General features: G+C 56.1%; 7 protein-coding genes and 1 long non-coding RNA gene across 15 annotated transcripts; all 8 read left to right on the top strand.

The window, feature by feature from the left end:
- Positions 1-8,372: 8,372 nt before the first annotated feature.
- On the top strand, positions 8,373-12,278 carry PTAFR (platelet activating factor receptor). Of its 2 annotated transcripts, none has more exons than XM_065857074.2 (2): positions 8,373-8,533; positions 10,366-12,278. In XM_065857074.2, the coding sequence occupies exon 2, from the start codon at positions 10,424-10,426 to the stop codon at positions 11,483-11,485; it is 1,062 nt and encodes a 353-aa protein (XP_065713146.1). In that variant the 5' UTR covers positions 8,373-8,533; positions 10,366-10,423; the 3' UTR covers positions 11,486-12,278. The 2 variants fall into 2 exon arrangements, with proteins under 2 accessions (XP_065713146.1, XP_071655077.1); XM_071798976.1 differs by lacking the exon at positions 8,373-8,533 and adding an exon at positions 9,548-9,871.
- Positions 12,279-13,462: 1,184 nt separating this feature from the next.
- Positions 13,463-40,298, top strand: EYA3 (EYA transcriptional coactivator and phosphatase 3). 2 transcript variants are annotated; one of them, XM_065857059.2, is made up of 18 exons: positions 13,463-13,561; positions 22,298-22,388; positions 24,199-24,242; positions 25,421-25,500; positions 26,335-26,401; positions 26,853-26,995; positions 29,254-29,391; positions 31,790-31,872; positions 32,637-32,820; positions 33,504-33,643; positions 34,502-34,585; positions 34,769-34,858; positions 35,484-35,542; positions 36,250-36,410; positions 37,209-37,323; positions 37,696-37,817; positions 38,023-38,123; positions 38,711-40,298. In XM_065857059.2, exons 2-18 carry the CDS (start codon positions 22,356-22,358, stop codon positions 38,789-38,791), a joined length of 1,725 nt encoding a protein of 574 aa, XP_065713131.1. In that variant the 5' UTR covers positions 13,463-13,561; positions 22,298-22,355; the 3' UTR covers positions 38,792-40,298. The 2 variants fall into 2 exon arrangements, with proteins under 2 accessions (XP_065713131.1, XP_071655073.1); XM_071798972.1 differs by lacking the exon at positions 29,254-29,391.
- Positions 40,299-44,710: 4,412 nt separating this feature from the next.
- On the top strand, positions 44,711-61,804 carry YTHDF2 (YTH N6-methyladenosine RNA binding protein F2). 2 transcript variants are annotated; one of them, XM_065857058.1, is made up of 5 exons: positions 44,711-44,983; positions 45,216-45,240; positions 45,569-45,648; positions 49,727-51,307; positions 60,879-61,804. In XM_065857058.1, the coding sequence occupies exons 1-5, from the start codon at positions 44,957-44,959 to the stop codon at positions 60,900-60,902; spliced, it is 1,737 nt and encodes a 578-aa protein (XP_065713130.1). In that variant the 5' UTR covers positions 44,711-44,956; the 3' UTR covers positions 60,903-61,804. The 2 variants fall into 2 exon arrangements, with proteins under 2 accessions (XP_065713130.1, XP_071655072.1); XM_071798971.1 differs by lacking the exons at positions 44,711-44,983; positions 45,216-45,240 and adding an exon at positions 45,304-45,432.
- A 6,164-nt stretch (positions 61,805-67,968) lies between these two features.
- LOC139825585 (uncharacterized) lies at positions 67,969-76,250 on the top strand. The gene is made up of 3 exons (XR_011735720.1): positions 67,969-68,573; positions 73,553-73,649; positions 75,227-76,250. It is a non-coding gene; the product is annotated as an uncharacterized lncRNA (long non-coding RNA).
- Positions 76,251-76,588: 338 nt separating this feature from the next.
- On the top strand, positions 76,589-78,142 carry ID3 (inhibitor of DNA binding 3). Its single transcript, XM_065857077.2, has 3 exons — positions 76,589-77,101; positions 77,306-77,377; positions 77,603-78,142. The coding sequence occupies exons 1-2, from the start codon at positions 76,781-76,783 to the stop codon at positions 77,360-77,362; spliced, it is 378 nt and encodes a 125-aa protein (XP_065713149.1). The 5' UTR covers positions 76,589-76,780; the 3' UTR covers positions 77,363-77,377; positions 77,603-78,142.
- Positions 78,143-85,229: 7,087 nt separating this feature from the next.
- On the top strand, positions 85,230-93,799 carry E2F2 (E2F transcription factor 2). Of its 2 annotated transcripts, none has more exons than XM_065857062.2 (6): positions 85,230-85,807; positions 90,944-91,031; positions 91,345-91,564; positions 91,647-91,805; positions 91,964-92,078; positions 92,305-93,799. In XM_065857062.2, exons 1-6 carry the CDS (start codon positions 85,523-85,525, stop codon positions 92,788-92,790), a joined length of 1,353 nt encoding a protein of 450 aa, XP_065713134.1. In that variant the 5' UTR covers positions 85,230-85,522; the 3' UTR covers positions 92,791-93,799. The 2 variants fall into 2 exon arrangements, with proteins under 2 accessions (XP_065713134.1, XP_065713138.1); XM_065857066.2 differs by lacking the exon at positions 85,230-85,807 and adding an exon at positions 89,930-90,107.
- A 1,161-nt stretch (positions 93,800-94,960) lies between these two features.
- ASAP3 (ArfGAP with SH3 domain, ankyrin repeat and PH domain 3) lies at positions 94,961-112,052 on the top strand. Of its 3 annotated transcripts, none has more exons than XM_065857051.2 (26): positions 94,961-95,265; positions 98,997-99,069; positions 99,814-99,959; positions 101,917-101,991; positions 102,597-102,646; positions 102,868-102,994; positions 103,848-103,933; positions 104,681-104,756; positions 104,880-104,966; positions 105,226-105,335; positions 105,602-105,671; positions 106,402-106,489; positions 106,851-106,899; positions 106,990-107,177; positions 107,268-107,401; positions 107,768-107,862; positions 108,161-108,341; positions 108,559-108,644; positions 108,769-108,884; positions 108,978-109,045; positions 109,158-109,265; positions 109,346-109,592; positions 109,682-109,928; positions 110,409-110,553; positions 110,767-110,889; positions 111,141-112,052. In XM_065857051.2, exons 1-26 carry the CDS (start codon positions 95,140-95,142, stop codon positions 111,213-111,215), a joined length of 2,976 nt encoding a protein of 991 aa, XP_065713123.1. In that variant the 5' UTR covers positions 94,961-95,139; the 3' UTR covers positions 111,216-112,052. The 3 variants fall into 3 exon arrangements, with proteins under 3 accessions (XP_065713123.1, XP_065713122.1, XP_071655070.1); XM_065857050.2 differs by having other exon boundaries at positions 108,556-108,644; XM_071798969.1 differs by lacking the exon at positions 94,961-95,265 and adding an exon at positions 96,644-96,667 and having other exon boundaries at positions 108,556-108,644.
- Positions 112,053-113,374: 1,322 nt separating this feature from the next.
- TCEA3 (transcription elongation factor A3) lies at positions 113,375-120,707 on the top strand. Of its 2 annotated transcripts, none has more exons than XM_071798974.1 (13): positions 113,375-113,732; positions 115,166-115,228; positions 115,355-115,460; positions 115,759-115,930; positions 116,623-116,757; positions 116,873-116,956; positions 117,376-117,453; positions 117,548-117,705; positions 118,044-118,105; positions 119,038-119,187; positions 119,658-119,804; positions 119,909-119,980; positions 120,112-120,707. In XM_071798974.1, exons 1-13 carry the CDS (start codon positions 113,664-113,666, stop codon positions 120,118-120,120), a joined length of 1,305 nt encoding a protein of 434 aa, XP_071655075.1. In that variant the 5' UTR covers positions 113,375-113,663; the 3' UTR covers positions 120,121-120,707. The 2 variants fall into 2 exon arrangements, with proteins under 2 accessions (XP_071655075.1, XP_065713142.1); XM_065857070.2 differs by having other exon boundaries at positions 113,393-113,732; positions 117,551-117,705.
- Positions 120,708-129,522: the final 8,815 nt, after the last annotated feature.

The raw sequence follows: 129,522 nt of genomic DNA, 5'->3' as shown, positions 1-129,522 counted from the left end.
AAATATTTCTTCTGTTTTTATGGGGCAGTATTTGAGGCTGACGGGAGAGTAGCTTGTACCACAGGACAAGAGTTGTTCTGTACCATGCGTAGATGTGAAATCGCTATAGTTGCCTGTGTTATTCCTTCCCCTTCCCTGTCCCCGTCCCTTTCCCGTCCCTTTCTTTTCCTTTCCCTTCCCTTTCCCTTCCCTCGTCTCCTCTCGTGTGCTGGTCTGTGTGACCGGACGATAACGAGGGTGACCTGAGCAGCATCGCTCTGTTGAGGCGCTGAAATGTCTTTGGTGGCAGAGCCCGATCCTCCGCTGACTGGTAGGACACGACTTCCTTCAGGCAACGATGAGCCGCGTTTGTTCTGGGGAAAATGTCAGTTAAACTTGCGGTGCTGTCTCACTGCTGCAACCTCTTCTGCTTCCTGGGTGCAAGAACGAGGGGTGCTGGGCGTGTTTCTGAGCGCAGAGGATATGCTGTCCCTCTCCCTTATCTGCCTCTTGTTTCCTGACAAAGTGTTTGAGCTCAGAGACCTGTCCCAGTCTCTCTTGTCCCAGAGTCTGTCCTTTGAAAGTTGAAATACAGGCCTTTCACACCGTGTAACATCTTTGCTGGCTGATGATGCTACTGACATTTCACATCTTTATGTTTTGTTCAGGTAGCTTGGGATGGGTCCTGTGAGCACTTGAAATGCTTGTAGGACCCGTGTTACGCTGCTGGTTCCTCTTCTTGGAAACGTTTGAGAGTCTGACTAGTGCAGCCTGCGGCCGAGTCACCAAAACGCTGCTGCTGTGGGCTCCTGCGCTGCAAGTCGCTCTTTCTGCTGGGTGTGACTCGCGTGGGTCAGCAAAACGTGTGGTTTAATTTCAAGAGGGAGAGATCTCTGGGCCTCCTTCCTCCTTGGAGCTCTTTCTGGGTCCTCAGAGCCAAAAATATTTGTCCTCGATACGCAGGGCAAGAAAATACATCGGTGGGAATAAGGAATATTTGTTTTTGTCTTTCGGAAGGAGAAAAGGTACCAAATAGCTACGGAAGCACCTTCCAGTAGGGTCTTGGCTTTGTTTTTTGGTAGAAGTAACTTGACCTCGGTGTCCAGTTCCCACAGAATGTTCAGGGGGATCTGCCGGAGGTTAAACCTCTTCTTGAGGTTTTGCTGAGTTTGGCAAACAATGTGCTCTGCGTCAGCTCTCCCCTCCTTCTCCTGGGCGGTAACGGCTCTTTCACCGCGTGCCCTTTGTGTTTCAGGAGCACAACTACTTCTGGGGGTCAACCGCAGCCAGACAGAGGGACCAGGCAGGACAGACTGAGGGCTTGTGCCCTCTTCTCCTTCCTGATGCGTTTCTTTTGCCGCTCTTTCTCTTAAAACAACTGAAAGTGGAGAGGGACGGTGAACAGTTGGCCTGAACGTAGGAAGTCTCCCCCAGGAAGCACTGGGCAGTTGCAGTGCGCTCTGCACAGCTAACGGGCCCTCTTGGCTGCCTCTTCCTCTTGCAGCGTGAGCGTGATGCTGTGCCCGGGCAGCCGAAAAAGAAAAGGGGCATCGTCGTTGTGGCGTGGCCAGCGCAGCGCTGGGGCTGCTCGCTTTTGTTTCCCGGAGGTAATTGCTCCTGGGCAGGTGACGCTCTCGCAGCCCTGGCTCCGCGCTCTGCACAAGACGGGCCGGGGTTTGGACCCCTCGGGGCTGGGCTCCTGCCTTCCCCGTCCCACCCCAGCGCTGCAGCGAGCACCGGAATGTAGTAACAATTTTCAGTGCTCCAAGCTATTGTTTGGTATTGCGGCCACCAGGCCACAATCACGGAACTTGATGATACTCTAAAATGCTCCTTTTTGCAGTTTGATGCAGCACCGCGCGGAGGTGAACTGCATGTTGCTCATCACACCCCAGACTACTTCCTGTAAAGAGGTTTTAGACCTGTACCATATTGCCATGAACCATATATTGACCTAAAGAAAACGGGAAGAGCAACATTAACTCTGAAGTGGAAGAAAATATATAACATTCAAACTTGTTTTCACATGGACCAAAAGAGGTGCCGTATTCAAATACAAAGCCTCTTGTTGCCAGCACCCGTGACCACTTTGGAATGCCCCAGTTCATCGGATGCTGAAGCAACATTGTTGGTCAAGAGACGAGTTTCTGGCACAGCACTATTTGTAGTCACTTTTGCTTTCTCTGAGAGACTGCAAATAATGAGATGTAGACATTAACACCTCGTAAATACATTTAACTTTCCATTTAGCTATAGCTTTATTCAGTGTGACTGTAGATAAGGGGAGCAGCAAACAATCATTGATGCTTAAAGAACATTTTAAAAATAAGTACCAAGGCCTCATGTTTGTTCTGAAACTGTCTGTTTTATTTCCAGGGAATACTGTTTAATGTAATGGTCTCGATTCAGGCAGGTCCAGGACTGACTGTTGAGGCTCAGCAGCTTCCCTGACAGGAAACTTCCCGTTGCACCAGCCGCACGGGGCCAATCACCCTCCGGTGCAGCTGTTGCAGTTCAAATCACAGAACCGAAATGCTCTGGGGAGGGACCTCTGTGGATCTCTTGTTCAGCAATGCCCATCCTGACTGTTCTGCGCCCCAGTGTGCAGCTCGTGCCCCCTGTCACACCATCTGCCCCTACTGGGAAGAGTTTGCTTACATCCTCCTTGCAGCGTCCCTTCCGAAAGCTGCAGGCAGTGACCGATCTGTCCCAGGGTGCCGTCCCCCTCCGGTTCCCCACGGCCCTTTTGAGTTGCACACGCGGTTCCAGGTGCGTCTCCAGCACCCAACAGAGGGTATGACCTGTGCTCATCCTGCTGGCCGTGCTCCTCCTGGCCCAGCCCGGCTGTCCTCACGCCGACGTTCTTCACTGCTGAGAAAGGTCGTAGCTAATTGATGCTGCTTTTCTGTTTGGTTGGGGAATTCGGGTGTTTACCGCAGTTCAGGTGGGCGGACGGGGGGACGTGCAGGCAGCTCCGGGAGCGGCGCGGGCTGCGTGTGCTCGGATGTGCCCGTCAGGCTGGGGCTGTGGCTCAGAAACCTCCCGCCTCCTCCCTCGCAGAAACCAGTGCCAGTTCTCAACGGCAAAGAAAACCCAGCAGCGTTTTCTTGTTAAACAACCCACGGTGAATGAAGAGCAGACAGAAACACAAGTGATTTCTTGTTATAACACGAGTGACTCAGGTGGGTGTCATGCCCGTGATTAAGTGGTGCCAGCGCCACGGAATGACACAGCTGGGGAAATCCCAGGTGAAACCTGAGCAGAGCGGCTGCGGCAAGAGGCGATAGGTCCCCCATGTGTCCTGCACGGAGCCTCTGCCGCTGTTTCTCCACTCAAGGAAGGGCCACGAGAACCGGTGTGGAGCTCAGGGCGCAGCCGGGGCGCGTCCGAGCGGGGGCACCGGTGCCAAGAGGGAAGTGAGTCACTCACCTGCTCCCTCCTCCCTGCCCAGCCGCTTCCCCGAGGAGGACGCTGACGGCTCGGCCGGTGGCTCTGTGTTCGGCAGGGACCTGGTGCTCTGCGGCCGGAGGTAAGAGGCTCCTTTCCCTCCTGCCGCCCCCCATGAGCTCCTCTGTGTCGGGGTGTCTCGGGGCACCAGCCAGCTGGGCATCCCCCCTGGATCTCAGGCTCTAAGGGTTTAGTGCCGGAGTCAGGTCAGGTTATGGTTGGACTCAATGATCCCAAGGGTCTCTTGTAACCGAAATGATTCTATGATTCTATTCTATGGTTCTGTCTCTGAGCTGTGGCATCTCAGATGGCTCCAGGGGCTTCAGACCCATCCTCATCCTCCCCATCAAGCAGGGACGACGTGTGTCGTGTCAGAACGAGCCCGGCTGGTGCTGCCGTTGGGGCCGTGGGGCTGGGGACTTCACGCCTTCACCTGGGTCCTGTCCCACCCCTGGCTGGCAAGAACAACCCCGGTTTTGCTTGGGCGCTGTGAAGTGTGGATCCCCGCCATGGACCTTCCCCTGCGAGGAAGAGGAGGCTGCGCCCGCTCTCTGCAGCTGCCCCACGGCCACCGGGAAGCGCGGCCGCCCTGGGAGGGACTCTCGGCCGTGCGGAGGTGGATGTTTCCCTGCCGAGCAGCCCAAGCTCCAGGGCACATTCCTGCGGAGCTGGTAACAAGGTGGGGACACGTTGTACCGGGCTCTGAAGTGCTCCCGGGGGAAAGCTACAGACTTTATTTAGTTATTTCTTTCCTGCAACGAGCAAAAGGAAATTGTGCGGAGGGGGCGAGATAAGTGGTGGAAACTCACAGACAGTAACGCTCAGTGGCAGATCCTCAGCCGCTCCGGCTCGAAGGGAACTTCGTGTCATTTCAAAGAGCTGTCCTGGCGCTCCAGGACACAGCGCACGACCGGGACGGGATCGCGCTCGCCCGTGTGCTGGTCCTTGTGCTGGTCCTTGTGCTGGTCCTGAGCCCGGCAGCAGCAGCTGGTGCTTTCACAAGCTCCGTGCTGGTTTTTCGTCCCATCCCCGGTCACCACTCTTGTCACTGAACAGGGCAGTGGACAGCGCACGCAGAGACCATCGCTCACAATGCCGCTCCTCTGTTTGCGCTCCATGGAGAGCTCTTCTCCACTAACACAGTGTGGTTTCACTCTTGGAGAGAGATCGCTGGATATTTGCTTATTATTATCTATTATTACATTATTATACATTATTACATTATTACACGTTATTACATTATTATATATTATTACAACTAAAAGAGTTTCTGCTACCTGCAAAATTTATATGTGGTCGTCAAAAGCGAGTATTTGCTAACTGGCTTCCTCTCAGAAGGAAACGATCCCAAGAACACGCACCAGAGCCAGCCGGTGGGTACCGGAGGCGTTGAGCATCCCTCTCGGCAGCGGCTCGTGCCATGTTCTGTCCCCAGAAAATGTCACTTGGGGAAGCTGCTCCAGGATCCACCGACCTGTTGTAACAACCCAAAGTACCATTGGTGCTCCTGAACAGCAGCGCACGGGAATCAGCGCTAATAAAAGCAGCTCTCGGTGTGAACAGACGCAGCAGTTCGGGGCAGAGGGGACCATTCTCATCCTGTTTCCATTGCTCCCAGTGCTGGGAGCACTGGATCTGGGTCCCTTCTGCTTTTCAGGCTTTAGATGTGTCATTGAGATGATGAGGAAGGGAACTCCCCAGCTAATAAGAGGGGGACAAGTGTCAGCCCAGCAACAGCCACTCTGCATGATAGTTCTGGGCGTTTCGGTGAAACTCAATGACTTGTGGCCCAACCTGAGCTTTTGAGGCGAAGCCAAAATCTGTAAATCTGGAGAGCGTGAGGGGCTCTGGTCGGGTCAGGGGCAGCCAGAGATGCTCTGACTCCAGTGGGGACGCTCAGGTCAGAAAGCAAAGCCGGTGGCGCTGGTAGAGCTGCCACCCACCAGGCCTCTGCGCCCCTCACCACTGCACTCGGTGCGCTGTGGTTGTTTGGTTCTCTTCGAATAGAAGGACACAAGGAGGATGACCCAGGGATGCTGGGACAGAGCAACGCTGCGGGGAGCCCAGCCCAGAGAGCAAACCCAGATGTGTGGGGAGCGGTGCAAGACGCACCAGAAATCCCGCCAGCTGCTGCGCTGGGGCCTGCAGATGTTCCTGACCCGGGGGCTTCCTGAGCCAAACGGGGTCGCTCTGCACCTGGGACTGACACAAACTTCACCCCTGTAAACTGCTCCAGTTTCCACGTCAGCTGCAGCATCTACAACACCAGGAGGTTCCACCAGCCTTTTGCTGTTTGCATAAAGATTCCCCTTTGTTTAAGTGAGAGCTCCCGCCAGCCTCATTTGACGTTCCCTGCTCCATCAGCTCTTCATGTAAAGGAATACGTGGTTGCTATCCTGACTTTCCTGCATCACTCGAATACAGAGACCTTTGTACAAATACAATATGAAAAATATTATTCGCTGGACTCCGGTGACGTGACGGTGACACGTTCCCATCGGTGGCCGAGCGGAGGAAGGATGAAGGTTTCTGATGAGAGCCCAGAACCGCCTGGGGTTCCATCTCCTCTAGGAACTCAGCCGCTGCGGGTCAGTGGATTTGTTTGGCCGGCAGCTCACGAACGCACTTTTGTTTTGTTCTTCACTTCAGCAGCAGCCTTGCAGGGACAACTGCGGCTCCGTGTGGTCCGGGAAGGGTCAGGCTCCTCAGTCCATGTTTAGATCAGGAAGGGGAAGGAGGGAGGCCGGCGGGGGGCAGAGGGAAGGTCTTTGCTGCATCTTCCATCTGTAGAATCACAGAATCATTTTGGTTGTAAAACACCCTCAAGATCATTGAGTCCAACCACAGCATCACTTGAGGAGCCTCATGTCGCCCCTCAGGTCACCCCTGGCAGAGCAGAGGGCTTTGGAAAGTGTTCGGTCCCGATGTGACGCGAGCGCCCTGGTTTGTGTCTCCTCAGTCCGCGCGGTTCGTGTGACGTGTTCCTTTAAACACGGGCCCTGAATTGCAAAGAGTTGCTGGTGCACCAACAAACGTGGCTGACGCAGAGTCTGGGCCTCGCTGCTTGAACTTCAGGATGAAACTTCTGCACTTTCAACTTGTTCCATCATTTTTTTTAATAGTAAAAGTATTTCTTCTCAGGTATTGAGAGAAGCAGCTGTAAGGAGAGTTTAACGTACCTCCAGAATCTTCCATGCTTTTAAATATATAAATCCGTTATGCATTTAAATATATAGATCATTAAGTAGACAGACTCTAGGAAGATTTGGTTTTAATAGCAGATGTATCTACTTAATGGATGCAATTGCCTCAAGGACCAATCTTGGGAGGAAATCAGTGATGTTCTGAAGGATGAATTTATTTCCTTAATTCTGGATAAAAGTGACTTAGTTTGAGAACAAGAGACACCAGCCCAGCACAGAGTTAATGTGTTTAATTGCTCTGGTCTGAGAGCCACGGGCACCGAGCTCTGCCCACAGGTGTGAGGGGGGTGGATGGACAGAGCTGGACACCCAGACTGACCAGTGAGAGTGTTCCAGCCCATTAGCGTCACGCTAATTATTTAAGGAGCCAGGGCCTTCCGGTTGGGTTGGCTCTTCTGATCTCTGTCTCTCTCTCTTCTCTTCACCCTTTTGTCTCCTCGGAGCCGGGGCAGATTCGGGCGGGATGTTTAGCCCGGCCCTTTGCTGTGTTGCAGGGGTCTCTGGACTTTTCTGCCTTTTCCCCCCTTTTTTCTCTCTGGGCTGGGCTGTGGGACCAGGTGCTCCTTTGCTAGGCCTGGCTGCTCAGCTGTGGACAGAGCTCGTGAGGAATTGCCTTGAGTATCTTTGTTATTCTATTAAATCCTAGTTTGTTTCCCCCTTCGCCTTTGACTCTTTCCCCTACTGGGGGGTCGGGGAAGGGGTGAGCGAGCGACTGTGTGGTTGTGTTGCCAGCTCGGGTTAAACCACGACTCAGAGCAGCAAAAGCGCGACCCAAAGGTGTCCCAGGGTCCATGCCCGCTCCTGGCTCCCCAAGAAGTTGGGCTGGTGCCCTAAACTGGTGTGGCCCAGGGGACACAACCCTCAGCCTGTCCCTGGGGCTCTCCCGACACACGGGGTCTCTGGTGCTCCTCACAGCGAGGATGTGGCCAAGGCTGTTGGCCATAGATGGCGTTTCATGGAAGAGCCAGTAGAGCCGGCCTTCCCAGGGGAGCACCATCGTGAACTGGCCTCTTTTGCTTCTGTGTGGGCCTGTGTTGATCCTGTTGCAGGCTCGGGCACCTCTTTGTGCTGGTGATGGACTTTTGGGCGCCGTTCCTATGAGTCTCACACCGAACCCAGGTGCCAGGCTCGGTGTTGCGGTTCCTGCAGGTGTCTGCAGGTGTGAGTCTTCTGTGGGACACGGTTCCTGGTGAGCGCAGAGAAGCCATTTCCATTGCTGTGATGAGTCCTCAGGCTGCCGCAGACGGAGTGAGGACTGAGGGGGTCGGGCCAGGTGAAGACCTGCGTGCTGCGGTGTCCCCGTGTCGGCTGAAGGTCCCTAAGAAAAAAGAGACTTGGGATGGCTGGATTCCTGGTTCACAAGCGTGCAGGAGGCTCTGCTAGGGAATGCGCCTGTCCATGGGACAGATGAGTTTCCTGGCATTTCCGTTCCTTGAAGGTGTGAAGTGAAAGCTCTCTGGCTTCTGCCACTCATCTGTTTGGACAACGGGTGCTCAAATGCTGTCTAATCCCAGATCTAACCAGGGACAGGGAGAGGATTCCTATTCTGCCTGTAGAGGAAAGCCCCAGCTTTGCCCTCTTTCAGGATCGTCAGAAGGATGGATGCTTTGAGGAAACAGCTTTAAGGACTTTCCACATCTCCACTGCGGTTAATTGCCTTTCCTCAACCACTTATTTTATTTCTCATTTCCTTTGCTGATGTCACACGTTTCCTCTTCTCTAGTGACTCTGCAGTCATGCTGCCGTTGCTCCCATTCCGGTGTCCTGCTCTCGAGAGCCGCCCACGCGGAGACCTCCCAGCCCCGCTCAGAGCAAGCAACATTGGGATTCAGAAGACTGAGCATCCCCAGTAAAACACCCGTCACTGCTCTACTGGCAGATCGTGCTGAATCCTTTCAGCTGCGGTAAGTACAAAATATACTTTATTAGTGCTATTCCTCCTGGAAGACGCTTTTGCCGATAGCACAGCTTGTTGTCTTCGCACCTTGCAGCCATGAGCCAGTAAATCCTTACTGGGCGAGCGTATTTACGTGTTTTAGACAAAGGGGAACCGCTTCAGCAGGAGAGGCTGAGCGAGATCTCTGGGGCTTAGGGCATCTCACAAGTACAACGGAGATGTGAGTTCGAGTTCCTCAGGCTGAAAAGCGGGTATTGAGTAGATTTAGTGCAGAACGGTGCCATGCTCTCTCCTAGCTGTATTTTGTAGAATAGCTGGCTTGACAAGCGAGAAGGGAAAAACTGGAGAGCCCACCAGTAACATCCACCAGAGCTCCCGGGCAAAGTTTGGAGGCTGCCGTGCCCATGTACAGCACCAGAGATGGAGGGGTACGTGGGCAGGACCCTGCGGCACAGCCTAAAGCGACTTTGTGAATGGTTGTACCTATATAGTGATGTGGGTGCTTCTCTCTTCCTCGTGAATTCAGAACTGGTGTTGCAGTGATAGAGCACCTTTCACTGCAAGGATTCCAGCCCCGAGCACCAGAACTGGTTGCTGAAATTGGCAGGTAGAACAGTGGGTTTAGTCATCTTCACTGCTAAATTAATTATCACAGTGTCCTGAGCTGGAAGGACCCACAGGATCATGGAGTCCAACTGCTGTCCCTGCACAGGACACCCCACAGCTCACCCCGTGTGTCTGAGGACATTCTCCACTCTCTTCTTGAGCACTGTCAGGTTGGGCTGTGACCCCTCCCTGGGAGCCTGTTCAGTGTCCAGTACCTCTGGGGGAAGAACCTTTTCCTCATGTCCCACTGACCCTCTCTGGCACATCTTCTGCTGTTCCCTGGGCTCTGTCACTGGTCACTGGTCACCTCTCCTGACAACTGGAAAGAAGCACCAAGGGGGTTGCAGGGTTTTCTGAAGAAAGGGAGAGCTTTCCTGAGCTAGAGCTGACTTCCCCATTTGCAGAGGAAGATTGCAAAGGAGGAACTGACAGCACACGGGCACAACGAGAGACTCAACCCAGAGTGGGTGAGATGGGGTTTGTGCCACTTTCTGCTACTGGGGAAGATCCGGAAAGTTTCGAGGCAGGCAGGCACCTCCTCAGAGTCTTTGGGGGAAAACGCCTGTGTCTGCGGGGCCGGCAGAGCTGGGACGGGCCCATCACAACGCGCAGCGCCCAGCGCTCCTGTCGTGACTCGCACAAGAAGTTTGGGCTTCGTGACTGGTGGCACAGCTCACTCACTCCGGGAAAACCACCGTGTTCTGCAAATAAGGTTAAAAACCCAGCGCGTTTACCATCGGTGAGCAACCGACTGTCCTTGCTGGTGGCTCTCAAACTGCTTTACCTGTATTAGTTATCTTCGCATGAAGGAAGAGGGAGAGAAAAACAAGCAGATCTGCAGATTGTGTCATGGGGAGGTGGGTGGTGGAGCCAAGAATGCGTGTGTTCTCTAGATGGTAAAAGCAGCAGGTTAAAGTGTGCAAGGGATTAGACCAAATCCATGTAAATCTGAGACAAGAACACGTGCAGTATTGATGATGCTATGGCCAAACTTTAGATGTGAAGAAACACTGAGGTGGGGACTGGAAATATTACAATCCTGAAGGCGTCTCTTTAGGGATGTTTGTGTCTGTAGCCTCACCGGCGACACAGGAAAGCACAGAATTACTGCTGCTGCATTTGGTGCAGAAACGATGGGGGTGGGCGAAAGGAGCCAGAGAGATAATGGGCAGGACTTGGAGATAAACTGTCTTTAAAAACCAACAGTGTACCACAAATGCTCTATATTTTTAGGTAAGAAGAAAAGCGACGGCAGGAAACTCTGCTTCAGACGTGCCTACTCAGCAGCACGATGTCTGAAAAGGGTAAAGTTGGTGCAGAAGGTAGTGCTGGTTCCTACATTTCATGCCACATTGACTCTGAGTTTCGCTACAACCTCTTCACCGTTTTCTACAGCATCATTTTCATCCTGGGCTTTGTTGCCAACTGCTACGTGCTCTGGATTTTCAGCCGTATCTACCCCACCAAGAAACTCAATGAAATCAAGATATTCATGGTGAACCTGACAGTAGCTGACCTGCTCTTCTTGGTTACCATGCCGATGTGGATTGTGTACTACCATCACCACGGGGACTGGATCATGCCCAAGTTCCTCTGTAACGTGGCTGGCTGTTTATTTTTCGTTAACACCTACTGTTCTGTTGCCTTTCTGATGGTCATCACATACAACCGTTACCAGGCCGTGACTAATCCCATCAAAGCTGCTCAGTTCACCACCCAGAGAAGAGGTATCTACTTATCAGCAGCTATCTGGATCATAATAGTGGGCAGCTCTCTGTATTACCTTTTCGACGATAATACTAATGAGGAGAAGATCGATTCCAAGAATTTCACTCGGTGCTTTGAGCGCTACGACTCTTCCGGCAATGTTTCAGCCGTTCTCACCATTCACGTCATCATCTGCGTCCTTTTCTATATCATTTTCTTTTTTATACTAGGCTGGAACGTCATCATTATCAGGACGCTGTTCTCCAAACCAGCGCAGCCGCGCAGGAGCGCTCACGTCAAGCAAAGGGCGCTCTGGATGGTTTGCACGGTGCTGGCCGTGTTCATCATCAGCTTCGTACCTCACCACATAGTTAACCTGCCCTGGACCCTGACGGTTCTGGAGCAGTGGAGGAAAGAAGATTGTCAGCTGCGCCAACAACTCAATGACGCTCACCAGGTGACGTTGTGCCTCTTGAGTATGAACTGCGTGCTGGACCCCATCATCTACTGCTTCCTCACCAAGAAGTTCCAGAAGCATCTTTCGGAAAACCTGAAAAGCATGAAAGAGAGTCGCAAGTGCTCCAGGCAAACCACGGACACTGTGATCGAGGGCACCATTCACCAAGAGGATGCCATCAGGATCTAGGTCAGCCCCGTTCTGATTGCAGACTGAGATGCGTGAAATTAGTCACTCATCTGTTCTCAAGAAGAGGCACCAAGGGACACAACAGAGGACCAGAATATTACATTTCCTTTTTCCCATTTGACAGAGGAATGGGCGCCCATCGCTTCTATCAATCACATGCAACCGGCAGAACTGGAACTTGTAATGATCTGGCAGAAAAGCACCTTCTGTCTGGGCTGATGTTCTCATGGGTGCCGAGAAGAGCTCAGGTAAATAAATAAAGGTGTCACTGACCTTGTGCAATGAGCAGCTAGAAGCTGAGGGCACTGAAATTATCCACTGTGTCAGCCCAGATGGCACTGTCCCCAATCCTTTGCCTGCCCAGCTCCCCCGAAGAATTCACTATCAGAGCTGTCAGAGCCTTCTAAAAGACCTGGAAGAACAGATTGTGCCACCAGTCAGGTGACTGTTCTAAGCAGCTTACGTGGTTCTGTGAAGGGAACCTGAGCTGAAGAAGTGGCTGGAAGGGACACGGTCCAAGGAGTTCCTCAAATGCCGCCAAAGAAGAGACGTGCACCTCCGATCCCATCTCACCTGCTCACGTGTTCTGCTGGGTCCGTACTTGACCAAGAGGAGCTGTTGCCCAATTTGCCTTTGCTCCCAGGTCCTGAATCAATGAAGTAACTGGAGCAGCAGGCAAGAAAACGAAGATAAATCAGTGGTGCACAGCCCGATCTCACTTTGGGGGCTCCAGATAACAGATGATTGTCAGTGTGGGCATTATGATAAGAAAAAAACCCAAACAAACATAAAATTCCTCAGTATCTTTGTTCTTATTTATTTGAATTAGAGTTGTAGCAAGCAACCCTGCATTATTCTTTCCCCCAGCCTTTCTGCTTCTGCTGACCAGCTCCTGATGTCCTACCACAAGTGAAGTATTAGGTCAGGTCATGGGCAACGGGGTTTTCCAGCGGTGCTGAGCTCTGTTACCAATCACGAGATACTTGAGGTTCCTTTTCTGACCCAAAATTGCCCAATCCCGCACAGGAAACTGGGCAGGGAACTTGTTTTCACAGCAGTTTTTTGTTCCCTAAACTACAGGGGAGGGTCTGGTTGATGACAGGAAAAGCGTCTCTGGCCGGTGACACTGATTATTCACACACAGCCTCCCACGGCCACCCCAGACTGACCAGGAAAATGGGCAGATAAGCTCAGGTCTTTCCCAAGACAGGACCAACGCTCGCACCGCACTTCGTGCAGATCCAGCGGGTCCTTCCGATGTATCTCCTGAAGATCCTCGGGCAGCTTTTATGCCAACTTGTGTGAATGAGCAAAAGAACCAAGAGATTTATTTTCCTAACAGCATCTCCGGAGGAGAGGATCTTGATCACAACACGAATTCATTTCCTGCTCCTGGCCTTGGCTCGGGTATCGGGCGCCCGTCCAGAACACGCAGATCTGGTAAATGTGTGAGCTTCTGTCAGTGCCTGGAAAGCCTGCAAAAAAGTTTACAGTTTAGGCTTGGTGTGGGTAAATACCCCGCTCTGCTCCACAGCAAAGAGCCGTAAGGCTCAGAGAACAGATGTAAACTTGCACCTAAGAACAGGGCGAGTGGAGGAGAAAGCCACAAGGACACTTCAGGACATGTTGCGGTAACTAAATGTGTTTCTAAAAACCACTCCGAGCTTCGACTTCTGCTCCTGGAACCACTTGCTGGGTTTCACCCCAACTCTCTTTGCAATAAAGCGGATCCTCCAAAGTTCCTTCCCCCAGTGTTGTGCCCCTCATCTTGCTGTGTTTACACTCGAGGGGAAACCCACTGACTTTGGTGTCGTGTCATTTATTTATTTATTGTATTTTTAATCGCCAAGCGAGCTCTGTGGAGATGCGACATTCAAGTTTCGTCCCACTAAAGAGCAAAAAATTGATTCCAGAGGGGAAACAACTCCTCAAACCCCAGGCGCCCGCCGCCTGCGGGCCGCGCGTCACTTCCGGCGCCGGCGCGCTGCTTCCGGCCGGCGCTGCGGCGGGAGGAGCCGGCGCTGCCATGTCCGCTGCGGGACGCGCTCCCGGGCCCGGCGCCGGAGCCGCCTCTCGGTAAGAGCCCCCCGAGGGTGGCCCGGCCGCGCTCCGTGCCCGGGGAGGCCGACGCGGGGCCGCTTCTCCCCCGCGGGAGCCCCCGACGCCGCTCCCGCCTCGGGTCGCGGCCCAGCGGGGCCGGGGTGTGTGTGGAGCGAAGCGCAGGCCCGAGGAGGCGTCGCGGTCGGGGCGGCGCCGGGTGAGACCCCCGGAGCCCGGCGGGGGGTTCCCGGGGCCCTGGAGCCGCTGCCGGGGCTGCCTGGGAAGGGAGAGCTGGGAACCAGCTGGAACCTCCAGAGGCACCGACCGACCGACCCCCTCAGTGGCTCCTGCGGGGGAACCAGGAGCTCGGGGTGTGGGGATGTGCCCGGGCTTGGCGAGGAGACGCTGGAACATCTCCGCAGGTCTCAGGCCTTGGGTGGGTTTAGTGGCTCCCACTGGAGCTTGTGCAGGCGGGTCCAAGGGGATGTGGGTCAGTGGGGCCTCACGGGCTCTTCTGGACGCCCCTGGTTCTGGGAACGCTCCACGGAGCTGCTGGAGCTTTATGGAGTTTGGTTTCTGCACCGCATGTTGCGACTAAATTGCTTCCAGACTAGAGCTCGTCTTGGCGCAGCGGAGCTGTGGTAATTCAGATTGTACAAAGAAGTCTCGGTGGGCTTTGCTTGTGGTGCAGAGCGAGCGCTGCTTCTGTGATGCACTTAATCTGTAGAGTAGGAACTTCCAAGACGTAATTAAAAGTCAATTGAAAGTAAAACATGCTGATTAAGATAAGATTTTTGTGATTATCGTTATCTGTATTGTTTGGTTTCCTTCAGTTCTGTCTGTTGCAGATTATCTTCTATTTATAGTACTGAATAAGGTTTTGTTGAGAATCATGACAATTCACGTGCCTCAAATCGCTGTTTTCATAATAAGTTGCTTTTAAAAGCGCATAAAGACAGTGGCTTCCTCAACCTGCAAAAAACTGACCTGTCAACCTGTACTTATCGTGTTTGGGGTGTTTTCTTATCTGGTGCAGGTCTGCAATCCAGTTTTCACCACACACACGGGTACATTCTCCAACGGGCAGCAGAGGTTCAGGCCTCGCGGTTGACAAACCAGCAGAATTTCTGCCCCGTGTCTTTCTGCAGCTCTCGCCTCCCGCTCGGCTCTTCCCCGCGGCCTCTGCAGCGGTGACGGCACCTTGGTGACCGGGTTGTTGGGCTGTGCGATTGAAAAACCGTCACCTCCCTGTCACAGGTGTCTGAAATAGCTGTAGTAATTCATTAATGACTTGGGAAGGATTTACAGCTTCTCAAAGCTTTGGCCTGGAAATGTCCAGATGTTGAATGAGTTTTTAATCTGTTAGAGAACACTTTATTTCCATGTTTTGTGTTAACAGATTGGAGTACAGCAGATTAATGGACAATTTCCTAGCTCTTTCTATACCAGAAAATAATTCTATATGACTAAACATAAAACGGGATAAAATATACAGAATTAAAAGCCTGGCAAGCAGTGTGTTCAAGTCATGTTATACATGAAGATACAAGACTTAAAGCAGATAATATGTCATTGTGGACATGGGTAACTCAGTGCTTGTATTCTTAGTTACTAGAAGTAGGAAAGTTGTGTATTTTTTTCCCTGCAGATCTCTGCTTTTTGTGTCCTGGAAAGTGCTCCCAGAAAATGGGTGTTGGTTGAAATCTATACTGAGTCTGCAAAACTCTGATTCAAAAAGGGTGATGGTTCATGTTTCTAAAAACGTCCTACTATTATATATGTAATTCCATTTTGAAGATCTCACAAATGAGTCTCGTACTAATGTCTTTTCTGTGTCATTTTTTACCCTATACTGTTTGAGAGAGCGTTAGAAATTCTTCCTTAAATATGATTGTTTTAAGATGATCAAGGGATAAAAATACATGTTCAGGAAGATAAAAGGACTCAAAGATAACAGACACTACCGTTTTTTCTTCGTTAGCTTGGCTGGTGGTCTGCAGAACTGCAAAGACACACGAGGTTTAAGTCTTCTTCTGCTGTATTTTTTAATTTTCCTTTCTATCCAGTAGTTAGCACTATGCCAAGCTTGCTGCTACGGTGACCAACCTTCTGCCTTAAAAATACTCGGGAAGCCAAAAGGGCCCCGTGAGTCAATGGTACCCCTGCTCTCAGCATTTTAAAATAAGGTAGCAAAAGCAGGTTGACAGTTCTCTGAATTAGTAATCTGTGTAGCAGATTTCCAGAACCTTAAGAGTTTAACTTTGTGCTGAAGAAGAAACAGCACCAAGTTGTTGAGTAAGTTTCTCTAATCTCTGAATGAAATGACAGAATCCATTAGCTGGAAGAGGCTGAAGTCAAAAACAACAGCCCTTAGGGGAATTTCTTGATGTCGACAGATTTGGGAGCTAAAAGGCAGCGGAAAATATGATGGACTGTTGTTTATCAAAGGTTACCCGTTCCATACGGTCAGCAAGAAGGTACCAATTCCTTGGGCTCTTGTTTAGCCTGAGGGCTTGTGTCATCCTGCTGTTGTACCAACATTTCATCCTCTCTCTGTTGCTGGCCGGGGACCTTGGCTTCCCTGGGGACGCTGATGCTCCCAAGCTGGGAGAAGTGGTTGACTCACCCGAGGCTGCGCTGCCATCCAGACACCTGGCCAGGCTGGGATGGGCAGAGAAGAACCCGATGAAGTTCAAAAAGGGCAAATGTGGGGTCCTGCACATGGGGAGGAACAACCCCCAGCACCAGCACAGGTTGGGGTTGAGCTGCTGGAAAGCAGCATCGCAGAGAAGGACCTGGGAATTCTGGGGGACATCAGGGTGACCATGAGCCCACAATGCGCCTTGTGGCCAAGAGGCCAGTGGGACCTGGGGTGTGTGAGGAAGGGTATGAGCAGCAGGTCAGGGAGGTGAATCCTCCCCCTCTGCTCTGCCCTGGGGAGCCCACATCTGCGGTTGTGGGTCCAATGCTGGGCTCCCCAGTTTGAGAAGGACAAGGAATCACTGGAGAGAGTCCAGGAAGGGACAGAAAGATGCTGAGGGGTCTGGAGCATCTTTGTGCTGAGGAGACACTGAGAGAGCTGGGGCTGTTGAGCTGGAGAAGAGAAGCTGAGAGGGATGTGATCAATGCGATCAGTATCTCAGGGTGGGTGCCAAGAGGGCTTTAAAAGGCATTTAGACGCAGTTCTCAGGGACATGGGTCAGTGTCAGAGTCAGGTTATGGTTGGACTTGATCCTGAGGGTCTTTTCCAACCAAAACCATTCTACGCTTGTATAAATGCGCTTAATTAAAAGTAATGGCTCTTACTGAGCATTGAACACGCATCATTTAAACTTCTTATTTATTTCCACCCCTCCTCCAGTAAAAAATCTCAACTCTCCAGTACTTTATTCTTTCATTAATTTTTTTGGAGCAGGTTACTCCAGCAACTGTTGTTGCTAAGACACAAATAGCTCCAGATGTTCCCAGAACTGATGGCACCGTGATAAATCCCATGGCTGCCTCTAATGCAAAATAACACAAGAAATAAGCAAATTTACCGTAGTTGCAACCTCCTTAATAAAATCATGGCGAAAGCTGAGTCCTGAAACAGTTTCTAATAAAACTATAGATTAATTTTCGTGCCACATGACTTTTTGATAAGTATTCATGTAATAATTTATTGAAAATAAAGTTTAGAGCTGCCCATTAAGTCTCAGTGCAAGTCGAATCCTTATGAACAGGAGTTCATCGACTTTTCTTACGTTCACATAAATCCCTGTGCTTTTTTTTGTAACTAAAAGCTTAACAGCGGTTTGCTGCTGTTGGGATCTGTGTAGAACTCGTTCCTGGGCTCGGCAGGAGTTGTTTTTCTCAAGGATGAAGTTGTTATTTCCACATTTTTCTCCAGTGAACACAGTGCTTTTCCCCATTAAAAAATTTCCCCGCTGCATTTCAAAATCAAATTTAACAGGATTGCATAAGAACTGGGGAACCAAGCTGCGTGTCATTGTTCCAGCAAAGCCCTGACATTATAACCTTTCACGGATTTAAAAATAACCCAAAAATTATTATGAATGAAATAGCCATTGCTTGGGGTAAAACTATTTGCATTAATACATTGAATTTCCGTAATTTTCTTACTTTATAAATACGGCACAATTTTTTTTCCTTAAGATTATGACATTTTAATCAAACTGATTTTCCAGTCCTCCGGGACTGTGTTGTCACAACCACTTATACCTTTAAAAACGGGGCGTATCATCTGCCTTCCCCGTAACTTTGACAGTTTTATTCAGTATGAAGTATTTCATTCCCTAGTCTGTGAGGAAAGCTGGACTTTCTTTGCACGTCACCAGAGCTGCAATTCCCTTTTATTTAAAGCGTCTCAAAGGTGTTTTGGCCGCGGGGTCACTGGGGTGGGAACATTTCAGCAGCTCGGCCGGTGAAATATCGTCACAGTTGGATACGGGAATGCTGAGATACAGGGAAGCATAAAATTGAAGAGGAACTTCAGAATAAAAAGCGCTTGGTAGCTGAGCAGCGCGCAGTGAGGTCAGTTTGTGGCTCTTCTCTTTTTGCATTTGTGTCTTTGGGTAGTTTTAATTAAATGAAAATAAAGCAGGGACCCAGGCCATCCCGCTGGGCCAAGCCTGCTCTTCTGCTGCTGCTTAATTCATGTTTTCGTTGCTATTCATGGTAAGGTGCTGACCCTCGAGTCAGTAAGGAGTGGAAATCACTGCATAGATGACATTATTATTCATATGTTTTAGCTGTTTAATAGATATTTTCATTACCCTAACAGAAGCTTTGTTCTTAGGGAAATAGCAGCTATTTTAAAGTAATATAAACCCATATTCAAACAGGTTTTTTTTCTAATCAGTGTAATTGCTGCTCGTTGGTTTTATCATGGTCTCCTTGACTTTGTTTGCAGCTTCAGAGAAGAACTGAAATTTTATATTTTAGATTCAAGGGCAAGGCAGATGGGCTTGAAAAGAGCAGAATGAAAGTAAATAGCAGTCCAGCCTGATGCTAATAGTGGAATTATAGCCACAGGATCTAGCTCAAGTCTGACTAAGCTGGACTTGGTGGTTTAGGATTTTTAAGACAGGATTTAGTGCGAGAAACTGCTTTTAATAGGGAATTATTTGCATAGTGATCCTGTGCAGAGCAGGAGGCCAGGAACTGTGAAGCCACATATTACAGAGTAGTTTTCATCAGGTGAATAAAGCAAGACACCCATAAAGGGAAAAAATGTGGGATTTTACTGGTTTTCAGAGACATAACACTCATATTTCTGAACGTTTCCTCCATTGCTGCAGCTCATTTGGTAGCTCGTTGCACATTGAGTTACATTTTGTCCAGGTTTTCGCATTCACAAGCCCACAGAAATATTTTCACCCCCACAATCTGCTTTTCAGACCTCACACACACACAAATATAAATAGGTCTATAGGTGGAAAAGTGACCAAGCTGCTCAGGATTGGGTGCAACTGCAGCAATTTGGACTCTCTGGAACTGCAGATAGTGAAGATCTGCTTTGATAGCTCTTCTGTTGTGGTCACTTTTAGGTCCAAAAGTTGCCAATTTAGGTTTCCTGTTGTATCCTTGTGCTACTTGTATTTCACACCATAGAATCACAGAATACCATGAGCTGGAAGGACCCACAGGATCATGGAGTCCAACTGCTGTCCCTGCACAGGACACCCCACAGCTCACCCCGTGTGTCTGAGGACATTCTCCACTCTCTTCTTGAGCACTGTCAGGTTGGGCTGTGACCCCTCCCTGGGAGCCTGTTCAGTGTCCAGCACCTCTGGGGGAAGAACCTTTTCCTCATGTCCCGCTGACCCTCCCTGGCACATCTGGAGTGATGGAGTGTTCTCTGGAAGAAAGAGGTCAGGTTTTCACTTGCCATCGAGGCAAGAGCTCATCAGGCTCCGAAGATGCAGAGAAGCACCTGGGAGTTCTGGTGGGCAACACGTTGACCATGAGCCCACAATGCGCCCTGTGGCCAAGAGGCCAGTGGGACCTGGGGTGTGTGAGGAAGAGTGTGAGCAGCAGGTCAGGGAGGTGAATCCTCCCCCTCTGCTCTGCCCTGGGGAGGCCGCATCTGCAGTTGTGGGTCCAGTGCTGGGCTCCCCAGTTTGAGAAGGACAAGGAATCACTGGAGAGAGTCCAGGGAGGGACAGAAAGATGCTGAGGGGTCTGGAGCATCTTTGTGCTGAGGAGACACTGAGAGAGCTGGGGCTGTTGAGCTGGAGAAGAGAAGCTGAGAGGGATGTGATCAATGGATCAGTATCTCAGGGTGGGTACCAAGAGGGGTTTAAAAGGCATTTAGACGCAGTTCTCAGGGACATGGGTCAGTGTCAGAGTCAGGTTATGGTTGGACTTGATCCTGAGGGTCTTTTCCAACCAAAACCATTCTCAGTATCTCAGGGTGGGTGTCAGAGGATGGACCAGACTCTTCAGTGGTGCCCAACGCCAGGGTGAGGGGCAACGGGCACAGACTGAAACACAGGACTGTCCATCTGAACATGAGCAGAAACTACTTTGCTGGGAGGTGCCAGAGCCTGGCCCAGGCTGCCCAGAGCGGGTGTGGAGTCTCCTTTTTGTCTTTCTAATGATTTAGTATTTAAAATAAAAGCAATTGGAGGAAAAACTGGAATGGTGACAGCAGGACTTTGTATTGTTTACTTCCTCGTGTGTGGTGTGAATAGGGTCTCTTCAAAAGAACCCGAGTTGTTGAGGAGACTTATTGTAAATTCTGGTAAGTTGCTTTAATTAGGGGAGGCAGCCTCAGAAAATACTCCAACCCTCAATGAAATTTTAGCCTGGCATATCCGATACACCCTGGTATGTAGGACCTCTACCTGTTCTCAGATAAGGGAGAAATCCTTTGTATTTTCATGGTTAATATGCAATTATTGTGGGCTGCTCAGTGTCCCCGTGCCGGGCGGGCACGTGGTGCGGCACTGCTGCCGGGCTGCACGTGCGGACGCTTTAAGTAGGTCTGGCAGGGGCCGGCAGGGGGAAATCGCAGGTTTCACGATGTAAAGGTGCCCGAGCACTCCATACAGGATGGAGAAGCAGGTATGGAGAAAGCAGAGCCAGGTAAAGAGCCTTCCGCATTTCCACTGAGATTTACAGCAGAATTCCGTGGCTGTGGAGGCAGGAATAGGTTGTACCGCAGCTCGCAAAGTTGCTGTGGTTAATTTCTCTAATTGCCTGCATTTTTTGCCCAGCAAATTGCAAAAAAATTAATCAGGTTGCGAATGTAATCTCCAATTTTTTCCTGGTTTTGAAACGCTGGGGAATAGCAGCTCTTGAGCACAAGTTCTCTATGCTAAATGCTACTCAGCTTCCTAAATACAAATTATTCTATGAATTTTCACCAAACTTCACTTTTTGAAGGGTGCAATTGAAATTGAAACTTGGCAATAAACAGTAAATACATTTATCTGTACAATCTTGCACTGATTTTTTGGATTTTTTGTTCGTTATATTCTAAGTTAAAACAGATTTGATTGAATCACACCATTTACTGACCTAGTAAACCAAACCGGATCATTTAAAGCGTCTTTCAAATCACGGTGCGCATGTCTGATTGATGCTTCAGCCTCTGTAGTCAGTACGGTACAAGGAGATTATGTCAAAATGTGCCGCGTGCATTAAGAAATCTCTATCTTGAAGCTGTCCTGGTTTAAGTGGCAGTGAGCCCCACGCAGCCGCTCGCTCGCCCCACGCAGCCGCTCGCTCGCCCCACGCAGCCGCTCGCTCGCCCCACGCAGCCGCTCGCTCACCCCACGCAGCCGCTCGCTCGCCCCACGCAGCCGCTCGCTCGCCCCACGCAGCCGCTCGCTCACCCCACGGGGCTGCTCACTCACCCCACGCAGCCGCTCGCTCGCCCCACGCAGCCACTCGCTCACCCCACGCAGCCGCTCGCTCACCCCACGCAGCCGCTCGCTCACCCCACGCAGCTGCTCACTCACCCCACGCAGCCGCTCGCTCGCCCCACGCAGCCGCTCACTCACCCCATGGAGCTGCTCGCTCGCCTCACGCAGCCGCTCACTCACCCCATGGAGCTGCTCGCTCGCCTCACGCAGCCGCTCACTCACCCCATGGAGCTGCTCGCTCGCCCCACGCAGCCGCTCACTCACCCCATGGAGCTGCTCGCTCACCCCCCGCGGGATGGAGGAGAGAATGGGAAGGGTAAAAGTGGGAAAACTTGTGAGCTGAGATAAAAGGTGAAGCAAAAGCTGCCCCCACAAGCAAAGCAAAGCAAGGAATTCATTCCCCGCTCCCTGTATCGGGTGTTCGGCCCTTGCTGCACTGCGTGGGAAGGCAAACGCTGTCGCTCCCCTCATCCCCGTCCTTCTTCTTCCCCTGAAATACACCCCGAGCACGGTGTTTCTGGTGTGCGATGCCCCTTTGTGCTCTGCCCCCTCCCGGCTCCTCGTCCCCCCAGCCAGGATGAGAAGCTGGAAAGTCCTCGCCTGCTCGGCAACAAGGAAAACATCGACGTGTTATCAACACTATTCGCGTCCTAAACCCAAACCTCAGTGCTGCACCAGAGGAAAACGAACTCCATCCCAGCCGAAACCAGGGCAGGAGCTTAAAGCTAAATCCCTTGTTTATGAAATCTGCCCTTATATGAATTTTGTCGTTGACTCGGGAGATGGCAACAAGAGTTTAAAAACCTTGTGGGTGGAATATCTAACAATTCGTGTGCTCCGATAGCCTCAATGATAAGTCCCCCCAAAAGTACATAAAGCTATGAACACCTTTTTTTGCCAGGCTTTGAAGACGGCCGAGGAACACACGATTGGAAGCAATCAGCATTCAAATCGTACCCATGGAAGAGCCACAAGACCTCCCCGAACAACCAGTAAGTCCATTGAAAAAGCCTAAAAGCGAACACCAAATGGGTGATCTCACCCATTTTTAATTTATAATATTTTAATTAATAATGTAAAATAAGGCTTGTAAACCTTATATGTTTATCTAGAGGTAAAAAGTCATTTTGTTGATAGCAGAATGTGCTGTGCATTTTATTTACTACAATCCTACAGGCAACAGTAATAAAAGTTTTGTGTGCTTAAGCTCTCTAATATTTCTATGTGAAATTATGCCTAATAATTACTGTCCATATTATCACTAACCGATAATATCACATCACAAAAGTTTTAGGCAGAGCAATTATTAATGCAGGGTGATATTAATTAAAATTTGTACATCTAGAACACAGCGGCCCAGGAATTAAACAAAAAAGTTGGTATTAATGTTATGTGCCAGAATTTAACTTGATGCCAACTCGAGAAGAAAGGGCCAAGAGAGTGAAGCTTGTTTTCATTTCGGAGGCGTTTTCAAATGCACAACAAAATAGAATAAATAGGGAATTTGGTAGTGTTCCCATTGAAAAGATTTTGGTGCCTTTTTAATGTGAGAATTTAATTTTCTTCAGCTAGGTAGCTAGAAAAGACACCGTGGTGTCATTTGTGACCTGGGAACAAAGTGGAATGAAAATGTGAATTTTCAGTTGTTCAGAATACTGCTGGACACTACGTGTGCCTGAGTCACTGTGTACGGAACATGAGACTAATCAGAAAAAACCACCATTTAAACTTCAGATATGGTGCAGGATTTAAACCTGAATTAGACGTGCGCATTAAAGGAGGAAATTTGTGTATTTACATCTTTACATCGTGTAAACTGGCTTTGTAAAATCTGATGCTTCAAGGCACGAGAGCCATGAAAAACCTATGAGCAGATTCTGCTGGAGTTTGCAGCTGAAGATTTTCTTCTTAATTTCTTTTAAGTATCTTATTCTGAGACAGAGTCTGCGGCTGTATTGACCACAACTAGTGAGTGAGGTGGCATTTTGAATATAGTGACACTTAGCAAGACAAACTTGTTTTCACTGAACGAAACGTCCCGAACTGAACTCCCCCAGCTCGAGAGAGAGAGAACAGAAGGTCCCGACTCATAAGTAATTAGCATGATGCTAATGATTCTTTTAAAATCAATATACGGCCAAAAATGGTAGTGAAATAAAAAGATGGGGTAAAGCTGTACCTTAGAGACAGCTCAGTACCTATTGCTGAAACTTGAATCACTCAGGTAGACCCTTTTCCTCCCTCCTTCCTCCCTCCTTCCTCCCCTCCTTCCTCCCCTCCTCCCTCCCCTCCTCCCTCCCCTCCTCCCTCCCCTCCTCCCTCCCTCCTCCCTCCCTCCTCCCTCCCTCCTCCCTCCCTCCTCCCTCCCTCCTCCCTCCCTCCTCCCTCCCCTTTTCACCTTATTTTTAAAAAGCATGAATTCACTTCTCCTGCATGAGAAATCATCAAACTGTGCTTCTGTGACTTGAGAGGGAACAAAAACCCCCTCAGTGTCTCTGCAGAGCTTTTCCGAGGGGCAGGGGGGTGTTGAAAGGAGGAAGCAGCAAGCGTGGCGTCTAAACACGTTCCAGGAACATAGACAGCTCACCCCCTCATCCTGCCCAGGATTCAGCCCTTCTTTTTTAGCAGCTTTAGTACTTGTTTTCTAATTAGTAAAAACCCATTTGGAGATGAAGAGCCTGCGGTGACACCGGTTTGCTCTGGAGTTCAGTGCTCTTTGTGTTCAAACACTCCGATAACCAGGTGCGCAGGTTCTGCCGAGAGCTTCGTTTGTCAGGTCTCTGAAGGTGTTTGTCTCTGCAGGTGAAAAAAGCCAAGATGCAGGAATCCAGAGAACAAAGCCTGAGGTACGTAAACGTGAATTTGATTTTAGCGTAGAACCGTTATTAGCGTTCTTTTGTCGTTATAAGTCCATTTTAGAAGCTTGCAGATTGTTTTCTTTTTCACAGAGGCAGGGCAAATATACTTTGAGATTAAATTCCCAATTAAAAAAGCAAACAACTAACTGTCCCTTTGGTATCAAGTTGTAAATGATGGAGAATAAGAACACTTGGGATGGATCGTCCTGAGAGTGCCCGTGCGTGTGTTGAGGAGCAGGAGCACGGGCCGGCACAGCAGGCTGAGAAATGGCCCTTTATCTATTACATTTTCCACAGGAAATGATCAAAACAAGCAGGTTTCAACCTACGTGAAAACGCGCCGTGTGACAGCCGCAGATTGGCTATCTCTACCACACATTCACGGTTTTTCCACCAAGAGTAATTGTAGCCAAATACCCTGAAACAAATACCCATAGAAATATGTTATTTGCTTGCAAAACTCATGCTCTGTTATGGAAGCTGGTTCGGCTACTGGCATTGAGAAGGATTTCCAAGGGTTTTGTTTGTAGAGGTTGTACGGTGGGGGAAAAGCCAGGTGGTTGTATTTTCATGAAGCTTCACTCCCTCTCAGTGGCCAAAGGAAGGAGAATCACTTGTCTTCTAACCAAACCCAGGGCACGCGGCAGCTCATTCCCCCTTACCTGCATCCTGCCCAGGAGAACTGCGCCTCCCATCCCGGGATGAGCCCAACCCGTCCTGGGGCAATGAGGGGGGCCTGTCCTGGGATGAGCTCCAGCACGTCCTGGAGGGATGAGCAGGCTCTAGTTTTATTATTGCTGATCATAGAATTATAGAATAGTTTGGGTTGGACCTCCCCAGCTCCCCTGGTGCCTCCCCTGCCATGAGCAGGGACCTCTTCACCAGCTCAGGTTGCTCAGAGCCCCGTCCAGCCTGGCCTGGGATGTCTCCAGGGATGGTTCATCCACCACCTCTCTGGCCAACCTGGGCCAGGCTCTCACCACCCTCAGGGCAACAATTCCTTCCTCATGTCCAGCCTGGATCTCCCTCCTTTAGTTTAAACCATCACCCCTTTTTGTGTTGTAACTCAGCAGTTTGCCTCGGTCAGGAAGGTTGAACCTCAGTGCCTGAGGATGTTAATTGAAGAGTTCATCATTATAATGATTCGCCTTTGTTTTTCCTGCCAGTCACGTGAGCAACGCAGAAGTCGGCGATCAGAAACCAGAATCTTCAAGCCTTGGTTCAAACCTTCCCATGTCCAGTGAGAGTAAGTGCCTTCCGGGGTTCTGCTCCCACCAGCTTTCCTCTTTTCTTCCTCTGGTCTCGTTAATTTGCTTCATCAAGCACAAGCTAAATGGAGGGGAAACTGAGGCAGGGAATAAAAAGGTTGCTTAGTAAGTGAGAAGTGGAATTTATCCTTTCTACTGGAAAAAGAGGGCTGGAGGTTATTACAGAAGTAAGATCCCTGTGTAGAATAGCTTTGCCCGCACTGATTTACAAGTGTAAATCAGCTCAACTTGATGGAAAATATGTAACATGGAACTTTCCATTGCCAACTGGTGCTGGTTTAAGGAGAGCACCATTGCTGGACATGAGAAATTGGGGCCAACGGTTCGAAAGGAAAGTGGATCACAAGAAATTCACAATGGAATTCAGGGTTTGGAAAGCTACGATGACGTCCCAGAATGTGGTGACGTGACTGTGTTTGAATAAATGTTGATTTTTTGGTTCAAGAATAAATGTAGATTGTTGTTCATGGAAAAATAAGACAGCCCTTGAAAATAAGCCCTAACACATCTTTCGGAGCAAAAATTAATATAAGACCCTGTCTTATTTTTGGGGAAACTGGATAAGAATTTGTGTGTGGTGCTGGTAGATGCAAACGGGTGAACCCATGTACTGTGCAGATTTACAGTCGTACAAGTCATCGCTCATTTGAATCGGGGGGATTTTTTGAGAATTTGCTTTGAAACAAATATTCAAGGCACTGAAAAACTTTTGTAAATCCTGTGTCTTGATTAAAATGTGCGTACTGATATTTAATTGTCATTCTTTGGTTTTGAAGTCACCTGTGTAATTATCCGAACTCTTTTTTTTCCAGTTATGACTTGCACTGATTACATCCCAAGGTCGTCAAACGATTATACCTCACAAATGTATTCTGCAAAGTGAGTCAAACAATTATTACTAAACTCTCTAACTCTTCTCTCTGAAGTGATCTTCTTGCATCTTCATGCACTGCTGTGATGAAGTTATTCACATTTTCATGTCTGCTGGCATCACATACTCGTTGCTGAAGCTCATACAAGTCACCCTTTGGCTCCAGTGCCTGTTGTCTTATGATCATAAGGATAAACGAGCCCCATCGAGTAATTAATTTATCCGTATGATCATAAGACAGCAACCCTGTGTGTCTTGTTGAATAATGTCCGCAGTATTTGAGGAATAAACGATCTGGACATAAATGCCTAATGCACAAGCGATTTTACACTAAGAGCACATGTCAGTGTGTATTGTTTCTTCTTCCCAAAGCAATTTTTTCACGTGTCTTGTGGCTTGGAGGCTGAAAGATGTGTAGTGCAATCAGGGTTTTTCTAATTTCACTCTCTTTTCCATAAGGCCATACGCACATATCCTTTCTGTACCTGTGTCGGAAACCATGAGCCCGTACCCCGGGCAGACTCAGTACCAAGCGCTCCAGCAGTCTCAGCCCTACACCATCTACCCCCAGACCACCCAGACCTACGGACTACCTCCTTTCGGTAAGAAAGAGCTTCTCAGAGACTTCCAAATGCATGCGGTTATCATCTTATATCTCATTCGATGTTTAACCAACCAGGCGTGTTGAAGAGTGCATAGGAGAGCACATGCCTGATTTAAATTGCCAATTGGTACCTACAGTACTTATCTCTAAAATCTTAATATCTTGACGTGTAAAGGGGTGAATTTTTCCTTAGCTGAAGAGCTCAATGTCTTTGGACAAAACCGGTGACATTTGTGGCTTTTGCTGCCAGAGCAAGGACTTTATATAAATCACAACACAATTGATTTGTCACGGAAGATGGTGTAGAAAAGATGACACAACGAGGCTCGGTTTTATTAGACAAAAGTTACGTTACTAATTCTGTTTAAAGCAACATGGCACAAATTCTCTTTATGAGAAATACATAAAATGGATTTATATACCTTACTTCTTTTTTTTTTTTTTTTTCACATATATATATATATATAAACCCGGAGATTCATGAGTGAGTTTTCTTGGGCTTGAGGGAACCTCAGGAAGCAAACACTGGGTTTGTGGTCACTGGGACACAAGGGTTTGACCAAACAGAGTTTGATCTCCCAGATCTTATTTGGGAGTGCGTTTCACTCTTTTTAACCCAAAGGCTCTGAAATTCAGGGTGTTTGACTGTGTCAGTGTTACGTTCTGAACGTAACAGTAGAAATTCTTCTGAAGACCTTTACTATTGACTTCATAGGAACTTTTATCTGTTAAGCATCTTCTGGAACTCAATCAGCGACTGAAATGTCTTGGTTTGGATTTTGAGGTCTGGTATTAAAGACATGAATTTTTAGTCTGAATTTAAGCATTAGGAAGGTGTTAACAGTCATATTTCTAGTAATGGTAGAATTCTGCCTGTTGGATGGGGTGAGGGGCAGGTGGAGGGCGCAGGACTGAACACGCACGTTTAACAGCAAATCCCCAAATCTCCACTGGGCAGGGCAGGACTGGGCCAGATTCTCAGGTGTTTTCCAGAGGTTTGCGTGACTTTCTAGTGTGAATTTGTTGCCAATACTCCTTGTGCTGTAATAACGTCCGGTGGTGTTTAGTGCATCGTTCTGCATGGGACACACTTGCGGTGCGGAGAGACTTTATTAAAGAAGCGTTAAAATAAAGAGTAGTGACGTGCAAACCGAGTACCTGTGGCTGTGAGTTGGCATCTTTCTTGCGCCGTAAGGAACCCTTTGGTTACCGGCCCCTCTAAAACCCACTCGCCTGTTTGAAGATTGCACCATTCCCTTCCCAGACTAAACAAACTACTCCTGCTGTTTCCCATACATTTTATTCTGCAATATATCTCCAATCTTTCTTAAATCAGTCTTTCCTTATTGTTTGCTAATTATCATGATAATAATGGTTTGAAAAAGTAATGGATGGTGCAACTTGAGAGTCGCGGAATCACAACCCTGGCGTGGCTGAACAGTTGAGTGAACGACTTAATTTGACTTATAGGCGGCAGTTTGAGGGCAGGTATGTAAATAAATCAAAGAACCGTTGCAGAATTGAATTGTGACACATGGAACAAGCTCTGGGAGCTGCTGCTCTTGTCCAGCTCTGTAGAGTCTCCCTTGTTGTCTGGGTAAGAAACTCAGAGCTCGTCCTGGAGCAGGTGGAAAACCACAGGCGGCTTCTGCCACCTTGGTACCAGTTTTTGAGGGTTTAAGATGGAGATTGGTCTTTCTGCCAGGCCTGAGCTTTGTGTCCAGCTCCAAACTTCCTTCGTCCTTCTGCTTTGTGCGCTCCTGCTTGTTTTCAAGTAGATCCTCAGCCGATTCCTGCTTTCTAACCAGGGCCAGGGAGAAACACGTTCAGTTTGGCTGGAGGGCTGGAAATGGTGAAACAAAAGGTGAGGAGCTCTGAAGATCCAGACCTGAGCTGAGCTGCTTCAGCTGGATCCTGGGGTTTTCCCTTTTCTTTGAGCTCTGCAGCTCAGCCCCGACATCCGAGGGATCAAGCAGTTCCTTGGCACTGAATCTTAACGTGACACTAACAGCTACTTAGCTGAAAGCTTCAGAAATTCATCTTGTTGCTGCTTTTAATTCTCTCTTTTCCAGCCAGTTGTCAGCAGCTCTAACCCGTGCGCAGCCTGACGCTCAGCACACCCTATTGTCGAAATTAAACATTTTCTGTGTGTGATTTGTTCCTTGCTTTTGTGACAAAGCGAAAATCTTAACCTGAGGTTACAGCATGCCGTTGGGTCCCAGCGTATTTGTAACTGGTCCGATTTATCCGCTTCAGGTGCACTGTGGCCAGGTATGAAACCCGAAAGTGGTTTAATTCAGCCTCCATCTACAAGCCAGCCCAGTGTTCTTACCTGCACTACAGGGTTAACCACAAGCCAGCCCAGCCCAGCACATTATTCTTATTCCGCTGAAGGTAACTTGGCATGGTTTTTATCTCTCTCCACCTAATTGAGTCCAGATAGCAAAACTAGAGAGGCTTGCACGTTGGCTCTGGTTTGTGCATGCTTAACCGCTTGGTCTCTTTTCTTTTGCGTGTGTCCGCGTTCCGTTTCAATTGCTTCTGGAGGTAGATGGCTCCTGTGTGTTACACGCACACACCCCTCCCAGCTCGGTAGATCTGCTAGAAGGTGAATTTCTTAATACAGAACTAGCCTGCAAATATTCCACCTGCTGGAAGTGGAATCTAAGAAGCCAGGGGCTGAATTTCACCAGCTCCCAAAGCAATTTTTAGTAGTAAATGGTGGAATGTTGTGTATGGCAAATATGTGCAAACTGATCCTGTTTGCTAGGCAGGATTTTTGCCATTTATGTTTGGGCAATGAGTGTGAAAACGTGCCTCTTTCTCTGTAGTTTTTAAGAAGCACTTCAGGAATTCTCAATCTATTTGTTGTGCCATGATTTCATTGAATAACTCAGGAGATCTTTAGTTCAGCCTCCTGCTCCAAGAGGAGTTGACGCCGCATTCAGAACCAGGTTGCTCAGTGTTTGTAATGCTGGAAACACCACATTCCTTTAGACGTAACTTCTCCAGGTTCTCCCCCGGCAGAACGGATGACGGTGGTTTATAGCACCAGCTTTAACTACCAGGGGTCAGAAATGTTCTGGACAGGGCATCCCCGACAGGTCTGCGTTGATGGACCACGGCGAGCAACCTCAATCCCTGAATCACCTTTTTGGAAAACTGCTTTGCAAACGGGCAGGAAACTCTTCCTATTTTTGAGTTTGCTACGTTTGCTTATTGTCAAATGAGCAAGTGTGGGGGGCAGCCCAGCACCTGGGGGTGCAGGAGGGTGTGGGAGCAGGCACTGGAGGGATGGACGGCGTTGCTTTGTTGGTTATCTCCTGAAAACTTAAATTTTCTCTGCAGTCCCAGTAGCAGGACGGTGCTGCTGTCCCACTGACACGTATTCAGTGCGTGGACATGGTTCGGGTGTAGATGCTGGATTGAATAATGGGGTATTTGAGCCTCGATGAAACCGAAAATGTATTAATCACCATTTCCCTTCCCAGCACATGGAGCAGGTCGAAACATCTTTGAAAATGACCAAAGCAAAACCGAATAGGAACAATCAGGCAGGGGATGCAGGGCTGTAAGGTGCGAGGGCTGGAAGGGGAGGAGAAGGAGAGGAAAAAAGAGTCATAGCACTTGGGTTTGCTGGTCTTCTAAACCCGAGACCACGGAGCGGTCACTTTGGGCACATCCCTGCCAAACACTTCTGTAGGTCACAGGTAAAAGGAGCGACCCACAGTGCAGAAGGACTTGGTTCATCTATAGCGGGAGCTGTTTGTAAAGATCCGATGTGCAGCACTGTGTAGAGAAAGGGTAATGAGAAATGCTGGGAGGAAAAGAGAGTTCAAATAAAAAGTGAAATTCAGATGGGGGAATCTGGGCACTTGGAATCTTTTTTTCCTCTGATTTCTTCGCTTCTGTTCTAGCTCAGCGGAGAAGCTCTTCAGAGCACTGCACATGAGAATCACTCTCTGTTTGCTCCTTTAAGATACATTTCTTTTGCTTTTCATCTCTTTTGAGGTGTGTTTTGGACCCATTCCCTCTCCAGGGGCTGTTTGCCAGGTGGGATCTGTGCTTGTCATAACACAGCGGACCTCGAGGAAGAGTTCGTGGTTGGGTCTGATTCTCTGGCCTTCAGAAGCTCGAGATCTTCGGTCTTGGGCTGAATTCCACATGGGTGTTATTTGCAGGAAGTGATGGTGATGCTGTGGATCTCTGCAGGTCTTTGCTTGAGCATCTCCAAGTGATTTTTGGTTGTATTTGTGCACAGAGGAAGATTCAGCGCAAGAAAAGATATCTTGGTGGCACCTGGTTTGGTACATCTGGTGGTGTTCGTGCTGATTTCATTGTTTTCACTGACCCTTGAGGGTCCCAAAGCCCCGTGTGGAGTGACGTGAAGCCACAAAATCTGCCAATGACTCGTGTTCCCAGAACACGCTCTGGCATCTTCTGTGCTTTGGAAGAACCGAATGCGACAATACAAAGACTGTTAAACACCTTAACATTCGTACTAACAACCCCACGTCTCTAATAATTTGTCCTACAAGCCGCTGACAACTCATTTCAGAAACTCTCCTCCAACAAACAGTTGTAGTCTCTGAAACGTTTGTAATTATAAGCTAGCTCTCCTTCCCTGTAAGCTCAGCTGAAATGTAACTGGTTTCAAAATACCCCCCAACCCTTTCTAGGCTGTTAGAAGGAGAGTGCTCCAGTCTATAAAGTTCTTGTTTCACACCTTTGCTTGGTTTTGTCTCCTGTGCTTTTCCAGAAGTGTTTAATGCAGTAATTCTTAATTTTACAGCACCAACGACCAACGCCAGTCCAGTCTCCACGTCCTCAACCGTTGTCAATATTTCCACGTCAGCGGTCGCCAGCATCTCGCAGGTAAAACTCCTTCCACGTTATTTTTAAGCGCAGCATCTTTGTTTAACGTATTACTCAAAACGAACCAAGGAAAGCCAACTATTTGCATCACTAAAACAGAACTATGTTGAGAATCAAACCTGCAGGGAGGATTATAGGTGTGTGTTTTTTGAGCGCCTTTGGTTCTCCCTCAGCAAGAAAAGGAAAATAGGTCGTGCACAAACAAACCGAAAAGCTCCGGTAAAGCAGGAGATGCGTTCTGACGGTGCCAGAAGAGAAGTCCAAAAGCTCTGCAGCTGTGACCTGCTGTGGGTGAACAGAGCACGATCAGCAGTTAATTGCTGTTCTGAATATTTAGATGTACAAAGGAACCCTTCAGTGTCGTGACAGACAGGACGGGAATATGAGAAGTGTGGAAAATGCAGCAGATGCACAGAAATCCCCGTATGCTCGTGCTGCTGCTTTTTATGATTTTTTTTTTTTAATTAACATAAACTTGCCTGGAGCTCTAAGGGGAAAAAAGGGTTTTCCTTCAGTAGTGCAGACCAGGGTACCTGGGTCACCAGTCCAGGCCGCTGTGACGCTGTCGGTACATCTGCAATCAGCAAGTAAAACACAAGACAAAAGCACAAATCCCAAAACAAGGAGTGAACTGATGCCCTGGTGTCTGCTTGGCGCTCCCTGTCATTGTCACATTGTTCATAATGAATTCATTTGGGAACTGGGTGCAGAGGAGTGTTTTCTGCAAGAAGTGTCCTATTGTAACGAACCCTTTCCTCGAACAGGAATATCCCACCTACACGATCCTGGGCCAGAGCCAGTACCAGACGTGCTACCCAAGCTCTGGCTTTGGAGTCGTGGCACCAGCGGACGGCAGCACGGAGAGCGCCGCGTTACAGACCACCGCCTACCCCGCCGAGAAGCCCAACGCCGCGGCGCCCGCGCGGATGGTGCAGAGACATTCCTCCGGTACGGCTGGGGCTTCAGCTCCCGCGGTAGACGCGACAGGGAGAATGTGTTCTTATGTGATGGTAAAAGCCCGGGGAACTGATCTGTTATTTCAAGGCGCTGGCCAGGGAATGGCCCAGTGACTGTGTGTTCAGTGCTGTTTTCTCAGCTCAGGAATTCTCCACATTCACCATTTTGCATGAATTTTCATAGGAATTGCGGTGTCTTGTCTTCCAGACCCCAAATGAATTCAAGCTCTTTCAAGTCCCTTGTGCTATTTCTGAACTAGTTAGGCCAATGTTTGGGATGTTAACTCTTGTGCCTGAACTTTATGAAGGGTTCAGAGAGTATCTCCCACCATGGTCGTAATATTCTGCAGATCAAAGCACTGATTTTTGATTTTAATTACTTTTTTTAATCACGGTGCTTTATTCTTTCTATTAATGGGCTCCATAATGGCTCCTCATGAGTCCCGGCCACAGTGCTTGGCCAAATCTCTCTCTGCAGGGTCAAGATCATCCTGTTTTTCTTTACTAATTCTTGGACAGGCCAGTGGAGCTGTAGGTTTGTGTGCGATTCAACCACTATTGTGTCAATAAAGCAAGAAAACACCTTAACCTATTGCAAAGGAGCTTTGTGGCCAAACGGTATGAGCTGGTGTTCAAGACACGAGCGTTGAAAGCTGTGTTTGTTCTTTCTTCTAGGAGACGCGTCCACGAGTCCTTCGTTAGCAAGAGCAACAGCAAGTAAAGAGCTGGATGAGCAGGCAAGAAAAAACATCCCTGGGAAGAACAGGGGGAAGAGGAAAGCAGATCCCTCCTCCTCCCAGGACAGCGAACTGGAGGTGCGTGGCAATCTTGTTTTCTGCAGGTGTGGTGGTAAAACGCCTCCTCTTTCCTGCTTCCTCCATGGAGATGGAGATAATCTGGGAAATTCCCATGACCCACATTATCTGCAAACTGGCTGAATTGAGTTCTTAGTGCTCCTTGACAAGCGTCACATAAACACGTTTTGGAATCATCAGCGGAGACATCAGGACGTGCGCCCCACGTGCGAAATCTGCAGTTGTTGAGCTTCTAGTTCCTCTGGGCCTAGTTCTTCAGCTTAGCAAAGTCCTTCTGTGCTGAAACTCTGTCCCCATGGCAGCCGGTTCCTCTTATTTATCGTAACAAAGGTGTCTCTGATAAACACCAAGATCCTCACCAGCTGAAACAGAGAAATAAACTTAACAGCAGAGTCAATTATACTGTTAAGCAGCATTTTTCATTTTACCAGCTCTGGGGGTCATCCTTCGTAAGACTGGATGCTCTTGCATTGCTTATATTCACAGAATTATTAGATACAATACGTCTATTAGTGATTAGTTAAATATAGACTGAGCACTCTGCTTCTAAACGATGTATCACTCAGTCTTCTGTCTCCCTCTTGTCATGCAGAAGGATCTAAAACTTGAGAAATATCCCCTCGTTTTGCATTTATCTCATGTCAATTGGTTAATGACGGGGACGTCTTCTATAACTTAATCACAGTACACATGAATTTAGCAGCTTCTCTTCTCTTCTGTTGTTCACCTGGTGCTCTCCAGATCACAGCCAGTAAACTTTTACCCTCTAAAGTTCATTAGCACCCTGAAACTTTCTCCTTCATCGCAGCTCGGCGCTTGGGATATCTCAGCTCTGACCTGTTTCTGTTCCCTACGCAGCGCGTGTTTCTCTGGGACCTGGATGAGACCATCATCATCTTCCATTCGCTGCTCACGGGGTCTTACGCTCAAAAATACGGCAAGGTACCGCTCTTTTCTGTGGAAGAAAACCAGATCTGTTACGCAGAAGTAAATGTTAAACTTTGGGAAAGGAATAGAAAGTTATATACAGGGGAAACTTCGTCCGATGTAACTGATGAAAGATTTATCACAATTTACTTCTGCATCAACCACCATGAATTTCATTTTCTCTTGTTGTTTTGCCAGGATCCAACTCTGGTGATCGGCTCGGGCCTCTCAATGGAGGAGATGATTTTCGAAGTGGCCGATACTCACTTGTTTTTCAATGACTTGGAGGTATGTGACCGATGGTTTTGGGGACCATCCTCTCCCATGCGCAGCGTTCTTGGCCAAATTAAATCCACGTCGCTGTTCTGCACTAATCCATGGAAGCCAAATATAAATCTTTGCTTAATCACGTGCTGTGTTATCAGATACCAACAGACACAGCAACACAATCTATATAGCGAGGTGTGAAGTTCTCCAGAATATGAAATTAAATGGTTGGAATTAGCAAATTTCGCAGTTGATCTTTGACACAAGTCCACGAATATGAATGTAATTTGCAGAATTTACAGGACCAGTTTAAAGGTTACGAAGGCAAGATATGAACAGTGAGCAATTAATTGTAGGTACATCACTGCAAACAAGATGTTTTTGTTGCTGTAAGTAGAAATTTAAATGGAGCTTCCATTTGTGGCTGTGAAATTAGTGAAGGTGGTAACGCCAATTACAAAACAAAACACCAAATACTCCTGTGCGGGAAAGGTGGGATTGATGTGTTAACGATGCGTTAACTTATTGCTGTAGGTGTTGGGTAGCAAGGTGAGGGGGTTGTTTCATATCACGCTTTAATCTGAACATTTCAGGATGTTTCTGGGTTCCAACAGCGTGGCTTTATTTTTCTTTCTTTCTTGCACAGGAGTGTGACCAGGTGCACATAGAAGACGTGGCGTCTGATGACAACGGCCAGGATTTAAGGTGGTGTAGTGATGAAATGTGCAGCTGGTTTTTGTGGGGCTTCCAGCCCCAATGAGGGTGGCTCAGTGTTGTGCAGGGCATGAAACTTGGAAAACAGTTTTTTTGGTCCTGGGTGGTATTTCTTTGAAGACCTACAAATCATTAAGACTGGAGGAATTGTACCTGTGCAGAGGTCCAACCAAGCATAGAAAACTACAAGCTTTTAAAATCTTTACAGACCATTCACGCCATGATTCAGCCCAGTCAAATATTTCACTTTGGGGTCTTCTTACCTCTCATTGGATCTTTTTCTCTGATTCCACGTGGGCCTTTGTTTTGTTCAGCTGTAGACATTGTTTATTGTCCATAACCTTGCAGATAGTTTGTCTGAATAAATCCTTTCTTCTCAAAGTGCAAACTGGACCTTATCTTGCAAGTGTTCAGTGTGGGTTGTAGTTGCTTTTCATATATTTGAGCAGAACTTTCCAGCTTAAAGTTTTAGCAAATCCAGCTTACCAAGTAACATGAAGCAAAGAGTACGTTAAAAATCATACAACCTTATATCTCTAAATAATTCATTACATTTAGTGTGTATCTACTTAAGCTAAATGATTAATATTGAGCTTGAACTGGGCTCATGCACTGACCCGTGAGTAGTAAAACCGTTGCCGTACAGCTCTCGTTACTCTGCCGCCGCAGCCATTAACAGGTCTGCTTTTCCCGACCAGCAACTACAACTTCTCCACGGACGGCTTCAGCGGCTCGGGCAGCACCGCGAATCACGGCTCGTCGGTCGGCGTCCAGGGCGGGGTGGACTGGATGCGAAAGCTGGCGTTCCGCTACCGCAGGGTGCGCGAGATCTACGATAAATACAAAACCAACGTCGGAGGTGGGTGTTCGCAAACGGGGTTCGTGGTGCCGGGCCCCGTCATTCCTCAGAGCTTTTGCTTTCCTGAGCGTTTGGATAAATAGCATTCTCCTAGTGCTAAGTGGGACCCAATCTCCATGGAATCTAAGACGTGCCAGTCGCAGGCTGTGATTTATTGTGTGGATGAGAACGGTCGGTAGATCCTGCATTTAAGAGAAAATTTTGGTGCAGTATCCCTTTGCTGATACATTTTCTGTTTAGCCTGAATCTTGGCGCTGACACCACTGGGAAGGGGTGATGCTGGAGCAGCTCAGCAGGATGACTCAGCCTGGTGGGTTTTGGGCTTGGATGCCCTTTACCTACACAAAAAAACCCCTTTCTAGATGTTTTCTCAGACATATTTTCTAAGTGCCAGCTGTTCATGGATGGATGTCTGGGCTCAGCTGTGTCACTGGAGGCTGGTTTCTCCTGTGGCCTCGAGACAGTTTCAGGTGCCCTCAGTACCGTGTTATTTTGTAGAATCACAGAATCATTTCGGTTGGAAGAGACCCTTAAGATCATCCATCCAACTGTAACCTAAATCTAACGCTAAGCCACCCTAAGAACCTCATCTCTGCATCTGTTCACCCCCCTGGGCAGCCTGTTCTAGTGCTTCACAACCATTCCCATGAAGAAATTGTTCCCAAGATCCAACTTGACACAACCTGAGGCCGTTTTCCTCCTTTATTGCGGAACAGGCAGCTCTTAATGAAGCGCTGGTGCTCTCTGTGTCAGACCTTCCACGTTCAGCTGGGAACACTCGTGTTGTTTTCCTTCCAGGCCTTCTCAGCCCGCAGAAGAGGGAGGCTCTGCAGCGACTCAGGACCGATATCGAAGTGCTAACGGATTCCTGGCTGGAAACGGCGTTAAAGTCCCTGCTGCTCATACAGTCCAGGTACGGAACTGGAAATGTGGATGTTGCTTTTTCAGCCCTTTTTCTTGCTTAGAGCAGTCTCCATGTGTGATACCAGTGCTGTTTGTCATGGGTACTGGGAAGCAAAGTGAATAAACTCCCGAGTACCCTTCGGTATTTTTCTCCTTCATCACCTGTTGTTAGGAAGGTCCCCAATGCTCGCAAAAGTGGGTTTCTGCCAAATAATTTACATTGGAAACAAAAAGCAAAGAAACAAACTCCACAAATGACCTAAGAAGCCTCTTGAGAGCAGGACAACAAAGCACGTGGCACTTCAGCAAGCTGAGCGAGCTGGCCAGCGCGGCACCGCTGCCCAGAGATGTGCTTTTACCAGCAGTGTTCTTCTTCTTCTAGAAAAAACTGTGTGAACATCCTGATCACGACCACCCAGCTGGTGCCAGCTCTGGCCAAAGTCCTCCTGTACGGATTGGGCGAGGTGTTTCCCATCGAAAACATTTATAGTGCTACAAAAATAGGTAAGGGCTTGTGCCAAGGCATCTACTGTGGATATTCACACAGGAAATACAATTCCTCATAGTGTGATAGTGGTGGCTTCCGGCCTCAGGAGCTTGACTGGGTGTTATCCCCTTCCCAATTAGACAAGAATGTTTCTGTACTGGGAAGAGGGGACCTGCCAGGCTTCTGGTACCGTCTGCCTAAGGCAGGGCTGTCTTTCGGCAGGTAAGGAGAGCTGTTTCGAGAGGATCGTGTCGCGATTCGGGAAGAAAGTCACCTACGTGGTGATTGGAGACGGGCGGGACGAAGAGGTCGCAGCGAAGCAGGTGGGTCACGGGAAGTTTGGCGTTCGACACGAGAGATCTTCACTGCACTAAGATGGGGAGTTTCCTGACTCTTCGGGGTTTGAAGTTTGTTTTACGTAGGATTGCTATGTTAAACCAGGATCTTGATGTAGCACATCACGCAGCCATCGGGTGGGATAACACAATTTCTCTAAGTCAGGGCTCAGTTGCCAGCAGTCAGATCTATCTACAATTAGTCTGAACTACAAACACGGAGCAAATATCTTGATTGATTTGGGCAGCCCTGAACAGATCATTGAGTCGCTCTGATGAACGGCAGTGAAATGCAGAGATTGCTGCCGGGCCATCACCTCTGCGGGCTGCCCCGTGCCACGTTGTCACCTCCACGGAGCCCCTGGAGCCCTGGAAAGGCTTTTGTGGGTGAAGCAGGAGCTGATAGTCAGTGCGGACCCATCGTAAGCAGCTGTGCACGTCGGGCTTCAGATCCTAATGTGCATGTGCCCAGGGTCCTTCCAAACGGGCTGCGCTGTCCCCCCGCACCGCAGTGCACCCTGAGCGCTTCCAGCCCTAAAATCACCCCCTAAACCTGACTTTGTCATCTGTTCCAGCACAACATGCCCTTCTGGAGGATCACGAATCACGCGGACCTGGTGTCCCTTCACCAAGCCCTGGAGTTGGATTTCCTGTGAGGAGCCGGAGCAGATCGCTCTGCACCGCCCGGGAAGCAGAAAGCTCGGACGTTTGGGGACTCGCTTTTCAGCTCGATGAAGAAACACACGTAACGCAAACCGTACAGTAGAACACGACAGCGGGTGGTTTCCAAGGAGCACACGAGGTGCTGTATAAAGAAGCACAAGGTGCCGCAGAGCTGGAGCTGGAGGGGGTGATACAACAGCAGGAGTGTTTGTAAGAGCCTTCTCCTTTCTATTCGACTTAGTCGTAGAACCCAAGTAAACACAAAACCTTATTTTTATAGCAAAAACACTGATGGCAGAGCTGAACCTCCCTTGTTTCGCCAAGCTGAAAAGAGCTGTTTGTTGTTTTTTTTTTCCATAGGAAATACTAATGAAAATGTCAAAAATACCTCTATTGCTGTGAAACGCGTCCTCTCTCCTTCCCTTGGGTGTTCAAAGCAGTTAATTTATTACAATGTCCTTATGTTATTTCCTCAACGTGGGATTACTGGAAAATAGCAAGATGAGGGAGTTGTTTCTTGTAGAGGAAATGCGGGTGTTCTGAGTTGATCCCGGTGGCTTCGTGTGTGCACAAGCCCTGTTACCAAGCAGGAGATCATTGGATTCCAGCTCCAGGCCGGAGATCCCACCGATTTTTCCCTACCTGTGAACAAGAGATCCAGCACGACGCTGCTGCAGATGAAGAGCCCTCGTCTTGACTTAGGAACACTTTGACAGAACTAAATCCTCACGAATGTTACAGAGAAGGGTCTGGTTATTAACCTCACCTCCGCTTTCCTGCCTCCGTTTGGGAGAGTAAGTTCCTTTTAGTAGAATCAAATTTGATTTTCTTGTATTCTTTGCATTAGCCTGACGACATAGTTAGAAACAAAACCCTTGTTAAGGGGGACTTAATTTCCTCTGTCCTCTGCGTAGAAGCCGCTGCCCGCGAGCAGCGCGACCTCTGGTCCCGTTAGAAAGGTCCGGGGAGCGCGTTCCTGCCGCGGTGTCACCGCACGGCTCGGGCGAGGGATCTTTGTGCTGCTCGGCGAGGGGTGTGAAGAGACGCAGGAGCCCGCGGGGGACGTTCTCCCGTCTCAGGTGTGTTCTGTGCTGGATCCTGAACATCTCTCAGCCCATCCAAAGGTCTCGGTGTCCCTGTCAAACAGCCCGTTCGGAGCGCGTCCCATACCCCGGCTGAACTTTGGGATTCAAACCTGTGCCTTAAACCTCCCACCGCCGGCCCCTTTGCTTCCCGAACACCCGCGGCAGCTGGACGGTTGCGCCCGGGCGCCCCAGCGGGTGCTGCACCCGCGGCACCGGCTTCGCTTCCTCTTCGTTTACTTTCAAACGTTTTAAGGAAATTTTTAAGACGTCGGCAAAATTGGGACTCTTGCAGCCAGTGGCATTTCGTACTGATATTTATACGATGTCTCCTTGAATGTATGTAAAGTACTTTTATAACAGGAGGTGGATGGTACGTTTCTGTGTTTGTTTAATAAAGCTTGTCCTGGCTATTTTATTTTCTCTCTGTTGGCTGAGTTTGTGACGTTTCCTGGCTCGTGTGGCAGGAACAGCATCTCTGCCCAAGCGCTGCTTGCGTCTGTCCCTGTGCTCTCCTGCTCCCCTGACCTGGTGACAAAACCCAGTGCCTCAGTGACAGTCCTGGGGTGTCACCAGCTTCACCGCAGCCCCGGGGGCTTTCAAATAGCCCCCAATCCACTGATGACACCTGGGGAGTGTCAGCGCTGGGGGTACCGACCCGCGGTGCTGCCGCTGCGGAGCCTTCGCCCGTTGTGGTCTGTGTAATGAGAACAGTCTTACAAACTGGAAAAAACAAATAAAGTCTTTATTTTCTATAGTCAGTGCTTCAGCCTGGTCTCTGACATCCCTGCAGGCAGCGATGCATCCCTGTGACCCCGGTGTGGGGGACGGTCCCCTGGCTCTGCTGCACCCCGACACCCCCACCCTGCAAGCATTTGCTGCTTGGCCGAGCAAAGCAACAGTCTGGGGCGACAGGGGTGAGCAGCCCGGCCAGGACGAGGCTTTGGCTCCGTCCTGCTTGTCAACCGCAGCAAAGGGCACAACCAGCGTTTCTGGCCATGGAGAATCTGCGTTGGAGCCCCTCACACCCCCTGACCCGGTGCCGCCCCATAACCCCCCCAGGGCGCGGGCACCCCCTGGGCTCTCCCAGCACGGGGCAGTCGATACCTGGCGATCTTCAACCTCAACAGCAGGAGGAGGAAAATCCCAGCTGGAAACAGCTCAGCCGAGGAGGGAACGAGCTCCCCCGACCCGCGTCCACCGCCCCAGCAGCAACAGCCAGAGAGAGACTACAAACTTGGTTCTGTGTTGGTTTTTTTGTCTGAAAAAGCTACTGACAAAAGACAAACGGACAGCGCAGCGCAGCCAGTGCGAGCCGGCCCTGAGCAAACGCCGCGGCTCTCCCCAGCAGCACCAGCGTGCCAGCTGCGCTGGGACTCACCGGGGGGTTGCAACATCGCCCCCAGATTCCACCAGGTCCCTCCAGCCTTCTGGAGCAGCCCAGGGGAAGAACCAGGAGCCGGATCCTCGTCCTGGAGCTCAGACCACAGACTCAGCAGCCGCCCGGTTCAGGAGGCGCCGCGACACCAGCTGGCAAACAGGGAACTGCGGCGATGGGGAACGACGCACACCAGATTCACACAGACGGAGACCTTGTTCTGGGAGAAGCACAGAGCCTGGCCCAGCAGGGAGCTGACCTAGGCCGCTTTCTTTATTCACCATTAACACTTTGTAGGGTTTACAGGTATGGGCCTGGACTAAGGTGTTTACATAAGATCTTTTCCACTAATTGTTATTAAGAACACATTAAGCTCATGTGATGTTTGTCTCACTGATGGTCATGTTAGTATTGATCTTCTGTTGTCATCCAGGTGGCTGGAACCGCACACCTTGCTTTCCCCCATTTTGACTTTCCCCCGGGGACGCTCCACACATGGGTAGGGTGGTGCTGGCACAGGGCCGGGCTCCCCGGCTCACCGCGGTGGCACTCGGCCCCTCCCCGCGCCAGGACGGGCGGCAAAGTGCCCCCTTGGTGGGCTCCAGCGCACCCTGCACATCCGCATCAGCATCTCCCCGCTCCCGCTGCTCCCCTGACCCTCAGCCGCTGTGGGGCACACAGGGCAACGACCACAGGGGTGCCCCAGTCCAACCCCCCCGCGCAGGCTCAGCACAGCCCACTGGGGCACGTGAGGCCTCCCATGGAGGGAAGGAGCGATGGAGAAGAGGAATGATACTGGAGAACCTCAAAGCAAGGACAGAACAGCCCTGCAGCCCCCGCACAGCCCGGCTGGCCTGTCAGAGCCACCAAGATGCTGAAGGGAGTGGAGCATCTCCCGTGTGAGGAAAGGGTGAGGGAGCTGGGGCTCTGGAGCTGGAGAAGAGGAGACTGAGGGGGGACTCATTCATGGGGATCAATATGGAAAGGGGCAGTGTCAGGAGGATGGAGCCAGGCTCTTCTGGGTGACAACCAGTGACAGGACAAGGGGCAATGGGTGCAAACTGGAACACAGGAGGTTCCACTGAAAGATGAGAAGAAACTTGTTTGGGGTGAGGGTGTCAGAGCCTGGCCCAGGCTGCCCAGGGAGGTTGTGGAGTCTCCTTCTCTGCAGACATTCAAACCCGCCTGGACCCCTTCCTGTGGAACCTCAGCTGGGTGTTCCTGCTCCACGGGGGATTGCACTGGATGAGCTTTCCAGGGCCCTTCAACCCCTGACACTCTGGGATGCTGTGGCCACCGTGGTCAGCCCCGTGGAACTGGTGGCCATGGACTCAGCTCACGTCCGCCCTCCAATCTCTGGGAGGCACCTCCAACGATGGAGAAACCATAATCGACATGGACCTGGCACCGGATCCTGAAGTGGAGATGGAGGGGAAGGCTGTGACTGTGGAAACGGAGCCAAGGACTGAGGAGACAGTGGTAGATGTGGAGGAGCAGCAGCCGGTCCATAACGTGGACATTGTGGTCTTGGAGGACGGAGTGGGGACAGCAAGTGTCATTTTGGGGAACTTGCTTTATTTTGGGCTTTTTTGTTAAGCATCTTTTCCAGCTACCCCATTTGTTTCCATGGATATCTTCATTGTACTGTATTTTTTTAAAAAAATAATTTATATATATATATAAAAACAAAAAAGCAGGAGAAACACGTGAGACCTGGACAAGGCTCTGTGTCCATGCAGCGCTGAACAAACCCGCCTGTCCGCAGGGTCGAGGAGGGACTGGATCTGTGCCGAACAACCCAAACCGGGAGGGATGGGACAACGGCTCCCGCTGCCCTGACCCCCTCACCTCACCTCAGACACAGACCCAGCGGCTGGCGCATTGCTGTGGCCCTGGGGAGGGGGGGCAGTTTTGGGGTGGAACAGGCGCCTCATTTGTATTTTTATTTTCCCAGGGAAGGGAATTCTGTCACCTCAACTGGGATTTTTATATTATTATTCTTGCTTTTGGGGGAGACGGTGGTAACCCTGGTTTTACTGTCCGTATTGGTTTTATATCTATATTCGTGTGTGTTCACTCTCTCCCTCCCCTCATCCAGATTTCCCAGCCGCAGAGCCCTGGCTCCTTCTCTCGGGGTCCCTGGATCCCCATCCCCCCTTCCCGTAGCACTTTCCCCATCCCTCTCCCCGCTGGTGCTGCAAACGCCGTTTGGAGACCCCGAGGCCACTTCAGCCTTTGGCATAAAGGCAAAATTAAAGAAATCAACCTGAGGGTCAAACCCCAACGTCCCCTTGGCCGCCCAGTGCCGCGGGGACCCTTCGGGTGCACGGAGCGCGTCGTGCTGCTGCTTCTCCTGGCGGGCTGGACGGAGCGGGCGGCTCCGGTCACACCGAGCGGCTCCTGCCACACCGGGCGGCTCCGGTCACACCGAGCGGCTCCGGTCACACCGAGCGGCTCCTGCCACACCGGGCGGCTCCTGCCACACCGGGCGGCTCCGGTCACACCGAGCGGCTCCTGTCCCACCGAGCGGCTCCTGTCCCACCGAGCGGCTCCGGTCACACCGGGCGGCTCCTGTCACACCGAGCGGCTCCTGTCCCACCGAGCGGCTCCGGTCACACCGGGCGGCTCCGGTCACACCGAGCGGCTCCTGTCCCACCGAGCGCCGGGCGGCTCCGGTCACACCGGGCGGCTCCGGTCACACTGAACGGCTCCTGCCCCACCGAACGCCGGGGCTGCTCCGCGCCTGTCGCTGCTTGTTTGGCGGGATTAGGAGCGGGCGGGATCAGGAGCGGGCGGGATCAGGAGCGGGCGGGATCAGGAGCGGCCGCGCTGCTGCAACCACGTGCGCTCTGCCGGGTTTTATCAGTTTCGGGTGTCCCTTTGGGCCCGCCCGCCGTGGGACGATGCGGGGGACGCAGCGGGCGCTGCGGTGGTTTGGGAGCGCTGGGGTGCAGCGGGAGCTGCTTGGCTGGAAGTGCTGAGCAAGAGAAACACGTTTGGGGGGGGGAAGGAAGGAAGGTGTGTTTGCCTTTTCTTTGCATTAAAAGTCGAACTCCGCTTGAAGGGCTTGTCCGCAGTGGCGGTTCTGTCACCCCAGAGGCCGCCAGGAGGGGCAGGGATCCCTCTGGTCGCTGCTGCTCAGACCCCCCCGGCTTGCCCGGTGTCTGGGGGTCCTGGGGGGGCTGCAGTGGCCCGTGCTCTCTCCTCACCCCGGGGTCCAGGGGAGCTCAGATACCGGGATACGACAGAGTCGGGGTGCGAGGGTAGCGGCCGGGCCTCGTATTTGCCGGTTTTTGGTGCAAAACGCAGCCGGGCAGCGGGGGTGCCGGGCCCTTTAAGACCGCCCCCCCCCCCCCCCTTGCGCTGCCGCCCCTGGTCGCGCGGGGGCGCTGATTGGCCCCCCCACCCAGTCCTCCGCCGGCCCGGCATGCACCGCGCGCCTTCCCCGCCATTGTGCCTAGGAGCGCGGCGCGCGCGCCGTGCCGCGTGACGCCCGGGGAAGCGCGTGTGGGCGCGAGGCGGCGGCGCCTGGGCCGGAGACGCTGGGCCGGAAGGAGAGGCGAGAAGGGGGGGTGGCGGCTGGCTAGAGCGTCACCCCAGCCAGGCAGCCGCCGCCGCCGCCGCGGGCGAGTCGGAGTCCGCCAGGCAGCCGCGCCGCGCCCGGACAAAGCCGCCGCCGCCCCGCCCGCCGCGGAGCCATGTCGGCCAGCAGCCTCCTGGAGCAGGTAGGGAGCTCCGCCGCCACCCCCCGGCCTTCCCCCTGGCGGCGCCGGGCCTGGCCCGCTAAGCCAGGCCGAGGCTCGGGGCCTAGCGGCGGGGGCCGGGCCCGGAGGCCGCGGCCTCGCCTCCTTCCCCCGGGCCGGGGCCATTGTGCTGCGGCCGGGCCTTGTCCCCGCTCCCCGCCCGGCCTCACGCTCTTCTCTCTCTTTCCTTCCCGTGCTGCCGCCGCCGCGCCAGAGACCCAAGGGCCAAGGCAACAAAGGTGAGGGGCCGGGGACCCCGCGGGGCCGGGCAGGGGCTGCGGGCGCTCGCCGGGCAGCGCCGGGTGTCTGCGCCTCCACACGTGTGGGAGCAAAACAAACCGAGCGCTGCGAGACCGGGCGCCGCTGTCGGGACCGGGGAAAGTTTGCGGATGAAGAGCGTTTGCGCGGTGGTGAGGCGTCTCTGCTCTCTGGTGGGTGAAGCGTGGGGTGTCCCAAACTAGTGAGCGGTAGTAACGTTGTATGCTCTGTTTTTAAGTACTTTTAAGTTGGTAAACGTTCGATTTTATCGGCAGAGTTCTTTCTAATGCTCCAAATCTTTTTCCTCAGTGCAAAACGGATCTGTGCACCAGAAGGATGGGTTAAACGATGATGACTTTGAACCCTACCTGAGTCCCCAGGCCCGGCCGGTGAGTAAGAGCAGAGCGGGAGTGCGGGTACCTGCTCGCGGGTGGGAAGCTCCGGGAGCCCGGGCGCTTCCTGCTGCTCTCCAGCGCAGGCAAATTGGGCATCTGCGTGTTTCTCCTTCTCTACTTCCTACATTTTGATGTTTTCCACCTTTATTATTATGATATGCTATTTTATTTGTGCCTTTCTCTAAGCAGAAAACACTAGGTGCGGTGGATGAGGTGTAAAGGTTTTAGCAACTTTTGGGGGGTGTAAGGGCTTCCTACAGTTCAGCTCGTTTTTTTTCATCATAACTGTCTCGAAGTTCTGTACTTTCAGTTTTACTGGCACAACCGTGTTTCCTTGCTGGTTTCTGGTTCTTCGCGCCGTGCGGGGAGATGCGCGGTGTCGTGTTGTGAAATGGCTTCGCTCGGTGCGGTCACGCTCCCGAGGGCTTTTGGAGGATACGATCGACATTCTTGTCTCTCTGCCAAGTAAACTGAAAATGTGTGTCATGGGCTTTTCTTGATTTTTATGTATATTTTTTTCACCAAAAAACCCCACAGAACACACACGTGATAAAGGCTGTTAAGACTTTTTGAGGGCTTTAGTTAGAAGTCAAGCTGCAGAGAGCTTGTGATGGGCTCCTGAAAGTCAGACATCCAGGCAGTTTTCCTCTTAACTTTCTGTTTAAGACCAGCTCTGCTGTTAACTGATTTCTGTTTGTTTTTCTTAATGAGCTGTAGGAGAGTGACACACAACAGATGGGGTTCACCTGATTAGGTGGTACAAGTGAGGTTGCAGATAAACATCTCCAGCAGTGCTGCAGCAGTTGGTTCGTTCTCTTGGCTTCTCTTTCCAACTGTGATGGGTGAAAATAACCTGTTCTGCTTCTCCCTTTCTGTATTTTTTATCGCTTTTCCTAGACAATGGATATTTTTCAGATAAGTGATGCGTGTCTTATTGGAACACAAAAACAGCTTTCTGTCTGAGTTGGATTTTCAACAAGCATTTTGCTAGTTTGTGCTGAAGATATGAGGCTAAATATCCTTTAAGGTCCTGTCAGCTGTTCTATAACCTTCAGAATTCAGCCTGTCCATTAGGATAACTCGCTGCATTCAGCTCCCTAAAAAGTTACAAGCCTAAACTCCACCTGCATAGGGTGAGATGGTGTGATTGCTTTCTCAAGCCTTGAATGAAACCAGCTGCTTTCCCAGGAGCCATCATTTAATGGGGTTTTTTCTATCCCAAAAGTTAACATCACCAGTTTCCAGCTTCTATCTGAATGTGGACGTATTTCCTGCAAAGTGTAGTTTTATTGAAGCCTCCTAAAGAGAATGAAGGTTACTATAATGTTAGAACAAATGTGGTATTTTACCCTGTTTTTCATGTTTGAAGAACAACCGACTATTTAGTATCTTTTAGTGTGTTTCATACTGGTAAAAGTACATTTTAAGGAAGGGGTTGTCTTGAAAAGCAGAGCTGTTGCTGTGTAAATTCAGCAGGGGTGAGGTAAAACTGTCGTGTTCACTTCATTTTAGGGTGACTTTATCTCACTTTCTCTCCGTGTTGTGTTGCTCATCAACTCCCATCCAGGATTTGACACGCGATATCGTAGAAACCAGAACCTGGGGAAGGCTGCGGTTCTGCTGAGCCCGCCAGCCAGGTGCAGACATTGGGAAGTACCGACGTGTGCACCTATTTGCTGATGACAGGAGTTATAGACACAGCACTGAAAAGTTAATTAAATGAAGCTCGCTGCCATGGAATAGCACGAGTGGTGTCTGAAATGGTTTTTGGAGCTCTCCGCATGAGCAGGAGATGACCAAGTTGTGGAGTTTTCTGGCTCTTCGTGCAGGAGCTGCTGTTCCGGGGTGACTGTTAGTAACTTGTCAGCCTAGGAAATGAAGTTAATCAGTGTTTTGAAGTGCAGATAAGCAGTAAGTGATTCTTCAACAGTTAAAATGAACAAATAAAAGGTCAACAGCAACAATAAGTAAGTTTAAACCCTCGTCCTAGTCTTGAGGGGAAGAGGAATAGTGAATTTGAGGAAATAACTGTACAAAAAGTCTTACTCATTGGAATGAAGAGGTGGTGAAGCTTGATCAGCACCCTGGTCGGGAGCTGTGTCAGCTGTGTGAGCACAGCTTACAGGGTTGGCAAAGTGTGGTTTAGATGTTCAGGTGACCAGCAGCAGGTTTGTCTTAAACCTGCTCCGAGCTGGCACCTGTTGCTGTGATTAACTCACCTGCTCCCTCCTCGCTGTGTGAGATGGGCTGGTCAGCGCTCTGCCTCAGCACGGACTGCGCTGAAAAGTCCCATGGTGATTTACACGCCACGCAGGAAAATATTTAGAGGTGACGGAACAGGTTTTAATCTGGCAGTGGTGTGTTTGAGGGGAACGCTGCGGAAACCGCTGCTCTGCCCGCTGGGCTCAGGTTTTTGGTGTGGGCCGATGTGTTCGTGTTCCATTAAAGCCAATATCCAGGAGGGTATATTGTTACTCTTCTTTTGAAGGGACTTTGGTTCAAAATAGTATTTAAGGTCATTCATTTGTCTTACAAATTAGTCAGCATCAGTGTTTGTGCTTTCGGACAGATTGAGCCCTAAAGATTGCTCGTTGGTTTGGGTTTAGCAGGGCTGAGCTCCTCAATCAGTACAACTGTACGCTGGGTAAGAATTAGTTTGAGTATTAATTTGCTTTTGGGACGCCTTCTTTTGGGGAGATGGAAATAGCATCTCTGTGTTTTCATGCATTCACACCATGAAGTACCACAGAAAGCTTTTTAATACAACAAAGCAAATCTTGTCTCTGCACACATTATGGTAACTAATCCCCATTAATTTTTATTAAGTTTGGGCTGGCTTTGCCCCAAACCTCTTGCTTTTCTTGACCTCTGTGGAAGGTGGAGAAGCCAACGGGCCGTTCTGGAGGGTGCCAGAGCCATCCCAAGAGCCTCCGTGGGTGTCAGCATGGCCATGAAGTCCTTCGGGAGCTGCACTTGGCACAGGAAAACATGATTTAACCAAAAATGGAGTAGAGCCTGCTGCAAGCCAAGCTTTAAATGGGAATTAAGCCTGACTTTGATCTCCTCTGCACTGGGGTGGCTTGTGAGCAGCTCTGCAGTGCAAGGCTGCGCACAGGTTCAAATTACGGGATGATAATGTCCATTAACGTGGCTTTAACCGCTCCCCGGAGGGAAACCTGGTTTGAATGTGAGATGACAGATGGTTTTCGTGTAAGCAAACTGTGGTGATGGCTGAGCCTTCTCTAATTGTAAAATTAGCCATTTCTTTTCGTAACCTAAAGGCTACTTGGATGTTGAAAGGGAAACAAAGGCACCGAGCAGCTTTTTTCCTCTCTGAATTGGCGCCTGCTCTCTTGGGCTGTCACCAACTGCAAAAGGCTCCTATTGAAACCTTACTGATTGCTCCCCATTTTCAGGTATTTTTTTAGTTCGTGCCCAAAGCACTGGAGCAGTTTGGAGGATGAGGCTTTAAGTCCCTGTTTGTTTGCAAGTTCTTGGGATGGTTTGAGCTGTGAAACCTTAAATTGGAGCGGTAAAGCTGTTTTCATGAGTAACAGGTTTAACAGAGGGACCAAGGAAGGCAATGAGGGACACTCATGATTTTGGCAGCACGTTCCCACTGCACCTTTTCCTCCATATTCCACTTATCTTTGAGTCTTTTCCCCACCCCCTCCCAAACAGCAAAATTAAGGCAGATTCGTGTGCTAAGCCCTCTTTGGTAGTAGCTCGAAAAAGGAGAAGGTAACATTTGGACGGTGGGTCGGTCCTGCTCCCGTCGGAGCAGCGCGGAGTGCAGTCCACGTCAGGAGCACGGAGCACAGCACGCCGCACGGGAAGCTCGCTGAGCCTTTGTGGTTAATCTTCCTGGCAATTAAACATTTTTTCCGAACACCTCTAACAAAGGAGGTGTTTCAGGGCCAGGCCTGTTTACCTGCCCGGCCTGCAGGTAGGGAGGGGTGGGGCATGGGAAGCCTAAGATGACTTTTATTCCTGATCCCTTAGAATCTGTTCAGCTCATTGCAGCTATTCAGCACTTATTTGTTGTTACTCTTTGTCTTTTTTTTTTTTCCAGAATAATGCGTACACTGCAATGTCTGATTCCTACTTACCGAACTATTACAGTCCCTCCATCGGATTCTCCTACTCCTTAGGCGAGGCTGCCTGGTCTACAGGAGGTGACCCCCCCATGCCCTACCTGACCTCTTACGGACAGCTGAGCAACGGGGAGCCGCATTTCCTCCCAGACGCCATGTTCGGGCAGCCAGGGGCCCTGGGCAGCACCCCGTTCCTCGGGCAGCACGGCTTTAACTTCTTCCCAAGCGGGATTGACTTTTCGGCTTGGGGGAATAACAGTTCTCAGGGACAGTCCACTCAAAGCTCTGGTTATAGCAGCAATTACGCCTATGCCCCGAGCTCGCTGGGTGGAGCGATGATCGACGGGCAATCCGCCTTTGCTAATGAGACTCTGAACAAGGCTCCTGGCATGAACACCATCGACCAAGGGATGGCTGCTCTGAAACTGGGCAGCACCGATGTTGTGAGCAGCGTCCCCAAAGTCGTGGGTTCGGCTGTGGGTAGCGGATCCATTACCAGTAATATCGTGGCATCCAACAGTTTGCCTCCGGCCACGATTGTTCCTCCAAAGCCGACCTCCTGGGCTGACATCGCCAGCAAACCGGCCAAGCAGCAGCCCAAGCTGAAGACCAAGAATGGCATCGCGGGCTCGAGTCTTCCACCGCCTCCCATCAAACACAACATGGATATTGGAACTTGGGATAACAAAGGGCCGGTGGCAAAAGCCCCGGCACAGGCTTTAGTTCAGAATATCGGCCAGCAGCCGGCCCAGGTGTCCCCGCAGCCCGTGGGGCAGCAGATCAACCCCAGCCCCCCGGTGGCACAGGCTTCGAGCGGGCAGCAGCCGCAGCCGCTGCCGCCGCCACCCCCAGCGCAGCTGCCGGTGCCGCAGCCCGCGGCTCAGCCCGCCCGCTGGGTCGCCCCTCGGAACCGTGGCAGCGGGTTCAGCCAAAACGGCGCGGACGGGAACGGAGTGGGACAGTCTCAGGCCAGTTCTGGTGCTGCTCCTTCGGAGCCGCACCCGGTCTTGGAGAAGTTGAGATCCATCAACAACTACAACCCCAAGGATTTTGACTGGAACCCAAAACACGGCCGGGTTTTCATCATTAAGAGTTACTCTGAGGACGATATCCACCGTTCCATTAAATATAACATCTGGTGCAGTACAGAGCACGGCAACAAGAGACTGGATGCCGCCTATCGCTCCACGAACGGGAAGGGCCCTGTTTACTTACTGTTCAGTGTCAACGGTAGCGGTCACTTCTGCGGAGTAGCAGAGATGAAATCTGCTGTGGACTATAACACGTGTGCGGGTGTGTGGTCCCAGGACAAGTGGAAGGGACGTTTTGATGTCAGGTGGATTTTTGTGAAGGACGTTCCCAACAGCCAGCTGCGGCACATCCGCCTAGAGAACAACGAGAATAAACCAGTGACCAACTCCAGGGACACTCAGGAGGTGCCTCTGGAAAAGGCTAAGCAGGTGTTGAAAATCATTGCCACCTACAAGCACACCACCTCCATCTTCGATGACTTCTCACACTATGAGAAACGCCAAGAGGAGGAGGAAAACGTTAAAAAGGTAATTTGTTTGTGTGTCTCAGCAAAGTCCCGTGGGGCAGGAGATGGAGCAGGGGCAGCCTTGTGCTGGAGTAAATCTGTGACCTGAAGGTGTTGACTTGCTGGGTGGCCGTCAGGCTGCTTTTTGGGCAGCTGTGCTCGCAGGTGGAAGCCACCACCCCAGTGGCAGCCCCAGTTTGGGGTGGAAATGGGTGTGCAGAGGCTTCCCCAGGCCCTGCCTGCAATCGGTTGCTCTAAACCTCAGCCTTCCCTGAGCGCTGTGTTCTAAGCAACATTTATTTCTGTGCTGTTGTCAGCTCCTGAGTCGGAACAGTGTAAAGCAGGAGATCAGCGGGGGGCTTGGGGAGTTGTTAGGAAGCAGAGCTGGGTCTTTGAATGGCCGCCTAATCCACCCCCTACCCAAAGTGGGGTCAGCGTGACAGATGTTTCCCACCACTTTTAAAACCTTCAGGAACCTACAGTTCCTGTCCCTCCCCAGGCAATCTATTCCTATGCTTAATTATCCTTCCTGTTAGAAGGCTTTGTCTAATGCCCAGCCTAAATCTCCCTTGCTGCAATTTAAGCCCGTGACTATTTACTCTGCCTGTGGTGGCCGCGGGCTGTTCTGTTCCCCCGGCAGCGAGCTCTGCCGTGGTTGGAGCCGGTGGAAGCTGCCGGCGTGGGCACTTGGGTCCATCGCCTCCGAGCTGCTGCCATCCCGAATTCAGTCCTCTCATTCACGAGAGCATTGCGAATCAAGAGTTCAGTGACCAGTGTGGGCTTTGGATCTGACTTGGGTACAGCTGTGTTACCCACCTGTGACCAACCTTCCCCACCATAGGGGTCTTGCTTGTATTTGATTAAAATAATAATTACAAATGAGCATCAGCACAGCTTTTGAGTAGTTTGTCAGGTCTTTTCTGATGGTCTCTTCAGCTTCAGCAATGGGGAGTTTTCCACCCAAAAGCTGAGGAGCTGAATCAGGAGCTGCAGCTGCTCACCGTGACAGGGAATGCAGTTTTGGTTGGTTTTTTAAATATATTTTACTTGGAGCATTGGATGAACGGCATCACCCGTACACAGAGGTGGTCGCGTTTTGCAACTGATACGCCCAGTGCTTGGAGAAAATCTGCAAGGGAGGAATAGGCGGTGAGGTCTGGAGGTATAAACTTCATTTTTGTGAGAACCTGAATACTTTGCCCAACTTCACATCCTGAAAGTGGCATCCAGCCTGTACTGAAGCGGTGATTTTCTCTTTTACTAACTGAGGTTTTGAACGTGATCAGAAATCTGGTCTGTGTGGGATGTCTTAGGAAGTTGAGCTTCACCGTGTGCTCCAGACCTGGCTTTGGGGAGCAGTGGTTTGCGGTGCGAGAGGCACAGACCTTGGCCCAGGGGCAGAATTGGTCCTGGGGGGCACGTGAGGGTGGATGGATGGATAAAATGAGTTGAGTGGGTAAGTGTCAGCACGTGGGAAGCAGAAGGAAGAACAATGGAGTGGGGAAAGCTGGACAGCCCACTGGTTTGCCGTGGGAATCTGCTGTGTTTGCCAGTTGGTAATGTCAGAAAATCAGTAAGATATTAAAAACATGGCTTAGTAATTTCTTAAAACTGAAACCCGTGTTTCCTCATCTTTCAAACGGCCTTTGGAAGGTTCCTCTCCTGCTTTCCGCAGTTCCTTTGGGACGTGCGCATACGAGGGACTCGAGCAGAACCGCTGGCACCGAATGGTGCTGGAGCTGATTCGGTGTCGCACTCCAGTGCAGAAGCAGTTGATTAGGAAAGCATTTATTCTCTGAAAGGGAACTTAGTCATACGTCTCTGGAATTCCCGGGCGAGCGGCGAGTCTCATAGACACACGGTTGTGTTTGCTTTTGACCATTGACTCACACTTCGGGCACCCGGGGCCCCCGTCCTGTCACATCCGCTGCGGAGGAAGTGGCTTGGTCTTTCTTTCTGCAGCAGTCTGACCACCTCGATCGCTTGCTGATACAGCCAGGGATGTGCTTGAGGTTTCTCTAACTGCTTGTTCATGGTTTGGTGAAGAAACAACGTTTCTGCTCAAGAAGGGTGTTTTTATTGTTAATCTGGAGTGAGTGCTGATGGTTACCCTGTGACTCTGGCTGGCAAAAAAGCCCAAGCCGTTACGTCTGCCCCGGAGCATCTCGGGCAATCACCTGGCTTCAAAAAAGAAAGCAGAACGCAGAGTTAAGGCCGTGGAGAGTTGTGCTCTGGCAGCAGCTTTTGAGCTGCTCTTGTGTCGGGGAAATAACCCCTTCGCTACCAGCTCTTTGTCTCTGACAGCAGTAGTATGGCCTGCAGTAGTATGGCCTGCGTTCCTGTTCCTTGAAGCTGAAATGTCACCAGGTTTGGCTTGGTTTGAACTTCTAACAAGCTGCAATTGTTTCACTTGACTTCAAACCTATGTCTGAATTGCGGTTTGATTCCTGCTTGGTACCAGAGCAGATGGACGAGCGTTTGTGACAACCTGCAAACTCTTGAATATTCTTTTATACTTCTCACTGTTCCAGTCACTTCTTCAGAATTCCCTGAAATAGTGCCCAGAAATGATGAGAAAAATGCTTTGCTTAGTGTTCACGTTATTCCCTTTGCCTGGTGAAGGAGGAGAAGTGATTCAGCGTTGAAAATGCTGAAATCATGCTTGTCCTTTCTATCACACATGCCCATCTTGTCCTCAGACTCATCTCCGTTTCTTTCCAGTGTTTGCTTGGCTCTACTAATCCAGTTTTTTAAAGGCTCTGGATGTTCTCCTGACCCGACACGGTGGATCTCCCCGTGGGATGGTACCTAGAGCAGCTCAGGACTCCTCGAAACCCTTCACAGCTGCTGTTGTGCAGAGCGTGTTGGCCCCTTCCTCCCCGTAAGGAAAAATAACCAAAATCCCTAGCCCATAGTACATGCTTGTGTTTCTAGCAATGTTGCGGTGACCTTGGTGCAAAGATCTGAGCTGTTGATCTGCTTGCATCCAGAAGCTTTTCTGGAAAAGCAACGAACATCAGCTCTAAGGGACGTTAATTTTGGGTCCTTCTCCCATTTCTGTGCTCAGGGTCGGGGCACTTGGCTCCGTGCAGGTCCCAGGGATCTTTAGGAAGGACAGACCGGCCCTGTCCCCTCACAGAGCGCTCGGTTGTCACGTTTGCGGTTGATAAGAGACTGTGGGTGTCAGGTTGGGGTGGGCGGTGCAGGGTGGGTGTTTGGGGGTGGTTTTCATGCTGAGGTCCACCAGCCTCTGCAGAAAGGGGAGATTTGCCGAATTGGAGCCGGTATTTGTGCAACGTGCTGCTTTCTGTCTCGGCTGCCACTTAAAGGAGCGTTGGTAGCGGCAAGTGTCACTGCTGCCCTTAGAAAATATGACCCAAGGGAAAACTGAGGGGTGTTGTGAGCCTGTTGGAAACGAGCAGACTGTTTCGCAGTTGATATAGAAAATGAATACTCTTTTCTTTCTTCCCAATTTGTAATCTCGTGAGGGAGGAGAGAGGATATTTCCTATAGGGTGGGCTAATGCTTTTCTCCCGCTGTCACACTCATCCTGGTGAGTGTTGAATTTGCTTTGGCTTCACCATATCCAACAGAACGTTGTTTCTGACTGTCAGATTTGGTATTTAAATACTGCATATTCAGCCAGCTGTTTCCTATGACAGCAGAGACGCTTTCATCCTGCTATCCCAAGGCTGTTTGCTTTTTCTACTCCAAATCCCTAGAAATAACATGGAAGGATTTCTAGGAGAGAAGTATGGAAGATCAGTATTTACCAGGCATTTTATCCATTGAAAGCCCCGGGACACGGTCCCATTCGGTTCCCTGTTTTCTCTCTGGTGCGATGGGCCAGGAGATGTTGCTGAAAGCTGATTTAGATCCCAAGAAAACCACTGAAGCAAGATGTGAGCCTTGGATCTACCGCTGCATCCAGAACAGCTTCACACACAATGTTCCTCGCTTGTTCGTAAGGAAAACGTAGTTCTGCAGCCGTCTGGTTTTGTCTGGAAGTCGCTTTCTTCTTTTCCACCTCCCGTAAGGTGTTAGGTGACAGGTATTCATTTAGGAAGCTTCTCTTTCTGTACCGTGCGGTTGTTTTCGCCGCGGTTATTAGAGCCCTCACGTTTCCCTGGATGTTCTTGCCCATACCTGGGGTAATTGTGCTGTCGGAGTGGCTTGGTGAATTAGTGAACCAATTTCTTGGTGGTGCAAAATGCTGGACACGTGGCAGCCCAAACACCCCGCTTCTCCCATGACCGGGAAACCTCCGCTAACGAGGGTTGGGTTGTCAGGATCGTCAGGATCGTGGTTACCCGCGCGGGCGGCTGGAGCGGAGCGCTGATCGGAGCTCCCTCCGGAACCGCTGCCCGTGTGGGGTTTGTCATTGCGTACGTTCACGTCATAGCGCGTTGGAGCAGTTAATAACGCGTTTGGGTTTTGTAAGCCGTTCTGCAGCCAGAACTTGGAAATACAGACACTGTTTCTGGTTCCATATCATTGGAACATTTTTTAATGAAAAGGGCAGTGCTGAGCTGCTTTTTTGCGGTTAACTGCAGGGGTATTTCTTACAATGTTTAGAAGAGTTAGATAAAATCTACCTAGAACTCTGTCTTTTGTTTATCATCTTGGGGGGAAAAGAAACCACAGTGTTTTAGTTTCCTTCCCTGTGTATCTGTACACGTGGGGAAGACTCTGCTCCCTTGGCTCTGCCATTTGTAACGTGTCAGTGTTTTCAGAGAGCTTCCCGTCATCATTGCCAAACCTTCCAGAAATCAGCAACCAGCCCCATCTGGGGTTCAGTTGGTTCCATCGCTGATTTTTTGCTGCATTTAAAGGAGGGGGGAAAGAAAGAAGTTGGAATATCAGTCTGTGTTCCAGTGAAGCCTTTGGAGTGGCAAAGAAATGCGGGTGCACACCAAGGGCTGGAGTTTGTGAACTCAGCTCATCATGGTTGCCAGAAGTAGGCAGTAGATCTCTTGTCCTCTAATACAGAATATTTGGGTGGAGGGAAGTGTTCGAGCCTCAGACAACCCCAGTGGTCAGACCGGGACTCTGTGCAGTGTAATGTTGCATCTCTCGGGGCTGCAAAGTCTGCAGATCCGATGGATGCTGCTCGAGCATCCTTGCTCTTTTTGCAGCGGAAAGCGCTGCGTGCTGCCAACAGTAACATGGTCAGAGCGAGTGCCTGTAAGGACAGTACAAGCACAAACTTATCCAGCTCCGAAGGTTTTCCTTGCCTGACAATTTGTGACTCAGGAATTTCTTAGACCCAGAGGATGCATCTTTAATAGTTTGATTTCTCTTCTTGTCCACGGTTTTGCCACATTCCTTGAGCATCCTCAGGATCCTGCAGTGGCAGGTTCTTCAGCTTAATTATGTCTCGTGTAAAGAAATGTCCTTTTGGAGTCTCCCTGGTTGTGCTGGTGGGTGGTGAGCGGTTAATTCAGCGTTCTCCGTGTCCCTGCTCTGCCGTTGCAGTCGGGTCTCTCCAGGCTGGAGAGCTGGAATGCGCTGGCTCTGCACGTGGGAAACCTTCCGTCCTTGCTTATCACTGTTGTTCTCAGCGCCTTTTCCCGTTCGTCTCCGTGCCCGTGGGGCTGGAGAGGAGCAGAGCTGCCCCTGCGCCGGGCCATGTGAGGGCATGGCGGTGTCTTCCCTCCCGAATGGTGCTTTCTTTCCTGGAGTTACAGACTGTCACCCTGAGCTCGTGTTTCTGGCTGATAACGGTCAGTTCGGAGCCCGTCGTCGTGGAGCTGGGACAGGGGCTTTTCCCACGTGTGTCGTCCGGTTTGTCTGAGCCAGGCTGGCCCAATTCACTCTAAGGTTCAGCTGCTTTTTTTCCTCACAAAATCCTGTTTCTACACAGTCAGATGCTATTTCTATTACCCCCAATAGCTTCTTATCATCAGTACACTTTTGTCAGTTGATTATTCACTCCTTTCTCTAGATCTTGTATGAATATGTGGAACCAGAAGTGAAGCTCCACAGGTTTTCTCCGCACAGGTCGTTCGGTCCTTGCCATTACTCGCATGGTGTGACAGGACAGCACAAAGACCTCATTGACCCTATAGCAGTGAAGATTTTGAACCGTTCAAGTGAGGGTCCTTCCTTTTCTATGGTGGCACAAATTTTTTGGTGCTAATACTGTGTGAGCTGTGATTCAAGGTGACCAGAGCCATGCAACACGTTTCGTGTGAACCCAAATGAGAAGGAACACTCGTCCGTTTAAAACAAAAAGACACCTTACTGCATCTGGTGTTAAAACTCTGGCCTGCTGCTCGTGGTAAATGCTGTCAGCAGCTCTATGTGCTTTGCTTAGACTATTCCCATCGCTTTTGTCCGCACTGTTAACTTTCTGCCCTGCTTGGTGAGGATTTTGGGTGGACACATGGGTCAAAGCCACGTGCTCCGCTCTGCAGCGAGGACACCCAGCTGCCCAAAAGAAACACAGCGAACTTCTTATCCCTTGTAGTGATGGCAAAGAATAAAATCTCCCTGTTGTAAGACAAGGAGGGTTGGGTTTTCCACCCTAATGACCCTAAAGGACTCGTGCCGTTGTTATTTTGCGTGTGCTCCGAAGCCAGCAGGTCCGGTTCCAGTCCCCAGTGGATCCCACTGGGAGTGCTCCCGGGCTGCTCCACATTGCTCTGTGCTCCAAGTATTCATCTGTGTTCTTAGTTGTGGTTTTGGGTGTGTTTTTGCCTTTTTTTACCATTCTGTTTCCCGCACAAACGTTGTCCTGTGGGCCCAGGCTCTCTACAGACGGGTAATTACAAACATTGATGGGAATTGAGCTGGTTTATTCACGCAATCAAATGGGCTGTTTGAGCCAGAAGGAGGTTTACTCTTCGCAATGGTTGCATCAGTTTGAAAGCTGACAGGACCGCCTTGCCTGGATAAAACCCACTGCAGGGAGAAGGCCCTGGCGCTCTGCGTGTCCTCCTGACCCCGAGCTGCTTCCTCCGACGTGGAAATTCCACGTCTGACGTAAAGCGCGTTGCTCCTGTAGTTTGTGTTCCCTCGTGTTCGGGTTACAGCTGTACCTGGAGAATTGCAGCTTGCTGCTCCTGGTTTATTCTCCATGGCTTCATATTCCAGTTAAACAGGGAGGTGAGCAGTGTGCACCAACACCAGGGCGTGCTGAGTTTCCAAAGGAAACCTGAACTTCCAACCCGCCCAGCCCTGTGTGCTCAGCATGGGGCTGGGGACGCTCAGGAGCTTTCTTCTGCGTTTTTGGGGGTGAAGCCTCGGCACGGGGGCTGCTCGGGCATGGCCGTGTCCCCGCCTGGCTCGTGGGTCTGGCCCTCTGGGGTTATTTGGTTTGACTCCGTTAGATTTCCATCTGTAAAACAAAAAGTCTTCCCTGCTCTGACAAGGAGTCACTTTTGTATCGCATCTCCTGTTTGTGGTGCTGAGCTCCCTTACGTGAACGGGAGGTGGGATGGAAACATCTGACTGTACCCAGATCCCTGGTTTTTATCCCCTTTCCTAGGTGAGACAGACCAGGATGTAGTTTTCCTCTGTAACTTTTGACTTCCTAATGCCGACAACAGGAAAACCTCGTGTTTGGTTTGTAAATCAGTGAGGACTCGGCTGTTTGTGGAGCAGATGAGCACAGTAAGCAAGCGATGCACCGGCCGTGGTTTGTGCTGGGCCAGGGGCCACTGGAACCCCCACTGACATCCAGGTCAGGTCAGACAGGTCCAAACCAACCGTTGTTTGTGCTGCACAGATGAGACCTGGGCTCTTGGTCCTTCTCCAGACCCTCCCTTTGATTATAAATCTCTGTTTCCCTGTCCGTTGTGTGGCAATCGTACCTTTCCCTGTGCTAGAGCAGCGCTGAGGCTGAAGGATTGTCAGTAATCGAGGTGAGAGCCTCTGAATGTGCAGCATGACAGGCACCATTTCTCAGTACAAACTCTTGAGCCTTTTGTTACTGTTGGCTCCGCGCAGCGTGATCAGATAACACAATCTCTCATCAGCCGTCTCCAGCAGCTTTGCAGTTGCTGTTATCAGGACCTGGCTTGTGACACCGCTGCAGCCTCCCCGCGGACGGGATGTGACACAAGTGGCTTGAGCAAGGTGGTCACAGAAGGCTCGTTACCCCCGCGCGGTGCCTGTAACCACGGTTGGCAGCGACGGGTGGGTGCCAGCGCTCCACGCGAGCCGTGGTGTGTGTCTTTCTGCAATTCACCAGCACATCACGATGATGTTCACCCATCGGTGCTGCCCCAGGCTCACCCAGGGCTCCAGCAGATGGAGATGAGTCTGAGCTGGTGTTTTGTTCTTGCTCCTCCCATGTAGATCAATAAGACATGGCCCATGTCTAATGAAAACGCAGCTGAAGAGAATAAAACACTTCCTGATGGGTTCTCTGTGCCCCCCAGGGTCTGTATGGCAGAGCAGAGCCCATTGTGTGTGTGCAGAGCCGCTCCACCTGCGCTGTGCTTACACCATCCCCTCGGTGCCGGAGGAGGACGAGCCGGGGTGAACGTTTGCAACAGCGCTGGGCTTTGCGGTGTATTCTGGTGGATCCGCTTGCTCCTCGGCTGTGATGTGGAGGCTCACTTGTTACTCCCCAAGGACCCAGACGTGCTTATGGGATGTGCTGCAGTTGATCTGGCACATTAGATGGTGTAAAAACCCCAGCTGGAACTAGAATCCAAGTTGGAAGTAGATAACCTCGAAGGTCCCTTCCAACCCAAACCATTCCGTGAGTGTAGGTGCTGAAGAGAACCCACAGCAGGGCTGGGAGGGGGTTAAAAGGCGTTTAGACGTGGTTCTCAGGACGTGGGTCAGTGCCAGGCTGGGCTGTGGTTGGACTCGATGATCCTGAGGGTCTGAAATGATTCTATGACTTTGTGATTTTTCTGTTGCAGACTCCCTGGGCCGCTGTTTGCAGTGTTGGTGGAGGGGTCTGGGTGGTTCTGTGCTGGTATTTTGATGTCGGTTTTTTGGGGTTGGTTGTTTCTTTTGAGGTTTGTGGGTTTTCGCTCTCATGCTGGTGGTTTTCAGCAACAAGTCCACGTACACGAGGCAAACACTTCTGAACAGAACGTGTCCCCTTGTCCAACTCCTCTCCCTAGCAGGCGATTTGTGCCATGAGAGGAAGCGGAGCTGCGGTGCCAACATCCCTCGTTAGGAGGAACCATAACGAGCTGGTGGACCCCAACGTGTCACGATCCTTATCCTGCTTTGCAACAGAAAAATCACAGAATCACACAACCCCATAATGTCAGGGGTTGAAGGGCCCTGGAAAGCTCATCCAGTGCAATCCCCCCATGGAGCAGGAACACCCAGCTGAGGTTCCACAGGAAGGGGTCCAGGCGGGTTTGAATGTCTGCAGAGAAGGAGACCTCAACCTCCCTGGGCAGCCTGGGCCAGGCTCTGCCACCCTCACCCCCAACAAGTTTCTTCTCGAATTTCAGTGGAACCTCCTGTGTTCCAGTTTGCACCCATTGCCCCTTGTCCTGTCCTCTTTTTTTGACTGTATACCCTTGGCACAGAGGCAGCTCTGCCTGTTGAAACAGTGATGTGTGAAAATGGCAAATAGGATAATTCTGGGCTAACGTGTGGTTTTCTCCTCTCCGTTGCAGGAGCGCCAAGGCCGTGTCAAGTAGAGCGGCTCCTCGCCGAGGCCGCGGCTGCGCCCGCTCCGCCCGCCCCGTGGAGAGAGGAGCAGCGAGAGGGAATCCCGCAGAGAATAAGGACTTTTGTTTTCTTAATTTCATTGACTTCAAAAAGACTCTGACAAACTCGCAGTTAAAACAATATTGGAATTTCACAAGGCATAGGACTTAAAAAAACAAAAAACTACAAAAAAAAAATCCCTTCTAGGTAGAGTATAGGTGATAACTGTCCCCTTTTTTGGCTTTGGTTGTGATTTCAGAGCATACGCTTTTGTTTTTTGTCTTTTTACGATGTTTTTTTGGATTTTCAGGTCCCTAAGTGGCACATTGCCTTGGTTTTTCTCTTAATTTTGAAGCCCCGCCGCTTCCCGTCCTTCGCCCCCGCGCCTCCTCCCCCGGTTTGACATTGCACTTGGAACACGGAGCTCCAACACCCGCCGTGGAATCGGAGCCACTTCACTTGGGGTTTTCTTCCCCTCCCTGGCCTGGAAAAGGAGGAAATTGTATGAAAAAGTTGGTTTTGGCCTAAGGATTGAGCAGAAAATGCCCACGGGTTGTGTCCTAAGGGTGGTTCATTTTTCTCTGACCCTTTGTTACTCAAAAGTCAAGTACTAGGAGTCCTAAGAAATGTTCTGTTCTTGTGCATTATACGGATTTACAGATGAAGTCTGGGTTAATTTGATTTTTTGGAAGCTGAGAACAGCAGTACAACTCGTTTTGTTTACAGGAGAATGAATTTTGGACAAAAAAAAAAAAAAGAGGAGGAAGAAATATTGTAAAATGTGTAGTGAATGTTTCTTCAGTTCTTGTTAAGCCAATGAGGAATGGGCGTTGCCTTTCTTTTCACCATTAATCACTTCTCAATAATAAATGTGAGATCCTGTTGAGCATCACCGGTGTCTGCCGCTCCTTCCCCCTTCGCCGCTGCCGTAATACCTTCAAATATGAGCTAAATACGTTGTTCTTTACGTTTGAAGCAGGAGCTGCAGTTTGTTGCTGGCGTCCCGAGCTCAGGCCTGGAGCTAAACTGGGGGTTTTCCCAGCATTTTGGGATGGATTCTGCTCCTTCATGCGGGATGGCACCGGCAGAGCTGGGCCAGACCCCTTCCCGGCTCACAGGTGAATTGGTGTGTGGAGCGCAGCCCACGGGGTCTCCTGGAAGCTGCTCCAGGACAGGGAAGGGGGATCCAGGTTTTTCTGGTTTTGGTAGTTGGGAGGGAATAAAAGAGCCACAAATGGATCTGCTGGCTGAGGTGGTAACAGCGCTTTGATTGTGCCAGCGCTTTGATTGTCCGTACTTAGAATCATCACCGAGGAAAATGATGCGATCTTGAGAACGACCAAAGCGCAGTTGGGAAACGACCCAGCCAGCGGTGCCGTGCCCGCAGCCTGGACCCAGCCGGCGGGGCCGTGCGCGCAGCCTGGACCCAGCCGGCGGGGCCGTGCGCGCAGCCTGGACCCAGCCGGCGGGGCCGTGGGCGCAGCCTGGACCCAGCCGGCGGGGCCGTGGGCGCAGCCTGGACCCAGCCGGCGGGGCCGTGGGCGCAGCCTGGACCCAGCCGGCGGGGCCGTGGGCGCAGCCTGGACCCAGCCGGCGGGGCCGTGCGCTCACCAGTCTTTTAAATGTATTTTTAAACATGATACCTTGCTTCTGAAAAGCAAATGAACAAACCCATCTCCGAAGAACCGGTCCATGCGGGTGAGGACCTGGGGTGGGGTTTGGGTGGGTGACAAAAGCACAAATTGGTTGCTTTTCATTGGGACGTTTTCCTTGTTTTCTGGAGAATTTCTGCCCTCCAAACTCTTTGAGGCTTTGGCCTCGCGTTGCCCCGGAGCTGCCCCAGAACCCCAATTCGCCACTGTCCCCGTGTGTTTCAGAGCGTAAAACCCTCAAGCTGGAGGAAATGGGCAGAACGCTCCACTTGCTTAAAGGTCCAAATTAAACAATTTGGATTTTGAGAAAACCCTTAATTTTGATTAAAAAAAAAAAAGCCGATTTGGTTTCCAAGCAGCGACCCAGAAGGGACGGGAGCGGAGCAGGGAGGTGTGGTTTGAAAGCCATGATATTCCAGATGTTTCAGGTGTTTTACCTGCGATTATTTTTATGTAAGAAAAGAATAATCACTGTGCAACAGCTTTAATCGCAGGCCGTAGATCGTGTCGCGTCCTGTGGGTTAAATCTCCCCTTGTGTTTAGCTGCTCGAGAGCTGAAATACTCTTTATCTTTGAAGGCAAAGCGTGGGAGCGGGAGCCCAGTTTTGGGGGACCTGAAACAGCCCCGTTTCACCCCAAACTGGAGAGGGGAGAGGAAAAGTAGGTGGTTCTGTAGATCTCTGCTGTTGTGCTGAGAGACCTGTGGGGCTTCTGGATGGGAACAGAGGGGTTAACAACAGAATTGGGCTTGATGTTCAATATTAGGAGGGGTTTTCTTTTGAAGAGGATGGAAATAGTTCTGGAAAGGAGGAATAGCTTGGAGGTGGGATAAAAGGTGGGTGTTTGATGCGTGACTTTGAGGTCGCTGCTTCTGCCGACCCTCCGAGGATGCTGGAAGGCAGGACCGGGGGAACCGTCTGGTCTGGGCTTGTTCTGCTCTAAACTGGGGCAAAAATGGGGATTTCTGAGAACAGCTGAGGAGGTTTTGCTTTCAGTGTGGCAAAAGCAGCCCCAACCCTTCCATAATTCTGGCTGAGCGCTGTCCCCGTGCACGTGGTGCAGGTAACGGCAAAATGGTGTTTACTGCTGCTTGGTTTAATCCCTCAAATCTCCCACAAAAATATTTGCAGAGTTCCCCGGGCTGTGTGGGGAAGGGGCAGTTTGGAGGGGGGTGCTGTGTGTGCACATCTCTGCTCCTGCTTCATCACAGAACCCCAGAGTGTCAGGGGTTGAAGGGCCCTGGAAAGCTCATCCAGTGCAATCCCCCCATGGAGCAGGAACACCCAGCTGAGGTTCCACAGGAAGGGGTCCAGGCGGGTTTGAATGTCTGCAGAGAAGGAGACTCCACAACCTCCCTGGGCAGCCTGGGCCAGGCTCTGACACCCTCACCCCCAACAAGTTTCTTCTTGAATTTCAGTGGAACCTCCTGTGTTCCAGTTTGCACCCATTGCCCCTTGTCCTGTCACTGGTTGTCACCCAGAAGAGCCTGGCTCCATCCTCCTGACACTGCCCCTTTCCATATTGATCCCCATGAATGAGTCCCCCCTCAGTCTCCTCCAGCTCCAGAGCCCCAGCTCCCTCAGCCTTTCCTCACACGGGAGATGCTCCACTCCCTCCAGCATCTTGGTGGCTGCGCTGGACTCTCTGCAGCAGTTCCCTGTCCTTCTGGAACTGAGGGGCCACAACTGGACACAATATTCCAGGTGTGGTCTCCCCAGGGCAGAGCAGAGGGGCAGGAGAACCTCTCTGACCTACTGACCACCCCCTTCTAACCCACCCCAGGTACCATTGGCTTCCTGGCCACCAGGGCCCAGTGCTGGCTCATGCTCACCCTGCTGTCCCCAGGACCCCCAGCTCCCTTTCCCCTACACTGCTCTCTAATGGATCATTCCCCAACTTACACTGGAACCTGGGGTTGTTCCTGCCCACATTCAAGACTCTACACCTTCCCTTGTTATATTTCATCAAATTTTTCCCTGCCCAGCTCTCCAGCCTGTCCAGGTCTCTGATGGCAGCACAGCTTCCAGTGTCACCACTCCTCCCAGCTTGGTGTCACCAGCAAACTTGCTGACAGTCACTCTATTCCCTCGTCCAAATCACTGATGAATATATTGAATAATCCCGGCCCCAGCACTGCCCCCTGAGGCTCTGCACTGGATCCAGGCCTCAACTGGACTCTGCCCCATTGACCACGACTCTCTGGTTCTTCCCTTCAGCCAGTTCGCAGTCCCCTCACTGCCCGCCCATCCAGCCCGCACTCCTCAGTTCAGCTGTGAGGATGCTGTGCAGACTGTGTCCAATGCCTCACTTGGAAAAGGGAAATTCCTGCATGCCCGTGATGGGGCAGGGGGTGAAGCTGGAAAACATGGAATCTCGAGATTTGAAAGCCAAAAAGCAAAAACAAAATCGCAGCGGTCAGAGCGGAGCGGGGATGCCGTGGGAGGGCTCCCATGCGCCATTGCTTGTATGTTTTTCTTTTTGAGCAAGAGGCAAAATGACACTTGGGATCATCCCAGCGTGACAGAATGGGAGCAGACAGCCTCTAGCAGCCCCAGGTTTAGATTTGGGGTCTAGATTATTTTCTTTTTATACCCAGGGATTATCGAGCGCAAGGGATGTGGTTGGGTCACCATCCCTGGACGGTTGGGCTCGATGGTCCCAAAGGGCTTTTCCAGCCTAAATGACTCTGTGGTTCCGCAAAGTGTGGCCGCTGAGAACGCGCGGCTGGAGCGGCCGCTCCGGGCTGTGGCTGCGGCTGCAGGTCTGTGCTTTGTGCTGGGGGGCAAAGGATGCGAGAGAAAAACCCTGGAGCCGTCACCGTGTCCCATGTCCCATGGGGCGGGGAGCAGCTGGGCTGGGTATTCGGGTGTTGGGACTGGGCCGATGCCTCCCCAGTGCTCCCGGTCCTCTCCCTCCTCTCCCTTCTCTTCCTCCTCACAAAGGCTCATTAAGGGCTTTTGGCTGCTCTCTTCCTCCAAAATGTCCCTCTCCGTGTCCCTCACCCCATCAGCTCCAGCACCCGTGGAGGCAGCAGCACCCACTCCTGGAGAGGGAAAATCTGGGAAGGGCCCAGGGTGGGGGCTCTGGGTGGAATTTGGGGTGTCCTGGGCTTGCACCCCTCTCTGACCCTTGGGGCAGCTGGGGGGTCCTGATCTGCCCTGGTGGTTTCGGGTGGGAGGGGACAGGGGTGGGGGCAGCTGGTGGGGTTTGGGGAGCAGGAGTGGAAATGGGGTTTCAGAGAGCTGGGGGAGATGGGGAGGGGTCCGTGGGGTCAGGAGGGCTGGGGGTCCCTTACCAGCCCATGGCGATGGGGTTGCGGCCGCTCGGGCGTTCTGGCACGTCTGCTCTCCTCCTTTGCCGAGCGCCCCCCCAGCCCGGGCCGCCCCCCTTTGGCGTTCACCGCGTGCCTTAATTGTGTGACGTTAAATCAAGGTCCGCGGTGAACACGAAACATGGGGCTGATAGTGGGGGGCACACAGCGGCGAGAGGGGGTCCATGTTCCATCCGCAAACCCCCATCACCCCCCTCAGCCCCCGGGGATCCCCATTTACCCCCATGCTGGGACCACATCGTGTCCCCCCCCCCACAGCTGGCACCAGGGGAACAACGGTCACAACAGATTTGGGGGTGGGGGCTGCCCGGTCCCTATGGAAACCCAGGTGCATGCACACCCCCCTGCAGACCTCATCCCTATAGGAGAACTGTAGCAGCCCTATATGAACCCCCCTGCATGGCTGTGGTGCCGGGGTGAGATAGGGGGGCTGCACCCCTGGATATGGCCCCATCCTTCAGGGCTGGCTGGGGGTGGCTGCCTGACCCCCCTGTGCCGGATCCAGCGCCGGGACAGCTCTTCTTGAATGAGATAAAAGCAAATCTTGCCCCCCCAGCTGTCCTCGCCTCCCTTGGCTTTCACCAGAGCCATGGAAACCCGGGGGGCTCTTCCTACCGACTTAAACTGCCCAGCAGATCAGTCCGGGGGGATTTGGGATTTTGGGGGGGCTGTGGACTGCTTGGTTGCCGGCGGGGGGGAGATCGTGGAATATTAGCTAATGCAGGGAGAATTTGGGTGCCTTCAGGTGGGTTTTGGTACACTGGTCCTCAGGGGGTTGTGGGGGGGGTTAAAACCCAACAAAACCTCATCTGCTCTGTTTCTGTGGTGCATTTAGCATCAAAATAGTTGAAATTGCATCAAATTCTCATCCTATGGGCTGGACCCTCCTCCCCCCGCCAGGACTGGGTCCCAAAGAGCAGCAGGTAAGGGGCAGTCGAGGCCTCACCAGCTCAGCTCAGGTAACGTGTGTCCCCCCAGCTGGCTCCTGTCCCCATCCCCAGGCTGGAGCCGTGCGGGGAAGGGGCAGGTTTGGGGTGGGGGGGGGTCGGTCCTTTCCCCCCCACATCCCCTTGGGTCCATCCCAAGTGCTGCCCAATAGATCTCACTATCCACCCGTGATTTTTAATTTGGGGGGGGGGGGGCAGATTTTTTTCAGTGCAGATATTCCCAGGCTGGGGGAGGTTTGGGAGGGGGGGCTTCTCCTTAGCAGGGTGCCCGGGCCAGCCCTGGGGGGGTGAAATTCCTTGCAGGCCCCTTACCCCCCTCTTCTCCCTCCCCCGGGCGCTCGGGGGGGACACCCGGGACACCCCCACCCCAGCCACCCAGCGGATCCCACAGCGCCATGTCCCCCCCGCCGGGAGCGTCCATCGGTACGTGCCCCCCCGCCGTTACCTCGGGGCTCCGGGGAGGAGGAGGAGGAGGAGGAGGAGGATGAAGGGCACCGGCAGGCAGACCGGTTGTGGGGACACGCCACCGGCGTTGTCACCTCCCCGGGCAGAATGAGGCCACCACCGGGCTGGGGGGTGTATGTGTGTCCCCCCACACCGCCTGTGCGTGTGGGGTTAACCCTTCCCTGCTCGGCTCGGGGGGGCGGGAGCCCCCGGGGAAATAGGGACACGGAGCGATGGGGGCACTCTGGGTGTCCCTGTGTCCCCCCCGGATCAGCCGTTGTCACCTGCCTGGGGCCGGGCCAGCGGGGTGGGGCGGGAGGGATGGGACCGGTGGGGTGGATCCGGGGGAGCAGTCGGGTCGTGGCTTGTTGGGCTTGTTCGTTCCCGGCGAATCGTTGGTTATGGCCCGGGGGTGGGAGGTGAGGGCGCTACTTTTCGGCTCAGATCGCGGTTAAACCCCGCGGGTTTGGTGACGATTCCTGCGGCGGGTGCGGGATGTCCCCGCGGACACCCCGGCAAGGGCTGGTTGGAGCGCGGGGCTGGGGGCATCGGGCCCTGCTCTGCTGAGCCCCCGGCACCCCCGGGGGGTTTAGGGTCAGGTGGCCATGAGGGGACACGGGCCGGGGCCGGGCGGGCCGAGGAGCTGCGGGGGGCACAGGGCAGAGGCAGCTGTAGTTTGGGGCAGGCGGGGGGGTGGTGACACCGTGTCCCCCCGACAGCCACCCACGTTACCAACGGGAACCCCACGCTCCCACTGTTCCCAGCGGAGATGCAGATGGTGATTTTTGGTGAGTGTCCTGCAGCCCCTGCCCTGGCTCCCTGTCAGACGCTGTTTCCCCCCTTGTCCTCCTCCCCAGCCCCCCAGCCCCAGACGGCTGCCCGGCTTAGCCAGAGGGCCATCTTGCAGAGGATTATCTGTCTGCAGGAAACATTGAACCGGCTGCTGTCTCCAGCCGGGGATTTATCCCAGTGCAGGGGGGGACTCGGGCATCCCCTCCCCACCAGCCACACGGGAACGTGGTCTGGGGTCCCTGGGGGTGGGTGGGTGCTGCAGCCCCTCGGTGTCCAGCGCCCTCCGTTCAGCCCAGCCCGCTCTCCTGCCTTGCTCGAGTCTCACGAATTTGCCGGGGCTCAGCTCCCGGCGGGAGCATCGGGTCCTGGTCCCCCCGGCCCGGGCAGCGGGGGCTGAGGGGCAGGAGGCCACGGTGAGGGGCTTCCCGATCCCCAGAGGATCAGCTACGAGGAGCTTCTCAGAGTCTTCTGGGAGAACCAGGACCTCACACAAAGGTACGGACGAGCCGCCGGGGCGGGGGAGTGGCTGTGGGTCCCCCTGCATCCCCGGGGCAGCCCCAGAATCCGGGTCTGGGGGGTCTGAACCCCAAACTGACCCTAAGAGGGGGTGCTTGGCATGTCCGCCCCTTGGTGCTGGAGGGGAGCTGGCTGGGATAGGGAGGGATCCCCGTGTGCCCTGCGTGGGGCTTGCTGTGCCCATGGCTCTGCCCCGGGGTGGGGGGAACTGGGGGGGCTGCTGGAGCAAGAGGAGCTGATGGTGTGGCGAGGGGGAGCAGGGTCCGTGGGGCTGGCGGTCCGCGATGCCCGTGTCCGTGGGACCGCCGGGGCGGGGGCTGCAGCCCCGCTCTCTCCCGCCAGGGGGCAGTGCAGGGCTGCGCCCGCTCTCTCCCGCCAGGGGGCAGCGGCGGCCCAGACAGGGTGCGCGTATATACGGTACATACGGTACATACGGTACGTACGGTACATACGGTATGTATGGTACTTGGGTGCGCACGGAGGAACGCGGCCCGTGCGGCCTGTACGGGTGTGTGTGACACACGGGGACAGAGGACACGTGCATGTGCATGCACAGGGACATACAGCTCACCTACATACATGTACACACCTGCACAAGCACGTACACGTATGTGTACACACATGTATACACACACAGGGACATAGAGCTCACATACACATGTGTGTACATACATGCACAATGACATACAAACATACATGTACATGCACGCACAGGGTGATGCAGCACATGCATACATACGTGCACATACATGCTCCGGGACATACAGCTCACATACGCACATGTACATATGTGCACAGGGATGTACAGGTCACATACACACACGCACAAGGACATACAGGTCACATACACACACACGTGTGTGCACAGGGACATACAGCACATGCAGGTACCCACGGCACATGTAGGTACATGTACACACATCATGGAGGGGGACACGACACCTTGTGGGACTCTCGCCCTTGGGGGACGCCCTGGGCCCCCTCCTGTAACCTGTCCCCAGGCCACATCCCTCGTGTCCCCTGTGTCCCCAGCCCTGTGCCCCTGCCCAAGCAGGTGGGATTTGGGGAGCACGTTCCCCCCGTCCCCTTGCCCCGACTGCAGTGACAGTGATGACGGACACCCCGGGAGGGACAGGGTGTCCTGGGCTGGCTCCCAAAGGGTTAATGGCCCCGTGAGCCCAGTTAGAGCTGAACTGGCCCCAGGTGTGTGCTGAGGGGCAAAGGGAGAGCAGCTGTGGGGGCTCTGCTGGCGGTCCGGAGGTGGCTGGGGCGGGCAGGGGATGTTTTGGGGTGTCATGATGTCCCCCAGCAGGGCAGGGGTGTCCCTGAGTTGCTGTCCCCAGCACAGGCAGATTTGTGGGCTGCGTTTGGTGGATTTACAGCAAAAAGACTGTCGAGAAATGAAAATAGAGCTGAAACCTCCCCAGAAGGGTTGTCAGGGGTGAGTGAAAGTGGAGAACCAAGATGCAGCTTAGGGGTGAGGGGGGGACAGGGCCCCAGGGAGCCCCCGGGTGCTGCAGGTGCCACACGTTCGGGGCCTCCCCACCCCCCTTGGCCAGCGCTGACGTCCCACCCAGGTGCTGGGTGTCCCCTCGACCTGCCACCATGTCCCATGTCGCAGGGCGTGAGCGGAGCCGGGGGAGCTCATCCCTGACCCACCGGGGAGACACGGGGACAGATTTTAGAAAGTGAAGATCTCTGGGTCAGTGGAGGGTGAACAAAATAAATAAAGCGGAGAGCAGGTGAGCGCGGGTCGGCAGCAGCACCTGGTCCCACCTGCTGCCCCCCCAGCGTCAGAGAGGAATGGGACCTGGGGACGGGACAGGGGACACCGGTCTTCAGCCTCGCACCCAGCGTCCTCCTCATCCCTGTCCCAGCCAACTGCCCCCCGTCAAGCCCCACCGTAGGTGCCCAAATCTGAGCATTGTGAGCTGTTTTCTTATATATATATATATATATATATATATATATATATATAAAAATCGCCAGCTGTTGGAGTCAGGGGATAGGACCAAGACAGGGGTTAAAAGACAGGGAAGAGCGGAGGGGGCAGGATCTGTCCCCAAGGTGCTGGGAGGTGGGGGGCACAAGGGGGACCTGCAATAGGGACAGACCCTTTTGGTCAGGTTGGATTTTAGGGGAGGGGTGATGGGAGTTTGGGGGACCCCCTGGGGTGCCAAGATGGGGCTCCCCATCCCCAAACCCTGGCACTGACCCCCTCCCTGCCTCAGTTTCCCCACTCAGGGTCCGAAAAGTGTTTGCTCCCCCGCGTCGGGGCTGGAAATGACCCAGGGTGGCCCAGGGTTGGCAGAAGAACGTGGTCCAGCACCCAAACCCCACGGGGATGCTTGGGTCCCATTCCAAGAAAGCGGGGTGACAGGGGCGGATGAACGGGGCCGGGGAGGGGATGCTCCCGCATCGTTTATACCCAGCTGGGGGGGAAGTATCTGCAGGGCTCTTCACCGAGCGAACAAAATAACAATTCGGGGCAGGTTTGAAAAGCGCCGAAACCGCGACAGGAAACCCAAATTGTACAAATGCAGATGTGAGTGGAAAAAGCTCTTGAGCTGGTTGCTCTGGCTTTCACCTTCGCTAAAAATAAAGCTGCCTTATTAGGGGCCGATGGGGGCCGCGATAAAGCATCTTCCCGCTCCCCCCCCACCCCGTGTTTTTCCGTGGGGGGGCTGTTCCACATGATGCCGTGGGACACGGCTTTCCGGCCGTGCCGGGGGTCGTGGGGACGGATGGCTGGGCTGGGGGTTTGTGTCGTGTTTGGGGAGGGTCTGGGGTGTTCAGGGTGCTGGATGGGGGGAGTCAGGTTTTCTGGGGGTGGGTTTTGCAGGGGACGGTGCGATTTGGGGCTGGGCAGCGCGGGGTGGGGGGTGTGATGAGTTGTAACGGTCTCTGGGTGTAACGAGGCAGCCTGGCAAAGCCACATCCTGCAGCGCCGCAGGACCCGGGGGGAGGAATGTGGGGGGCTGAGAAAGGGAGGGATTTGAGGGGGGGCTGGTGGGGAGCAGCAAAACCCCTCTTGGGACCTACCAACCTGCATAAACCCCGGCTGGGCTCTCCAGCCCCGTGCCTCAGTTTCCCCTCCCCACATCACCCCAGGCTGGAGCGCCGGCGCGGGGGGTGGGAAGGCAGTGCTGGTTTTGGGTGCGGGTGCCGCTGCCCCTGCCGCCGCCGGGAGGATGGCGTGGGAGGTGGGAGGCCCTCGCTTGCCACCCCGGTGCTGGCAGCGGGGCCCGGGCTCCTCTGAGTCACCCGTGTCCCCACACCTGGGGATGCTCACACCTGTGGCCTTCGCACCCCCCGGCCCCATCCTCCTCCTCTTTGTGCAGGGGAAATGGTGGATGCAATGGGGGGGGAAGCAAAGGGGTGGAGGGAGAAGGGAGCAGAGCAAGCGGGGGCTGAGCACCAAACTGTGGGCGCAGCACCTTGGCAAACCCGCTGCTGCCCATGGACCCCTCCCAGGGCTGTGTGAGTGGGGAGGGTCGCATGTCACAAGGTGTCCTTACCCCATGGTTGCCCTTGGCCCTGTGGGGGTAGCGCAGGGGGTGATGCTCCAGCCCCCCCATAGCACTGAGGATGTCCCGAAAGCACCAAGGGGTGTAGATGGGGCATGGAAGGCTGCTGCAGTGTCCTGCCTGGGTGGCATCGGGGTGCGGGGAGCAGGGGCTCTGGCTGGCCTTGGGGGGAGGCCGTGAGAACGGTGGCCGAGGCTGGGGGGGCAGCGCAGGAAGCGCTGGGGGGGGTGGCTGCTCCCGGCTCCCCCAGATGCGCCCGTGAGATAGAGCGGCAGGAAGCAGCTGCGGAGAATCCCGGCGCTGGGAACGGCCGCTGCGCCCGCCCGACGCCCCCCAGGTCTGCGGGACCCCCGGCCCCGCTCCCACCCGGGGCTGGCACCGCCTGGGGCTGCTCTGAATCTCCTGGTCTCTCCCTTCTGGGGAGCTGGGGGTGCGCGGGGTTTGCCCCAGAGAGGCTGCTCCTCTTCCTCGGGGGAAGCCGCAGTCCCCCTGGCCCTGCCGGTGCTGAGGGGGTGGAGATGGAGCCAGAGCCCCGATCCTGGCTGGGCTTCCGAGAGAGGGGGCCTGGGGAAACTGAGGCACAGCTGCTGGCTACTGGTCAGGCTGTGCAGCTGGCCAAGGCCTTGGGTCGTGGCTCCACTCCAGAGGGATGTGTGCTCCTCTCCCTACCTCTGGAAAGAGGTATCGTCTCCCTGTGTTCACTCTGGCCCCTAATGACATCCCTGCGGTGCTGGGTGCTGCCCGCAGGCCCAGGCAGTGGGGCTGGGCTCCCTTGGGCAGCTGCAGGTCAGGGTGCTCAGTCCCTGCCTCGGGGTCCCCAGGGCTAATCCCCTGCACTAACAGCTGCACATTCCCCAGGGCCAGATCCAGTCTCCTAGTGACAGGGCTCGGGGCGGTGGGGTGGGATTTACTACCCCTTTTTGGGTGCCAGCTCCCAAAAGTGCTGCTCCTTGGCCCCTCATAGTTTCCTCCCTGTGTCCCTGCACATCGAGCCCTGTGCACAACCCAGATCGGAGCCCCCACTGCCGTCTGGTGCCCGCAATGTGTCCCTGCGGTGGGCGAGGGGTAAACTGAGGCACAGGGCAGGGTGAGCAGCCAGGGCCAGGCTCCTCCCGCGCTGCGCTGCCCGCTCGTCTCACTGATGTACGTCCATCCAAGTCTGGCAGCTCCCATTTCCAATCCCTATTTATCCCAGAACACCCCAAATCTGGGCCGGGACACAGTAGCCCAGGATGGGTTTGGCAAACCACACTGGGGCCTTTTGGCACATCCTCCCTGTGAGCAACAGCCAGAGTGGGACCGTGACACCCACCCCGCCTGTCCCACATCCAACACCCACCCCAGAGCACTCGGTCCTGGTGCCCATTGGGGTGCTGGGAGAGCCGGCACCCTGGGGAGCAGGCCCCAAACCTCACCCGTGCTCCCATGCAGTTTCAGGTTTAAGAAGCCAGAATCCCCTTTTCCTCCCAAGAATCCATCTGGATTTCTCCTCCAGCGCCAGAACTCCCTCGGATCACGCCCGTGCCAGGTGGGTGCCCAGGCTGGGCAAAAATCGATGCGTTAAAGCAATTGCCCTGAGCTCCCGCTTCCAGCTGGGTCCCCCAGCTTCCCTCACTCCCGAAGGATCCCGAGGGCCTCCAAAAATCCCAGGGAGATGGGATTTATACCCCAGCCCTATCCTGAAAGCGAATCCAGATGACCCCTGGGGAAGAGCCCTTCCCTTTGCAGCCGCCTCGGGCGCTCTGCCACGTCCTCGTTCCTCCCCTCTCCCGTCCAGATCCCTTCCCTGCAGCCGGCGCTTCCAGGCAGCCTCTGGTTCCGAAACACAAGAAATTCCCCCCCAAAGAAGCCGGCGAAGTCCCGTCGGGAGCACCGGCACCCCCGCGCTCGCCCTCCCTGCCCCGCAGCAGCCGGGCTGAATCCGGCCCTTTCCACCCCGCTTTACGTCCTGCACATCCTGCCACCTGTACCGACTTATTTCAGGAAAATTTAAAAAAAAAAAAATATATATATATATGTACATATATATCTCTCAAACCAACCCCATGCCTGAGGAGTAGATTTTTTGGGGTGGTGGGAGGGGGGAGCTGCTTGTGAACCCCCCAGAGCACGACGAGCCGCGGGGATGTCCGCAGATACATTTGCAGTGCGGAGGGAAATTGCACGGGGTTAACGACCCCGGGAAAGGGGAAAGGTTGGGAGCCACGGGGGGGACACACGGACACCCCCGGGGGACATGGGGAGGCTCTGGGGGGCTCACCGGGCTGTGTAAACCCCAGCTCCTGCTCCTTCTCCTCCTCTCTTTTTCAAATGTTTTAATAGAACACCCAGTGTGGGCCCTTTTCGCTATGAAATCATCGCGCTCCGCAGCATTCGCGCTCCCGTCCTCCCCCCTTTTCCCTCCCCCGCGCCAAGAAATCCGCTCCCCCGAGCCAAGGGAGTGAAGACACCCCAAACCCCACCTTGACACCCCAAAATGTCGGACCCCCCTTTGGTCCCCCCCCCGGAGGAGGGGGTGGTGCTTTAAACCCGCGGCGATGGGACGATGGAAATATCCCCTCGCTCCCATCTCGCACCCTCGGGGGGGTACCCCCAAAATTGCGATCGCTTCCCCCGAAATCTGGAAGCGGCGCTGATTGGGCGGCGTGGCCGTGGAGGGGGGGGCGCTGGGAGGGGGGTGCTGGGAAGGGGGGGTTGCCTTGGCCACGCATCCCTGTGTGAATGCATGACGTGCGCGGCGCTGGCGCCAGGCTGTCTGGGGCCGGGAGTTAGATCAACACAGCTGGAGGGCCCGGGCCACAGCTGGGCAAAGGCAGCGGGTCCCGCCGCCCAGGCAGGGCCTGTGGGAACCGCCGCCAACAAAACCCCCCTGCAAACAAAAGCTGCCCCCCCCCTTCAACAGCCCTTCCAGCCCCCCCGCCCTTGGGAAATGGGGGGGTTCGGGGATGGGAATATGCGGGGTCGTAGTAGCTCAGCGCTTTGGGGATGGGGGGGGGGGATCCTTTAAGAGGGTGAAAAGCATTTTTGGGTGGTTTGAAAATAGTTTTTAATGTTTTATGTTTTTTAATTCTTCTTCTTTTTAGAATGTTAACTTTTCTCTTTCAGGAGGGGTCCTGGTCGGTGCAGTTCGCCCCGCAGCAGGTTAATGAGGGTAATTATGGCTCTGCCCGAGCCGCCACCCTTCACACGGAGCTGATCTCGTAGGAAATGCGGGGGGGGGGGATAAAAGAAGGGGAAAAAAAAACGTCCCCCCCCCCAATGTCTGGATGCTGCTTTGAGGGGGTTTTTAGGGGCTGGAGAGAAGCAGAGAGGGTGGCTGTGCCCCCCCGGCCCGCAGCCCCCAGACCCCCGGGGGGGTGCAGGGGAGGGAAGCAAACCCCAGCACCACCAAACTGGGATTTGGGCAAATCTGGAATAAATTGCTGCTGTGGGCAGACGTAATTCGGTCCAGGTGTCTCTGCCCGCCCCCCCCCATTAGCTGGGTCCCCCGGGCAGAGTCCCAGGGTGCCCCCCACCCTCTCAGCTGTAACTTCCCTTCTGTGCATTCGCCCCCCATGACCAAAACCTATGGAAATTCCCCCAGAACGAGACGGGGGGGAAACGACATTGCCCATTGATTTTAACAGGGATTTGCAATCCGGGCGCTGCGGGACTGTCACCCCCCCCAGGACCTTCCATGTGCCACCGCCACCCGCTGCCGTGACACCCGTGGGCACCGGCCACCCCACATCAGTCCAGCTGTGGACTTTTTGAAGCCGCGATGACCTGGGGGGGAGAGTTGCCTTCATCCTCCCCATCACTTCTACTGAAATAACCCCCTTGCCTATAAATCTCCTCTTCCCCCCTCTCAAAACAGAACTAAACAAAATAACCCCCCAAACAACACCCAGCCCGGCCCTGCAGGCCTCGCAGGCGCTGACCTAAATCTGGTTTCTCCATCCTAACCTCAGTTTTACCGCAATTAATTTTTTTCTGCTGGTCACAAGATAATTCCTGACGCCAGAAAGTCTGGAGGTCAGATGAGAAGCGGATTGAGGAACAGGGCGGCACTAATTTCCTTACGAGATCGCCCGGTAAAAAACGGGGGGGAGCAGCATAAAAAGCCCCATCGCCCTGTCTAAAACCAGGAGGGGGCTCACTGGGATGGGGGGGGCAGTTTGGGGGAACGGGGGTGCGGTGTCCAGGGGGTTTAGCGGGGAATCCCCCCGCCAAGGGTGGGGGTTGGGGTCTGGCTGTGGGGTGAGAAACCTGTATGGTCGTTTTTGTGCGTGTCCCCCCCCGCGTGGGGCCACCCCGGCCACCAAGGGTCATTTGGGGGGGGGGTGTGAAGGGGTAAGGGGGCGGGGTCTCACACTTAATTTGGATGCAAGGGTGGGGTTTAGCGCTTCATTTACATACAAGAGGTGGTGCTCCGGGCTCATTTGTATGGGGGGGCGGGGCCCCGCGGGGCTGCCTATATAACGAGCGGCGCTGGGCTCCCCCCGCTCTAGAGCGCCAGCGGGGTCTGAAGGGTTTGGGGTTCGAGGGGTGACGGTCGCAGGGTTCGGTGGTCCAAACTTTGGTGGTCCCGGGACTCGGAGGTCCCAGCAGAGCCCCCACCGAGGCACCCAGGCATCCCCCCCGCTTCTTCTGCACCCCCAGCCGAGCTCTGAGCCCACCATGAAAGCCATCAGCCCGGTGCGGTCCGTCCGGAGCTGCTACGAGGCCGTTTGCTGCCTGTCGGAGCAAAGTTTGGCCATCGCCCGGGGGGGCAACAACAAGAGCCCGGCCCTGGAGGAGCCCATGAACTTGCTGTACGATATGAACGATTGTTACTCCAAACTGCGGGAGCTGGTGCCGGGGATCCCGCAAGGGACCAAGGTGAGCCAGGTGGAGATCCTGCAGCACGTCATCGACTACATCTTCGACCTCCAGATCGTGCTGGAGGAGGGGGCCAAGGGCCGGGACCCCTCCTCCGAGGCCACCCTGTTCTCCCTTAAGGTAAGGGTTGTTTTGGGCTGGGGGGGCGGCGGGTACGTCGGGCTGGAGGGGGATATGTCGTGCTGGAGGGGGGGATATGTCGGGTTGTGCGGGGGATGTTTGCGGGGGGATGCCCGGTCCCGGCGCGGTGGGGCGGGGGGGAAGGGAAGGATGGGGCCCGACTGTCGCCGGGGTGGCCCTGAGCCTTGTCCCCGCTCTCCGCAGGCGGCCGAACTCGCCTCCGAACTCTGCTCCAAAGACGAGAGAAGTTTGTGTCACTAACGGCTCCTCCATCAGGTGAGTGTTCACCCCGTTTCCCCGCACCCCAATCCCCCCCATCCTCCAGCACCAGCATCCTCAGGGGGCCGACACCAACCCCGCTGCAACGCGCTCCCGACCCCCAAATCCCCTTTTCCGAACCCAAAATTACCACAACACTAATTATTTTTTTTCCTCTCTCCCCCCCTTTTTTCTCCCTCCTCCCCCTTTTCTCCTCTCCTCTCCCCTCCCGGTGCCAATTAGCAAACAGGCAGCGAGTGTCGGTTCCTGGTTCGTTATCAGCCGGAGGTAAATAGCAGCTTCCTCCGTGGCGCCGGGATGTCTGCGACCTCACCGGCCCCGCCATCCCCCCCCGGGCACCGCAGGCGGGGACCCCCCCACCTCGCACCGCCAGCATCGCCCCCGGAGCGCAGCGTCCCGGCTTCAACTGGACTTTTTGGACCCGAACCTAAACGAGACACTTTTAATCACAGACTGACGAAGAGGCGGTTGTCTGTATATTTTTGGATTATAGCAGCGTGTCCTTTTTTTAAAGGTGTTTAATATGGGGTGGGAGGGGGGAACTAGGGGGTTTTGGGGAGGGAGGGGATATCCTCGAGTATGAACCAAACTCTCTGGGGCCGTGGCCTCGTGTATTGTGGAGCTCTATACTAGAGTATAACTTTTCGTACCTTTTGTGCAGGAAGGTGAATTTCTGCGAACATGCCTTGTACTTGCTTTATAAAAACTTTTTATAAAAGTTACCATTTTTACGTAATAAAAAAAAAAATAGCTTGTTTTGAATGCGTTTTCCCCACCCCTGGGCTGGAGGGGGATGGGATGCACCCATGGGGTGGGAGAGCAGCACCCTGGGGGTGGGAGCCCCGAACCCTTTTGCTGAAGGTTACAGTAGGAATCTCATTAATTGTTTAATAGCTTTGAAATGTCAGCTCAGGTATGGGAGGAATTAACCCTAGGCTGCCGACTCCCGGCCGAGGTGTCTGCCAGCTATTTTGGGTGCTGCTCTGCTTATCTGATATGGAAGGAGTGAAGACACCGCCAAGCCCCGGGGACCATCTGGAGATGGAGCTGGAGCCCTGGTCGTGGGGGGGGGAAGATGCTTTTTTCCACGGGTTTCCACTATCTCTCTTGCAAAAAACATCCCCAAAACCTGCCAACTGGTGCCCTTGGTCTGGATTCGAGCTTCTTTGGGGCTGGAAGGGGTGATGTTGCTCCCCCAGGACACTCCTCTCACGGGAAGGGGAGTTTCTAGGCTGCAGCTGCCCTGGCTCTAATTACGGCTGCTCTGAGCCTCGCAGTTCCCCAGGTGGCATCCACACCACACAGCCCTGCCTGGCCTGTTCCCCCCCTCCCGGGGCTGGGAGGGGGGCAGCACCCGGAGGAAGGGGTTTTAGGAGCAGAAATGCCTTTCTTTTCCCCTTGGATAAATGCTGCGGTTTCCCTTTGGCCCCGGCTCAGCTGCGGAGCCCCGTGGCTGCAGCACAGCTGGGCTGGATCCTGCTCCCTGGGGAAGGTGCTGGCCCTGCCTGCAGTTCGGGTCAGGCCTGGGGGGCTCTCCTTGGGGTTAAAACCCTCCCACCTGTAGCACCATCTGCTCCGTTCCCTGCACTGGGCTCTGGTTTTGCTGCCGTAGGCTCAGTCAGGCATGGCGGGGATGCTCACTCTGCAGTATTGGGGTGTCCCTGGGGTGCTACAGGATCCAGGTGAGCTGGGTTGGGGCTGCGAGATGTGAGGAGGAGGAGGGGAGGAAGAGAAAGGCAGGAGGGCCCTTGGGGCACAGGGGGATGCAAACCTTCCCCCGCACGCACCAGCTTCAGCCCCCATCCCTGCGATGGCCAAGGTGAGTTTGGGGTGCAGCTGGCACCCAAATCACCCCTTGTCTGTGGACATTTCCGTAAGGAAAAGCAGCGTGTGGTGCATCTGAAAAACAACAGCTGGTCCAACAGGATCACGAACCCCTGGGAACATCCCTCCTGCCTCCCAGCTTGATGTCCCCAGGCTCCCCGAGGGCAGGTTACCCTCTGGCACCCACAGATGGGTGGGACAGGGTGACACGGGGCTGTCCCAGCGCGGTGGGAGGCAGGTGAGGGTGTCCAGCTGGAAGCTGCTGCTTCTGGGAACTGCACTGATGGCTAAAAATAGGGTTTTGCTGTCTCCACTGGCTTTTAGCTTGGGAGGGAGAGCCAGGGGGTGGGTTAGGGGTGAGCACCCCAGTGCTGGAGTCCTCCAGCTGGGCCGGTGATGTGCCAAAGGGATTTAGTTGGGGTGAGTGGGAAAAGCACCCCAGGAATGAGCCAGGGGACACTGATGGGTCTAAGTAGCTGCAAAAAAGGGGCTCCCTGCAGTGTGGGCACCCCAGCTGGGATGAGAGATCCCATAGGAGCTGTTAATGAGCCAGCTGGGGCTGAGGTTACTGGGAGCAGTGGGGACAGGCACTGGTGCGATGGGAGAAACCAGTTCTGCTAGGGCTTTTGGGATGGAAATGGCACTGGGGAGGCCAAAGGGGACTCCCAGCCCCAGGGAGCGTAGGTGGCCCCTGTCCCTGTCCCCTCGCTGGGGGGTCGGGCAGGGGATTCCCTCGGCCGGGCCGGGGCTCCCTGGGGGCTCTGGTTCTTGGCAGGGTGAGGGTTTGGCGCCGGCTCCCGGGGCCATCGCCTCCTCCCCCGTGGCAGACGGATCCCGGCGCCTTTCCTGGAACCCGCCCGCTGTTCCCAGGCCCCGGGGGTGGCCGAGGGGCACAAACCTTGCCCGGACCCATAGCTATGGCTGGGGCGATGCCGATGCCTTTGCTTGGAAACCCTGGTTGGAAAGAGAACAACAAAAAAAAAGAAAGAAAAAGTAGAAAAACTCAACTAAAAATAGCCGCTGTTGCCCCGCTGGGACTGAGATTTACCTTGCGGGGCAGATTTAGTGCAAGAAATGCCCCTGGCCCCCCCAGCCGAGCAAACCAGGCTTTACTTTTATCTTCCCCACTCCATATCATGGGTGCAAAAAGAGGATGAGGAGAGCAAAAAAACAACCCCGGGGCGGGGGGGGCGGGTAAAGGCCACCGTCCCCTGTCGCTGTGCCGGTGGCCGGCCCGGCCGGCTCGCTCGCCTCTTGGCAAGAGCCGGAGTCTGATGCAATCGGTTGCGCTGACGGAGGCCGCGGTTCCCCACCTGTATTTGCCATTGTGTGCCCGGAGCTGTTTGCAGGTGTTTGCTGGCGCCGCACTGTCTGAGCCGCACTTCCCTCCTCCTCCTCCTCCTCCCCGCTGCCTGCCCCGGCCAAGGCCTGGGCCCCCCCCGGCTCCCCCCGCCGCCCCGGCTCCTCGCCAGCGGCCGCCGCCTCGCTGGGACGGATGCTGCGCTCACACGCGTGGCCTTGGCCGGGCGTGCACGGCCGGGCGCGTTCACGCGTGGGCTCCGGGGCACGTGGGGGTGCTCGCAGGCTGCAGGATGGGCGTGTGCTTAGTGTGAGCGTGCACGTGATGTGCACACGTGTGCGTGTGTGCACACGTGCCTGTGTATGCTTACACACACCTACAGACACACACACATGCCTGTGTATGCTTACACACACGTCTGCAGACACACACACGTGCCTGTGCACCTTACACACACCTACAGACACACACGTGCCTGTGTATGCTTACACACACATCTGCAGACACACACGTGCCTGTGCACACTTACACACACTTACAGACACACGCATGCCTGTGTATGCTTACACACACATCTGCAGACACACACACGTGCCTGTGCACACTTACACACACCTACAGACACACACGTACCTGTGTATGCTTACACATCTACAGACACACACGTGCCTGTGCACGCTTACACACACATCTACAGGCACACACGTGCCTGTGTATGCTTACACACACAACTACAGACACACATGTGCCTGTGCACACTTGCACACACATGCACACACATGTATTTGCATGTGCATGCGTGCACTTATAGGTGCAGGAATACATACCCCAGTGAGGGTGCACACGTGCGCACACATGCACACTCTGGCAGGCACACGTGTGCACACACACTCACAACAAGGTACAAGCTGCACACGTGGTTCTCCGAGACACGTGTGTGCACATGTATATACGCATGAATGTGCATGGGCTGCAACAGGGGTGCAATACACACGTGCACCCCTTCAACAAAGGCACCCATGTGCACACACACAAAGGCACATGCATGCACACCCCAACCCAGCCAGCAGGGACACACAAGCACGTGTGGAACCCCAAATCCACACACACAGCCCCCCCAGCACATTGCCCCGCTCCCTCAGTGCCGTGGGTTTGCTCCCAGCCCTACAAGCTGCCCTCCCCCTGTATCCCCCACGATGGTGCTGAGGGGCTGGACCCCAGCCTGGTTCTGGGGGGGTGGATGAGCCAGGACGCCTGGTGTGTTTTGGGCTCTGCTGGGGATGGCACCCGAACCAGCGCCACGTGGCCTGTTGGCCCCATGCTGTCCAGCACAGGGTGTTGCCAGTGCCCTCGACACCCTGCTGATGTCACACCCTGCTCCAGTTCCCACGCTGTAAATGAGTGGGGAAACTGAGGCACGCTTGGCATTTCCAATGTGGGAAAGGAGTGAACAAAACCCCCACCTCCCCTCCCACCTTCCTGGAGGCACCCAAATTTCCTCTGGCACTCTCCACCCCAGAGGCTCCTAATTGCCATCGCTGTGTCCCCCCATCTCTGTGTACCCCATCTCCCTCCCTGAGTCCCTCATTCCCTGCATCCTTCTGTCTCTAAGTCACTCCATCTCTGTGTCTCTGTATCCCTCTGTCCGTCTCTGCATCACTCCATCCCTCTGTCTTTGCATCCCTAAGTTCCTCCACCCTTGTGTTCCCCCATCTCTCTGTCCCTGTGTCCCTCCCTCCCTCTGTTCCTGCATCTCTCCTCCATCCCTCTGTCCCTGTGCTCCAGTGTCCCTTCATCCCAGCTTCCCTCTGTCCCTCCGTCCCTCCTTCCCCGTGTCCACCCATCCCGGCGTCTCCCATCCCACGGTCCCTCGTCTCCCGGGGCTGCGGTGCCCGGGGATGCCGGTCCCGGGGTCGGGCCGGTGGCCGGGCCGGTGCGGACTCCGCAGCCGCGGCTCGCTGCTGCCGCCTGCCGGGGACATGGGGCGGAGCCGCGCTCACCGCCGGGCTGCGGTTACCCCCGGGGAGGGACCGGGATCCCCTCCGGTTCAAACCCGGCAAGGACGGGGACCCCCTCCGGTTCCCCCCGGGAAGGTCCGGGACGTTCTCTGGTTCCTCCCGCTGTAGTGGTTCCCTGTAGAGATGACCTGGGTGAAGAGCAACATGGCTCTTCCACCGCAGCCAAAAGTCGGGAGTATTTTGATAAAATGAGTGTTTCTTACAAAAATTATCACTGGGTGTGGGGGGCAAGAGGCTGGAAGTGGAGATTTCGCAGCGTTTTGAAGGTGGTTGTAGCAGAGATCTGCACTTTGCACCCACCATCAGCCGGGATTTCAATCTCCATAGTGCTGGACTCTGGGCTTGGCTTGTTTGATGACAAGGGTTGGTTCCTGCATGCAGCCAGGGGAGGGGAGGACATGGGGACACCTCTGCGTTAACCCTTTCAGCTGAACGCTGCGGTGTCCACATGAACCCTCAGATCTGCCCAAAGGCGATGGGGATGGGGTCTCCAGGTACATCTCCCAGGACCTGTTCACCTACAATGAGTTGGGCAAGCTGAGCGAGGAGATCTTGCATGAAGTCCAATGTCTCTTGGAAAGCAGCAAGGAGAACATCAGAGTGCAAAGGGATTCGTGAGGAGCTCAGCGTGTGGGACCTGCTGCAAATCTCTTCGCTGCCCTGATCATAGGGTGGACGGGGTGGAATCAGCCTAATGCACACAACTGAGGCAAAACCTCTCCAGAGAGAGATGTCTCTTTCAGGTAGGGGGGGTGGCAACTGGTGGCTGTCACCCATCTGGAGATCGTAGCATGGAGGGTGTTGGTCTCTTCTCCCAAGTAGCAAGTGACAGGATGAGAGGAAACAGCCTCAAGTTGTGCCAGGGGAGGTTGAGACTGGATTTAGGAACAATTTCTTCCCCAAAGGGCTGTGGGGCATTGGAACAGGCTGCCCAGGGCAGTGCTGGAGTCACCATCCCTGGAGGGTTGAACATGGAGATGAGGTTCTCAGGACATGGGGCAGTGCCAGGGCTGGGTTATGGTTGGACTCAATGAGCTTGAGGGGCTTTTCCAACTAAAATGATTCGATGACCATCTTCTTGGACAGTCCTTACCCCAGCGAGGTCACATTGATGATGTGTGGGGACATCATCTCCACTTCGTCCAAACTGGAGGAGGTAGGGAACACCCTGCCAGCCTGAGCGCCCCCCAGAACGCTTACCGCAATGTCCTTGTCCCAAGGGTCACTCAGCTGAAACCAGCCCAAGGCAGCCAAGTGACACTGATTTATCTACCCTGCCAGGCATGGCATTGTCTTTGTGCCCTGAAATGGTGACAGCAGTGGCCTTCTCCCCGTAGGGAGGAAGATGAAGGTCTGGGTGGCTTGAGCTGCCAAACTGAGCCCTGCTGCTGGCAGAGGGACGCGGTGTCCAGCCGCGCGGTGGCTTTGCTGCTGCCAGGCGTTTCATTCCACCTCAAAGCCCCCGTGCAGCAGGAGGCACACGTCTGTCCACCATCAGAGGCTCCTGGCAAATTTTTGGCTGTCCCCCCCACCAAGCTGGGTTGGAGTCTGGAGGTCTGGTGTCCATCCTCACCCACAGCAGAGGCGGCGGTGCTGGTATGTGCGTCCATCCATCTGTCCGTCTGTCTTCCAAGAGGCTCCTTTGCAAGAAAGTCTGTTTCTGCAGCTGAACGTCTGCATCCCTGCCTCGTGTTGGAGAGCAGAGTGGTGGAGAGGAGAATGATGGAGGAGAACCAGGTGATGGAGAGGAACCAGATGATGGAGAAGAACCAACCACTGTGGCTTGGTGGCCTCAGCAGGGTTAAACTGGGGCTCAGCTCGGTGGCTGTGGGGGCCTTTTACTGGTCCCAGTAAGTCTCGGAGTTGCCCTCACCCAGGGATTTGCCATTGCCTTGGTGCTTTCTCCCACCACTGCACCCTGAAATACCCTCTGGCCAAACGGGGAGTCCTGTACCCCCATCTTCCCCCCCCCTTTGCCAGGCAGACCTGGCGCACCCAAGGATGTGGTGAGTGGCTGATGGCTGGGACTGGGGGCTCTGTGTGGTGGGTTGTGTGAACTGGTGTGAGCGAACCGGGGGCCAAATCTGCTCACGCTGAGTCCCTCTGGGGTCCCTGCTCCCCCACCAGCGCTGACCGCTGCCCAGCCCCTGCCTGTGGGGAGGTGGGGGGGCCCTGCTACCAGACCACCCTCTGGCTGAAGGACCCCAAAATGTTTTGTCTCCTAAATAGTTGCAACCCCCTGCACCTCAGGGTCCCTGCAGCTGGTGATGGGGGTGGGCAATGGGGATGGGGAGGGTCACAGCCCCCCCAGACTGGAACCCACCAGATTGGGGGGGGTGGGGGGGACCTGTCCTCAAATAAATAAAATGTTTAATAAAAAATCAGTCGCAGTCCCGATCCCAACCCCAGTGCCACCCCCACCCCCGAGCAGGTGGTACTAAATAGGCCACGCCCCCCTGCTTTGCATGCAAGCCCCGCCCCTCCCTCCCGCCTCCGCGCGGTCCCTTTAAGGCCCCTCCCGGCGCGGGGCCGCTGGCTGCCGCAGGGGGGCGGGGCGGTGGCGGCAGTAGCCAATCAGCGCGCGGCATCTTCCGCGGGAAATCCGAATTTCGCGGGACGGCGTTTGGCGCTTAAAAAAAAAAAAAAAAGGCGGAGGGGGGGGGAAGCAGCAGCGACCGGGCGGGGAGGGAGGGGTCGGGCGTGGGGCACCGGGCCGGGGGGGGCTGCGCTCCGGCTGCCCCGGCCCCAACAAGGGCGATTTCTGGGGTAAAGACGCTTTTTCCGCCCGGTCTTAGTGACCCCGCCACCGCGTTGCTTCTCTGCAGTTTTTTCGGGGGGGCGGTGGTTTTGGAGACCGGCCGGGGTCAGCGCCCAGCAGACCGCCCCCCCCCCCAAAGAAAAGAATGCCACCGCTGAGATTGTGACCCATCCTTCCGTTGCAAAATCGCGGGGTGCTTCTGCCCCCTCCTCCTGCTTGGGCTTCTCGGAAAGGACTTTGCAATGCTGCGGCTCCCCAGGGGAGTGTCCCCCGCCCCGGGGAGGGGGGGCGCCGCCCTCCCGCCCCCCGCACCTCAGCACCACCCGAAGAAGGTCATGTCGGTGATGGGCTCCGTGGAGCGGGGGGTTTCCAGCCTGGGCAGCCCCCTGGTACCCGCCGGCTCCTTCACCCAGGTCTATACGCCAGCGGCTGTCAGCGTCCCTGCTCCGCGGGACGGGGGTCTCTATGGCACCCCCCAGAGCCCCCAGCTCAGGACCCTCCGCTCGGCCTCGGCGGGACGGCTGCCGGTAAGGTGTCTGCACCCCAGCCCTCTTGGGCATCACTTGGGTGGGACAGGGGGCTGGGGTCTCCATGCAAGGCAGGGAGCAGTGGGTGGGTGACTCCAGGATGTACAGCACCCCCCACCCTTCCATATGTGCAGCTTCTATTGGGGTCCGCACCCCCCTCAGATGTCTCTTTGGGTGGGGGAGGGCAAGGTTTGAAATCAGAAGTCGCAGTGAAATGGCTCAGGCGTTTCTCAACTTCCCTTCCCCTGCGGAGCTGGCTCCCGGCTTCCGCTTCTCAGCCTTTTTCGGCCTTTTCTTTCTCTGTCCGCCTTGCAAGCGCTTTGGCTCACACCCCCAAGCCCAGCCGTGCCGCTCGGGCTCTTTGCAAACCTTCTGTCCAGGTTAGGGAAGTGAGGGCTGGGGGCACCGTCCCTGCCCGCTGCGTGTCCCCACTTTGGGGCTGCGACCCCTGGGGTGACCTGTCACCCGGGAGCTGGGGGACACAGCGCAGGGGTGGTTCAGCGTCGCTGCCCAAGCTTGGTTCCTGCCTGCGGTTACAGCGGGGCTTGCAATGTCTTTTTTTTTGGGGGGGGTGAATTTGAAGCAATCCCCTTCCTCCATGGACACCCCAGGCACAGATGCAGGGAGCTGTGCGCGTTGGCATGGGGAGGGAGTTGCTGGCTCTTGGCTGTGTCCCTGTCCCCCAGCCCCGCGGTCAGGGCTGCATTGCAGAGCCCAGCTGCCCCTAAAGGGGGAAACTGAGGCTCGGGCCGGGCGCTGGCCCCATGCCCAGCATTGGGGTGCGTGGGTGGCTCTGCCCACCCCCATTCTCCTCCTGGAGGGCCCCCGCAGAGCCCCCGGCTGGTCGGACCCACTGGCAGCTGGCATTTAATTCCTGCCCGCCCCGGCCCGGGCGCGTGTCCAGCCCTCACTGTGGGCCTCTGTTCTCCCCGGGTCCTGGGAGGGATCCCAGACCCCTCCAACTTCCATTGAGTTTTTTCAAGGCTTGATTTATTTATTGATTCCCCCTCCTCTCCCCGGTCCCTGACACTCGGTGCCAGCTGGGGACATCGCCATGGCTGGGGGACAGGGGCTGGCTTTGCTCCCCCCTGCCATGCTGTGGCTGCGGGGCTGCTGGAGCCGTTGCCATCCCCGTCCTGAGGGGCTCCAGAGCCACCTGTCTCCTTCCCAGCCTCTTTGTCTCTGAAACGTGTGAGATGCCGAATCCTGCATGGCTGGCGGCTGTTGTGTAGGGAGAGACCCATGCTGCTGCTCCCCCCTAAAGCACCCCCCAAACTCACAATCCCGTTTCCGTGCATCACTGCGGAGCTGGGTTTGGATTAACGACCTCTTTGGCATCATCGTCACCATCATCATCATCACCCACACCAGGCCCCAGCCTGGAGATGCTCAGGGTGCTCCTGCCCACAACTGCTCCCTGAATGGGGTCTTGGGGGACCTGTGTGACATTTGGGGACATGAAGTGCGTGTCCTCAAGTGACACTTGGGGACAAGAGGTTTTTGGGCTAATGGTCTCTTTGGCATCACCATCATCATCATCACCTATGCCAGGAGATGATGGGGGGGCTCCTGCCCGTGACTGTCCCCTGAATGGGGTCGAGAGGGGCTCGTGTGACACCTGGGGACACAAAGTGCTCCTACATCCCCCTTGGTGGCTTGCACGTGACATTCTTCTCTCTCCCCGTCCCATTCTCTGATGTCGTGATCTGATTCCTGCTGCTGGAGATCCCATTTCCAACCTGTGACAGTGGCATCTAGGGCTCCCCCCACCCCCCACCTCGTTTATGGGCACAACCTTTGTGTGCAGATCCGGGGCAATCAGATGAGCGTTTCCTCCCGATTCCCAACCAGGGCAATTGCAGCCGCTCCCACCTGCTTTGCTGGATTTGCGCCCTATAAATGATCCGGGGTTCACCTGGTCCAGCCGGACGGAGCCCATCACCCCGCGTCCGGGCACGGGAAAGCGGGATGAGTTGTCTCCCATGGTCCAAAAAGTCTCAGATTTCCATTAGTCTCTCATTTTGTGGTCCTGGAGCAGGTAAATGAGTTTCCCACCATTAAAATGCAATTTTTGGAGTAGCTTTAGCTCGTGCCAGTCCCATCCTGAGTATTCACCCTGCTCCTTGGCTATATGGGATCTGTAGGGCCTTGGGATCTCTTATAGGGGCTCTAGACTGCGAAGAAGCCCCGGGAGAGCGATGTCTCCACATCGGGTCCCGGCTCTCCCTGCCAGCTCCGTGCCAGCACAAGGACGTTCAGAGTCCGCCGCGGTTTCGTCGCGAGCTGGCAGGGCTGAGCCAACCCTGCAAAGGGCACCCGGGGCAGCAGGAGGGTGGCAGCCCCCACGGGTGCTGGGCTGAGGCCCTTCCCTGGTGGGAGAGCTGCTCAGCAGCACGCCGCTTGCTGCTGGGGTGACCCAGGGGGATCCTGTCCCACTTTGACCCCATCCAGGAGGGATGTTTTGGGGTGCAGGACCCGGGGGGATTGGGATGGGTGGGACGGTGGTGGCCGTCCTATTGCCTGTGGGGGGCTTTCTCTGGCTCAAGTCTTACAGCCGTCCCCGGGGAAGGTCGCTGGCCGGGCCCCCCGCTCTGTCCGTGCTGGGATGGGGCTGGTGGAGCGGATGGAGATGCTGCATCTTGAATGGTACCCAGGGTGGGGGTTCAGCCTTTCTTCCCCACACAGGGGGTTCTCCCCATCCTGGGACTAGGGCTGGGGTCACCCTCCCTCCCCTGTCCAGGGCGGGGCTGAAAGCCCCCAAATCTTGGGGTTCTGCATCCCCCCGTGCCCCGCTAGCCATCAGCCACCCCGAAGACAGGGAGGGAGCAGCTGGGGGAGCCTGATCCAGTGGCTCCTTGGCGTGAGCAGCATCCCCGGTGTGGTGACACAATCCCGGGGTGTCCTGTGGCCCCCCCGCCAGCTCTGGGTGCCCATCCCCGGGCGCCGCGTTCCCACACCTCGGGGTGGGGATGTTGGGCTGGCACGGGGGGGCAGGGGGGGCCAGAAGGGCCGGGCAGAGCCCGGGCAAGCCCGGGGAAGGCAGCGGGTGCTGTTGAAAGGAAACGTTGGCAGGAGGAGCTGCCGCGGCCCCCCCGGGGGAAAGGGCTGCTCTGATGCTTGGGCTGGGCGCAGGGTGTAGCCTCTGGCGCCAGGGCTGGGCCCAGGGCTGCTTGGCAGGTAGAGCTGGCGGGGGGCCCAGCCTGCACCCCCCTGGCTTCCTCACCCCCCCCAGCAGGCTCCTGCTCTCACCCGGGGAGGGTCGAGCCTCCTTTCCCACCCTCAGCACCATATTAGGGTGTAGCTGCTGTGTCCCCCCATCCTGAGAAGCAGGGCTGGTGTGCAGTGTGGGGGGGTCCCGCAGTGCCCTGGGGGGATCTTGGGGTTTGGTACCTGCCCCCCTGTCTGCTCTAGTTTGTTCTGCGCCCCCCCAGCCCTGGCAGGGCGCTGGGAACCCCTCGCCCTGCTCTGCTCAGCTGTTGTGTGCCTAATCCTGCCTGGCTGGGGGGGCAGCAGCTGGGACACAGGAGGGACCCCGTTGTCCATTGTCCCTCACTGATGTGTCCCAGTGCTGTGGGTCCTGCCCCTGCCCGAGCCCACTGAACTCCCCCCACCCTAAACTGCTCGTTGGGGAGCAGCAGGGACCCCCTTCATCCCCCCACTGGCACACAGGTAGGAGACACCGCCTCGGTGGCTGTGGCTCTGAGAGGTCAGCTGAGGACACCAGGACCTGCCCTGCGTTGCTCCTGTGCCTCAGTTTCCCCATAGCTTGGGCAGGTGGGGTGCAGCTGACCCCCTTACGTTAGCGATGGGGACACACGGGTGGCCACAGCCCTTGGTGTTCAGAGAACCAAGGGTTTGGCTGCCGGCAGCAGGGGGGCCCCAGATGATATCGTCCCCCCCGCCCCGTCCCAAATCGCGCTGGCAGATGCGTTGGGGTCTGATCCGGGGCAGGTGTTTCCCATGCGCTCGGCATTAACCGTTGGGGTGCCGGCAGCTCGGGGGCAGATCCGGGGGTGCGGGGGCTGGGGATGGAGGCGCGTTCGCTGGGGAAAACCTGCTCGGGGAAGGGAGGGAGGGAACAGATTCCCACAGGAGCTCGGGACCAACCTGGCTCCCTGGGGGGGCGGAAAACAGCCCCCGGCGCCTCTCCCGCCGGCCCCCTCCGGTGGGAACGCTGCCCAGCCCTGCCCTGCGAAGCGGGGAGCGCTCCCCGAGGAGCTGCCGTGGGAGCCGTGCTGAGCCGGGCACCATGCGGGACGTGCTGGGGGGGACCCTGTGGGACAGCCCGGTCTGGGAGCAGGTAATGGGGCTGGGGGGGCACGGGATGGGCTTTTGGGGTTGCTTTCTGGTGCTGAACCAAAGCGTCCCCCTCCCCCAAGTCCCCTTGCTCATATTTGGGGTTGTGAGGGGATCCTGGGGAATTTGTGCCCGTTACCGGGGTGGTTTGGTGACACCCCCCCGGCAGCTTCTCTCTGCATCTGCTCTGCTGCACCCCCGGCTCCCCTGGGTCTTTTGTCCCCAAGTGATGCTGCAGGGGGGTCCCTTGGGGGTGACTTCAAGGACTCGTTTGCCCTGGTGATGTAACGGTGTGTGTGGGAAGGCGTCCCCGCTCCCGGGACCCAGCACCCCCCCCTCACCCCAGTTTCCCTCCAGCTGGGTGCACGTGTCTGGGGCACCCGTGGGTCCGGGGGGCTGAGCCAGGCCGGCCCCAGGTGTGCTGGTGGCAGCTGGGTGCCCTCGGCCTCTGATGGTGGTGAAGCGGGGGGGTTAAACCCTGCACCCCAACGGGGGGGAGCGTGAGCATCTGACCCGGAGCCGCGGCGTTCCCAGGGCTGAGCCTCAAGGAGCTGCCGGGAGCTGGGGATAAGGGGAAATCCCGGGGGGGTTCCCTGCAGAGCTGGGGAGGCCGGGGGGCTGCAGCACAAGCGGGCAGGAAACCACGGGGGGTGTCGGCACCCCTCATGCTCTCCCTGCTGGGCGCTGCGGGAGCCCTTCCCAAAAGGGGTTTTGCAACCGGATGAGTCTCTTGTGAGATCCCCCATCCCGGGCTTGGGTGATGCCCCGGGTGGGGGTCCAGGGGGCTGGAGCGGGGGGGTCTGACTCAGCCCTGAAGTGGGGTTTTCTCTCCTGCTCCAGGCCAAGAGGAAGCTGAACCTGGAGGGCCTGGAATTTCGCACGCCCAAGGGGAAGAGCAGGACGCTGGCGCAGGTCCCCAGCCCCAGGAGTAAGTGACGGGGTGGGGGGAGCTGGGAGAGGGACAGAGCCCCTCGATGTCCCATCTGAGAGTGCTACGATGTCCCTTCTAGCACCACCCAAAGTGACCTGAGGTGGCACAGTGGGAGCAGTGCCCATCCCCCAACCCCTCCATGCTACTGCTCTAAATCATCACACTGGCAGAAAACTCCCTGGGGGGGTTATTTTTCCATCAGGTTGAGGATTGTACAGTGTTTAATGTCCCCAGCATGTCCAGCCTTGTGTCACCTCCATCCCCTGTCCCGCGCTAAGGAGATGATGGGGTACATCTCATTTTCCCGCAGCCCCCAGGTCTCCCGGTGAGAGGACTCGCTACGACACCTCGCTGGGGCTCCTCACCAAGAAATTCATCCGTCTGCTGAACGAGTCGCCGGACGGCGTCGTGGATCTCAACCGCGCGGCCGAGGCGCTGGAGGTCCAGAAACGGCGCATCTACGACATCACCAACGTGCTGGAGGGCATCCAGCTCATCCGCAAGAAGTCCAAGAACAACATCCAGTGGATGTGAGCGATGCTGAGGGGGAGGGACGTGGGGACAGGTGGCTGGGGGGACGTGCTGTCACTCAGGTGCCGTCTCCGCTGGCAGGGGGACGGGGATCTTTGAGGACGCGGCGGTGACGGCGAAGCAGCAGGCGCTGCGGGAGGAGCTGGCCGAGCTGGCCAGGACGGAGAGGACGCTGGACCAGCTCCTGCAGGACTGTGCCCTGCAGCTGCGGCAGCTGGCGGGTGACAAAGCCAACCAGAGATATCCTTGCTGGGGACGGGCGGAGGGAGGACAGGGTCCTGGGGACAAAGGACAGGGACCCCTCTGAGCCCCTTCTCCTCCAGCTGGCTTCCCCTGGGATGGGAGGGTTGAGCTGTCCTGCTCGCAGCCCCTCTTTTTCCTATATTGTCCCCGTCCACGCTGGCGTATGTCACCTACCAGGACCTCCGTGCCATCAGCAGCTTCCAGGAGCAGACGGTGATCGCCGTGAAGGCCCCTCCCGAGACGCAAATGGAGGTGCCGGACCTCAGCGAGGTGTGTGGGGTGGGAGCTGCTCCCCCCCAGCAGCAGGGTCAGGGCTGGGGTGCGGCGGGTGCTGCTGCATCTGCACCGTCTGTCATGCTGAGCGTGGTTTTTGGGGTGTCTCCGGGGGGTCGTTTGACCCTGAGCAGGTTCTTTTAGGGCTTGCAACAGACCCTGCATGGGGTGGGATATGGGTGCCCTTCTGGGTGCCCCCTAAACTTTGCTCTGCCCCTGCCAGGACAACCTCCAGCTCCACCTCAAGAGCACCAACGGCCCCATCGAAGTGTATCTCTGCCCGGAGGAGATCCTGGAGGACAGCCCCACCAAGGACCATGGTGTCCCCTCCGCTGTCACGTCCCCACGGGACCACACCGCACCCCCTTGCCTACTAAACAGCCCCAGGCCAGTCCCACACCCACCCCACCCCACTTCCCAGAGCTGGGGGGGCACAGGAACGCCCTCCTCACCCCCATCTCTGCCTCTCGCCGTGCCGGGGGGGGCTGGCTCGCTGTTGGAGTTGGAAGCCGGGCTCCTGGGCTCCCCCCACCACCTCCTGCAGCAGACAGAGGACCAGCTGCCCTGTCCCCCCTCCCACCTGGACTCGGGACCCTTCATCACCTTCTCGCCCCCCCTGGAACAGGACGACTATCTCTGGGGGCTGGAGGGTGAGGGCATCACTGACCTCTTTGAGGCGTATGACCTGGGGGACCTGCTGAAGCACTGACCCCCCGCCACTCCCCGTTGTCTTTGTTCCCTCTGGTCACTCGTGTCCTGAGCGTGTGGGGTCTCTGTGGGGTGGCTGGAGAGCGTGGGGTGGGTCAGGGTTTTCAGCAGGTGGTGGTGGGGGGTCTGGTGTTGGCCACCTTAGGCGGCTTCTCCTCGCTCTCCTGGGTTGGTTGTCATCCATGGGCTGTGTTTGTCACCTCGCTGGGCTCTGGGAGGTTTAAGTCCCTGGGAAGGATCCAGCGCTGAGATCCCCACCGTCACCCCGCACTGGTTCTCCGGGATCACAACGGGTTGTTTCAAGCAGTGTTTCCCACTGCCATGGGTGGAATATCCTTAAAAAAATAATCAGGTGGCAAAGCTGAAGTCACCTTTGGGTGACAAGGGGGTGAAGCTCATACATGGGTGCTGTACCAAAATCAGCTCTGGCAAATCCCTGGCCAGGGCACGGAGAGGGGGTCCCTCTCCCCCAGCCTGTACCAGCCCCACAGAGCCTCTTGGAGCTACTGGTGCTGGGGATATCCAAACTGGAGCACACTGGGAGGAGGGATTCGGAGCTACTGGTGCTGGGGATATCCAAACTGGAGTGTACTGGGAGGAGGGATTCGGAGCTACTGGTGCTGGGGATATCCAAACTGGAGCACACTGGGAGGAGGGATGCTATCAGCTGGTGACTGGGAGCATCACCTGCGGTGATGGGCTTGGGATACAGCGCAGGACAAACCCCAGGACATGGGGCTGGATGCGGCTTTGAATTGTGTCATTGCAAAATATATGTAATTATTGCACTGTATTTATACGCCCCCCCCCCCCGTTCAGCACAGCACTGGTGAGGGCCAGGTGGGTATTTTGATTTTAAGTGAGCATATTTAAGTTGTCCTTCCTCGGGTGGGTTCTGCTGCGGTTTGGCTTGGAGGCGCATGGGTGAGAGTGTGTTTTGGTGTGGAAAAACTTGTGGCACTTGATGTCTTCTGCACGGGGAGGGATAAAATAAAACTTTGGAGTTGTAAGGGGCTGTTTTCCTCTAACCAGCAAATGTTGGGGTAGTTTGGGAGGAGAGAGCTGTTGGGCTGGTTTTCTTCTGCTTTAAGTGTAAAAAAACCTGTTTTGGAGCCTTTTAACTGGCCGGTCTGCTCTGAGGACCTGGTAGAGAAGGGAGTTGAGATGGAGCCGTGGCTGGAGCGAGGGAAACGGGTCTGACCTGCCACGGGTCGGTGATTTCCAGCTCAGATCTGACCGGGATGAGCCCCTTGAACCAGGAGCACAGGAAAAGCCCCGGGGCAGGTCCCTGCAGGTACTGGAGCTGGGACAGGCTTGTGCACCCAAATTTGAGAGCAGGTTTGGAGGTTGCAGAGCAAGACCCTGGTGGGGCCATGCCTGCGGAGGGTCCTTCCCCAGGGTGCTGCCCCAGGTCACCCACCCCTGCCAAGTCATCTGGTACCCAGTGTTGTCTGGTGGCACCTGGTGATGGCTGATGGTAGCTGGTGATGTCTGGTGGTACCTGGTGATGCTCAGTGACACCCAGTGACAATGCCTGATGGTACCTGGGGTCATGGCACATGCTGCCGTTCCATCGCTCGTCTGGCGGGGTGGAGGAAGAGGAGGTGGAAAAAGAGGAGAGCCCCAGAGCAGGTGAACCGGTTGAGGGGCACAGAGTGCTGCAGTCACGGTCCTGTCCCTATCCCCCGGGGGGCTGCGTGTTCCGGAGCCGCTTGCAGGGGTGTCCCCGGCCCGTGTCGTCCCCCCCTACCGCAGTCCCCAGGCCGGCCAGGAGGTGGCAGGGCCACCCCAGCAAAGGGGGTGTCCCCAACCCCGCGGCACAGCACGGAGGAGCGGGGTGTCTGGGGGGGGTCTTGGCCCTGCCTGCAGGGTTTGAGGGGGGGTTCAAGCCCCGCCCACGCTGCTGTGAGCCTGGGCTGCCCCTATGGCTGTGTGTCCCCCAGAGGATGCTCCGGGGGTGCCTGTCTGCTGGGGGGGCTCGTACCCACCAGGAACCCCCAAATTCCTGCTGTTCCCGTCCAGCCTCTTACCCCCGTGCCTACCGCAGCCCTGCCGGGGCACATGTCGGGGGTGGTGGCGGTGGCGGGGCGGGTGTCACCGGGTCGCTTCGCCTTTAACGGGCGGGCGGGCGGGGCCGCTCACGTGACGGCGGGGAGGGAGCGATCGGGCTGGGCGGGCGGAGGCGCTCCCGGTGCGGCGGGACGGGCGCTCCCGGTGCGGGGCATGGGGCGCTGAGCCGGGCCTGGCCGGCGCTCCCGGTGCGCTCCGAGCGCCCCCCGCTGCGCCCTCGCGCTGCTGTCCCGGTCGCCTCCCCAGTGCTGTCCCGGTCGCCCCCCGGTGCGGCCGCACGATGCCCGAGCAGCTCAGCGTGGCCGAGTTCTTGGCCGCGACCGGCGAGGACCTCAGCTCCCCGGCCGCCGCCGCCTTCGCTTCCAAGATGCAGAAGTGCCGGGGGGCGGTGGGGGCTCTGGAGGAGGTGAGCGGGGCTGGGGGGGTCGGGTTGCACTCCCCCACCCCGGGGAGCACCCACCGCTATGGGGCAGCCCCTGGCACCCATAGGTGCTCGTCCAGCGCCCAGTGCCCACCCCGGGGGATACCTCCCTTCCTTGGGCTGCTATTTATTGGGGTCCCCGCTTCGCTTCGAGACCTCGGGGGGGAGACCGGCCCGGCCCGGCTTGTGCTGGCTGTCACCATAAGTGGGTGCTTTGGGACCTTCGGGCCGGGGTGGCCATTTGCATCTTCCAAGCAGCCCCAGCGTAGCCTTTTTTGGGGACCAAGTTCTGCAGAAATAGGCAAAACTCTTCTTTAACGGTTTTGTCTCCGGGTCCAGGGCATCCCCCCCGGGCAGGGCAGAGCATCAGCCCCACGGCTCTGGCTACTAGTGAGTTGCTATGCTGGAGCCAGCCCTGATGCGATGTCCCTGGGGGGGGTCCCCTTGTGATTAAAGCCACCGGAGTATTTTTAGGCACCCCCTGAAATCTCTGGTAGTGTTTGTGGGAAGGGTGGAGGTAGTGGGGTCCTATCATCCCCCTTCTCCTGCCTGGAATAAAGGCGGTTTCCAGCTGGTCCCGTGGCTTTTGCCAACTCCTCTAAGCGAAGGAATAGCTTTGAAGGGGAGCCAGGGCTGGGGGGGAGCGGGGGGCCCCAGGTGCTGGGGCTGCCGGCATCTGCCGGGGGACAGCGGGATGGGCGTCCCAGGCTGGAAATTTGGGGACCCAGCGCGGAGCATCGTGGTCCCCACCAGCACGTGCTGGTCCCTGCCATGGGTCTGCCTCTCGAGGGGGAGGGGGGGCAGCTCCAGCCAGGAGGAGACAGCGGGGATTTGGTTTGACTGCTTGGAGAGGCTGTGGTTGTCGGGGAGGGGGATGGGGATGGGGGGAGAGACACCCTCTGGGAACGGTGGGGGTTCTCTGTGGGGTTTGCTTAGGAAAGCTCCAGTGAGCGTGGCTGAGAGCTGGGGGTTGTGACCGAGGTGTGTGCGTCGTGGGGGACATAGGGCCGAGCCCCCATCCCTCCAGAGGCTACGAGGAACCCTCGGGGGGGCGAACTGCTGCCGGGCCTTTGGCACTGCTGTGCTCCAGCGTTGGGGGGGGGAAGCCAACCAAACCCACCCTGCCCCATGGCGCCCTCTGAGCCCCAATGGGACAAGAGCATCAGGCAATAACCAGGGGTGGCTTTGGAGAGGGCTGGGGGGCTGGGAGAGACTCTGTGACCACACGGAGCTTTGGGGCTCTCTGTCACCCCCAGATCCCAGCTGGTGGCTTGGTGAGCAGGAGGGAGTGAAGGTTCCTGGTTTTGCTCCAGCAGCCACTGCGTGGGAAGGGGTGACCATGTCCCACCAGGGCCCTGCCTAAACGGAGGGGGCAGGAGTGATGCAGGTGAGGGCCAGAGGCTGGTGCTCACCATCAAAATAACAAACTGGTGTTGGCTGGGGCTGCTCTGTGCCTCAGTTTCCCTCCTGGGATTAAAGAGGGCTCTCCCACCCCAGGGGTCTCGTGTGACTTTGAGGTCCTCAGTGCAGCTGTGGAGGCAGAACCCGAGTCTGGAGTGAGCTGGAAGGTCGGATCCAGCCCGTGGTGGCTGGGGCTGGGTACTGTGTACATGTCACACGGGACTTGGCACCTCTGGGCCTAGGCGGGGTGGCATGGCAGAGGCCGCTGGCGTGTTCAGTGGCAGAGCCGGCAGCCGGGCTCCCAGCTCACCCCATCACCATGTGAACAGCACCGTGTCTGTGCCACACGCTGCCCTTTGCACCCAGGGCAGCGCCGCATCCCGCTCCCAGCCCCTGGCACCCGCGGCGGCTCCTTCGCCGGGCGGCACGAGCCAGCGGCGAGGGGGCAGGCAGAAGAATGGCCCCCATTGAGCACCCTGCTGGGGCTGGGAGGGGGGTGGCGGTGGCTGCTCGGGGTCCCCAGGCTGCCAGCCCGTGTGGCTGCGGTGCCGGTGCGGATCTGTCCCTTTCTCTCGTGTTCCTGTCCCCTCTCTGCCGATGTCACCCCCTTCTCCTGACTGGGACCCCTCACCTAAGCTGGGCTGGGTGGTGATGGGTGCTGTGGGGTCTTCAGACATCGCTGTGCCCAGCTCCGAGGGCTGTCCCCATGCAGCCAAGGCCTGTGTCCCCAGCAGCCAGCCCGGTACCTTGGGGATGCAGCGATGCTCGCAGCCTGGGCAGCACCGTGCACTGGTTTCCTGTGCATTTTCCACCCCGGTGCTCAGCTCTGCCTGTCCCATCCCCACTGCTCAGCTCATGGACCCCTTCCCAAAAGCCCCTGTGAGTGTCCCCAGGTTGTCCCCAGGCTGTCCCTGCATTCAGCCCCCTATGGCCCTGAGCTGCCACCGGGGTGGTTGCCCCGTCCTGGGCGCTCAGAGCAGCTTCTTCCCCGGCTTGCACAGTGATGCAGCCATTGTGCTGCCTCAGTTTCCCCACCAGGTTTGTGAGCCTGGGGTGTCCAGCTCTGGCATCCCCCCCAAGGCAGAGGATGCCTCTGCCCCAGCTTGTGGCTCCGGAGAGTCTGGAACACCCAGATTTGGTGCAGAGCAGGGGGCATGGGGGCTTTGGGGCACCCCAACGTCCTCCCCATTGTAGATGCATTGCAAGGCCCCTCTAGGCGGGGGGTTTGGCTCCTGCTTCAGCCCCATGTTCCTTCCCAGCCAGCTCATCCTGGCCAAAGCTCGTCCCCGTCCAACGAGGAGGGCCTGGGAGAGCGGCGCCGGGGCCGGGCTGACCCGCTGTCAGGAAATCGGCCTTGACATCAGCCCGAAAACCTTCGGCGGAGCAGAGCGAGAGAGAGAGCGCCTCTTTATTGTAATTCCTCCGCGGTTTCATCCCTCGCCCTTCTTGCTGTTCACGCCCTCTAAATATTTCCAGCCTGTTATCATGCCTCTGGTACCTGCAGCCAAGCCGCCCTTAACCCTTTCCTGATGGCGGGGCCGGCCTGTGTTCAGCTCTGAGGCTCCGCGGGCGGGTTGGCGTTGGTTTGGCGTTGGGGTTGAGTTTGCCCTCGTGCTTGGTGGGGGCAAATGAGGGTAGGGAGGGCTGGAGCAAGGACGGGGTGACCAGGTTGGGATGGGGAGTGCTCTACGTGAGCACAAGATGCAGCCGGGGGCGTTATGGGGAGGTCCGTGGTGCTGGGGCCACAGCCAAGACCCAGCACGAGTTGGGGGGTGTGGAAAGCCTCATCCCTGGTTGCAGGATTGATGTGATTTTGGTCCCTGTTGGGCGTTGGCAAGACGTGGGTCCCATTTTTGCCTCTGTGGAGCTGGGCACCTTTGCTGTGCCCTGTCTCAAGCCATGGGGACACACGCTGCGGTGGTGGGGACAGGCTGGCGTATTCGTGCTGCGTGACTCTTTATCCCCTCCTCAGCTGAAACAGCCCCTGCTAGAGCCAGGGAGGCATTTTCCGTGGTTGCTGGAAGCTGCTTGGATCCAAAGAGCCGCTCACCCCCTGCTCCCCTCTTGCTCCAACCCGCCTCCCCGGGGCAGCCAGAGCCCTGCCTGGCAGCAAAAACCGCAGGGACCGCAGAGCTGGCAGCGGAGCGGCTGGACACGGCGGCTCCGGTGTCCCCGGGATGCCTCCGGCTCCTCTCGCAGCCGCGGGAGCTTGGCTGCTGCCCCGCACATCTGCATGGCAGAGCAGCTGGGCCGGGGGGAGCGGTGGCCGCGCTTGGCTAACGAGCTGGGTTTGTTTTCTTTCTTTGCTTTCGCAGAGCCTGGATGGGGACCAAGCCGTGCTCCAGAGGATCAGGAAATATGTGAAAGCCATTCATGTCTCCGGGCTGAGTGAGTTGGGCTTGGAGAGCTGATGGGCATCCCTGGGCTGGCAGGGTCGGTGGTGGTGCCATAGAACAGTTTGGGTTGAGGGACCTTCCCAGCCCCACAGTCCCCCCTGCCATGACAGGGACATCTTCACCAGCTCAGGGTGCTCAGAGCCCCGTCCAGCCTGGCCTGGGATGTCTCCAGGGATGGTTCATCCACCACCTCTCTGCCCAACCTGGGCCAGGCTCTCACTACCCTCAGGGCAACAATTCCTTCCTCATGTCCAGCCTGAATCTCCCTCCTTTAGTTTAAACCATCACCCCTTGTTCTGTCACCACAGGCCCTGCTCAAAAATCCGTCCCCATCTTTCTTATTGTCCCCTGTTAAGTCCAGAAAGGCTGCAATAGGGTCTCCCCGGAGCTTCTCTTCTCCACCACGCCCCAGCTCTCCTCCACCAACCCTGGTCACATCTGTTCATGGGGCGATGCATCTGTCCATTGTGTGGCCATGGGTGCTGGCAATATGATAAGGTGCCAAAAAGTGGCTTGAAAAAGGATTAAAAGGGCAATTAAGAACCTTTAGGAGGCAGTTTCGGACACAGCGCTGTGGTCACAGTATGTCACAGATAGGATCTGCAGCAGGATCAGCCCAGCTCTGCTATGGAGGGATGGGGAGGTGGCTGCTGGTGGCACCTCATGGTGTGGCCATCGCCCAGGGATGGGTGCTGCAGGGTCACCCCGTGTCCCTCACCGGTGTCTCCCCTCGCAGCCCACGTGGAGAACGAGGAGCAGTACAGCGAAGCCCTGGAGAACTTCGGCAACAACCACCTCTCCCAGAACAACCACGAGCTCTCCACCGGCTTCCTCAACCTGGCCGTCTTCACCCGTGAGGTCACTGCGCTCTTCAAGAACCTGGTGAGCTGCTCCCCGGGCACGCTGCCGGCGTCGGGGGGGCTTTAACCACCCGGGGGGCGGAACACGGGGTTCACGGTGCCTCCAGTGCAACCTCAGGCTGTTCTCTGCAGCCAAGCTGGGGAAAATCTCCAAAATCCATCTGGATTTGGAAAAACACCCCGTGCGGCCCCCCCTCCCCGTTCAGCTGCCCTCGGCCACCACCAGCAACCCCCAGCACCCACCCCGGGCTCGGGAACATGCTCCTGGTGACCAAACCACCCACTCCCCTCGCGCTGGATTTACAGCTCATCCCAGCTCCACTGGAGCCGCTGGCGCTGGGACTCGACGGGCGGTTGGGGCTGCTCTTTGCTTTTCTTTTTTCCTTTTTTTCCTTTCTTTCTTTTTTTCTCCCCCGTTTCACATCAATTGCAGCTCTGATCTCGCTTGCCAAGAAGTAAATCAAAGCCACGCTGAGCTGCGCAGCAGGGCCTGGGGGGCTGCGGCTGCACGGGGAGCAGGGGAGCGGGCAGGGGAGCAGGGGAGCAGGCAGGGAACAGGGGAGCAGACAGGGAACAGGCAGGGGAGCGGGCAGGGGAACAGGGGAGCAGACAGGGAACAGGCAGGGGAGCAGGCAGGGGAGCAGGCAGGGGAACAGGGGAGCAGACAGGGAACAGGCAGGGGAGCAGGCAGGGAACAGGCAGGGGAGCGGGCAGGGGAGCAGGCAGGGGAACAGGGGAGCAGGCAGGGGAGCAGGAAGGGGAACAGGGGAGCAGGCAGGGGAGCAGGCAGGGGAACAGGGGAGCAGGCAGGGGAACAGGGGAGCAGGCAGGGGAGCAGGAAGGGGAACAGGGGAGCAGGCAGGGGAGCAGGCAGGGGAGCAGGCAGGGGAACAGGGGAGCAGGCAGGGGAACAGGGGAGCAGGCAGGCAGAGGCTGAGCCGGCAACATCGTCCCCACCACAGAACAACTCCGGTGCAGAAGTCGGTTCCTGGTCAGATTTTGGTCCATGCACAACCAGCAGCAAAGCCCTGGGGGTCCCATGTCACTGGTCCCCTCTCCAGTCCCTTTTGCCACCCCCCAAAAGGGTGTTTTTTGCTCTGCTTAAGGAGGAATTTTATTTCTACAGCCCCTCCCCCAGCAAGAATTTCAGATTTCAGCATCTTCCACTCCCAGTTACCCCAGTCTGGGCCTCCCCACTTGTCCCCTCCCCACTGTCCCCTCGTGCTCAGGGGGGCTCTATGGAACATCCCAGCAGAGGAGTTGGAGCAGTTCCTGGGTACCCCCCGCTGCGGGAGCAGCTGTGGCCCTGCCGTGTCCCCCGCTCCCCCCAGAGGGGGTTACGTACTGTGACCCCCAGCCAGACCCAAAAAGCCGGGTTTTCCCCCCCAGGTCCCACCGGAGCTGTGGGAAGCGGGGTGCCTGTCAGAATAGGGGTGCCCTGTTCCGCCTCCTCTGGGGCTGGTCCCGCATCCCTGAGCTGGGTTTGTCCCGGTGACCAAAACCCTTGGGAGCCTTTGAAAGCAATCGGGGTGTGGGGGGCGGTCCTGTGCGGGTGCTGGAGCTGCTCTGACAGCACTAAAATGGGGTCCCAGCAAAAGGGGAACATTTTGAGACACCCCTTGGGGTGGGGTGTGGATCTTTGCATCACTGTGGAGAGGCTGGTGGTGTCGATGGGGACGGGGACAGGGTGGCGATTGACAGGGAACAGGGACAGGGTGGCGATGGGGGGAGCAGCTTTTGTTTTGGCAGCGGCGCCCGATGCGGTTTGTGGGAAGGGCCCGCGTCAGACATCTTGCAGCCAGCCCGGCAGGCCCCGGCCTGCCCCAGCCTGCGCCGGCCCGCTCCTGCCTCCTTAACCCTTCACGGGGCGGCCGTGGCGCTGGGGGGACCCCAGCACTGGGACAGACACGGGGCTCCGGCTCCTCGACCTGCCCTGAGCGGGGAGTCCCGTGGGGTGACGCCATCTCTGCCCTTGGCAGGTGCAGAACCTGAACAACATCGTCTCCTTCCCCCTGGACAGCCTGCTGAAGGGACAGCTGAGGGACAGCCGCCTGGTGAGTCCCCTCCGGCACTGTCCCCAGGGCTCTGAGGCTCCAGGTCTCACTGTCCCCGGGGCTCCAGGTCTCACTGTCCCCAAGGCTCCAGGTCACATTGTCCCCAGGGCTCTGAGGCTCCAGGTCTCACTGTCCCCAAGGCTCCAGGTCACATTGTCCCCAGGGCTCTGAGGCTCCAGGTCTCACTGTCCCCAAGGCTCCAGGTCACATTGTCCCCAGCGCTCTGAAGCTCCAGGTCACACTGTCACTGGGGCTCTGAGGCTGCAGGTCACACCATTTCTGGGGCTCCAACGCTGCAGGTCACACTGTCCCAAGGGCCCCAAGTCACACTGTCCCTGGGGGTCCAACGTCACCCATTTGGGGACGTTCTGCAATGAGACCCCTGTGACGGGCTCAGGAGAAGGAAGGAGCGAGTCCCCGGGGCTGGATGGAGCTTGGGGGCAGCAGCACAGGCTGGGGGTGACAGGAGGGAGGGTGGAGACCTGGTGGGGACATTGCTCGTCATCAGAGTGCAGCGATGCAGAACAAAGCCCTCGGTCCCTTTGGTGCCACTGGGACCTTTCGCCTTCCCTGACAGTGCTGTCCCCTCTGTCCTTTTGCCGCAGGACTCTAAGAAGCAGATTGAAAAGGCCTGGAAGGATTACGAGACCAAAGTGTAAGGAACCCGTTGCCACCGGCAAAATCTGCCTAATCTCACGCTGCACAACAGTGTTTTGTCCCCAGGCACCTGGGCACCAGTCGGTGCCGCTTTGCCACGGGGTGGGCTCAGGTCCAGCCTTCCCAGCTACAGGGACTGGAGATGTTTCTCCTGATCCTGTCCCATGGGACACCCCTCGGAGCAGGGCTGTCCCCAGCCTGCCACTGTGCGTCCCGCAGGGGGAAGATGGAGAAGGAGAAGGAGCGAGCCCGCTTGGCGGGGGTCACCCCGGCCGAACCGTCAGCGGTGGAGGTGGCCGAGGACACACAGAAGGAGCGGCGGCTCTTCCAGCTCCACATGTGTGAGGTAGGGGCTGTGCTGTGGGGGGGGACACGGGGACAGTTCAGCACTGGGGTGACACAGGGGACTGCTCGGAGCTTGTCCCCGTCCCCACCACCAAAGCAGCCCTGCGTGGGTGTGGTGCGGGACGCTCAGCTGTCCCCATCCCATCGTGTCCCCACGTGGCTCCATCCCGCCCTGGTGCTCCCCAGCATGGAAAACCCGGGGGCTGGGGGCTGCCTTCCCCCCAGCGCCTCCCGCTCAGAAGCAGCTGCGCTGGGCTGGGGAGGAGCTCGTGGGGGGAAAATCTCTTCCCCCTGCTTTGTTTTGCTGGGGGTGATTGAGGCTCCATGTCTTTCCTGCCTGGGTTTGATGGATGGAGCTGAAACTCCTCATCCCGTGGGACGCCTCGCGAGGGCTGCAGAGCTCCGGGACTCATGTGCCGCAGGCGCTCAACGCTTGGAATCGGATTTTTTAGGAGCAAAGGGGTCATATCTCAAAAAACATTTGAGCTATTTCGCCGCTTTATTTTTTTTCTTCCTTTGCGAGCTGCCTTCGGTTTGGTTATTTATTAACTCCAGAAGTAATGAGCAGCAGGAGAAGCAGGCTGGGCTGGAAACCCCGGGGACCTGCCTCAGCCCTTGAACTTCTCAGGGCTTGGAGGACTTCCAGAGCCAGGTTTTCGGAGGGTGGTCCCCAGCGAGCTGCCGTCAAATCCCAACTTCGTGACTCGACTTTCTTGAAACGCAGCCAGCGCTAAACCCTCCTCCCCATGCCGGGAAGGAGATGAGGGCCGGCCAAGGCTTTTGCTTTTTCCTCCGGGATATTTTCAGCTGGTCCTTGTCTCCATCACCTCACCGGGTGTCTTCTCCTCCCCCAGTACCTGCTAAAAGCGAGCGAGTCGCAGATGAAGCAGGGACCAGATTTCCTCCAGAGCCTCATCAAGTTTTTCCATGCTCAACACAAGTAGGTGTCACCCGGGTCAAGGTGGTTCATCCCCAGGGTTGGTTGTCACCCCTGGAGGTCCCTCGAGGGTCTGGGGACACTTTGTCCCATCCCAGCTCCATCCAGCTGTTGGTGAACATGCTGGGCAGAGCCTGTCGCTCTCTGGTTGTATCCGAGGGGTTGAAACGTGCTCTGTTGGCTGGAGGAGCTGTAAACGTGTCCGTGGGGGCTGGGGGAAGGGGGCTGGCTCGGGGTAGATCCGATGATTTGGTTTCTGGATGGATTTCCAGGGATGAGTTCAGCCGAGCAGGGCGGCGGGGCTCGTAATGAGGGCGTTTGGAGCAAGGTTTGATGTCCCATTGCCTTTCCCCTTGCTCCCTGAGGCTGGAATTGCAGCGTGCGGTGTCGTGTCAGCTCCTCCAGCTCTCGAGTGGGGAAACTGAGGCAGGGAGGGAGCAGTCGTGTTGGTCAAGAGCATGACCATGACTGGGGCTGTGACCCGGAGGCCCCCAGGAGGGCTGGTCCCCGGTGAGATGAGCTTGACTCGAACAAGAAGCCAATCATGCATCCCAAACACCCCTTATATTTGGGGTACCCAGACCCCATGGGCTGGACTTTGGTGGAGTTTTTCCAGGGGAACCACAAAGCAAGAGCAGCTCCCCAGGGGCGTTGCTATGGTCTCCTGCCACATTTTCTCTAAAAAAACCCTTTTTCTTTTCCTCTCCATCCTCCCCATCTGCATCTTAATCACATGAAATAAATGCCCAGTTTCTTCCAAGATGGCTGGAAGGCTGCCCAGAACCTCTACCCCTTCATTGAGAAGCTCGCCGTGTCCCTCCACGCGGTAAGTCTGCCATCCAGCGTCACTCAGACGCGTCCCCCGAGCTGCCACCCCGTGTCCCCGCTGCCGTGCGCCGAGAGCGCCCGCACTCAGCGCAGCAGTGCGAGCAGCTGCCTCCCCCTGCAGCTCCACCAGGCGCAGGAGGAGGAGGTGAAGCAGCTCACGCAGACCCGCGATTCCCTGCGCAGCATCCTGCAGCTGGAGAGCAAGGAGGTGAGAGCCTGGGGGGGATGCCCGGGGTTGGATTTGGGGATGGGGGAGCTGGGGACCAAAGGGCATGTTTGTGGGAGCAGAGGAGGAGACGTGGGAGATGCTCAGAGGGAATTTGGGGTCTCTGCCATCCCAATGGACACTGCACCCACCTAAGGACGAGGTCACTTGGGGACAGCAGCCACCTCTGCACCTCTCACTTTGCTTTTTAATTCTTTTTGTTGTTATTTTTAATTTCTTTCCCCTCCCCTGGTGAGCTCAGGAAAACCTGAGCAGGAAGAACTCTGGCAGCGGCTACAGCATCCACCAGCACCAAGGGAACAAGCAATATGGGACGGAGAAGTCAGGGTTTCTGTACAAGAAGAGCGATGGGTGAGGATGGGCTCTGGCTCTGTCCTGATGTTGTCTTGAGCACCAGGCTCACGGGAGGCCCCAGAGCTGGGACATCCCCAGGTGGAACTGTCTGGGTGAGGTTCTTGGCTGCTGTTAGATGGGTCTTTGGGTGCAATTGGTCCCACCTGGTCTTGAGCATCCATCAAGGCTTGAAGAACAGGATTTTTCGCCAAGCTGGAGGAGACCTGAGAGCTGGCGGTCAGGGGCTGCAGCGCTTCCTCACTGCTCCTCTTCCTCCTCCTCAGGATCCGCAAAGTGTGGCAGAAGAGGAAATGTGGTGTGAAGTACGGCTATCTGACCATCTCCCATAGCACGGTGAGGAGCAGTGGGGGCTCCAGCCCCAGTCCTCAATGTTCATAGAACCTTTAAGTGTTCATAGAATCATGGAATCATTTTGGGTGGAAAAGACCCTCAAGCTCATCAAGTCCAACCATTAACCCACCCCTGGCACTGCCCCATGTCCTGAGAACCTCATGTCCGTCTGTCCAACCCTCCAGGGATGGTGACTCCAGCACTGCCCTGGGCAGCCTGTTCCAATGTCCCATCTAAACCTCCCTTGGTGCAACTTGAGGCCGTCTTAGGTGTTGATTTGAGGTTTAGTTTTGTTCAAACTTATCACCAATCTGCCTGGCTTAAAACTCAGTACAAGCCAGGACTGGATGCACTAAGTGACATCCCCGTGTTTGATGAATGTCAGTGGGTGGGGATGGTGGGTTTGACCCGGGCAGCGAGTTGGGTGTTGAGGTTCCGGATAAGACCAAAGGTCCTGGGGTGGGATTGGGTGGGGGTGCTGCCCCCTGGTGGTGGAGGCTGCAAACTGCAGCAGGTACCCAGGACATGGGGACAGCGGGTGGGTCTCAGGGCCCTCTCCGAGCCCTGTTCTCCTACAAAGGCTCAGAGAGGGTCCTGCTTGCCTGATTATCCCAAGACAGCCATCTGGGGATGGTTGTTGTTCCACTGGCGTGGCCATCAGAGTGTGTGCTGGGTGATGCTCGTCCCATCCCTCCCTGGTCCTTTAACCTCCCTCCGTCCCCCTGCCCTGCAGATCAACCGTCCCCCCGTCAAACTGAACCTCCTCACCTGCCAAGTGCGGCCTCACGCCGAGGAGAAGAAATGCTTCGACCTGGTGACGCGTGAGTGCCCGGGACGGGGTCCCAGGGCCGGGGTGGGGTGTGTGACCCGGGGGTGGCCGAGCTGGGGATGGGAGCTCCCTTTTTGGGGGGAGAACATACTGGGCAGGTTTTCTCAGCGGCCCTGCCATGGCTCCTGAGCACCCTCCGCCCTTTCAATCCCGCTCTGGGTGTCTCCCGGGCTGCATTTGCAGAGGAAGGACCAACCTCTCCAAGGAGAACTAGGAAAAAAGTCATAAACAGGGCTGAGGTGATGGAAAAGTGACATGCAGTGATTGAATTTTAGTTTAAAGTAGTTTCAGCTTCTTCCTGCTGTCCTGGGCATCCCCAAATCACCTTCTCCCCCCTCTCCCCATCCCTGCAGACAACAGGACATATCACTTCCAAGCGGAGGACGAGCAGGAGTGCGTTGTGTGAGTGCCACAGCCTGTCCCCACGCCTTGGGGTTCTGGATCCTCCTCCTCTTCCTCCCTGTCTTCCTGATGGGGTTTTCTCCTGCGCAGGTGGGTCTCGGTGCTGCAGAACAGCAAGGACGAAGCCCTCAGCAACGCCTTCAAGGGGGAGCCCAACGGCGGCGGGGGGGCGGCGGGGGGCGGCACAGACAGCGGCGTGCAGGACCTGACCAGGGTGGTCATCGGCGAGGTGAAGAACATGCCGGGAAACAAGCAGTGTTGTGACTGCGGGGCCCCGGGTAGGTCAGGCCTGGGGTGTCTCCCCTCCCTGGAGGGGGTTGCAGCATCCTGGGGGATGGAGGAGATGCTGAGCCCTCCCCCTTGTGTAGATCCCACCTGGCTTTCCACCAACCTGGGCATCCTGACGTGCATTGAGTGCTCCGGCATCCATCGGGAGCTGGGCGTACATTATTCCCGCATCCAGTCCCTCACCCTGGATGTCCTCAGCACCTCCGAGCTGCTGGTAAAGCTGCTCCCTGATCCCTTGATGCCCCCCAGCCACCGAAATCACCCTCTGCAGCCCCCGAATCTCCCGGGATGCAGGGTTCATCCCTCCTCCTCCATCCTGGCTCAATTTGCTCCAAATTTGTCTCAGTTTCCCCAAGTTGGGGGGGGCTGTGCAAAGCCACTTGTGAAGGGGGGGACGCTGGCATCTCCCTTTTAAAACAGACCTCTCCTGCCATGGAAGAGCATCGTCCCCAGGGGAGATGCTGCTCTGGGAAGGTCCTGGGTGGATCCAGTGGATTCCGTCCCTCTCCCTCGGGGATGGGATTGGGTGGGGTGAGCGTGGCCGGGGGGGCTCGTCTCCCCCGTCCCTCTCTCTCTCCAGCTGGCCGTCAGCGTGGGGAACAGCCGCTTCAACGAGATCATGGAGGCCACGCTGCCCGTGCCGGACTGCCCCAAGCCCTCGGCCAGCAGCAATATGTGAGTTGGGCTCGGGGTGGGCTGGGAGGAGGAGGAGAGCTGGAGCAGGAGGTGTGCGCGGTGCACAGTCCATCGTCCTCATGCCACTGCTCATCGGCTCTGAGACAGCCTGGGGACGGGAGAGGGGGGGTATTGTGGTGTCATCACCTGCATTTTGGTGGGGATCTGCACCTTTTTTGGAGGTTTCTCCCCCATCCTGAGACTTTAGCAGGAGGCAGGAGCCTCCAGCTGTGGTGGGGATGGCAGGTGTGTGGTCCCCGTGTCCGTTCGAGCTGATGCCACATTGTCCTTCCCACAGGGCCGCCCGCAAGGAATACATCGTGGCCAAGTACATGGAGCGACGCTACGTGCAGAAAAGCGGCCGTGACGACCCGCACTGCCTTTGGGACGCCATCCGCACCCGCGACCTGCTGGCCCTGCTCCAGGCCTTCGCCGAAGGCCACGATCTGGCCAAGCCCCTGGCCAGCCCCGAGGGCCAGGTGAGCCCCATGGCACCAACAGGATTGTCCCCTCTGGGCGCCCAGGCTCAGGGTTTTCCCGGCCTTTGTGTGGACATGAGCATCCTCAGGTCCAACTCTCCTCCCTCCTCTGTCTCAGGGGACATGGGGATCATGTCCAGTCCTCTTCTTCCTTCCGTTCTGGGGGAGATGGAGCATCTTTGCGTCCAGCTCTCCTCTACCTTTCATCTTGCAGCAGGAGCCGAGCGAGCTGGCGCTGCACGTGGCCGTGCGCCACGCCGACAGGCTGTCCCTTCCTCTGGTGGACTTCATCATCCAGAACGGGTGCGTCCCCAGCTGCCCATGGTGTCCCTTGTCTGGTCCCCAGAAGCAGGAGGGTTCATGAGCACAGGGAACCGATGCTCATCTGCTTTTGAACCTTGAATTTCTCACTGGTGGCTTCACCCAGGGGGATGCTGGACCGGGTGACGCAGGACGGGAACACAGCTCTGCACTACGCTGCGCTCTACAACCAGCCCAACTGCCTCAAGCTGCTCCTGAAGGGCAAAGCCACTGTCACCACGGGTACGGGGCTGGGACGGGGGGGTTTGGGGCTCCCAAGTGTGTGTGGAGTAGTGAGGGCATGACCCAGATCTGGCTCCTTTTGTCCCCCTGCAGTGAACGCGGCGGGCGAGACGGCTCTGGACGTGGCCAGGAGACTGAAGCACAGCGAGTGTGAGGAGCTGGTAGGTGGGATTTGGGGGGAGATGCTCAGTCTGGGGAGAGGGCTGATGCACCTGGGGGGCTACTGGGACCTGTCCCACCCCTGCTGAGACCCCCTGACCTGCCCCCCGGCAGCTGGAGCAGGCACAGGCGGGGAGGCTCCCCCCGCAGATCCACATCGACTACGACTGGGAGGCCCCCCAGGAGTTCCCATATGACAGCGAGGATGAGCTGGAGGAGAAGGTACCCATGGAGGGGGTACAGACCCTGCCGGGGGGGCTGGTGGCGGTGGGACAGCCCTGGAGCCAGGTGTCTGTCCCCAGGTGAGCCCCCTCCAGCGCTCCTTCAAGGGGACGTCCCCGCTGGCCACCAGCCCCCCCCCCGCCTGTCCCCAGACCCGCTGGAGCTGCGTGGGGGGGATGGACATCACCAACAAGACCTACGAGAGCATCCTGGTGGCCTCGCGGCCCCCGCCCCGCCGGGCCCACAGCGAGGAGATCCCCCCCCCGCTGCCCCTCAAGAACCCCACGCGGGGCAGCTCCCACCCCAAACCCGCCCACAGCCCTACCGGTGAGTCTGGCGGTGGGGGGTCACCCGTGGGGGGCTGTGCCTTCACCCAGGCATCATGTTTATCGTCCCCATCATGTGTGTGTCCCCAGAGCACCCCGAGCTCCCCCGGCAGGTGTCAGAGCCCCATTTCCAGGGGCTGGGGGAGGCCCTGGCACCGCGCAGCCTCCCCTCTGCCGACGGCACCCGCAGCCCCCCCGAGAGCCGACGGGCAGCGTATTGGGAGACCCGCTCGGAGACCGAGAGCAGCAGCGCCCGGCGGGGGCCGGAGCTGAATCCCTCCCCAGGGCAGCCCCCGCCGGGCAGCACGGCCCCCGACATACCCCCCGTCAAGTTTGGGTAGGGACCCCCCCTCCAGCCTTGGGTGGGGGGTCATGTCATTGCATGGTGCTGGTGGGTTGGCTTCAACCCCTGCTGGGTTCCCCTGAAGTGTGGGGGGCCCAAAATTGTCTCTGGGGGGGTGTGGAGCAAAGGAGTCCCCACCCTGACTTGGAGTCCCCGAGGGAATTGGTGCTGGCCCTGGGGTGTGGGAGGGGACAAGAGCCGTCACAGGGGTGCTGGGTTGTCATTGGAGAAGGTCACATGGATTATTTGGGGGTGACACCGAGACTGTGATGCCCTGCGAAGATATTTTTTCCCTCTTTTTGGAAATTGGGCTTGAGGGGGGATGGGTGCTAGAACCCTTCTCCATCAGCATCCAGGGTGCTGTGGGTGGGACCCTTGGGTGCCACCAGGGAGCCCTGGCCCTACTGAGACTGTGTGATGGGATGGGGAAAGGCATCAGCAGGGGGGTGACACTGTCCCTGCTGTCCCCCGCAGCTCAGAGAGCACCCGCTCGTACCGACGCATCAGCAGCGCGGTGGGCAAAGCGGGGTCACCCGTGTCCCCCCAGAGCCCCAGTGGCCCTGAGGACCCTGCTCTGAGCAAGGTCCCCCCCGTGCCCATGCCCAGGAGATTTGCTCCGGTAGGTGCCGCCACTTGGGGGGGGGGTGGGTCTCAGAGGGGCTGCGATGGGGTGGTGGGGGTCTGCATCCCCCGGAATCCCAGCTCCCGTTATCCCGGGGTGGCAGATAGAGGGATCAAGGGTGTCACATCCCTGCACCCTCCCTTGGGGGTGGCCTTGGGTGGGGGTTTGTCATCATTTGTCACCTTGAGGGGTCTGCCCGCTCCTTTTCAGGCCAAGGGGAGGCAGAAGCGGGTGAAGGCGGTGGCCGACTGCAAGGGGGACAAGGCGCGGGAGCTGACCTTCTCCAAGGGGGAGGTGATCGTGGTGACGCGGGAGGAGGACGAGCAGAGCTGGGTGAGTGGCAGTGGGACACCCACAGATGTTGGGGTCCCTACCCTGGTCCCTTTCTCCCGAAGTTCTCTTCCGGAAGGGGCTGGGTGTTTCTGGGGGACATGGATGGGTGTCCCCTGCCCCATCTGTGCCTGACACGTCACTGTGGCTTTGCCTCTCTAAGTCCCTTTCGGAATTGGGACATCAACCCCAAAGCTTCTCCCCTGCCCAAAATGGGACTTCTGCCCCTCTGATCCCCCCTTGTGCACCCCCAGGTCGGCTTCATTGAGGGTGACGGCTCCCGCACCGGTGTCTTCCCAGCCAGCTTTGTCCACCTCTTGCAAGACTGATGGGGTGGCAGTGTCCCCTCTCGTCCCCTCGGCCGGGACCCGAGGCAGCACCCTGTCCCTCATCAGGGAACACAGCGGGGACCCCGGTGCTGGACTGTGCAGCTCAGCTGGACACTGCCCTCCAGTGGGAGGACTGTCCGTGGACTGAAGGGGTGCTGCCCCCCGCGGTACGGCAGAGAACGGACACGCTCATTACAGTGGTGGGCTGAGATTTCTGTGCTGGCCCCCGCTGTCCCCTGTTCCTGTCCCCTCCGTGGGCTCTGCCCATCCCTGGGGCTTTCCTCTCCCTTGGGGATTGGGGGGACTGTGTTTTGTGCCCCCCACGCTCCTGTGCTGGGGTGCCATGACCCCCAGTGCAACCTGGGGGGGAGTGGGGAGCAGCTGTGTACCCCCCACTTCCTCCTGTACCCCAACTGTGAAGCGTTTGGGATGGGCAGGGATGGGGAAAGGGCTTTTGGTGACCTCGTCTCAGGGGTCCCCGAAATGCTTCAAAGCCCCCCCAAAACTGGGAGCAAAATGCCATTCCCTGATGTCGGGGGTTCAGGTGGCCCCGCAGAACCCGTGTCCCTGGTCTGGAGTGGGTGCTGGATCGCTGCCCCAGCCCGGGGGCTCCCTGGGGGAGAACGTTGCAGCTGTTTCTGGGACCAATGTCACCCCGTGCCGGTGTCCCTGGGGAGCCGCCTGCCCCCAAGTCCCCATGGCCCCGTTCGCCTCCTCCCCTTCTTATTTGTGCGTCAAATGTTTCATCTCAAAAAACAGCCTCTTTTTCTATTTTTTTTTTAATTTTTAAGCAATGTTTTCTGTCTCTGGTTTCTAATAAATCCATCATTTTTGTAAGTGCCTGGGTGCATGGAGGGGGCGCAGTCCCTGTCCCAGGGGACGCGGGTGACGCATCCCGGAATCTTTGGGTCACCAGGGTCCCCATGACCTTCCGGTGCCCGTTGGGGCTGTGACACTGAGCTTTGGGGGTGGCATATGTGGTGTGAGCACTGTTTGGGGGGGGCTGTGTGTGTTGGGTGTCACTGGGCACTGTTTGGGGGGCTGTGTGTGTTGGGTGTCACTGAGCTCTGTTTGGGGGGCTGTGTGTGTTGGGTGTCACTGGGCACTGTTTAGGGGGCTGTGTGTGTTGGGTGTCACTGGGCACTGTTTGGGGGGCTGTGTGTGTTGGGTGTCACTGGGCACTGTTTGGGGGGCTGTGTGTGTTGGGTGTCACTGGGCACTGTTTGGGGGGCTGTGTGTGCTGGGTGTCACTGGGCACTGTTTGGGGGCCTGTGTGTGTTGGGTGTCACTGAGCTCTGTTTTGGTGTCACTGAGCTCTGTTTGGGGGGCTGTGTGTGTTGGGTGTCACTGAGCTCTGTTTGGGTGTCACTGAGCTCTGTTTGGGCGGCTGTGTGTGTTGGCTGTCACTGAGCTCTGGGTGTCACTGAGCACTCGTTGGGTGTCACTGAGCTCTGTTTGGGGGGCTGTGTGTGTTGGGTGTCACTGAGCTCTGTTTGGGTGTCACTGAGCTCTGTTTGGGGGGCTGTGTGTGTTGGGTGTCACTGAGCTCTGTTTGGGTGTCACTGAGCTCTGTTTGGGGGGCTGTGTGTGTTGGCTGTCACTGAGCTCTGTTTGGGTGTCACTGAGCTCTGTTTGGGGGGCTGTGTGTGTTGGGTGTCACTGAGCTCTGTTTGGGTGTCACTGAGCTCTGTTTGGGGGGCTGTGTGTGTTGGGTGTCACTGAGCTCTGTTTGGGTGTCACTGAGCTCTGTTTGGGGCGCTGTGTGTGTTGGGTGTCACTGAGCACTCTTTGGGTGTCACTGGGCACTGTTTGGGGTGCTGTGTGTGTTGGGTGTCACTGAGCACTCTTTGGGTGTCACTGAGCACTGTTTGGGGGGCTGTGTGTGTTGGGTGTCACTGAGCTCTGCCTTTCCTGTGCTCCCCAGCCCTTGGGGGCTGTTAAAAACCAAAAGCCAGTGCAGCCGTAGCACCTGCCAGGCTTCACAGGTTGCGGGAGGTGTTGTCGTGTCCCTTGTCACCGCAGGGTGGGAAGAGCCACACCAGAGTTTGCGCTGGCACCCGTCGGGTGGCAAAGCCACGTCCCCAGGTCCCGGCCCTGCCACCGCCAGCTCCCTGACACCCCGGGGTCCCCTCTGGTGGGGACGGGCGCGTGTCCCCGTGTCCCCGCCGAGCGCCTCCCCCCGCTCCGGCCATGGCGGCCCCGCTGGGTGCTCCGGGCTATATTTAGCCCTCCCCTGGGTTATTTCGCCTGCCTGGCAGGAGTTTATAACTGGCCGGGACAGCCCCACCTCCTTTCTGCTTTCTCTCCCTTCCCTTCCCTTGCTTTGCCCTTTCTTGTTTTCCCCCTTTCCGCCCCTTTCCTCCCGTCCCCCCGCCCGGCCCGCCCCCCATGCCGGCCGCCCCCAGCTGTGCCTGCGCCACGGGAGCGCGGTGAGCGCCGAGCGCCAGCATGGGGCCGGCCGAGGAGCTGGTGCGGATCGCCAAGAAACTGGATAAGATGGTGGCCAGGAAGAGCACGGTAAGGCGGCCGAGCCCCCGGGGGGCTGTGCACACGCGTGTGCAAATTTGCACACGTGTGCATGTTTACATGCATGTGCATATTTACATACGTGTGCGCTTGCATGTTGCAGGGTGACTTGGGAAAGGAGGGCTTTGGGCTACACCCCAAACTCCTGTTGCTCGCAGTCCCGAGGGGGCTGAGCACCCACAGGTGCCCCCAGCACCCCGGGGTGCTGCCTGTGTCCCCCCAGCCTTGCGATGTTGGATCCACCACCCAGGGTGGTTTATTTTGCCACCAGTTCAGGGCTCTCCCGCACCCGTCACTTCTGATCTGGGGACAAGGGGGGTCTGTCCTGGGGGTGGCAGGTCCAGGCACCCCTCAGCCGCGAGGGACCATGGGTGACAGGTGCTTGGCCACCGGCCCGGCCACCAACACCCGATCGGTGCCGCGGGCTCGGCCTTGTGCAAGGAAAAGCTCCCCGGGGGGGACAGGCTGGAGGACACAACCCCCGAGCGGGGGCTTTGGTGCTGGTGTGTCGGGGCTGGAGGGGCAGGATCGGGCCCTGCCGCCCCTGTGCCAGGTGAGGATCCATCCGGGGCTCCCAGGGTCCGGGGACGCGTGGCTGAGCAGAGTCGAGCCCAGCCCTGGAAGTTAATGTTTGACTGTTTGCGCCACCCTTTGCCCCAGTGAAGTGTGGGCCCCTGGGCGGAGGGGCAGCTGCTGCACCCCCAGATCTGGCGGCATTTTGGGGTGGCAACACTAGGAAATAAATCAACCCCCCCGAGATGGGCTCTGCCCCTGGATGGGAATTGCCTCGGGCTCTCAGGACTGATCCTGTCCCCCGCCCCCTCGCTTGTCATTTGGGGAGGGGGGCAGAGTTGGGGTCTGACTGTGGCATGGGGGTGTCCCCTGCACCTGTCGTATAGGGGGGCCCGATCCTGCGCCTCGTGGTGGGGGTCCAGCCCCACACAGGGCTGTGACCCTGGCCGGGGGGGACACCCGTGAGCTGGCATTTGCTGCTGGGCTCTGAAAATACCCCCCAGGGGGAGCGGGGGGCTCTGCGCTGGGTTTGTTCAACCCTGCAGCCGCCTGTGACCCCGGTTGGGTGACACCCCCAGGTGCGTGTCCCCTTGCGCCCCTGCATGGGACATTAGGGTCTCCCCAGCCCCCACAGCCCGGGGTTTCCTCCCAGGGGGGGTGGCTCCTGCTTCCCAGTTGTGAGATGCGACCCCCCCACGCTGTAGTGGTCCAGAGGGATTTGGGGTTTAATCTGTGAGTGCATCTCGGGGGGGCTCAGGTGTCCCCAAGGGACAGGCGCATGGCTGCTTATGTCCCCTTGGGGTGTCCCCCCCAGCACTGGTGAGAGGAGAGGGGGTATGGGGCTGCCTCGGTGTGCCCCCCCATTTCTCCCCTGCTCCTGAAGGACCCCCCATGGCCTCTCCCCGCTCTAGGAGGGGGCTCTGGACCTGCTCAAGTCCCTCACCGGCTACACCATGACCATCCAGCTGCTCCAGGTGAGGGGGCTGGGGGCACAGCAGTTGCTGGTGGGGGGACATGCCCCGTGGGGCGGCTCGTCCTGTCCCCCCTCCCCGTGCCACCCGGCACATCCCTAAGGACGCGTCCCTGCCGCACGTCCCCAGACCACGCGGATTGGGGTGGCCGTCAACTCGGTGCGGAAACACTGCTCGGATGAAGAGGTGGTGGCTTCGGCCAAAATCCTCATCAAGAACTGGAAGCGGCTGCTGGGTGAGCGATGCTGGGGGGGCAGGAACCCCCTAAAACCCCCACCCTCCCCGGGCTGTCCCAGCACCCACACCCCTGATGCTGGGGGGGTGAGGGTGGGATCAGTCCCGTGTGGCTGCCATGCCAGGTGATGCCCAGACTTGGTGGATCTTCCATGGGCTTGTATTTGCTGTGGGGTGGGGTGTGTAAATCAGTGTGTGTGTGCTCCCCCCGCCTTGAGGGCTGAGCATCCACCCACCCTGGGATGCAGCTCCCCGGTGCTGGTTTGGGCTGCACCCCTGACGCCCAAATCCCCCCCCAGAGCCCTCCAGCACCCCGAAGAAGGAGAAGGATGTGGATGGGAAGAAGGAGAAGGACACAGACAGAGAGAAGGAGAAGAAGGGGAAGGGGCTGGATTTTCCCAGCTGCCCCAACGAAGGGGCGAAGCACCCCAGGAGCCCAGCTGAGAAGCACAGGGAGAAGCACAAAGAGAGGTGGGGGGTCCTGCCTGCTCTCGGGGGCGCGAGCCGTGGGGCTGAGACATCGGTGGGGCTGAGATGAGACCAACCTCTGCTCGCTCCTCGCTCGGTTTGTCCATCTCTGCCTGTGGGTGCCGACGGCACTGCTGGAGAACCAAAGGGCGGCTGCCTGCAGCACCAGAGCAGCTTTTGGGGAATCATAGAATCACTTTGGTTGGAAAAGCCCCTCAAGATCATGGAGTCCACCCATAACCCACCCCTGTCCCTGCCCCATGTCCTGAGAACCTCATGTCCATCTGTCCAGCCCTCCAGGGATGGTGACTCCAGCACTGCCCTGGGCAGCCTGTTCCAATGCCCCACAGCCCTCTGGGGAAGAAATTGTTCCTAAATCCAACCTCAACCTCCCCTGGTGCAACTTGAGGCCGTTTCCTCTGCTCCTGGCGCTTGTTCCTGGGGAGCAGAGCCCGACCCCCCTGGCTCCAAGCTCCTTTCAGGCAGTTCAGAGATCAGAAGGTCTCCCCTCAGCTCCTGTTCTCCAGCTGAACCCCCAGGTCCCTCAGCCGCTCCCATCACACTTGGTCTCTAGAACAAGGATGGAGGGAGAAATGGCTTTTTTTCCTTCTCCCTTCTCTGGAGCTGCTTATTCCCAGGGCGAGTGCTGTTTGGCCAGTGCTGGTCTGACCCTGCCCCGCTCTCCCCATCCCTAGGAAGCCCAGCAAGTCTGCTTCTTGTGCCACCACCCCCCGGGGCCACCCTGCTGAAACCATCCCCGAGAGGTACCCACCAAAGGGCACAGGGACCCTTGCACCCTCGAAGTCACCTCTGGATGGCAAGAAAGAGAGGTGGGTGCCTGAGCTGGGTGGGGATGGGAGGGGCTGCACCCAGCCCCTCACCGGGCTGTGGACAGGGGTCTGGGCCCACCGCCTGGTCCCTGTGACATGGGACTTGTCCTGCCAGGAGAGACTCTGCTGACTCCAGGTCCTCCAGCGCCTCGGCCGTCTCATCCTCATCCTCCCCACAGAAGAGACCGTCAGGGGAGAGGTGAGGAGGGGGTGTCCCTGGGCAACCTGGGGGTGCTTTGGGGATCCCCCTTGGGGATGCTGTGACCATGGAACACACGTCTGGGGTGGGTGGAGGTGGCAGGGAGCCCCAGTCCTGCCATGGGTGCTGGGGCATTCCCTGTGATGAGCAAATTGTTGCCCTGAGGGTGGTGAGAGCCTGGCCCAGGTTCCCAGAGAGGTGGTGGATGAACCATCCCTGGAGACATCCCAGGCCAGGCTGGACGGGGCTCTGAGCAACCTGAGCTGGTGAAGTTGTCCCTGTCATGGCAGGGGGGGCACGGGGGGGGCTGGGGAGGTCCCTTCCCTTTTGTGATTCTATGAAATCCTCCCCTGGGGAGATTCCTCTTGGCTTCCAAGTGCTTTCATTAACGTGCTGGTGTCACCCTGTGTCACCCCCAGACGAGCCTCTGTGGGCACCAGCCCCTCGCCGGCTCCTGCTGGCTCCCGGAGAAACTCCAGTGACAGCAAAGAGGAAAGGTGGGAGAGACCCATCCCCCCCACGGTACCCCCGGCAGGTCCCCTGGGGTGACACCGGGACCCTGACACCCTCTGTCCTCCCGCTGTGACCCAGCAGAGCCAACAGCAGCAAAGCCAAAGCGGAGACGCCGCGGACCCCCACCAGCCCCACCTTCTCACCCAGCCCCTGCCTCCTGGCCCCCTGTTATCTGACGGGGGACTCGGTGCGGGACAAGTGCATCGAGATGCTGACGGCCGCCCTGCGCATGGACGGTGAGCGGGTGCTGGAGCCCAAGCTGGGCTGTTTCTCCTATGGGACAACCCGAATAGGAGCGACCCTACAATAACAATGTCCTGGGGCACCTGCATAAATGGCAGCCGCAGGTCAGAGCCCCAAAATGAAAGGAAAGGACGTTGGGAGAGTCTCCAATAAGGGGTTGGATGGGGTCTTTATAAGGAGGTTAATTCCAGGTTCAAGTTGGGTAAAAATGGGGTTTTTTAGAGATGGGATGTTTGGGACAAGTTGAGTGGGAGAGGGGAGATTTTTGGGGCTTTCTCGGTGCACGGTGACACCCGGCTGGTTTCACTCCCTTGGCCTCTCTGCCCTTCAGACGATTACAAGGAATTCGGTGTCAACTGCGAGAAGATGGCCTCGGAGATTGAAGACCATATCCTTTGGGGGCTGGGGTTCCCAGGCGCCGTCTGCTGGGACACACACACACGGGGGCTCAGGAGAGGTGACAGGGACAGGATGGAGGGTGACAGGGACAAGGACAGAGCAGGGCAGGGACAAGGACAGAGGGTGACGGGCTCTGCTGTCGCCGTTGCCTGCAGAGGGAGCCCAGAGCCCGGTTAGAAGCTGATGCTGATGTTGATGCTGATGCTGATGTTGATGCTGATGTTGATGCTGAGCAGAGCATCCCCTGGGCACCTGCCTTAGTCTGGGGGGTCTGTGAGAGCCCTAAACCCCTTTGCACAGGGACCCACCTTTGTCCCTGGGCAAATAACCCCCAAACCCAGCCAAGGCCCCTTCCCTGCGCCTGCTGTGGGTGCCCGTGTCTCCTGCCAGCCCCGGTCCATCGTGGTGCCAAGGATGGAGCCACCTCCCTTCACCTGCACTCAAGGCCAGGGGGTCTCCTGGGACCACCCCCAAGGTTGTTTCCTGCTCCTGGATGTGCTGTGATTTTTGGTGCATCTCGAACCTGCCCGTGTGTGCCTGGGGACCCTCCCAAATCTGCCACCAGATTTTGTCCAGCCTGGGAGGAAGGGAGCAGGTCTCCATAAACTCATGTCCCAGCACAGTGCTTGGTGACGGTCCCTGTGCCCCGATGGCCTTTGGGTGTCACAGCAGGGAAACGCACAGCTGTTTTCCTCCCCACATCCCAAGCTGTGCTTCATCCTCCTGAACCTGAGGAGGGGGAGACCCCCACACATGGTCCCCCAGGGAGCAAAGCCCTGTTGTCACCAGCCACCTCCACCTGCACGTGGTCACCAGCCCTGGTGACAACCGGCACCACCCGGACCGGAGCAGCAGCGGGTGCCCGTGGGGCCCGCACCCCCCACTCCACCGTGTCCCGTTGATTCCTTGATGAACCCCCACATATCTTCCAGGAGCTGAAGAGCACGGACATGAAATATCGCAACCGGGTGCGGAGCAGGATCAGCAACCTGAAGGATCCCAAGAACCCCGGGTTGCGGAGGAACGTGCTGTGCGGGGCCATCGCGCCCGACCTCATCGCCCGCATGACTGCTGAGGTGGGCACAGGGTGGGGGGCACAGGGATGGCTCCTGGAGGGTGGCAGGACCCCCCAAACCTCTGTGTTGGTGCCCAAGGGACAGGGATTGTTCCAGCGTCTCCCCGTCCCACGCTGGTGCTGGTTGGAGCACCAGGAGCAGCAGGCACAGGGGACAATGCCTGGTGTCCCCCCCCAGCCCATTGCAGAGCTGGGTGCGTGATGGACCTGAGGGCCTGAGGGTCCCCATTCCTCCTCCTCAACCAGGGTCCCCAAATCAGTGTCCTGGGAGCGCAGGTCCCTCCATGGGGAGTCAGGTCCCTCTTCTGGTTTCAGTTTGAGGATGGGGGTGATTTTTTTCATCTGGATGGGTCTGAGCCCTCCAGCAAGCACAGGACCAGTGCTGGTCCTGGTGAGGATGAGGGGGGTGCTGGGCAATGGCGGCTCGGTCCGTGAGCCCCTGGGCAGAGCACTGACGGGTGGCGGTGGCAGGAGATGGCCAGCGACGAGCTGAAGGAGCTGAGGAACGCCATGACCCAGGAGGCCATCCGGGAGCACCAGATGGCCAAGACGGGCGGCACCGTCACCGACCTCTTCCAGTGCGGCAAGTGCAAGAAGAAGAACTGCACCTACAACCAGGTCAGCCCTGCAAAACCCCCCAGTGGGGCTCCCCCTGTCCCCAGGGAACCCCGGTTTGGGGGTGCTGGGGGGCGTCTGCTGACCCGGCTCTCCGGTGCCCCCAGGTGCAGACGCGCAGTGCTGATGAGCCCATGACGACGTTCGTGCTGTGCAACGAGTGCGGGAATCGCTGGAAGGTGTGTGCCCGGCTCTGGGGGTGCTCGGGGTGCCCTGACCCTTCCCTGTGGGCTCTGGGGTGTGGCAGAGCCCCCCAAAATGGTGTTCGGGGGCTGGGGAGGGCTCACTGCCTGCTCTGCTACTCCCGCAGTTCTGCTGACGGCGCCGGCGGTGGGGCTGGAGGGGACACGGCGTGAGTCGAGATGCTGCGACGGCCACATCGGGGTGGGGAGGGAGAGTGACGGGGTGACATCGGTCCCCCCATCCCAGCGACCTGTTTCCTTGCACTTGAATATCCCAGGAAACCGGGCTCTTTGCCTGGGGTGACCCGGGGACTCCCTGCCTTTTGCTGGGGTGCTGGGACCCCACAGGGAGCAGACACATCCCTGGAGAGGGGGACTGCTCCGAACCGGGCGGCTCGTCCTTCCCTGGGGAAAAGCTGGACTTGGATGGTTTGGGGGCAGGAGGGACGTTGCTCCGTGTTTGTGGGTCTGTGCCACTGTCCTGGGGGTGGGAAAGGGCCAGGTTTTACTCCCAAACTCCTCCTTCCTCATCAGTGGGAGGACACAGAGGGGGACAGGCTGGTGGCAGCAGTGTCTGCATGCCGGAAAGATGCCACCGTGTCCCTCCGCTCTGTGACACGTGCACCTGACTGGAGGACACCGTGTCCCAGGAAAGGAGAAAGGAGGAGAGGGGAGAGGATGGGGAAATCCCTCCAGCAATAGAGCAATAAAGGTGTGAACTGTCTCTGCAGCACAAACTGCTTTCTGAAGGGGGGCGCCTCGGTTTGCACCCCCCGTCTCGAGCCTCGTCATCCTCCCAGAGCCCCCAGCAGCTCCGTTCGGAGGCAGCAAGGTGTGTCAAGGATGCTGGAGAGGTCACGGTGACCATGGGGGATGAGGACAACAGCTCCACAGGAGCAGCAGAGTATCCCATAATTTATTTTTCAATCTTGGGGTGAGGTGTGAATTTATTTTTCCCCAGACAGAGCTCTCTGAGGGTCCCCGCAGCCCAGGGAAGGGTCAGACACCCCGGTTCAGCCTTCAATGCTCATTTGCCTCAAGGGCTTATTGATGACTTTGGTGCACTAAGTCTGTGTGGCTGCCACTAAGGGACATGAATAAAACATCATGGTGACCCCGTGCAGGGAGCGGGGGCGGCAGGATGGGGCTGATGTGCTGGATCTTGTTCTCCAGCTCTGGGGGAAGGGACCACTTCAGTTCTGATTTTCCATCACTCCAGAGGTGCAGCCGTGGCTTCCAGCAGCACGGGCAGGGGGCTCAGACAGGAGCTCTCAGGAGCCTGCCAGGCTCCGTCACCCCGCGGGCTGAGCTGAGCTCTGGAGCACAGGTGCCCCATGTCCCCCTGGGGCTCTTGGGGACCCTGCAATGAGAGACACATGGGGTGCGCAGAGAGCCTGGGGGCGCCCACGGGGGCTTTATCCCCCCCAGGCTCCAGCTTTTGGATACTCTGAGGCTGGTGCCTGTCCCTACAGAGACACTAAATCCTCATTGTGACAGGTTGACATACAACCTATAACACCCTAACCAGCCCCATGGTGTGTGCCTCCCCAGCCAGCTCCCCGTGCCCCTGTGGTGACAGGAACAGCCCCCACCATTCCAGCCCTTCCCCGTGACCCCCCGGGGTGACAGTCTGTCCCGTCGGTGCAGGATCGGGCACCCAGGCCCCCGAGCACCGTGGTTTGCGTGGCCGCGCACCCAGCCCCGCTCGCACAGGCGCTCACCGCTGCCCTCACCGCTGCCCTCACCACTGCCCTCACCGCTGCCCTCACCACTGCCCTCACCGCTGCCCTCACCGCTGCCCTCACCACTGCCCTCACCGCTGCCCTCACCACTGCCCTCACCGCTGCCCTCACCGCTGCCCTCACCGCTGCCCTCACCACTGCCCTCACCCCTGCCATCACCGCTGCCTTCACCGCTGCCCTCACCGCTGCCCTCACCGCTGCCCTCACCGCTGCCTTCACCCCTGCCCTCACCGCTGCCCTCACCGCTGCCCTCACCGCTGCCCTCACCGCTGCCTTCACCCCTGCCCTCACCGCTGCCCTCACCGCTGCCCTCACCGCTGCCCTCACCCCTGCCATCACCGCTGCCTTCACCGCTGCCCTCACCGCTGCCCTCACCAAACCCTCACCGCTGCCCTCACCACTGCCATCACCGCTGCCATCACCGCTGCCCTCACCGCTGCCCTCACCGCTGCCTTCACCGCTGCCCTCACCGCTGCCTTCACCGCTGCCCTCACCGCTGCCTTCACCGCTGCCATCACCGCTGCCCTCACCGCTGCCTTCACCGCTGCCCTCACCACTGCCTTCACCGCTGCCTTCACCGCTGCCCTCACCGCTGCCTTCACCGCTGCCTTCACCGCTGCCCTCACCGCTGCCCTCACCGCTGCCCTCACCGCTGCCATCACCGCTGCCATCACCGCTGCCCTCACCACTGCCCTCACCGCTGCCTTCACCGCTGCCCTCACCGCTGCCCTCACCGCTGCCCTCACCACTGCCCTCACCACTGCCTTCACCCACGGTTTTTCCAGCCTCGGTTAAAAACAACAACAAAAACCCATCCCTTTGCTGTTCAGCGGTTTCCGTGGCAACCCCGTTTCCCCATCCTCTGCTCCACGCTGCTCCAACCCCCGGCCGCAGGTTCCCGGAGCGCGGTGCCAGGTCCCCGTGCGCCCTCAATCGTCCCCCAGCCTCCTCCCAGGCTTTTTGATGATTAAATGCACCAAATGAGACCAAACTGGACTCAAACCTTTGCTTCTAAAATGAAACATACTGCATGGAAAATTACAGAATATAGCATTCCGAAGGCAAAACCCGTTCCCTTTTGTTTCCTGGACAAATTTGCTGAGTCTGCGGAGCACTTTGATCTCAGCCTTCCTAAAATCGCAGCCCTTGGCTGAGGCTCCTTTCCCCTCCCTTAGCAGAACAGGCAGAGGAGGAAGAATTGAGCAAAGATTCCTCATTAAAAACAAAACCAAACCCCACAGAAATCAGCTCTTCTCAACATTCAGCCGGAGCCACGTGCGCTCTTCCCTCTTGGGGCCGGGACGGAGGAGATAGCAGTGAAAAAACCCCAATAAATTCTACACAACCACCCCCTGCTCCCCAAGACTGCATGAATTCCCATCCCTCTGCTTCCCACGTCAGTAAATTGACCTAAATATTACAGATTAAAAAAACCCACCACATTGGCTTTTTCACCTGACACTGATTGTTCCCCCTGCCAGGAGCTCTCGGGCACTCGGCAATTAGGAGCAGCAGATTAATCCTGAGTGATATAATGAAGCACCACGCGGCTGGGGGAAAGGGCTGGCGAGCAGGGGGTTTGCTCTCAGGATTAACACAATTTAGGGCAGATTTGGGTGCGGGCAGAGCACCCAGGTGGTGGGAAAGAAGAGGGGATGGGGGAGCTCAGCGGGATGCTCAAGGCTCAACCCATCCCTTGGTTCTCTGCATCCCACCCCATGGACCAGGCAGGGTTTGAAGTGACTTTTCTAACCCTGATTTGCTTGTCTGCAACATCCCCAAAGGATCTTTCCACCCATTTTGAACGATCGCAGCATCTCCCAGCCACACGCAGCCCCTGGCTGATGATTCCCTTGAGCAAAATCACCCAGGACAGCAGGTTGGGGTTGTCCCCAAGCTCTGGTTCACCCCGACCACGTTTGTGCCGCCTTTCTCCAAGGTCCCCGCCAGCCCAAAGGCCGAGAGCAGCTGGCACTGGAGGCCACGTTCTTCCAATGAGCTTCCTTGTCTTTCCAAAGTGCAAATATAAATAGCTCGTCCTGTAACGAAGCGCGTCCCCAGCAGCCGTGCCACCACCGCCAGCCTCCCAGCAAACCATTACCCGCGGCAGCCAATTTACTCCTGAGTCTGGCAGGGTCAGCAGCCGGCAGCGAAGCAAACGCTAATTAATTGCAGTCTGCAAAGCAGCCCGGCCGAGCACGAACACGCAATTAGTGAGTTAACTGCAACCGCAGACCGCTGGGACTGGGCTGAAGGGGCGGCTGAGCCGCCAGCGGCTGCAAGGGCGAGGGACCCGCTGGGGTCTGCAGCAAAAGCTCAGGGTGAGGGCAGGGACGTGGCGCTGGGGACACGGGTGCCACGCTGCGCCCAAGGCCGCGGCGCCCTGCACCTGCACCCGCGCCGCCCGCCCCGGTCCTGCGCCCATCTCCGTCACCAGCTGTCCCCTCCGCCGAGGGGCCGCGCTCCCTCCGCCCTGTCATTCTGCAGGTAAACGTGATATTTCCTTGGGGCGGGAGAGCTGTTCGGAATAGACAAACTCCTGGTGATGGGAGATGCGGAGCCCCGGGAGGAATCGTGTTAATGTCCTGACATCGCCGCGGTGACTCATCCCGGCCCCCCCAGGATCCAGCTGCGCTTGGATACAGAGGAAGGTAGAGACGAGCACAAGGCGAGAGGAAAAGAGCTGTTTCGCTCATAAGATACCTTGCCTACAAGGAATTAATAACAAAAAAGAGATGTTCCCCTGCCATCCACCCACAGCTCTGGTCCCACGGCCGCGGGGAGGAGGGGGTGTGGGGTTTGCTGTGGGGTGGACAAGGAGAGAGGCTCATTTAGCAGAGAAACGGGAGCACTTAGCCTGGGAACGCTTCAAGTCATTAACGGAGCGCAATTATTAGTGGTTTTCTTTCCCCTGGTAGCTGGGGTTGCTTTGCAGGCAGGAGGAGGATGGTGGGAAAAAATCCACGCTGGGGTTGGGAATCGGGTTGGAGCGAAACTTTGGGGTGGTTATGGGCAGATGCTGCCCCCCCGACCCTGGCAGCCCCCCTGCTCCGTGCAGGCTGAAATCCCAAATAATAATATAAAAAAATCCCTTAAATCAACAGCATTTCAGCTAAACCAGCAGACCCATGAGCAGCCAACGTCTCTGCCTGCGCGGGGCTGGGGAGCGAGAAGGGATTTGCACACCAAACGCGTCCTCTGCCCCAAACTGCTGCAGCCAGGACCTCGGGTAAGGGGCAAAACCCATCCGTTTTCAGCCTTCTTTCCTCTCTTCTGTAAATAAACATCTCCCACTGCAGAGCCCAAGGGGTTCGTTAGGCTTCAGCCGTTTAATATTGCTTTTAAAGTACTTGTGTTTGGCTCTCAGCCGCTTCACCTGGTTCTGCGCAGGGATGCTGGCGTTTCGGGTTTAGAAAATATAGATCTATATTTAGATAGGCAGACAGATAGATAGAGAAGAAGAGCTTTCCCCATCATGACACCACCACATTCAATTTTTCCTGATTCGTATTCTTTGTTTAACCGCGGGGCTGGGCTGGCCAACTGCTCCTTGGGGACATGGCGGCTGAGCCGGGCAGGTTTGCAGCCCTGGAAGGGTTCTCGAGCAATAAACCTGATAACCAGAGAAGAAGTCCTCCCCGTAAATGTCGTCCCAAGGCTGCGGCGTGTGGGGAAGGGACGGGGACATGGGCAGAGGGACGAGGAGGGTGGCCCGGAGCTCAGTCCAGGCGGCGGTGGCTTTGGGAGCGAGAGGCAGGAGGGTGCTGCAGAGCTCTGAGATGCAGGAGGAGGGCGAGGGGGGGAGTTTTGTGCCTTTTGGGAAAGAAAGAAAAGGGGGAGAGAGAGAAATCTCCTGTGCACAGGCTGAGAGTTGGGTGTTCAGCTGGACAAGAGAAGCCCTGGGGAGACCTTTCTGGACTTAGAAGGGGACAATAAGAAAGATGGGGACAGACTTTTGAGCAGGGCCTGTTGTGACAGGACAAGGGGTGATGGTTTAAACTAAAGGAGGGAGATTCAGGCTGGACACGAGGAAGGAATTGTTGCCCTGAGGGTGGTGAGAGCCTGGCCCAGGTTGGCCAGAGAGGTGGTGGATGAACCATCCCTGGAGACATCCCAGGCCACTGGTGGATCACAGCATCGTTTTGGTTGGAAGAAACCCTCAAAATGGAGCTCAAACTGCCCAGAAAAACCCATCCCCAGCCCCTTCAGGGTGCCCAGGACCCACGTTCACCCCAATTCCCTCCGCCGGCAGCTGAAAGGTTGATTTCTCCACCGCAGCTGTGTCTGGGAGCCGCACCCGCCCCGCAGCCCCCCTCCCCAGGCCGGTTCATTTACACGATGACTCACAGGTTGTTAACGCTCCCGACGCCGGCGATGGGAAGCAGTGGAAAGTGGTGATGCCACCGTGAGAGCCAGACTGGGGGGGACAGCCCAGCCCCCCGGTCTCCAAAACCCAGGGGGATGCTGCCAGCTCCCAATCAATGCTCCATTGTCAGCCGAAGGCACCGAGCCGGGGGGTGGTGGTGAAAATACCTAAATAAGCAACAATCAGGGAAAAAAGGGTTCGGTGGGGGTTGAGTCCCCTGGGGAGATGGTGTTGTGTCCTTCGCTGCCAGCGCAGCGCATCCCCCTCCCTGCTGCGGGGCCAGGCATGAACTGGGGTGTGGAAAAGGGGTCAATATAATAAAATCATATAAAGAAATAAAAAAATAAAAATAATAATTAAAAAAATAATCAGTTTGGAAGCATTTTTCAAGGAAATGGGATGAACCAGCTGTATTTGTGAGGACCCTGGGTGGGAGCAGGCGGCTCGGGGCGGGCTGGCACTGTCACCAGCTCGAGCCCGGCAGTGTGACTCTCCCTCATGTCCTGGGGACACTGAGAGCATCACGGGGACACCGGTGGCATCGCCGAGCTCCGGGAGTGGGATGGGTGCCTCCCAGCCCCTCGCAGCGCATCCAGCGCTATGCAAACCCCGTCCTCAGAGGCCGCCTGGCTGCGCACAGCCTGGGAAAATCAGCTTGCTGCAGAAAACAAAGAAACCCCAGCAGCAATCCTTCCTGCTCGCCATCCAGCCACACGTGGTGCTGAGGCAGAGGAGGATCTCATCTGATTTTAACTCCCCTGACGGCTGGGCTTTGTTCTTCCCCAGCAGCTGCCCCGCAAGGTATGAAAACATCCAGATCTGTTGACGTGGGGAAATAAAAACTCCCAGATCAGCCCATTTTCCTCTTCAAGGCCGATTTCCCTGGAGATGTCGGCAGCGGGAGGGGAAGCGACGGGCCCCGTGGGGCCGGTGAGCAACCTGGACCCCCAGCCTGGCGGGTACCGGTGCGCTTGGCTGATGCTCAGGGAGCATCTGGTCCATTCACTCCTCCTCTTGCAAGCCCCAAAATATCTCAGCCCTATAGAAAACAGGGTGACCCTCAAGATTCGAGTCCAACACCACTGTCACTGTCCCTTCCTTGCAGGAGGGATTGTATTCGCTACTAAGAGCAAAGCCATGGAAAAAAAGCCCCTTTCTTGGCAGGGTGTGGATGAAACATTCAATAAACTTGCAAGCAGGATCTGATTTTGACTTTTGGTGCGGGGTTTATTCATTTGATGCCACCATGGGGGTGATTTTGGCTCCTCCTGAGCACCTGGGAATGGAGCGCTCCATCAACAAAGAGCCTCACCAAATCCTTTTGTTGAGGAGAAGTGGACAAGCGGATGAAGAGATGGAGGAAAAAGGCACGTTATACACGTGGGGCGTCCCTGCTCCTGGTCCCATCCAGCGTCGGTTCACGCCGAGGCGATAGGGGGGGTCATGGGCAATGCTGGGACTCGGGTGCAGCACCCACGGTGACATTTGAGCCGGTCCCCGTCCCCACAGGAGCGAACGCAGATGCTCTGGGTGGTATTTGCTTTAAAAGCAAACCCCTGTGTAAATAAACACCCGCGTGAGCTGCGCTGGGAGGTGAGAAAGCAGCACACGGACCGCAGTGCAGGCCAAGGGGAGCCTGCGCATCCAGGGCTGCTTGTAGCGCCAAAACAACCGCCAAACCAACTCCAAGTCATTGCATCTGGCTGCCCCAGCACCGCTGCTTCCCATTTGGGGCAAAAACCCAGTTAAAAGGGAAGTCAAGCACCGGGGAGAGGGAATAAGAAAATCATCGTTTCAGCTGTATGTATCATAGCCCTGAGTTGTCACAGGCAGAACTCGAGCTGGCCGCCAAACTGGAAATTATCTCAGTATATAAATATGTTTGTATATTTATATTTTTGCATATTTATAGTTATACACCTGGCAGAACTGCCCTGGCTCGCACCTTGGCCCCGCAAGCCACCGGCACCGGTCACAGCCATCCCGGCATTGCCGGAGCCCCGGTTTGAATCCACCAGGACCATGGCGAGACAAGGTGAGCAGCACGTGTGGAGGCTCAGGGTCCCCTGAGTTCCAAAAATCCCTGAGGAGAAGCCATCTCCCCCATTTCCTCCTCCATTAACCTCCAGAGACTCCCGTGGATTCTGACTGGAGCCCTGCCATAGCAGATTCACGGCTCCCGCGTGTCATTTTTACGGCCATTTTAATTAAAATCAATAAATTCCAGGGGGGAAGAGGCTCCTCCTGCAGTGAAACACACTTTGTCAAGTTTGCAGCCTCTGGGTAAATCAAACCGCCACCGTCAGCAGCCGTGGCTGTAAATCCCACGGATGGAGCGAACTCGCCGGGCAGGTGCGCGCCGTGAGTTCTCCTCCTCGGCACTGCGCTCGCTGCTTCGATGTGACTTAATTCCTGAGCTGGGGCTGCTCGGAGCGGGTGGGAGAGGCAGCGTCCTCCTGTTATCCGAGTTAAAAACATGAGCTAAGGCGATACCGCAGAGAACTGTGTAAGAGGAGCGATCCCCATGGCATAGCAGGGCTTAAAGATAAAGTGTCACCGATAGAATTTGGGGTGCAAAGGAAGCGGGGAGCCCTTGGTCCCGGCTGGGGACTGACCAGCACCGGTGATGGGGGTCAGGATTTGCGGGAGCCACCACTGCCCTGCTGCCTGCGCCGTCCTCAGGCTCTGCACTCCGCGATGGGCCGTGCTGGCCTCTCCAAAGTGATTCCCTGCCTCAGTTTCCCCAGTTTTGGAAACCGTATCCACGGCAGTCGCCGGCTCGGCAGGTGGAGCAGCAAGGGCTGAATGCAGGCAGATGAGCAGCAACGCTCTTTAAAGATTTTCCGTTTGTTTTATGTATCCACTGGGTTTATTTTTAGCGTTCCAGCAGAAAACAGAACAAAACAAAACAAAACGCCGGAGCTGAGCGGAGAGGACGTGTTTGCTGGAACCTGCCAGGATGATTAGTCCTTCGCAGATAACCCTTGGAAAAGGGTCAGTGTGGGGTCTCTGGCCATGCCGGGAGCTGAGAAAAGGGATGAGCCTCTTCCCAAGAGCTCCGCACCGACACTAAAACCTATTTTGCACTCCCCGACCTGACGTCTCCCTCCCGCCGGGAGCGATTGAGCAGCCAGGCTGCATCAGAGCTGTGCACCGCCGGGACGCGTCACCTTCCCCTGGGCCTGGGAGGCTGTTTGCACCCCAGAAGGTGCTTAAATCCGTGTCCCAGAGGACACGCGTGTGTCGGACGTACCCTTCTGCCTCACCTGGGCTTTCGGTGCCTCCTTGCAAAACCAGGGATGGAAACACCTTTTCCAGCCCGTGGAGGCTGTTGCAGCTCATGAGGATGCGAAGGGCTGGACCTGGGGCAGATACAGCACATTAAAGTCATCCCAGGCTCCCAATCCTGCCTGTTCCCACCCATCCCACCC

The sequence above is a fragment of the Patagioenas fasciata genome, chromosome 25, assembly GCF_037038585.1.
Source record: "Patagioenas fasciata isolate bPatFas1 chromosome 25, bPatFas1.hap1, whole genome shotgun sequence".
In the NCBI taxonomy this organism is placed as follows: domain Eukaryota; kingdom Metazoa; phylum Chordata; class Aves; order Columbiformes; family Columbidae; genus Patagioenas; species Patagioenas fasciata.
This window is presented reverse-complemented; position numbering and strand designations above follow the sequence as displayed.

Bases quoted from the DNA above. Each gene is read 5' to 3' on its own strand.
- PTAFR (XM_065857074.2), top strand. From the start codon at position 10,424: ATGTCTGAAAAGGGTAAAGTTGGTGCAGAAGGTAGTGCTGGTTCCTAC.
- EYA3 (XM_065857059.2), top strand. From the start codon at position 22,356: ATGGAAGAGCCACAAGACCTCCCCGAACAACCA. The intron at 37,818-38,022 runs GTAAGGGCTTGT...GTCTTTCGGCAG, and splicing joins TTATAGTGCTACAAAAATAG to GTAAGGAGAGCTGTTTCGAG. The intron at 38,124-38,710 runs GTGGGTCACGGG...CATCTGTTCCAG, and splicing joins AAGAGGTCGCAGCGAAGCAG to CACAACATGCCCTTCTGGAG.
- YTHDF2 (XM_065857058.1), top strand. From the start codon at position 44,957: ATGTCGGCCAGCAGCCTCCTGGAGCAG. The intron at 45,241-45,568 runs GTGAGGGGCCGG...CTTTTTCCTCAG, and splicing joins CAAGGGCCAAGGCAACAAAG to TGCAAAACGGATCTGTGCAC. The intron at 51,308-60,878 runs GTAATTTGTTTG...TCTCCGTTGCAG, and splicing joins AGGAGGAAAACGTTAAAAAG to GAGCGCCAAGGCCGTGTCAA.
- ID3 (XM_065857077.2), top strand. From the start codon at position 76,781: ATGAAAGCCATCAGCCCGGTGCGGTCCGTCCGGAGCTGCTACGAGGCC. The intron at 77,102-77,305 runs GTAAGGGTTGTT...CGCTCTCCGCAG, and splicing joins CCACCCTGTTCTCCCTTAAG to GCGGCCGAACTCGCCTCCGA.
- E2F2 (XM_065857062.2), top strand. From the start codon at position 85,523: ATGCTGCGGCTCCCCAGGGGAGTGTCCCCCGCCCCGGGGAGGGGGGGC. The intron at 91,806-91,963 runs ATATCCTTGCTG...GTCCCCGTCCAC, and splicing joins GGTGACAAAGCCAACCAGAG to GCTGGCGTATGTCACCTACC. The intron at 92,079-92,304 runs GTGTGTGGGGTG...TGCCCCTGCCAG, and splicing joins AGGTGCCGGACCTCAGCGAG to GACAACCTCCAGCTCCACCT.
- ASAP3 (XM_065857050.2), top strand. From the start codon at position 95,140: ATGCCCGAGCAGCTCAGCGTGGCCGAGTTCTTGGCCGCGACCGGCGAG. The intron at 99,960-101,916 runs GTGAGCTGCTCC...TGCCCTTGGCAG, and splicing joins CTGCGCTCTTCAAGAACCTG to GTGCAGAACCTGAACAACAT. The intron at 107,863-108,160 runs GTGAGTTGGGCT...TCCTTCCCACAG, and splicing joins CCCTCGGCCAGCAGCAATAT to GGCCGCCCGCAAGGAATACA.
- TCEA3 (XM_071798974.1), top strand. From the start codon at position 113,664: ATGGGGCCGGCCGAGGAGCTGGTGCGGATCGCCAAGAAACTGGATAAG. The intron at 116,758-116,872 runs GTGGGTGCCTGA...TTGTCCTGCCAG, and splicing joins CTGGATGGCAAGAAAGAGAG to GAGAGACTCTGCTGACTCCA. The intron at 118,106-119,037 runs CTTTGGGGGCTG...CCCCCACATATC, and splicing joins CGGAGATTGAAGACCATATC to TTCCAGGAGCTGAAGAGCAC.